This window comes from Erythrolamprus reginae, chromosome 1 (assembly GCF_031021105.1).
Source record: "Erythrolamprus reginae isolate rEryReg1 chromosome 1, rEryReg1.hap1, whole genome shotgun sequence".
Taxonomy (NCBI): domain Eukaryota; kingdom Metazoa; phylum Chordata; class Lepidosauria; order Squamata; family Dipsadidae; genus Erythrolamprus; species Erythrolamprus reginae.
In genome coordinates this window covers 116800812-116944990 of record NC_091950.1, presented here as the reverse complement: position 1 = coordinate 116944990, position 144179 = coordinate 116800812, and the positions used below count along the sequence as shown (strand labels likewise).

General features: G+C 41.7%; 1 protein-coding gene and 1 long non-coding RNA gene across 5 annotated transcripts; one reads left to right on the top strand and one right to left on the bottom strand.

Moving 5' to 3' along the window:
• Nucleotides 1-25148: 25148 nt before the first annotated feature.
• On the bottom strand, nt 25149-120260 carry HIPK3 (homeodomain interacting protein kinase 3). 4 transcript variants are annotated; one of them, XM_070762424.1, is made up of 16 exons: nt 119537-120260; nt 90463-91564; nt 61171-61294; nt 58532-58651; nt 56178-56264; nt 54519-54703; nt 52980-53139; nt 48122-48245; nt 43218-43330; nt 42849-42970; nt 42607-42759; nt 39437-39733; nt 38317-38457; nt 30508-30743; nt 26360-26487; nt 25149-25654 (listed from the first exon to the last, which is right to left on the bottom strand). In XM_070762424.1, the coding sequence occupies exons 2-16, from the start codon at nt 91560-91562 to the stop codon at nt 25181-25183; spliced, it is 3564 nt and encodes a 1187-aa protein (XP_070618525.1). In that variant the 5' UTR covers nt 91563-91564; nt 119537-120260; the 3' UTR covers nt 25149-25180. The 4 variants fall into 4 exon arrangements, with proteins under 4 accessions (XP_070618525.1, XP_070618541.1, XP_070618532.1 ...); XM_070762440.1 differs by lacking the exon at nt 119537-120260 and adding an exon at nt 118504-118558; XM_070762431.1 differs by lacking the exon at nt 119537-120260 and adding an exon at nt 118432-118513.
• Nucleotides 119212-120430, top strand: LOC139173028 (uncharacterized). The gene is made up of 2 exons (XR_011559968.1): nt 119212-120160; nt 120241-120430. It is a non-coding gene; the product is annotated as an uncharacterized lncRNA (long non-coding RNA).
• The last annotated feature ends 23749 nt before the right edge of the window (nt 120431-144179 follow it).

Here is a 144179-nt window from a genome sequence, read left to right as displayed (position 1 = left end):
TCTTTTATTGAAATAATATCTGATAAATCCAGTTTTCTAATACTATTAAATAATATAATATAGTTTAAATATTTAGAATAGTGCAAATAGCCACATAATATTCACCTGTATTTCCAGGTAAAGACATTTCATTAATATAAAGATAGAAAAAAATATGCAACATACAACACATATATTTCTGTCTGTCTATTTCAAAATTCATATTTTGGAATTTTCTACTAAGATAAAGGCAACCTTTTTAAACAAGTTTTAATTTCTATTTCCCTGATATGAAATCATGTGTAAGTACAGAGTGAAAATTGTGAAAAATAATCTATGGTATATACTACAGAGAGATGAGAGAGAACAGAAAGGGAACTCATAGTCACCATATGTACTGAATCTGCTCCTCTCACAGAAATACACATATGGTGCTATTAGATCTAAACATAAATTCTCAGAGGATTCACACATGTTGTATCTATGCAGAGTATGATATACAGTAGTTACACTAAAATAGCTGGAATGCATATCTACTTTTTCATGCAAACTCTAACATACTTTATCTTATCCCTGACCCAGTAAACAATCTGCACAATCCCATTATATTATTAAAACTAACTACACACGAGCCAGCCAACAGCTAGGTCTGAAACTCTTTTGTTTTTTGGATATTGTACTCAAAGAATTCTTGATACAAATCAATGCAAGTTTACTTTACCTATGTTATACAAACAGGTTTATATAAATATAACTGTATTTATTAACCAAAGTATTTTTCATAAGTAGAAAATTACTGGATCTGAAAATAAGCACACAATTTGGAGGTCATCTTCTACCCAATATTTAGATCCATGAAATTGAAGGCAACATATAATTGAAGGCAACAATTGGAATTTCATTAGGGATTTTCTTTAGAAATTAATTCTTATAAATAGCAGTACTCTAATTAAATATCATCCTAAGGAAAATAAAGTCATGTAGTCTAAGAGAATAAGAACAAGAAATTAAAATGGAACTACTATGCGCAATGACATGTCTCAGTAATTTTTGTCTGGTTTAAGTAGAGTTAGTTTTCTCTGACTTAACTTGAATGAGAATCCATGTCATTACATAGGAGAGGCAATGAGCAAACAATCAAACGAAGCCATGCTACCAAATGGTCCAATGAACATGAAGTAGGGAACTGCCAGTCAATGTACAAAAACCTCTACCACATCCAAAAGCTATCAATGGTCTGTTAGAACAAGGAATTTTAATTAATAAAACCACAAAAGAAAACAAAGCCACAAACTTCATCAACAATTTCTACAATTCCTTATAACCCCTGTTAAAAACACTGAGGTGGAAAACGGGCAAACAACAAGAAACTATTATTACTAATAACAGTGATTTGAATGAAACTTTAATCTCCATGAAACTAGTTTCAATACTTTTGAGAATTCTTTTCAACAAGATTAGGTGCTCTTGAAATTAAAAAGTTTAACACTTCCAAAACTTGATGTCTTTTACCTAAACTGGACTAATATTTGCAAATATTTTTAATATATTCAACTAGTTTTATGTTCTTAACCTAGTGTTACAGATTCCAGAGTTTGGGAGCTTCACTATACCATAACCATAGTAGATGAATAGTTTGCAGAAATATTTCTTAGTAATTGTGTCACCCAAGCATATTTATAATAAAAGCCTCTGATTACATGCAACGATTCATCTGATTTGAATCTCTGCCTTGTTACTACTTTAAAAACACAAAACTGCATAGGAATGGTTTCAAAAATAATAATAAACACAGAGGGCTCTTTCTCCCAAATCACAGAAACAAATTCAGGGAAGAATTTCAATCTTCTCCCCCAACCTTTTTCTCTGCAAAATAAAACAGGTAAGGAAGATGAGTAGGAGGCGAGAATGCAGAACACTACTTACACCCTCGGTAACTTTACAAACACAACCCCCAACGCCTAATGAAAAGTAAGGTCATGTTATGCATAAAGGGGGAGGGGGATTGTCCCCAATCTATGTGATTTTAAAATATGAAAAGCCTTCGGGAGCATTCCCAAAACCAAGCACGTACTCCACGGCCACACAAATTCAACGTTGCGATAAAGTGCAGCTGTTCTGTAGACAGGGGTTAACTTCTGCGAAGGTTTAACAGCGGCAAGACGGGAAATGGAAGAACATGGCCCCTATGCGCTACATGGAAAGGACTCCTTCCATGCAGATAGCCCGGCCATCCTTCCAAACCAGCGCAAAGCTTCATGCAAACCCCGTTTACTCAGTAGACAATGGCAGCATATTCCGAGAATGCCCGGGCAGTGATAACCGCATCCAGCGGCTTGCAGCCAAACTACCGTCACCCACCACTTAGCTATCCATCATTGAAAGACTTGCTTCCCGCCTCCCGCTCCGTGATTTACCGACCCGGCTCTGCAGGCGCGTTTCTTACCTCGCTCCGCCTGGACCCGCTGGCAAAGGACTAAAAGCACGCCAAGCAGCATGACAGCCTTAAACAGGGATCCTCCGGCGGCCGGGCCGGGCTCGGTATTCCTCCGATCAGGGCATGGCGGCGGCAGCGGCGAGAGCATCGGTAGACTACAGCCAGCGCTGGCCGCCCAAGCTCTCGAGATGCCCGCTGCAAGGACTCCCTGCAGGCATTCGGGAGGCTCACACTTGGCGGCGGCGCCTACCGCCACCGCCGCCACCACCGCATCGTCCCCGAGACCCATCGGTGGGCCGCCTCGGCTTGCACATTCCCGTCGAGGGTCCGGCGCCTGCCTGGGTCTCCTGTCACGGCGCGCGGGTTCCCATAAGCCGCGCGCCTCCGCCAGGCCAGACAGGGCAAGGCAGGAGCCAAGCGGCGAGCCGTCCTTTGCCTGAAACAGCAGCAGGTGTGGAGACGCTCCGGGTGCAAGCAAGCCGCCCTTCGCCACAGGCCCTTCCCGCCCTAAGTGTGGGCGCGGGCGGGAGACGAGGGGACGACGCCTCAGGCTGGTAACGGATGCCGAACGGACGGGGAGTTGTGACAGAGGCGCTTCATCGACAAAAGAATCACGTAGCAACCCTCCGCCCCTCCTTTTGCTCCGGAGTCGCAAGAGATGGCGGCGCTCCCAAGCCAAGGGGGACCTCTTCTGGGCTCTCGAGGCGTCACCGGGGAGAAGTTTCGGGCGCGGGTACCTCGGGCGCCATCCCAGAGGCCTCTTCGATCCCGGCGGGGGCTCGCGCGTCCCTGATGCCTCTCACGAGCCGCGCCAAGCAGGCCGCGCAAAAAGCGCCCTTCCTGCTAAAAGCCGCCTTCTCCCGTTGCTGGGGGTTGTCATCCGTCGCTCCAACTTTTTAAAAAAGGACTTATTGTGTCGTGGGGCCTAATGGAGTTCATATAGGTCTTTCACAGAAGCCATGTTTATATATACAGACCGATTGGTGCGGTTGCTTTTCAGAGCAAGCAATGTCACGCAAAGGAGGAACGCATAGTGACCCAAAGGAATGAAAAGGCAAGATAAGAGAAGCCACCTCCGTAGACTTTTACTGGTTCCTCGCTACCGTATTAAAACCAGATGAATCCGGGATTAATCAGCATTTGCACATTTAAACATTTCTCCATTTTTTTTCTTGGTTAGAAAACGTTCATAAATTCACTAGTGCTGAAGTGTATTTAACTTGCAAGTGTTTCTCCATATGCAAGTCTTTGCATTACAAAATCTAATATTTGCTGCAGATGATTTGAATTCTTAGTTAACATCTTACATTTTAGCAACCTCTATGCAAAATTATATATGCATCTACATTCTCACCTAACAGCACGTAATATCTGCACAAGCATGCCAAATATTTTCATCTACAAATACATTGAACTGCTAAGTAGATGTCATATAGCTTATTGAAGTGTTTGTTCATCAGTTCGGTTATTCTAATGCTTAAATTCCATTATCTATTTAAAATGTTCTCACATTCAATCTCCATCATAGTCAGTATTTTTTTCACAGCAACCAACCTTCATATTTGTACAACACTAATTTTATCTGACACTTTTTATAATTCAACAAATACATACAGTAATACATTTTCTTTTGAACATTCATACTTCTCATACTGTTGAACTTGAAAACTTGATCTACATATTTTTCCCCACAATTGAACTTCCCAATTTATTTCTCACTGTCACTTATTTGCATCCCTCCAGTCAGAGACACTTTCCCAAGAACATTCACCAAACGTTTTTCTATAGTTTTTGTGTTCGTTCTTGCTAACTTTTCCTTTATATGGGGAGGTGGGGGGATAAAAAATATTTTTTTCTAATTGTCAGATGCAGTTGCAATTTTCACATATAGGTTAAATAAGATACATAATTACTTATAAGCAAGCCATGTCCATATCATAATATATGGCCAGTTGAATCAACCATGCCTGTAGTTGTCATTTTCAAACAAATCCTGTAGTGTTTATGATTTCCTTTCCTTTTCATTATTTTCAGTTTTATTCTTCAAATGATTGTCATTTACATACAAATTTCAAAAATATTTTCAACACTTTCATTTCAATTTCATCCCAAATTTCATCATGCTTCTTTTAATAACTCTTACTCTGGCCTTGTTTACCCCTCTCCTCCCAACTACAAGATATGTGTTTATTAATATAGAAAAACCATGCCTTTTTATCTGCCTTTTTAAAACTTAACTAAGTAATGTCTTTTACTAGATTCCTTGCAATTATTTTTTTCCTTACATATATAATGTATAATATATTGCTCTCGTTCTCATTCTTTGAGTAATAACATTCTAGCCTCAGATTTTTTTCATATCCACTATTTATCATTCTACTTTTTCAGATTTAAACTTAAAGTGACAAGCAAAGACTATCATATATATATGATACTCTACTTATGAACTTTTCTAGATAAGAACCGGGTGTTCAAGATTTTTTTGCCTCTTCCCAAGAAGATTTTCCACTTACAAACCTGAGCCTCCGAAACTGTAACCAGAAAATGCAGGGAGAAGCCTCTGTGGGGCATCTCTAGGAATCTCCTGGGAGGAAACAGGGCCGGAAAAGGCGGGGAGAAGCCTCTGTGGGTTCTCTCTAGGAATCTCCTGAGAGGAAACAGGGCCTCCACCCTCCCTGTGGTTTCCCCAATCTCACACATTATTTGCTTTTACATTGATTCCTGTGGGAAAAATTGCTGCTTCTTACAAACTTTTCTACATAAGAACCTGGTCACGGAACAAATTAAGTTCATAAGTAGAGGGACCACTGTGTACATATAGAGTGAGTGGGATGACTGCTGCCTTCAACTGATACACAGGAAGAGGTGTGGTGAAATTCAACTAACCATGCCTACTCATTATGAAGCTTTTCATACAGCATGGATGAGATCAAGCTATGGAGGGGGAAGAAGCATAGTGAAACAGAAGGAGTGAAGTGTAGCTTGTTAGTTTGTTGGATGATGTGGAATGAGGTGACTGTCAAATACTTGATCAAAGTCTTTGTAAGCTGGCTGAGGCTTATCTGAGTCTCAATGGAGAGGGAAGGCCACCCATGGGGAAGGCAGCCTCCCTATCTAGGACCAATACTTTGTTCCAGCCTCATGGGCTAAGCTTCAGCATCTGGTTTCTTGCTTTTTGGTAGCTTCACTCTCTGGTTGCTATTTCTTAATACTAGATTGATATGTAAGTAAACCTTATTCACAACTTGATCCTGAATGAGAGGACTGAACTCACTTTCAGTGCTGAAACCTGGAGGGAGTGTTCCCTCTAACACTTAGATAGGTGTTCCCTGGGTTTCCAGTACAGCACTAGCCTCCAGCTAAGAGATGGAGAGTGGCCATTGACATCCATGGATATCTGGTGTGCTTACAAGAGCAGATGTTTGTTGCCATTGTGGTAATAATCATGGACATAGTCCAACTTTTTAAATATCCAATACACACATTATACATTAGATCTGATTGTCTTGGGCTGTGTTGTAATGATCTGGGATTGAGTGATATTAATATTAATTCCTTAACATGAACAGATCATGAACCATATTGTGCCTCTATAGCAGTCATGGTGAACCTATGGCACGGGTGCCATACGTGGCACGCAGAGCAATATCTGCTGGCACGCAAGCTGTTGCCCTAGGTCAGCTCCAACATGCATGTGTGTGCTGGCCAGCTGATTTTTGGCTCTCACAGAGGCTCTGGAAGGGCGTTTTGGGTTTCCAGAGAGCCTCCGGGGGGATTGGGGAGAGCGTTTTTACCCTCCCCCAGCTCCAGGGAAGCCTTTGGAACCTTGCGAGGACGAAACATATCTTACTGCATATGCAAATGGATGGCCAGCAGCTCTGTTCCAATTAACTAGGTATCTTCTGGGTAAGAGAATCACTTTGAAGAACTGCCATGAGGAATATTCTTGGCATCTATCAGATGAAGTGGCTTGACTTTACTTGGAATTAGATTCAAACTGGGGAAGTTCTTTGGAAATGCCCAAGAACATCTACGATATGAATTATCTGAGAAGAGTTTAAATTAGTTAATCCTGAGGATCACTGCTGTGAGTTTAGATGCCTAGGTTCTGGATTAGACTCTTGGGAGTTAACATTTGATTGGCTCCAAAAGATTTTTTTTTTAAATTTACTCAAATTTATAAGCCACCCTTCTCCAGTGGACTCAGGGCAGTGTATAGGATAAAAAATATATAAAATCTTAAAATCCTAAACATTAAAAGAAAGCCATTCATCCAAGATTTATCCAATACCACAAACATGCTACCGGCCAGAGCAGAGTGTTAATACTCAATGACCCCAGGCTTGCTGGCAAAGGCAATTTTTAAAGCCCTTTGAAAGGCCAGAAGGCTGGAGGCAGTGCAAATCTCTGGGGGGAGTTGATTCCACAGGTCCGGAACTGCCACAGAGAAGGCCAGCCGGCACTGATGATTAATGCATCTTTGTGGAAGAGGGTAGTGCTACCTGCTTTGAAGGATATAGCTATACACTCCTTCTCAAGAGATTATCCTTGGATCAGGCAATGTTGGATAACTTATTTTTCCCAGTTTTCAATCGGTTTCCAGAGACGTTACTGAAAGGCTGGTAGGTGCTTCGCTTCAAAAGGCCCCTGCAAGAAGTAGATTCTCTGGACCCTTTCCAACCAGAGTTCAGGCCAGGTTCAGTGCTGAGAAAGTGTAGTAAGTTCTGGATGGCTTGGGATGGGGATGGGGCAACCCATCTGGACCTCCTGGATTCCTTGGCAGCATTCAACACCATGGACCATGGTGCCTTTCTGGACTGGCTTTGGGGCTTGAAAATGTGGAACACTGTTTTGCAATTATTTTACTCCTTCCTTTACACCTCAACAGTATGGAGAGGGGAAAGTCTATTGTCTCTTGCCATTCTTTAATTTACCAAGAAATCACCAGGTGAAGTCATTTAGTGTCACAGGGTGCACTATTACCTGTAATCTTGATGATACCCCAGTCATGTATTTCCATCCCTGGCTCAGAAGGCAGTGCCATTCCACCAGCTCCGAATCAACCCTAGCAAGACAGAGTAGCTTTGGGGTTTTGCCCAAGGTCTGGTGAAGTGTTGCATTTTACCTTCAATGAGGTAATACTTCCCTGAACAGAGCTGGCAAACAACTTGGGGCTCTTTCTAGACTTAGGAGTCCTGCCTTTTGGAACAACCTTTCCATGCTTTCGACATATGTTTTTTTTTTTTTTAAAAGATATGTATTAGAAACATAGAAGACTGACGGCAGAAAAAGACCTCATGGTCAATCTAGTCTGCCCTTATGCTATTTCCTGTATTTTATCTTACAATGGATATATGTTTATCCCAGGCATGTTTAAATTCAGTTACTGTGGATTTACCAACCTGTATTTTATCTTACAATGGATATATGTTTATCCCAGGCATGTTTAAATTCAGTTACTGTGGATTTACCAACCACGTCTGCTGGAAGTTTGTTCCAAGGATCTACTACTCTTTCAGTGAAATAATATTTTCTCATGTTGCTTTTGATCTTTCCCCCAACTAACTTCAGATTGTGTCCCCTTGTTCTTGTGTTCACTTTCCTATTAAAAACACTTCCCTCCTGGACCTTATTTAACCCTTTAACATATTTAAATGTTTCGATCATGTCCCCCCTTTTCCTTCTGTCCTCCAGACTATACAGATTGAGTTCATTAAGTCTTTCCTGATACGTTTTATCCTTCCACCATTCTTGTAGCCCGTCTTTGGACCCGTTCAATTTTGTCAATATCTTTTTGTAGGTGAGGTCTCCAGAAAAGGAAAAGAAGAAAAATCTGGGAAACGATTGAATTCTCCTTTGTAACTTGCAATCAGGTAAAATCATAAATCCAATTTAGTGGTTAAGAACACTGCAAGCTGTATCACCCAGATGAGATTACTTTTTGATGGATGAAAGTATCCTTAAACACGGGAGAGAAGTAATGTTGTGGAAATAAATTTTGCAACAACACTGATAGATATTTTGAAAGCAATACATACTTATATGGCTTTCACATAAATATTTTAAACAGATTATGGTAGCAGTTAAATTATTCAGTATCTCCTTATTAAAGTTATGTCATTTTAAAGGTAATGCTTTTAATTTTTCTCAGTTTAAACAATACCACTGGGAGTTAGCTGCCAACCTCACAGTAAATGAGGGATATTATTTAGCACTTGCCATCTTGGCCAGTTCTTGGTTCTAACTGTAGTTAGAATTTGGTTGTATTTTCAGCCATGAAGGCATATTTGAATCTTTTTGAATAGATGGTTAAACTTGATTTTTCCTTTAAAGAAAAATACGAGCATGGGCCAATTCTTATTTAAAGATGGCTGTGGGGTGGGGATATCAGTTCATAAAGAGTTTGTTCAGTTTAATCAAGTAATGATAACATTTAAAATATTTCAATTTTTTTTCAGAATACAATTTCCTAGAACAATTAGATGGAAATACAATTTAAGCACTTGGCATGTACATTGCTTTATGTAGCAATGCTATTGCTGCCTCTGAAACCCTGAAAAACCTGGAGAAGGTCTTAAGTAAACTGACAATATACTATTATAAAAATTAAATGAAAAAAAAAAACAAATTTGAATATACAAGAAATTTGGAATATAGAATTGATGCATTCTATATTTAGCAATATTTCCAGGTTTTAAAGAATGTCATCTGATACCCCCCAAATCTAGCAGTCTAGCAGTTTTTACCTAGCTTGATTCTGCCACTAAAATGTGTCAAAATGATGAAGATTTGTCTTTATCCCCAATAGAGCTAAATATGAGGTATTAGAGATGAATATGAATTATGAGGATACAACAGGGAAAAAAAGTTGCCCAGTCTTAAGTAAGAATTAATATGAAGTCATACAGGACTTTTCTGAAGGCAGTAAATGTGATTCTTTGAGACAAAAGCACATTCAAACGTTTTATGATGTTTTCCAGGAAGGCTAAGGAAGAGAAAGAAGAAAAGATAACTGACTTTGTCAGGAACACTTATCCAAGACCAAGTTATGTGAAATACATTTAGAAATAATAAAACTGTTTAGACAGGTACTATATTTGAACTGTGTTGTGTTTTCTGTGCGGTATGACAGAGAAAAGAGAGGTGTTTTGGGCTGTCTGCCACTGGCCCTTTCAGCAGCCGAATCAAATGATTATTATTATTATTTATTAGATTTGTATGCCGCCCCTCTCCGCAGAGGGGCCAGCATCAAGGCAATCTGAGAGTTCCGAGAAGGAAGAGGGAATAGAACTGACAGAGACAGAGGTGGAGCCTGGGCCGTCCATCAGCCCTCAGATGAAGAGTCAACAGCTCCAACGTCTGGAGGTGGCTGGTGAGGAAGAGGAGGAACATCTGGGTCCAGTACCTGACATACAGATTTATTTATTTATTAGATTTGTATGCCACTCGTCTCCAAGGACTCAGGAGAGGAGAGCATTGGAAATCTATGGGCCGGTCCTTGAGATGGAAGAACTACCACTGCTAACAAAACCGCACCCTAGGTCTGGAGATAAAAGGCAGAGGGAGATGAATAGGTGTGGCAGGCAACTATTCATCTCCCTGCCGGTCCACCACCGATAGCCTGCACTTCTGAATCCTGTCTCAAAATTATCAGAATTATTCTTGGAATTTTCAGCACCTTCTCGGCATGTGTGTGCCTCTGCTGCTGGAAGAAAGTGAACACACTCTTCCAGGAATTCCTTTGCAAGTGTGAGGAGAGGAAGAGAGAGAGACCCCTGGTGTGTTGGGGAAGTTCAGGGGGAAAGGGAGCGAGCATAAACTTTCCACCAGACTTAGATTTCAAAGCCTGCTGTGAGTGAGAGGCTGCTGGTGCTCCTAATAAAGGGAACGTTTTATTAATTACAAAGGGCTTGTCATGTTTAGGAGCCAGGTCAGAGCAAGAGGGTTTGATCTAGTTTGGCTTGTTTTGATGCCTAGGCTGTTTACCTTTTACTCACCTTTGGCCAAAGAAAAAGTACAAAACCCGTAGGCTCCATCCCCCTATTGGGCCATATTTATTTTATTTCGTAACTTTTGCATACTTTTGAAAACTTCATTCCTACCACCATCTGAAATATGGCTTGAGATGCCAGCTATGATGGCTGCTGCAGATTTAACCAACACACCTGTGGATTTCATCAGTTATTTGATACTGGATCTCTTGGAAATGTGCCTGCTAAGGATTTTTTCCCCTTCATATATTTCTGGAAGATTTATTAGCACAGCACATTATGCTGTTGTCCTCCAGGAAAAAGCTGCATCAAAGTAACAAGCATCTTTCCTGTTCAAGCATCCTTTTCATTCTTTCATCTTCCAGAGCACTTCTGAAAATTAGGAATGCCCAGAAACAGCATATGGGGAGATGCCACACAGGTGCAACCTAATTTAGAAGACATTGCCACTTTTTCATTTCAAATGGTGGTGAAGGCCTAAGTCAAAATGTGTTTGGGAGCCTAGGGAATTTCCCACACTCACTCTAAAATCCAGTTGTGTCCTTCCTGAATCTGCCAAAAAAGGTGGAGACCGCCATCCCAAAAGTCAGTCCAAAGGGGAAAAAACCCAATAACAGCAACAACACCAGTTCAACCAACGAGGAGTATGCAGGAACATATTCACCAGGGCTGAATGCTGGCTCCATCTGATGAGAAGAGGCATATCAGATAAGACCAATGCCCCTTTCTCCATCGTGGGTAGAGCCAGCATTCAGGATGGGACACATACCAAAGGCAAAAGTCCCGGGGGTGGGCATTCAATGAGACTCCTCATCAACCCTCTACAACACCGTCCGGCCGTGCTGATGTGAACAAATAAATTTTGTAATGGCGGATAAACCGAGAAGGAAAAGATCAGGTCGTCACCCGACAAACATCCACCAAGGACGCCTAGGTCGCCCAAGCAGCTGATGTTGCCACACTGTGCACAGAGTGGGCTGTGATCCCCACTGGCCATGATATAGTGGAGAGTTTGTATGCCTTAGCGATTGTCCCGTGTATCCAGTGGTTAGTGGCCGTAGAAGAGACTTTCTGACCCAGACATTGCAGTAAAAAAGTTACCAGCAGTCTTCCGAAACTGGCGGGTCTGATCAATGTAAATATATAAGGCCCATCAAATGTTCAGTGTGTGGTTCGGGCAAAAATTGGGGAGGACAACCCGGTCCAAATGAAAAATACTTAAGTCCTTCCAAATGGAAAGCATGGAGAGCTTGGAGATCCAGCGGTCTGACATGATTGCCACCAGAAAGGCAACCTTGCAAGATACCCGAGGTCAGCCAACCATATCGGTTCATAAGGCAGTCTCATCAGAAACTGTAACATCCTGGGAAGATCCCACTTCGAGTAGCAGGGGATAATTGGAGGACGGAGGTTGGAAGCCCCCCGCAAAAAATGGCAAACTGTCGGAAAGTGAGCCAGAGAGTCGACCTATTCACAGGACAGGACCAAAGACAGTGCCGCCACCTCTCTGCGGAGTGTGTTTGGGGAAAGTCCATGGCCAGACCCACCTAAAGACATTTGAAGACCTTCGGAAGCGTAATCCTCAAGGGAGAAAGACACTCGGACGTGCACCAAGCACAGGATTTCCACATTGTAGCATAGATCCTTTCTGTGGAAGGATGATATCAGAGATATCCCCCAGATATCAGAGTTGCCCCCACCCTCCTTGCCTTTCGTAAACTCCTTAAAACCCACCTCTGTCATCAGGCATGGGGGAATTGAGACTTTCCCTCCCCCTAGGCTTATAAAATTTATGCATGGTATGTTAATATGTATGATTGGTTTCTAAATTGGGGTTTTAAATTAACTTAAATATTAGATTTGTTTACATTGTATTATTATTGCTATTAGCCGCCCCGAGTCTGCGGAGAGGGGCGGTATACAAATCTAATTAATTAATTAATTAATTAATGATGGGACACCTAGATAGTAATAACCTCGGGTTCATAATCCTGGTGTCTCAGAGTTCACCACTCAACTACCAGGCGGTCAGTTGGTATCTTGGTAATCTGGATGGACCAACACTCCCTGGCTGAGCGAAAACTCACTCACTGAAATCCACCATGCAGAGATAATGACAGGGCCCTCATGTCCGCGAACCAGGCCCTCTCCACCAATGAGATGCTAGCAGTATCACCTCTGGACACTCCTCCAGCACCTTCTGGATAATCTGAGGCAGGATGGGAAGGGGGGGAAAGGCATATAGAAGGCCCGATTGCCAAGGTCCCCTAGGGGTGTTCACCCTCTCTGCTCTCTGTGACAGAAAATGATAGAAAAAACTCAGCAGATGGGTGTTCTCTGACAGTTCATAGTCATCTTGGTCTAAGTCCAAGTACTCAGAGCTTTGAACTTAGCCCCCTGGCTGACAAGTGCAATGTATGTTTGTTGTGTGAATGGTAATGATTGATTTTAACGCCACTGGGGTTTTAGATTAACTAGCTTTAAAATTAATTGGACTAGGATGTTGCATTGTTTTTTATATGTTGTAAGCCACCCCGAGTCCTCGGAGAGGGGCAGCATATAAATCCAATCAATCAATCATTAAAATAGTTCAGACTCAGATCGACCTGGACTCTGACTGGGCACGATCGATTGAGGTGACTGGGGCTAGTCTTAGTCCAGTTATATGGGATGAGTTTGAACTGGTGATGCCTGATGAAGTGGACAAGGCCACAGGAGCTGTGAGCTCCTCCATCTGCTTATTGGACCCGTGTCCCTCTTGGCTGGTCTCGGCCAGCAGGGAGGTGACACGAGGCTGGATCCATGCACTGGTCAACACTTCTCTGAGGGAAACTTCCCACCTCTGTTAAAGGAGGTGGTTGTGCGGCCTCTGCTCAAGAAGCCTTCTCTGGATCCAGCTATTTTAAACAACTATCATCTGGTCTCCAACCTTTCCTTTCTAGGGAAGGTTGTTGAGAAGGTGGTGGCACTCCAGTTCCTGTGGTCTTTGAATGAAGTCGATTATCTGGACTCTTATCAGTCAGGTTTCAGATCTGGTTACAGCACTGAAACTGCTCTTTGCTCGTGCTGATGGATGATCTCATGGGCTCGGGATAGAGGATATTCCTCTATCCTGGTGCTTCTTGACTTCTCAGCGGGGTTCGATACCATCGACCATGGAATCCTTCTGTGCGGACTGGAGGGTTGTGAATGTGAAGCACTGTTCTGTGGTGGTTCTCCATTTCTGGTCAGACTTAGTCAATATTAGTGTGGGGACACAGATCATTTACTAGGCCCCTCCTTTGTGGGGTGCCTTAGGGGTCTGTTCTCTCCCCCTGCTGTTTAATATCTAGATGAAACTGCTAAGTGAGATCATCCGCCAACCCAGGGTGAGTTTCCATCAGTACACTGATGATACTCAGCTATACGTTTCCACCCTGTGCCAATTCAGTGAAGCAGTTGAAGTGATATGCCAGTGCCTGGAGGCTGTAAGGATCTGGATGGGTGCCAACAGGCTCAAGCTCAACCCTGACAAGACTGAGTGGCTGTAGGTTTTGTCTCCCAAGGACAATTCCACTCAGGGTGCACAACTTGGGAGTCCTCCTAGATCCACAGCTGAGGCTAGAGCAATATGTTATAGCTGTGGCTAAGGGGGCTTTCGCACAGGTTCGCCTGGTGCGCTAGTTGCAGACCTATTTGGATAAGGAGTCTCTCCTATTAGTCACTCATGCCCTCATCACCTTGAGGCTCAATTACTGCAATGTGCTCTACTTGGGGCTACCTTTGAAGAACATTTGGAGACTGCAGCTTGTCCAGCATGCAGCCGCACGATACACCTAAATACATCCATATCAGTCCAACACTCCACAAGCTGCATTGGCACCCAATTGGTCTGTGAACACAATTCAAGGCATATAAAGCCCTGCATGGCTTAAGACCAGATTATTTACAGGACCATCTTCTGCCTCACATCTCAGTGACCAACTAGGTCTCACAGAGTCGGCCTTCTCCTGGTCCTGTCGGCCAAACAATACCAGGTAGTGGGACCACAAGGGAGAGCCTTCTCTACTGCGGCCCCAGTCCTCTGGAAACAACTCCCCCCCCCCCCCGAGATTTGTACCGCCCCACACTCCTCACCTTTCAAAAAGCACTTAAAACACATTTATGCCAGCAAGCCTGGGGTTGTTGAGCGATGGCTTTCCACTCCGGCCACTAGTATGTATGAGGGATGACTGTGTGTTTTATTATGTTTAAACTTTTTTACTTGTTCTTATTTATGTTTTGGGGTATTTTAAAACTTTAGCATGTTTTTACTGTTGTAAGTCGCCCTGAGTCTGGAAGAAGAGCAGCCTATAAAGTTAATTAATTAATTAATTAACTAATAAATAAAAAACACGTGAGCATGAGCTCAAGCATCAGCCAATCACTGCTCCCCCAAGCCAGAAAGAGCTGTAAAAACAGTGGCCAGTGTATTTGTTGTTGAATCGATTCGTTGGAGCTAAGTGGCGAGGGGGAGAGGGTGGAAATGCCCCTTGTTTGCTTTTTCAGTGAGTGACGCAGCGCTTCTGAAAAGGCAGTCAGTGCCCTATTGCTTCTGGGTCCCACCCAGCTGGAACCCTCCAATGTGTCCTCCTAGACTCTCAGCTGAGATTGGACCAGCACTTGACAGCTGTAGCTAGGGGAACCTTTGCACAGGTTTGCTTGGTGCACCAGTTGGATCAGGAGGCTCTTCTCATGCCATGGGGCTAACCCTGAAAAGCATCCGGAGACTTCAGTTGATCCAGAATGTGCAAGCAGTTGTAGGTGCACACCCACATTACACCAACTCTCTGCTAGGTGCAATGGCTCCCAATTGGCCTCCAGGCGCAATTCAAGGTGTTAGTCATTACCTTTAAAGCCCTACATGGCTTAGGGCCAGACTATCTTCTACCACATAGCTCCCAGCTACTGATCAGGGCCCACAGAGTTGGTCTTCTCCGGGTCCCGTCAGCTAAACAGTGTCGGCTGGCGAGGCTAGGGGGAGAACCTTCTCTGTGGTGGCTCTAACTCTCTGGAACCAGCTACTTCCTGAGATCTGGACTGCCCCCACCCTATTGACCTTCCGCAAAGTAAACAAAACAAACAAACAAATACAATATCACACCATCCCCCGAATGATCCTTACAGCCATCCAGGAGCTCTGGGAACTCGTTGCTCCAAATGCAAATCAAGGCAAGCCGTTGAAGTTCAATACCTGTCTGTGGAATACTAATGTGTGTCGCTGCAAGTCTTTCCAATTGATATAAAAATCACGAGGAGAAAAATCACACAAATCCAATTTTTGCAACAACGAAGTAAAAGTCAGTATTCAGAAATGTGAAGAAGAACCGTTGAACTTACCTGAACGATCTTCTCGCTGCACTGCGAAGAGAGTCCAAGGTGGGTTATTATTCAGCCTGATTGGCAGGGACTGAGTTAAAAATTAGCATAAATGTTATGTCCCGCCCACCACTACCCTCCTTAGGTCAGTCAATAAAAAACGAAGGAATAGTGAAAAAGGACAAATTTATTCAACAAACTTTAACTGTATAACTTAAACTGAACTGTGCACCTGGGCAAAATCCGGGCAGGTTTGGACTCTCTTCGCAGTGGAGCGAGAAGACCGTTCAGGTAAGTTCAACGGTTCTTCTCCACTGCACTGCTCAGAGAGTCCAAGGTGGGATATACCCAAGCAACACCTTAGGGAGGGTTAGGCTGGCCCAGGGGTACTGGAACACAAACTCTTTGCAATACTCTTCTCCCGAAGGCTGCCTCAGCAGAAGCAAACGAGTCCAAACGATAATGTCTGATAAAGGTTGTGGGTGCAGCCCAAGTGGCTGCTCTACAGATGTCCTCAATTGGTGCTTGTGTGGTCCAAGCCGCTGAGGTAGCTGCACTCCTGGTCGAGTGGGCTGTAATCCTGTCCGGTAATGGAGTTGATTTAGCCTTATATGCCTCAATGATACAGGCACAAATCCATCTGCTGATAGTCCTAGCCGAAACTTTCTTCCCCATTGATGCGGGAAGAAAAGAAACAAAGAGAGCTTCTGATCTCCTGAATGCGGTTGTACGGCGAACGTATATTTTTACTGCTCTGCGAACATCCACTTTATGCCAACGAAGCTCCGATGGATGGGAGCCGTGGGTGCAAAAGGGTGGCATCTGCAGAGAACTTAGCAGTGGCAATGAGTTTGTTAATATCCTGGTGTAGCCGGGCGTCCTCTGGACCCAGTCTTGAGAGCATATCCTGGAGCCACAGAATGGAGGCCCTATTGAAGAAAGAAGCCGCCGAGGCAGCCCTCAGGGACCAGGCAGAAAGTTGGTGCACTCTTTTGACCAAGTTCTCAGCCCTCCTGTCCTCTGGACGTAGGCCATCTGCCATCTCTGAAGATACTACTGTGTTAGACATCAGTGATGTGACAGGAGTGTCCACTGAAGGGTACTGGAGCAAGTCCTCCACCTCTGCATCAAAGGAGTAAAATCTTTTATCAATAGCTGATGGGCCCAGGGCTGCTGATGGGTTCTGCCAGGGTTTCTTAATATTCTCTGCAAAGATAGGAACTGCAGGAATATGCTCTGATTCCCTCTGGGGTTCATTAATGAGCCTGGCTGCTGGCATGATGCCCAACTCTTGACCAGCTGGTTTTGATGAATTCTCTGGTAACAGTGTGGTCTTAGCTTTGTTCAGGAGGGTTCTAAATAAGGAGTGCCGAAACAGTCCTGTCAGAGGGACCTGTTCAGGTAGGTTGGCCTCATCCTCCGAGAGCTCATCCTCTGCATCAGAGGCCATCTCCCTTGGGTCCAAGTCCTCCTGAAATGAATCATGCAAGGAGGGGGCAGGAGCAGGAACTGTCCAAGGATCTGTTCTACTGACCCGGGCTGGCATAGGAGATGGGCGTTGCTGGGCACCCACTGCGATGCCCTGGGAATATGCAGACGCTATCATGTCCTGTAGTGAGGGAGACATCGTCTGCCAGTTGTCCATGGGGCCCCTGAGACCTGCTGCAGTCGGGGTAAAGGTGGCTGCAGGAGGTTGTGCAGATTGAGACCATGATTGGGAAGGTCTGGGCCATTCTGCTCTTTGAATCCCCTCTGATGGAGGTGGAGCACTCAATGGACGGTCAGGGGACAATTCCCCAGCTGCAGAGAAATGAGGTCCCTCAAAGGTAGCAGCAGAGGCTAAGGGGCTCTGTTGATGTTGTGGAATAGAAGAGGAGGAAGGACTAGGGCCTTGCCATGGTCTATTCATTTCTAACTGGGCCTCCAGGGCCTTAATTTTCTTTTCAGCCTCCCTTAAAGCCCCTGAAGATTGGGAAGATTTTCCTTTAGATTTAGAGCCGTGGCTCTTGTCCTTCCCTTTGCTAGTGGAGGGAGCAGCTGAGTCAGTAGGATTACTCTGTTGCTGAGACATTGTTTAAGGGGTAACACTCACTGTACCGGTAACAATAAACACTTGGAAAGTAGCAGGAACTGAAATGGGCAATCAGTAGCAGAGTGCTGAATCAGTTCTGGGAGGAACTAGTCACCAACTTCCTGTCAGGTGGTTGGATTTGACTAGGCTCCTAAATTGTCATGGTAACGCCCCTTGCAAAAGAAAATGGCTTCCGTCGAGTACAAGCATTTGCTGGCTCATAGCCCCCACTGCTGCCTCGAGATGGCGTTCTCAAAGGAGGGCGTGGTTAACTCTTCAACAGTTTCCATTGCCCTGCTGCCGGCAGCTCAGTGGTTCACCCCCACAAACTGATGCCTTGTGCCTCGGTCAGCCCAGTGACCTAATGGCAGCCCCCACAGCGAGATCCGTAATCCCGCGGCTCCTTGCGTCGCTGGGAAAGATCGGCGGCCGATTGTGACGCCGCCAAACAGCTGATTTCGCCAAAAACTGAGAGGTTCCGCTCGCCGCGGCTCTCCTGCCGTTTCCCAAACGTTCAGGGATCCCGCGGCTGCTCTCGCCGCTTGGAGAGATCGGCGGCTGAATGCAGTGTCGCCAAACAGCTGATCTCCTTCGGGCCGGTAATCGGGGGGGCGGCGGGCGGGGGGGTGTCTGAGCGCGGACGTCAGGGACCCCTTAAATATCCTCCCTGTCTTCGAGGCAGTGCTACAGAGAGCAGTGGCCTCTCAGGGGCGAAGAGTTGGAGAGCAGTACCCCACAGGGAAGAGGCTCTCAGAAGAATCCTTGTTCTCTTCCTCCTGCAAGAGAAAAACAAAGAGATCATTAGAAATTAACAAACTGTTTATAAGAAAAAATCACTCCTTTTGGAGAGAAGAAACTCATAGTCCCTACACTATGACTGAGGTTTTTTAGACTGACCTAAGGAGGGTAGTGGTGGGCAGGACATAACATTTATGCTAATTTTTAACTCAGTCCCTGCCAATCAGGCTGAATAATAACCCACCTTGGACTCTCTGAGCAGTGCAGTGGAGAATGGGTAGCCACATCCATCCAGTCTGAGGACTGAGTTGAAGCTTGGTCCTAGGAGCATGGATCTGGCAAAAAGTAACAGACTTTGTCCATTCTGTAGACGAGGACAACCCGTCCTGAATGCTGGCTCCACCCATGACGGAGAAGGACAATTCACCATGGCAAACTCACCATGGGACCTCTTGCCACAGGACAATTCAACAATACAAAAGTTAAATTAATTTCAATGGAACCATGGCCAATAATAATAATGTCAATCCAGAAATACAAGAATTATTAATTCAATGAAAACATGATTACCAATAATAAAAATAACTGAATGAAATGATTAATAGAGCATTGAATTGTCCTGCAACGAGTTGTCCTGTGGTGAGCTAGCCATAGGAATTATTCCACAAATTGGTTGCATTGAGTTGGTCGTGGCGAGTTGTCGTAGACCCATCTCTAGAAGCCATAAATCTCCTAAATGATAAAAATCAACCCACCCCGTGGCTATAATTAATGCTATACTTGCCTGGGCACATCTTCATGAGAACCCTCTCTTGCTAAACCAAGTTGAAATGATACAAGCCTGATATTCATGATTAAATCTTGAATGAGGATGGCTTATTGCAAGCCAATCTGGCATTCAGGAGCAACAATTAGACCCTAGGGTCATTGGGGAGCCAATGACTTTGTTCTGAACATAAAGCATATTCATTTTTGCAGAGGTAGAGAATTTTTACTTAGTCAGAAAAGGAAGCATGTATACATTTTGTAAAATATGCTTGAAACTAGTCAATATCTATAAAGAGAGACATGGGGAAATGCAGAAAGTCAAAGAAGCTTAAAATCTCCTAAATGCTGATGACTTCTTCCTCCATCCAATAATGAAGCATTTTTTCATATTTAGCTTTTTTCACTATACATAACCTGCAGCAGTAATAATTTATTGGTAAACAAAGTATTTCCAAAATGTGAAACAGCTAATTAATATATGGACACAAAAAACCCCCACTGTATCCACTAGTCTGAAAAAGACAGGAAATATCATCCAAAAGCATTTACACAAGATTCTGATGATTTAAAAACATACATTTTCAATCAAATATCACTAACAGTTCTGACAAGGATGACAGACTCCTCCACCTTTAAAGATTCTCAACATTTAATTAGGGCTTATTTTTGAGATATGCGCTGAAAATATTGAAAAATCTATTGGAAAAAAATTTGTAATTCAGGACTCTGCCTATAAGAACATTTGGCTTTTGTGAAATAGGTTGAGTTCAACCCACACAGCAATGCTTCCTATCAAAGTTATTTTCAGCATGGCTGGAATAATACAATCAAGGTTAGCAGCTCCATAGGACATTAGAAGGCTGTACATGCAATTTAAGCAAAATACACATGCATCCCCTTTGCAGTACTTACACAAGCCACTAAATATAATGATCAAAAAGCATTTCATCCTGATCAACAAACTGTATTCAATCAGGCTGAAATCAAATTGAAATACAACATAGGCATATAACAGTTTGTAATCACATGCTTTATTATAAATGGGTAAACCTTCCACAATATGTTTGAAACTTCTATAAGGAAATAGGAATGATGTGGTGCTAGCATAGCACTTTCAATCAATGTCAGACATAAAAACTGAATGCTTGGTATTGATTATATTTCCCAATTCACATCTTTCGTTTGTATGTTGTTTTAAAAACAATGTTATCTTCAACCAGATTTGAAATAGCTTGATCTATTCTCCACTATTAACTGTATTTATTCCCCATTGTTATTACTATTTATTCCCCAATTCTTTTAAATGCCATGAACAAATTTGCTTTAGGGTTTTATTTCTGCAAAAATAAATATAATAATATCCATATGATAAAAAAAACCTTGTTTCCTAGGCATTTATAGCAGAAAGTTTTAAGTGTGCAACATGTCCCTGTGTTACTTTGTTATAAATTAAACCCTCTTATAAGTTTGTACCAGAAATTAATTCTTTGTGTAGATGACAGCATAGAACAAAGTGTCAAGGGCAAAATGCTAATACTAATACATAATATAGTCCTGACCATCAATATATTGTTTTTCACTTGTACAACTCTACAGGAATCTCAATGGCAATCATAAATCAGAGCCTAACATATATGCAACAAAATATATCCAGAATCATCAAGAAGAAATTGACCACATTTTTCTTATAGAGTACAATTTTAAAAAATGAATAAGAAATAGCTCGCCAATGCATAGAAATGCACAAGACTTTGTACGAAAGATTTAAAATCCTCACAAACCTTTAGAATACTGTTTCACCTACAAGGTTTGTTTCATCAGCTACGTCCATAACTTTGAAGTTGGATAGACCTAAACTAGCTGTCACTCTGTCTCTAAAGGTGTCAACATAAATACTTTCCTACTACTTTGAAACTTTTCCTATCAGCACAAAATTCAAATATTGAGAGGGACATGAGTGGTACCTAAATTTGATAAACAAAGAAAAGATGCTGAAGATTTGATATTCCCTTCTAAGCATAGGAGGCTATATTTTTATGAGTTGGGATATACCATGACAAATGTAGGAGGTTTTTTTAAGTACAAAGAAAAGCAAACAAGAGCAATTGCTGCAATATATATTTTAATTCAAAGTGAATCTTGACAGTATTACACCATAAATTCTTATTTTGACACCAAAATAGTCACCTGGAAAACCCGCTTTTTGTGACAAAGTACAGAAGGCTTGGTCACATTTAAATCGCTGAGAACTAGAGAGAAATACTATCGCAAACTGTAGGAAACATTATATCCATAAAAAATTTCCCAGTCCTCTTATTGTAATATTGCACAGTGCAATTGCTACATGACAAACTAGTGTAGCACAGAAATTAGGAACAAAAAAGCCACAATTCTCCAAATCATTATTAAGTGATAATAGTTCAAACGTAACTACAAAATCTATATTACTCAGTCCTAAAACAAATCTATGTTTTGCAGTGTGAATTTTAGTTTTAACAAAAATCAAGTTAAATTTAGCAGTAAATACAGTAGTATACTTGATCAATAACACACCCTGAATTAAAATTAAAAACTGAATACAAGGAATTAATATAAAAATTAATCTCCAAATTAAATATAGTACAGAATTTATCGTGCAGTGTTTTATTTGAAAAGCATTAGCTACGGCCATCAAGTAGCCAAACTATTTAATAGCTAACCAGAGTCAACTTGACTGCTTTTGAGTGAAATCATGGATTACAGCCTGAGAGAGGGCATACAATTCAGTCCTTCTTTGCAAATCTTATTAAAGAACTGGCTGTACATTATTTTTAGTGTTGGCTGTGGTAGATCCTATTTTTCATTTCTGAAAAGTTCAAAATATGTGTTTTACAGTACACAAGGAGCCACAAGCTTCCTCTGGAGTATACTGATAAAATGTTAGTGTTTAACCTGGCATATTGTTCCATGTACATTAGCTTTATATCCTGAATGCAACTGAAAAGCAAAGTAAATACTTCAAAAAAAGGAAGATCCAGTTTTTAAAGAGAACATTTTCCTCTATTCAATTGTTGTGGAAAAGTAAGTTATCTTATGTTTTTTGTGAGTCTTGGTGAGTCCAATGCCAGCAATGGAAACAGTATTCAAGAAACCCCTTTCCAAAACTGGGAACTTAAGAGAAGACAGAAATTTACGGAACCATAAATATTAAGAAGAATGATAAATCTATCTTTGATTTTCTGGATTTTCTCTATATAACTTTAAGAAAATGACAAAGTTTTCAAAGGTATCAGGTTACTTTTGTATTAAGAGAGAAAGATACAGAAAGAGAAGTCTGTTTATACAAAATGCATACAATTATCTGTGAGAAATCACTTAAGTTGAAATCCAGCATACTCCTTTGGGTACACTCAATGACTAATATGGGCCTACTGAGTCTTTTTTCTTTCAGTAGCAATTCTTTCAATTCCACAAACTGGTTTTTAATCTTTTCAGTATTTCAGAAGTGCTTTTGCTTGACAAGGCAGGTGGCAAAACTGCCCCCACTGGCCCTGCAGAGCTGTGGCTCTCCGATTGTAGCTCAAGCATAATGGGAAAGAAAGAATTTATTACCATGTTCGGTCATTACAATGTACTGCTGGTCTTGGTTGTTGTTTTTTAAATGAACTAATACTGCTATATTTCAGATGCAGGCACATTTATTTCAATTAGACATTCATTAAATAAAACACTGCTTGTGTTAATGGAGCAAAGGAAAAAACTCTTCCAACTGCTAGACTATTCAGGCTTCAATCTTATGCACACTTTCCTAGAAGCAAGCCCCACTAAAGTCAGTAGGATCGCTTTTAAATAAACATGCTTAGGATTGTGCTTGAAAGAAACTCTTTCCACTCCTATTCCAGTCTATGCTGCAAGAACAGTATTCCAGGAACATTTATTTTAAAAGGTAAATAAGTAGTTTAAGCGTCTGCACAATGTCAATATGAACACATAAAAATTATATTACATGAATACAGCCACGTATATGCAATGAAAGTTAATAGAGATAAAATACTGATGCAAATAACACACTCAAAGTAACATATGCAAATTGTTTTCCATCATTTACAATATAGTAGTTACAACACTCCAACCATGAAAGGAAACAAAACAAAATCAACCTTCTACTTCCATTTCATGTAATTAGACTTATACAGAAATTAGAAGGCTAAAAACTAGTTAAATCACCTAATTTCACAGCTATTTGAAGTGGCAATCATTATATAGCAGCTTATCTATGATACATTCAAGATAAATGATGCAATTTATTATTTGCCTCACAAGCTAGATCACAGCCTCACTTCCTTTAAATCCACCATAGCACTACAGTATATTTGAGGTCTATGAAAAAAGTAGCTACCTTTTATAGAAAATGGATGATTAAGTCTTTGGTGCTGCAAAAGCAATTTCATTTGAACAAAATAAACACAGAGATCGACTACCTAGGGAAAATGCATGTCATCTGTTGTCCCTGATGGAATGTATTTAAATAAGAAAATACTCCCCAAACTCTATAACAAATACCATAATGTAAAAAAGCTAAAACCTCTCCCATGCATAAATGAAAAATTGCACAAAAAGTACTCACATCATTTCAAGCTTCAACAGTAAATATTCTGCTACTATTTATTAAATACTGCAAGGTTTGCTCAAGCTAAGATGAAACCACAGTATGAATCAACAAGCATTTTGCTTTTATTTTCTTTCACTATCTACCCAGATAATTCTTACTATACCTTTAAACAGGTTATTAAATCCAGTTGGATATAAAACACTTTGAAAATAAACTACTTTAGATTGTATTGCAGTTCCACCAGACAGTATAAAACACCATTTTTTTTTAAATTCAACAAGCTAATGAATCAACTCTTCCTAAACACTACAAAATGCTTTTCTTGAAGCTTATTTTAAGGAAAACTATCAGACAGCGGAATTCGCTTAACAGCAATGCATGCTGTTTTCCAAAAAAGAAATCTCACCCAGTACTAAAATCATACCACACACAACAAAAAAGAAAGAGTGAGCGTGCATTAATCTATCAAAGAATCAACAAATCTGAGTGTTAAGTGCTGCAGTCCTCAACATTTATAACGCAGTGACATTAACAACCTTGAATATTTAAGGCACTATGTGGGAACCGGTTTACAATGCAGCAGAGAAATCAGGACACAACATTTAAGAGCAGTTTTTCTAGGCAACTGCATTTTTGTCCATTCAAGGGACACATGCAATGTGGAGAACAGTTCAACCTTTCAAGGTATGTGATTCAACACAGAACATCAAGATACATAATACAAACAAGTTACTCATACATGATATTGATGACATGTGCATCTGTTGCTCTAAACCTGTACACTCAATGGCTTCCCAAATGTAGAAGTGCCTCGCACTAGATCAGAAGGCAATTTTATAAAAATAGTAGGAGCAAAACTGAATTTTTACCCCCTTAAGTCACCTGTTTGGAGTTATTTCATAAGAAGGTAACATGACTAAAGACAAATTTATACCAAATGTGCAAAACACACATTAAAAGTGAGTTAAAGCTCAAGGTTATTTAAATTGCACCCAAGTCTAACATGATTTTAAAAAATCATTTTTTTTCTTGTGCCATGGCTAATATTTATTAAATACCATGTTTTCCTCTCAAATCACATTTCTTTCTATATATCTATGTATATATCTATGTATGTGTGATATATATATATATCATGTATATATATATATATATCATATATATATATATATATATATATATATATATAATATATATATATAATATATATATATATATATATATATATATATATATATATTCTTTGACAACATACTGTAATTTGAGTCTCACATAAATGGATATTGGCTGAGTTTTGTTGGACTCAGTGGAAATCCTGTGTAAGCAGGTGATGCAATGTAAGAATGTGGTGGGAAAATTGGTTTATATCGAGTCTGTTGAATGTTTGGGGAAGGCAGTAGTCGGGGATTTATGCCCACCGGGATCTGATGAATTATGCCACTGTGATGAGAAATACTGTAACTGGGATGATGTAATATTGGTCTTGAGGTACATGGTGATGCAAAAATGTGGGCCACAGGTGCAGCAGTACTGAGGGATGTAGATGATGGGTAAGGTAGAATTGCAGGCTGTCCTCCAAGATGTGTATTTCCAGCCAATTGTGCATGAACTGAAGTATGAGTGGGACTTCCATGTGAAAGAGAGAATGCATGACCAGCAACATTATTTGGGATGAATGTCTGCTGCCTCCAATGACCACAGTTTCCATTCCACTCCTGAGACCCAGATCCAAATGGCTGAACCTGTTCAAGGAAGTTGAAGAGAAATACTAGTTAATTTTAAAAGAGAAATTAATCCTTTCTCTCTATCCTACTAATGCAGCCCTAAATACCATGAGAAATATGTTTATTCCTTTTCTTACTAATATATACCATCCCAAACACAATGAGGTAAAAATGTTTTTGTAGGTTTAATATCCATTTGAAGTTTCCAAAAATGACCAAATGCATATCCAACCCATTGGACAATAGTATTTTCCTATCTACTTTGAGTGAACTCCTATTATATTTTATTAGGTTATTCCAATTTTGAGCATTATGAAAGAAAAAAAAATATTTTCCAGCTTGCACATGTGTGCATACATTCATACAAAATATATTTCCTACAATGAGTTCATTCCATTCAGATATATGTGATGCATCTAATTAAACTGAAACAATAGCTTATATAGAGCTAAATTAAGAATCTTCAAGATTTGAGCACAATTTATTTGTTTGTTTTGTGATTTATAAGCCGCCCAACTCCTTCCGGAATCTGGGCTATATCTTGCCCTATAGATACAAATTTGTGCAGCATATGTCATAGCTGGTAAAAGAGAAATATTCAATAACTAGAAACAGTCATAGAAAATACGTTGTATTGATGTTACTCTTGACTTGTTTAGATTAAAATGAGCAGCCCAAATGAATTGGAAAATTGTATTTGTAATAGAATATTCTCACACATACTTGGCTGAGGTTTGAATGCTGCTGATGGAATGCTGACACAAATTTTCGCTGACGATTACCCAAGCCAGAAGAATGGTTGTTTTTTACACGAGCAGATCGACGTTTTACCAGCGGTTGGCAGGTATTAACTAAGAAAAATACAAACAGGGTTACTTCTAAAATTTTGTTCATTAATCCAAGTAAAATAAAATTTCCTATTCATTGCTGATGTTAAACGTAACTAAAAAATTTTGTAGGTTTTGGGATGAAGACTTCACCAATGCTGATTATTTGGGGGGAGGGTGGGGAAGGATTACATAGACTTTAATTGGCTTCATTACTATATAAAATCTGAGTGAGTGGAAAGACATACACATCAATGTTCCCTCTAAGCTGCGTAGCGCGCTGTGGCGCAGGCAAATTATTATTATTATTATTATTATTATTATTATTATTATTATTATTATTTATTAGATTTGTATGCCGCCCCTCTCCATAGACTCAGGGCGGCTCACAGCAATAATAAGAACAATATACGGTAACATCTAATAATTAAAAAACTTTTAAAAAATTATTTAAAATAAAACATACACACAAACATACCATGCATAAAATATATAGGCCAGGGGAGATGTCTCAATTCCCCCATGCCTGATGGCAGAGGTGGGTCTTAAGAAGTTTACAAAAGGCAAGGAGGGTGGGTGCAATCCTAATCTCTGGGGGGAGCTGGTTCCAAAGGGTCGGGGCCGCCACAGAGAAGGCTCCTCCCCTTGGTCCTGCCAGCTGACATTGTTTAGTTGACGGGACCCGGAGAAGGCCAACTCTGTGGGACCTAACTGGTCATTGGAGATATTCTGGTCCTATGGTCCTAAGGACAGCCCAGAGTTTTCTAAGCCGGCACGGAGCCGGCGCGGTTTCTCCCCGACCGACAGCTGATCCCTCCCTCCCAAGCTGTCGGCAGGGGAGAAAGCCCCGGCTTCTCCGGCTCTGCCGTCACGCGCGCCCATCTCCCCTGCGACTTCCCATTTGAAGGCAGAAGATTGGGGGGAGGCTGATGAAGGCCATCCCCCTTGCATCGATCAAGGCCGCCCCGTGGATTTTCTTGAGCGCCAAGGGATGCCCTTCCACTTCCCCATAGCTGCCGCTAGCTGCCGCCACACTTACCCGGCAGAAGGTGTTTCTCCCTGGGTCCTTGTCGGCACCCCCCTCCAGTTTGGATAGGGGCGGATAGTTGCCACAGGCATCCAAAATGGGGGTGTTGCCGGCAGGGACCCCGCGAGAAACGCCTCCCTGGGCAAATGACATGTGGCGGCAGCTGAGGAAAACCAGGCAACGCTTAAGAAAGCCCGCGGCAGGAGGGTTTTTCTTTTTTCTTTCTTCTCCTTGGAGGAGGAAATTACCTCTCCTGGCTCCGGACTGCAGGATTGGTATGGGGGCTGATGGAGCTTATGGGGTGCGCGGCGACAGCTGAGGAAAAGCAGGCGTGCATCAGCACTCTGTCTATCCAGATGTTTGAGAAAGCCCATGGGACAGCCTTGATCGGCGTGAGGGGGCTCACTCCATCAGCTCTCACCCCAATGCTGCAGCCCGAGAGAAAGAAAAAGGGAAATCAAAGCGAGAAAAAAACAGAAAGGAAGGTGAGAGAAATAATAAAAAATAAGAAATGAGAGCAAAAAGGGAGGAGAAACAAATGAGAGAGAGAGAAGGGGGGAGGGAGAAGTACACAGAAATGAGAGAGACCTGGAGGGGAGGGAAAAGAGGGAAAAGAGAGAGAGAAGTGGAGAGAAAGAAAAGGGAAAAAGAGAGGGAAAGAGAAGTGGAGAGGAAGGAAGGAGGGAGGGAAGGAGAAATGGAGAGAACAAGGAAGGAAGGAGGAAGAATGAATTGAATTGAAGGACAGAGGAAAAAAAGACTTTTTGGGGGTATGTGTGTAATTTTTAAAAATATTTCTCTCAACATTCAAACAATAGAGTGTACCATCTAATTTTCCATGAATAAAATGAAGTATTTTATTAGTAACTAATATCAATCATCAAAAAAGTTGCAAAAGTTTTTTTTCTAATTTTTGTCATCCAGTTACATTACATTTTATTTTAATTAAATTCCCTCCTTAATGTTCCTTCAAAAAGTACATCAATTTTATTTCTAACTTATTAACCATTATGCCAAAGTGCTTCTTTCTTTATATATTTTTCTGTAAACCAAGAAAACCTTGTATAGCCAATCAAATGTTAACAAAAGAAAATTAAAAACAAAACATAAACATATATGAATTTCAGACTTCTTCCCCCCTCTAAATAGTACATTTACCTAATCCCAAATTTAAAAATTATTTCAGACCATCTAACATTTAGCCAATTAATACTTATCTACATTTCTTACTTAATTATTAATCTTAAATTTCAGTCAATTTGAGAAAAGAAAAAAGGGGAAAAAAGTCTAAATATTCTCTATTTTCAATCAATTAAAAATCAATAATACCATTAATCTCCCCAACAATTCTAAATTCAATTCCATTTATGCATTAATCCAAATCAGTATCACCTACTACATATCTTATTATAATCAATACTTCTAACTTTATTAAAACAGATCAGCAATTCCTAAATTCATATATCTAAATAGAAAAAATTATTAAAGTTAAAAAAAGAGCAAACAAAACAATACTCCAAGCTTAATCAACCCTTCTCCAACTCCAATTTCTTTAATCTGAGCAGAACTTTGCACCAAACCCTTTTCTTTTTTCTTTTTTGTATCCCCTTTTAATCCCCTTTTCCATTTTATTCTTTCTATTCTTCCTTGTTAGAAAAATAAGGGGTTATTGGATAAAACTTTGAACACTTGACAACGTAGTTATGATGGTGGCAATGTCCCATAGTTATGTGAACATCTTTTGGGATCTTCTGACAAGCAGCTGCAGGGATTCAACGAAAGGTGGTTAAGTGAGGCAGAACTCACTTAATAACCGTCTTACTCAGGAGATAGAAAGGTTGGCCTCCACTGGGGTCAGAACAGAAGTTGAGGATTATCCGTCTGACCAGTGCACCCTTTTAGAAGAAGATCAGCGGATCAGGAGTCCCATTTTGAAGCTCCACAGAAAACATCTAGGGGGGAAGGCAGGTTGTCCTCGACTTACAACGGTTCATTTACTGACCATTCAAAGTCGCAACGGCCCTGAAAAAAGTGACTTATGCACCCTTTTCACACTTAGGACCTTTGCAGCAGCCCGATGATCACAGGGTCAAAACTTTGCTGCCATTTCATATTTATGACCGTTGGTGTGTGTCCTGAGGTCACGTGACTCCCTTTTGTTTCTAATCGACCCATGCCCAGGCATGAAAATATGCTGCTCAGACGTTATACTTTTCCACCCACACGGAAAAAAAATTAGAGGGAACATTGATACACATATCAAACAGGTAAACTTCAACTTGCAGCCACTTAATGGCAATTCAAAGTTACAGCAGCCTTGGAAAAAGTGTGTTATGACCTGTACTTGCACTTATAAACCCTCACAAGATCCATATGGTCATGTGATCGCAATTCAGGTGCTTGGATTTAGCACCAGCTACAGCATCCTGTGACTACAAGATCAGGATTTGCAAATTTTATTTATTTATTTATTTTGCTATTGTCCAGCAAAAAACGCCCATTGGTGAACCTGGATTTCTTTAACAACCATGTAATTTGTTTAGTTAGTGCAGTGATTTGTTTAATAATTGCTGTAATAATTGTGGTAAAATCTGACTCAGCCCACAACTTGCAATGGAAATTCCACTCATAATTCTGTTTGTAAGTCGAGACTGTAAATCTTCTCCTTTCCTTGCTGTTTTTGTTCCAGTAAAACCTCTCCAGAAGAACTGTCAACGATGAAGCAGTTCGTGTTCATGGCATGCCAGATCCATCCTGCAGAAAACTTTCCCTGCACTTTCTAACATTTTCTAGCATAAACTTACAAATGATAGATGCCCATTGCTCAAAGTCTTTGATGTAAAGCTTTCACATAGGACATCCTCATTTTCCAGAGAAACAATCTTTTAGAGGATTTGGGAGCAATGGAGAAAACAAAAATAATCAATTGCCTAAGCAGTTTTTAATTCATCAACTATATGGAAGCAATCAGCATTAGACTGACTCAGAAAATAACCCCACCCTTTCCCCCGAAGTACCTGAGTTTGTCATTTGCCCGTCTATATTTAACCTGTTCTGTATCCTTATTGGTGGCACAACCACAGTGCATACAGTTGGTTTGGCTTCTAGGTTAGCAGAGGTCCTGGTTTCTGTTTTTTTATTGGAGGCTTCTGAAAAACGATTTGCTAGAAATGGGCTGTCATGGCCTGAAGAGTCAGAGCTGGGGGAACCATCCACAGTATCACAGCCACTTTCCTGTTCATCATCTGATATGCTATAATACAAAGGAAAACATCACTAAGAATTTATCTGTTACGTAGGGATATACTCAAAACCCATTAAACCAAATACCAGACATTCTTTCACATTTAATATTTTGACTTTCAGAAAGGAACTGAGACTGAAATTAACAATCAAAACTTTCACATGTATTTTTTAAATATGATTTTTGCAGCAGGAACTACTAAGAAACATTTCTGCATCTTCAAAATTTAAAGATATTAGATGAGTACCAAAAAAAAAGACCGTTGAACTTACCTGAACGGTCTTCTCGATGCACTGCAAGGAGAGTCCAAGATGGGTTATACTTCAGTCTGATTGGTAGGGACTGAGTTTTAATTTAAATAATTACTAGGCAGGCACCGCCTCCCCCCTTAGCCCTCCAGTCTAAAGTAAGGCGAAGGAGCAGTAAAGCAAAAAACATTTATTAAACAATTGAACTGTCAACATGAAACTGTAACCATATAGCTCAAACCCCACAGAAACCCTGGTCTCAGAGTCGGGAGGGTTTGGACTCTCCTTGCAGTGCATCGAGAAGACCGTTCAGGTAAGTTCAACGGTCTTTCTCCAATGCACTTGCAAGGAGAGTCCAAGATGGGATATACCCAAGTTACGATCACAGGGAGGGGCAAGACTAGACCAGGGGTTCCACATAAGAACATACCCCTTGCAGTACCCTCCTCCCAAATGCTGCTTCCTCCGAAGCAAAGGAGTCAATTCTATAATGTTTGATAAACGTTGATGGAGCTGCCCACGTGGCTGCTCTACATATGTCCTCCAACGAGGCCTGGGTCCTCCAGGCCGATGAAGCTGCCGCACTTCGAGTAGAATGTCCCGTTATCCCCGAAGGAATTGGGGATCCCTTAGTCCTGTATGCCTCAGCAATACATTCCCTCAACCATCGGCTGATAGTCTGAGAAGACACCTTAGTGCCCATAGTTCTGGTGGCAAAGGACACGAACAGGGCTTCTGTCGTTCTAACATCCTTAGTCCTTCGAACGTAAATCTTTAAGGCTCGTCTTACGTCCAGCTTATGCCATCGTAATATAGACGGATGAGTCCCACGAGCACAGAAGTCCGGAAGGATGATATCCTGAGTCCTGTGAAAGGACGTGTTTATCTTGGGTATAAATGCCGGATCTAATCTAAGGACTACCCTGTTGGGATCAAAGCGGCAAAGGTCTGGTCTTGTTGACAAGGCAGCAATCTCCGAAACCCTCCTGGCTGAAGTGATTGCAACCAGGAACGCGGTCTTTAGGGTCAACAACCTTAACGATATCTGACGGATAGGTTCAAAGGGGGGACCTGTCAGTGCGTGCAACACCAAGGGGAGGTCCCAGGAAGGAAAACGATGAATCACTGGTGGTTTGAGATTGGTCGCTCCCTTCAGAAAATCCCTGATCCATGGATGTCTGGTAAGGGAACGGTAACTGTCTGTGGAAAGGATGGTGGCCAGAGCGGCAACATGGCGGCGTAAGGTGTTAGGGGCAAGGCCCTTTTCCAGGCCAGCTTGCAGGAATGATAAGATTACCTGCGGCGACGCCGTCTGAGGATCTACCTCCTTTTGCTCACAGAACTTATGGAAGGTAGCCCAAGTTGCCTGGTAGATTCTCCTTGTAGATGGTCTACGGGCGGCTTGTATGGTGTCAATGACTGTGTCCGGTAGGGCCTGGCGTTTTAGATATTCCCGCTCAAGCGCCACACGGTTAGATGCCACCACTGTGGCTCCGGATGAGAGAAGGACCCCTGTGTCAGGGAGATCCGTTGGTCCGGTATCCTCCAATTGGGTGACCTCGACAGTTGCACTAGGTCTGCGAACCAGATGCGCCGGGGCCAAAACGGGGCTATCAGTATCACTTCTGCTCTCTCCTCCAGAATTTTCCGAATCACTTTGGGGAGGATGGACAGAGGAGGGAACGCATAAAGAAGACCTTGAGGCCATCGAAGTGTCAGGGCATCCACCCCTTCCGCGCCCGGGTTGGGAAATCGAGCGAAGAAGCGAGGAAGTTGGGTGTTTAGGTTTGTTGCAAACAAGTCTATCACTGGTTCCCCAAATCTCCTTACCACCTCCTGGAAAATCCTGGGATCCAGTCGCCACTCGCCCGGGTCGAGCGTCTGGCGGCTGAGCCAGTCCGCCCACACATTCTCTACTCCGGAAATGTGTTCCGCTGAAAGCGAGGCTAGATTCCCTTCTGCCCATCTGAGGAGTGATGTTGATTCCTTCATTAATCTCCGTGACCGTGTTCCCCCTTGTCGGTTGATGTGGGACCGTGTGGAAACGTTGTCGGTCAGGATGCGTACATGTTGACCCCGTACTAGATGGGCAAGGCTGTGGAGGGCCAATGAAACAGCCTTCAACTCTAGGAAATTTATATTGATCTCTTGTAGGTCTTGAGGCTCCCAGAGTCCCTGAACCATGTGTGAAGAGAGATGTGCTCCCCACCCTGTCAAGCTGGCATCGGTTGTTATTGTAATAAGCTCCTTGTCCAGAAATAAGGATCCTTTGGTCAGAGAAGGGGACCTCCACCATTGCAGGGAGGTGCGTACTCTGGTACTGAGGGGGACTCTCCTGAGAGAGTGACTGGTCTTTTGCCTTTGATAGGGGAGCAGGAACCATTGGAGTGGGCGTAAATGGTGTCTCGCCCATGGCACTATATCTATGCAGGAAACTAAGGTTCCTAGGATTTTCGATAAAAGGGCAAGAGTGGGATATTGCTGAGGTCCCAGCTCTCTTATCAGAGTCCTGATTGTTCTTTGTCTTTCCTGGGACAGGAAAACCGCACCCAGGTTGGAGTCTATAGTGGTGCCCAGGTGGGCAAGCCGATGTGTGGGAGTTAGTTGGCTCTTTGACCAGTTGACTGTAAAGCCATGGTCTTGCAGTGTCTGTATTGTCAGTTGAGCGTCTCTGCATGCCTGTTCTCTGGTTCTCGACAGAATGACAATATCGTCTAGATACGCCATCACGCGTACCGACTGTCGTCTGAGACTGGCCGTGAGGACGTCCAGTAATTTCGTAAATGTCCTGGGGGCGGAGGATAGTCCAAAAGGCATCGCCCTGTATTGGAAGTGTCTGTCGTCTAGGTAAAATCGCAGGAATTGCCTGTGATGTGGGAAGATGGGAACGTGCAGGTAGGCTTCTTTCAAGTCTATTGACGTCATAAAATCCCTGTGTCTTATGGAGGCCAGAATAGTTTTTAGTGAGTGCATTCTGAATCTCCGGTATTTCACGTAGAGGTTCAACTGTCGGAGATTGAGGATCATTCGCACTCCTCCTGAGGATTTTGGTACAAGAAATATTGCCGAATAGAATCCCCTGCCTTGCTGGGCCAAGGGTACCTCCTCTATGGCCCCTATCTCTAGGAGGTGAGATACTTCTTGGCATAGGAGTTTTCTCTTCTGAAAGTCTGACGGGGTACGGCAAGGTAGGAAGCGATGGGGGGGAGGCCGGATGAATTCGATCCTCAGGCCCTGGGAAACCGTGGATACCGCCCATGCGTCTGCGGCTGTGGTTCTCCAGATGTCGGGGAAGAACCGCAGTCTGCCGCCTAGTGGGGTGTCTCTCTGAAAGTCACTTGTTCTTCCTAAAGCCCCTGTTACCTCCTCTGAAGGGGCGGCGACCTTGGTACGATCTGCCTCGGTCCGTCTGATAGGACCTGTCTGACCTAAAGGCTCCCTGGTTGAAGGAGCCCTGGAAGTACGGCCTCGTTGTCTGGGAGTTGGACGAGGAGGGCTCTGCTCGAAAGGGCTGACGACGTTGATAGGGGGTGGACCGCCTATCCTGCCGTCTGTTGGCCCTGGGCATCACCTTCTTTTTATCCTTGTCCTCGATCAGGACATCGTCAAGGACCTCCCCGAACAACTTCTTCCCCTTGAACGAGGCGGAGGCAAGACTCCACTTGGACTTGACATCCGCCTGCCAGCTGCGGAGCCAAATGAGTCTGCGCGAGGCCACAGAAGAGGCCATTGCTCGTGAAGCGAACTTGGCAGCGTTGACCGTGGCATCCGCCGAAAATTCGGTGGCCGCCAGCAGTTTGTTGAGGTCCTGACGGAGTCTTCCGTCCTCTGGGTCGGCCCTAGCCTGGATCTCCTTAATCCAGAGGAGCATGGCCCTATTAAAAAACGAGGCTGCCGAAGCGGCTCGTACGGCCCAGGCTGCCATCTGGTGGGTTCTGCGAGCCACGTTCTCTGCCCGCTTGTCCTCAGCCTTCAGGCCTTCTTGCGACTCAGAAGGTACTAGGGCGTTAGACACAAGGCCCGTTACGGGCTTGTCCACGGCTGGGAATTCCAACAGCTCCTCCATCTGTTGGTCAAAGGTGTAGAATTTACGGTCAAGGTTGGAGGGGCCCTGAGCCGCTGCTGGATTTTCCCACGGTCGCTGAATGGTCTCCAGGAACAGGTGGGAAGACGGGATGTTTACGGTCTCCTGTTTAGGGAAGATAAACAGGCCTCCTGTTGGCTGGGATGCCTCCGGAGGCACCGCTTGGCCGCTCTCACCAGCCTGATCAATAGTCAGCTTTGCCTTATTCAGGAGCACCTTGAAGAGGGAAGACTTGAACAGGCCCGTATAAGTGGGTATCATGGGTATTGCGAAGGCCTGCCGCCGTAGGGGTAAAGGTGGCTGTCTGAGCGTGTTGCGAGGTCTGAGAGGGGGGGTAATTAGAAGGCCACCCCGCAGCTTGTCTCCCCAGGCCAAATGGCTCGGGCCTGGGTGGTATCCAGGCCTGGCTCCCTCTTTCTGGGGACCAATCCCCCTCTGAGACTGAGGTTGCTGCCCCTTGGTGAAACATAGGGGGTGAAATGGAGGTATTGGCAGGTGCCTGCTGATTTGTATGCACAGCCGGCCCTGCTGCTCTCTGTGAGGCCTCTAGTTGTTTTTCAAGAGCTCTGATGCGCTTCTCTGCATCCCTTAGTGAAGAGCTCTGTGCAGATTTGGATTTTGACTTTGAGGCTTTCTCCTTGGGGGTACTGGGCCTAGTAGGGGTGGTCTCCTCCCCAACCTGTGCTGCTTGGTCAGCCATGCCCCCAGGTAACACTCACGATTTTATAATATTAGTTTGAAACTCTTGCGTTGTCCACGGGGCCCCGTGTAAGCAAGGACAGTCTCTCAGAAATGAAAGCGAAAGGCCAGGAGTGTTCCTCTCTGCGCCTGCGTGCTCTCCCTGCCAGCCTCGGTAAGGGGTGTGGCTGAGTTCAGTTCCGAGCCGGCGACCTCATCAACATGGCCGCCGGCCGGTTTCTATGGCAACGCAGCAGCCTGTGGGCGGGAAACTGCAGCCGGGAGGTTTCAGACCTTCCCAAGATGGCTGCCGCCCTTTGCTGCGTCAGTGCAGCCAAGATGGCCGCGGGCCGTTGCCCTGGCAACTGATCGCAGCCTCACCGGCGGGCGGGAAGCCGGCCCCTCCCGCCTCTTGCGATCGCCTTGGAATCCTCCTTTCGAGCCGATCCGCCGCTTCCCTGAATAGATGGCTGGATCGGCTCTCGCCTGCCGTCGTCGGGGGAAGGGGGGGGTAGCTTCCTCCCCCCCCGCGGCCGCTGGAGAGAAGCGCCAACGCTCGGCCGGTGGCTTATTCGCCAAGGGGGGGACGGACCCCCCGAGGCGTCAGCCACTTCCTCGTCCTCCGGGTGCCACCTCGGAGGTAGGTCACCCGGGCGCTCACTCCCGCACCCATAAAGGCAGCTCGTTGGAATCTCTCTGTGCTGGGTGGTTTGGGTAGGGAGGAGCTGCAGGCAACTGGGTGAAACCCACGGGAGGTTTGGAACCCAGGCCCGCCCGAGGCAATAATTCCCCGTCTGCACCTAAAGGAAAAGGAAATAAAATGCAAAGGTTAGTGCAATACAAAATAAACAGCAAAAATACAATAATTTTACTCGAGAGGTAACTCAGGCGTCCCTTTACTGCGACTGAGTTTTTTAGACTGGAGGGCTAAGGGGGGAGGCGGTGCCTGCCTAGTAATTATTTAAATTAAAACTCAGTCCCTACCAATCAGACTGAAGTATAACCCATCTTGGACTCTCCTTGCAAGTGCATTGGAGAATGTTTTCTTTCCTCAATTATGAAAAAGGATAATTCTAAGCAAATTTTAAAAAAAATTAATTTACTGAGTGAGGACCCAATTTAGCTGGATCACCAATCACAGCTAAAGAAAGGAAGAAAATGCAGATTTTGCTTGGGGAAGTCTTCAGCAAACCCTAGATGCAGCATGCCATCCGTCATTATTAAAGCAGTACTGTAGCAGCTTTTTTTCAGTCCTGTTCAGCTACAGCATCAGAGCTATTAACTATTCAAAATAGCTCTTCTTCCTAGCAACTACTAATTTCATTTATCTTAAATGATGTTCTCATATAACCAAATCTAATTGGTTGTTATTAGCAGCAGAAAAAAGATGACTTTAAAAAATATATAAACTGTAGTCACTCAATGCTGGTAAGAGGGTCAAAAAATATGGTGATGGTCTTTAACCTAACAATTAAGATTTTTGTTTTATTTTTTCAACAAAAAAAGTCAAGCATTTGCTTCAGCTTTAGTAATACCAATGTCTTTTAAAAAAAAATTAGCATAACCTAGTTGTCATGGCAATTTCCAGAGTAGCATGATAATTTTATATGTCTTTAAATGATCACACTTCCAACTGAACACAAAACTGCTCATATTCATCCTCTCTGTTGAACAATTCAAAATACAGTATAATAATTTATATTTTAAATATATGTAATAAAATCAATTCACTGAATTCAAAAGCACAAGAACTTTGTCATCTTACAGCTTTAAAACGAGGGGGTTGTACATAGTTACAGCTTTGCTGAATTGCTACTTTAACATTAGGATCCTTAGATCTTACATAAAGCTCCTACAAAAAAATTGTAAGAAAGCTTTTGGGTAAGTAAAGCAGAATACACATGAACAATATACTCCAATCTTTCTTAATTTAAAATGAGAAAACCAACAGAGGCTGTGACATAAAAACTAGAGATTATGGTTACCCATTTTCAAACAAAACTTGTCTTATTTGGAAGTATTAACTCTAGTTCCTGTTCATATGTAACAGCAAGTTAGATGTAAATTCATCTTGGTTTTAATTTGACACAAAAAAGAAGAAAATAGCACCAAAGTACCGTATTTTTCAGAGTATAAGACGCACTGGATTATAAGGCGCACCTTAATTTTTGGGGAGCAAAACAGGGAAAAGAATCTGCTTACCAGGTATCCATTTAGCTAGCGTCCTTAGCCAACACATTATTTTATCCCCTGGTTAGGGTTTTTTAAAAAAAAACTTTATTCAGAGAGAGGAACAATGAAAGAGCTTGCAAGCCAGTAAGAGCTGGGAACATTGTTAGCAGCTAGTTAGGGCTGGGGAGAAAAAGCTACATTCAGAGTAAAATCAGTAATTCAGAGTAATTATCAGCCTCTTTTAGGGAGGAAAAAGGTGTGTCTTATACTCCGAAAAATATGGTATCTTTTGTGGAGCCACAGAACTATGCCTCCCATGGCTCATTAGGCCAGATTGGAAAGTTAATGCTATACATCATAATGTATATGATTCACTGATGTAATTATTTACAATTCCTACCTGTTAGGTCTCTTACAAGGGGATGGACTTGATTGTCCAGAAGAGCTTGTACTCAAAGAGCTGTCAGGACTACTCAATGAACACACACGGTCAATATTTAATGTACTCTGGCAAGCTTCACAATCAAGACTTCCTTTGCATCTGAAAAAACAAAAAATGAGGGACATATTCATGCTATACTTACTAACATTCAATCCTCATGCATTTCTCTGTTGTTGTTGTTGTTATCAGGATTCACAGACCAGGAGAAGTCCAGATAATATAGTACAAACAGTTTTCTCTATTACCGCAAAGGACTTTATGCTCAATTGATGGACACACACATGACCCATCACAAGACCTACTGCACACACAAAGCCCTTATAAATGGAGGAACGCTGATACTGACATCCTGTAAACTCCGGTGAAGATATTACCTAGCCTGGTAACACAACGTTCAGAAATTAGCCCACATGTTTGGAGAAACAATTTTCACCCATAAAGGACTTTCCCCATGAAGCATCATAGGAAATCTAAGTTGGCAAATCTAAGTTACTTCAGTAGGAAAATGTTATAAAATTAAGTCACAGTAGCCAGGCCATCTCTTCCCTACTAAGTTAGACAACAGCCTACTAATACAAGAGGAAAAGGAAAGTAGCACCACTTCATCTCCTTTCTGACCACTTCCTAAGACTCGGACTTCACCTTGTAACAGTGCTTGGTCAGATTTACTTTTGCCTTCCTCCATCAGTGTCTCCAGTTTCTTTTTAGTGGCTGCATCTCCCACAAATGTTTGCAACTGTGGGAGAAGAGTCACTTGGTAAAATATACGTGCTTGTTAATATCATGCTGTGCACATACGCTCTTCATGGAATATTTTTCAATACATATCAATGAACATATACATATATTTCTTCGTCATATACAGTAGATTCCTTCTAGTTTATAAATGCAAATTTCAGTTCAAAAAGCTGTAACAAAAGCGGGTTCAAGTGATCTGTTGCATATAACATGCAGGGGGGGAATCCATTTGATTCCTTTTTTTAAAAGGGGGGGAGCCCTTTATTGATATAAGATTGACAAACTTGACCTTACGAGCACTAGCAAACCACAGATAAGTGCAAGGGGAGCATCTACTTACTCTGCAACTGAATGCCTCTGCATTGCATCATCTTCATCTGTGTCACTGCTGATGGTAATCACACTGGCTGCTGGACTGGGCGAATCTGCAATGATGATAGCCTGGCGCTGCTTGTTTGAAACAGATGGGTCAGGATCCTGCCTGACAGATGGCATACAATAGCTGTTTTCCTGCCTCTCTGAATTATGATTGTCCTGCGTTTCTACCAAACTTAGTTTTTCATCAGCCTTCATACTAATTATCTTTGGAGATACAAATGCCGAGTTTTGGATATTGGTATTTTGTAATGCATTATTCCTGTGAAGAAGACATTTATTTAGACCCTTTGTAAGAATGGTTTTACAGAATAAATGCACTAACTTTATTTACCTTTACCAAATGAATTTAAGCTGCGACATAAAACTCTGAAACGTCAATGAGTATATGAAACATAAAACAATGAACATACAGGTATCATGGAAAATGTCGTTTTCCAAAATAATAATGGAAAACTTTTTGGATAACTGTAGTGTATCACAAGCAGGGTTGTTCATATGCTGGAATGCAAGGTTCGGAGTTGAATCCATCATGAAATGTAGAACAATACACTGGAAGTACTGTTTTTTAATTAAAAAAAGGAAAGAAGAAATGAAGAAATGCTGGCTTGGACACCATAGACATTTTTGTATCAGATTCAAAATCCACTGAAATCACCAGGAACTATATTTAATGACTTCAGTGGACATGAATCAGGGATTACTTAACACAGTTCACCACTGTAACTGTCCTTCCCGGTCTTAGGTTTCTCCATTACTGAAATGTCCCATACCTTTGTAAATAACTTCTGTAGTGATGGGGTACATTTTCTCCACAGAGCACTTACAGTGTTTCTTGCTGCCAGCAAAAGAAAGACTATTCTTAATACTATTCTAAGGCATAGCGTGACTATTATTATAATGCTAGTTTCAATAGTTCAAACTTGATAAATCCTCATGCACATAAATTTAGGACCAACTAACTAGGGCTTATCAGTGTTTTTTAAAAAATAACCCAACCAAAGTATATTTCTGCTCTAGACACGGTTGAAGCCACTGTGAAAAGGAAAGATAAAATCAGAGGAAAATTCTACCGCTTTTAAGAGAAGAAAGTTGGCTTACTTCCTTTGGTTTTAATTAATAGGTTCCGAACAAATTTATATTGTAATACAATATTTAATTTTTAAAATCATCAAAGTTCTAAATAAACAGTTACTGCATATGAATAACTTGACGAGTACGTAGTATTTCTAATACATTACCCCCTTTTAACCCTGCTGTTCTGTTCGAAAAAAGTTCCTAATGTTATGTTCCCGGGTCACCCTGACCCGGACCGAAAACTCTTCATTTGCAGTGCTTATGTTTGGTCTTTTTGAAAGCTTTTTTCACCTGGAAACATGTTTGAACATTTCTGCACACAATGGAATGAAAATTGAACTGAAAAAATTAATCCTTATTGGTTTATTTTGCACATAAATGTGCCTCCCCCCCCCGTTTTTGTGAAAGTTTTTTCAATTTATGGATAGTTTTGCTTGCAAAATCCATTCTATTTTACTAAAGTTGGTGTGGGATTGGTAGCTTGAACATTTCTGCACACAATGATATGAAAATTGAACTGAGAAAATTAATCCTTATTGGTTTATTTTGCTCATAAATGGGCCCCCATGCTTATACTCAAATAGGCTTATACTCGAGTAGGCTTATACTCGAGTATAAAATGATATGGTCTTATATTCAAAAATAAACCAATAAGAATCATTTTTTTTCAGTTCATTTCTATTTTTCTTATGTTTAGGATTGTTCAATTTAGTATATCAAAACTTTTGAGTTTATTGATAATTTTGCCTGCAAAATGCATTCTATTTTACTATTCTATTTTGGTGTGGGATTGGTAGCTTGAACCTTTCTGAACATAATGATATGAAAATTAAACTGAAAAAATGATCCTTATTGGTTTATTTTGCTCATAAATGGGCCCCCATGCTTATACTCAAATAGGCTTATACTCGAGTAGGCTTATACTCGAGTATAAAACAATAAACCAATAAGAGTCATTTTTTTCAGTTCATTTATATTTTTCTTATGTTCAGGATTGTTCAATTTAGTATATCAAACCTTTTGGGGGAAAATTCCTTAGGGATTTGTAGCCTTAAAAAATATAAATTGACACGAAATTCAAAAAGGATGGGGGGAGGGGCTTTTTGATCAAAATAAAAATATAAGTCTCAATTTTTCCAGTTCAATTTTCATATCATTATGTTCATAAATGTTCAAACTAGTTTTCCAGTGGAAAAAGTTTTCAAAAAGACCAAATTCAAGTACCTAAAAAAAATCATTTTGATCTGGGTCTATATGACCCGAACAGAGTAAATGTGACTTTTTTTTTGCCAAGAAAAAAATTTTTCCCCCACCCCCACAAATATTTTTTTGATGATCAGCATTGTTAAATTGAGTAAATGAATGCGTAAGATTTTAAAGAATATTTCGGATTTGGAGCATAAAAAAATAAAAAGTGAAAATTGTTGCAAGCAGCCAGGGGGGGGGGGGGGAGGCCTTATTTCTGATGTTAAAAAAACAGTAAGAATCATTTTTTTCAGTTCCTTTATATTTTTCTTATATTCAGAAATGTTCAAGGTACCATTCCCACACCAACTCCAGTAAAATAGACTGCATTTTGCAAGCAAAACTATCCATAAATTGAAAAAACTTTCACAAAAACGGGGGGGGGGGAGGCACATTTATGGGCAAAATAAACCAATAAGGATTAATTTTTTCAGTTCAATTTTCATTCCATTGTGTGAAGAAATGTTCAGACTACTTTCCAAGTGAAAAAAGCTTTCAAAAAGACCAAACATAAGCACTGCAAATGAAGAGTTTTCGATCCGGGTCAGGGTGACCCGGGAACATAACATTAGGGAGTTTTTTTTTTCAGCAAGAAAGAAACCTCCCACCCCCCCAAAAAAATTCTCATAGAGAGAACCCCTGAAATGATGAAAAGTCATGAAATTTCAAGTTTCAGATATGCAGGGAAAATTTTTTACAGGGTCTCAAACCTTGATTTCGGGTCTCACAGACCCGAACAGAACAGCAGGGTTAAAAGGGATTCTGAAAATAAGATAACTTCTAAATTAACCACAAATCATATTCAATACTAACCTTGCTTTATTTCTCTTGGTAGATGTGGGTTGAGGCCAAACTACATGTGCAATGCCCACACTGATTGGCTGAGGAGCAGATAAAGTTATTTGATTGGTTAAGAGTGGCTGAGTCATTACTGAGTTATAATGGTTACCATGAGGAATCATCTTCCTGGGTAGGACAGAGAAAACAAAGCATTATTTAAAGGTGGTGTCTTTAGACAAGGATTATATAAAACAAAGCATACTACTTCAACATACCCCCATTCTCCAAGCCTCTGTGGGCCAGCCACAGAATCAGAAGCCAGTGTTGTAGCAGGAGCCACAGGAGTTATGTGTTGCCACGTAGGAAACAATATTTGCTGACTTCTATTAGACCATGTCTGTTATAAACACAAAAAAAGATCTAAAGTTGGATCTTACTATTATCAGGAGTAAAATGAATGAAAGTTTTCTAAAGTTTTTGATAAGATGCAATTTCATTTTTTATAAAATATTTTTAATGTGAAGTTTAAAAAATTTGTTTAATTTTCTATGTGCAGAACAAATGGACATGTTACTTTAAAAATTAAACAGAATCAAGTAATATGTGCAGTTCTGAATATATGAAATCTGCAGTAATTGACATACCTGAGAGAGGACTCCTCTTATTTGGAGTAAGGTTGGGGCCTGTGTTACCAATGGCACTGCATTATCTACTCTCACAGAGTACCCATTGGTTTTCCCATGATTAGCAGGAATCCCTAATTCAGACAAGAATAATGTTTAATAATGATACAAAATAATAAGGAAACAAAATTAATGTTTATATGAGATTCAAATATAATTTACAGAGCCGCCCACTTAACTTGTGACTCAGGCCCATGAACACAATGAAAAACAGCAAACGGCAATTACAAAAATCATACAAAGTAATAAACATGTTGTGTCAGAAGCAGTTGAAAAAAATAAAAAGAATCAATCAAGATAAGGTCACAAGATCTCCTAGTCCAGTGATGGCAAATCTTTTTTCTCTTGGGTGCCGAAACACTGTGTGTGCACACTATCACGAATGCCAGAGTGTCCATACCCATAATTCAATGCTTGGGAAGGGTGAAAACCGATTCCCCCACACCAGGCACCAAAGGCTCCTCTGGAGCCGTACTCCCCAGGCACCAAAGGCTTCCCTGGAGCCGGGGGAGAGTAAAAATGCCCTCCCCCCATCCCATTAGAGGCTCTCTGGAAGCCAAAAACGCCCTCCCAGAGCCTCTGTGCAAGCTAAAAAAATCAGCTGGCCGCTACACACAGGTACGTTGGAGTTGAGCTAGGGCAATGATTTGTTTACCAGCAGATATGGCTCCACGTGCCACCTGTGGCACCCGTGCCATAGGTTCGCCATCACTGCCCTAGTCCAATGCCTGGTGGGAAAAATAAGCGTTCAAAGTCTTACAAAAGGCAGGCAAGCACTGGGCCATCTAGATCTTAGAGCAGGGGTGTCAAAGTCATGGTGTCACGTGATGTGTTAGGACTCCGAGGACTCCTTGAATTAGCAAATAGCACCTTGAATTGCCCCTGGAAACTAAGCAGCAAATAATGCAGCTCAACATGTAGTAATAACTACCTGTACTACTACATTATGGACTAGATTGGCTGCTGAGAAGCCTTCAAGGACAGCACAAAGTTCATTGAAGGAGGTGATCAAGGCATAAGTGGCTGTGAAGAAGAAGGCTCCCAATAATGAGGGAGACAAAATTGTTTCATAAAGTGGATTTGTTGCAAGACCTTCTGAAGAGCCAGAGTTATCTTCAAGCAGGAGTTATGAATCTAGGAGGACCTCAAATTATGCTCCTTGGTGAAGTGCAAAATAAAAACAAAAAGTACCTTAAGGCTCCCAACCATAACTTGAGTTGAACCAAACCTATTCATCTCCATCTAGTCCCCCACAGCTTACAGACACTGGGACAGAACCTCAACAGCATCACTAATTCACTCAGGGGTTGTAATACATACCTGGGTATCTTTAGCACTCTAATTATACTTAACTCCATTACCCAACAGTATTATACAGTTATTTAACAGGAATGGAAAGAGAATCAAATCCTGAGGTACTTCACAGAGCAAGGATCAAAACATAAGAGATTTCCAGCAGCAACACTGACTGGAATCAACTCTGAAGGAAGCACTTTTTTCTTCCCCCAATAGACAGGTTATCCATAACTTACGACCACTATTGGGATTTTGGTCACTGAGTGGTTGTTAAAACAAAGTGGTTGTTAAGCAAGACATTCATGTCACTACTTGTCTCAATAACTGCAATGTCAGCACTCCTGGTTAAGCCACCTCATGGCTTGTTAAATGGGTGGGGTCCCAAGTAAGTAGCAAAGGATGCCTCAGTGGGTTGGAGGAGACCCCGGAAAGCCTGCCACAGGCTGTGTGAGAATATGTCTTCCCTCAGAGGAGTTGAAAATCCTCCCTGCCAAAATCCAAAAGGGATTTTCAGCCCCTGAATGGAGAAAGATGTTCACACACAGATTTCATCAACCCAATAAAGCCTTAAGTTGAATCCTTCAGCAGGTAATTCTTTCAGTCAGTCCCCAGATATGACCGGGAGTTCTCTCAGTAGATGACTCATACTTGCAACCTCCCCCACTGACTTTTCCGGGGAAACTGATAGAAAAGATTGTAAAAGATGATCATATGATCACATGTGAAGAAGGCAACTGGTTGTGTGAACAGGTTACCAAGCAACTAGATTTTATGTAATCACATGACTAGGCTATGCACTATTTTGCAACAGTCAGAAGTGCTTTACAGGCCATAAAACACCCTTTCTAAGGACATCATTAATTCGAACCACCGTTAATCAAATTGCTGTTAGGTCAAGGCCTATCTGCATCTACATTTTGAGACACATTCAAATCAGAGGCAGGTTTTCCCTTCCCTTCATTTGGCTATGAGTAGTTTGAAAAAAAGAATGGAAACAAGAAACAGAAAGAAGAGTTTTAGACCTTTACTCAGAAATTGCTTCCTACTTATAAAGAAGTTATATGAGGTTGGGAGTCACATATCCTCTGTATTTGGGTCCAAAGTTATTACTGAATCATAATTTAGTAATCAAGAACATTCCTGCACGTGTTCCATCTCTGATCTGAGTATGCCGAGCTGTCTTAACTGAACAAGGAAAATCGAAGTTTCCAGGAGGCATAATTTGACAGAAACTAAGCAGCCACCAAGAGGTTACATTCTTTATGTTGATTTAATCAGATGGAGGCATCAGTAACATACACCATGGCTAAAATGCAAATTAAGAAAAGAGAAAGAGATAGAAGGCTGCAAATTATAGAACAGTGTTGGCTGAAATAAACCATCACTCCTCAGTGATACCCTTTTTAGTACTGGGATTAAACCATCACTCCTCAGTGATACCCTTTTTAGTACTGGGATTAAGCACCCAGAAAATAGCTACAAGTTCTAGCAGGCAGCAATACTACTTAAATGTAACAGTAATTGAATTTTCATCAACTCTGTATCACTTTAGCATCAAAATCCTGACCATCAATAATAAAGATATAAAGGGCATACAGTGTTCCCTCGATTTTCGTGGGTTCGAACTGCGCGAATAGCCTACACCACGGTTTTTCAAAAAATATTAATTAAAAAATACTTCGCGGGTTTTTTTTCCTATACCACGGTTTTTCCCATCCAATGACGTCATACTTCATCACCAAAGTAATAATTTTTGCAAATAAATAACAAAAAAAATAATTATTGTTCATAAATAATTATGCTTATAAATATCAGGATCACTAAGTGCCTTATTCAATGGTGAATACTAGTAATAATGGTGAGTAAATGGTTGTTAAGGGAATGGGAAATGGTAATTTAGGGGTTTAAAGTGTTAAGGGATGGCTTGTGATACTGACCATAACCAAAAATGGTGTATTTACTTCCGCATCTCTACTTCACGGAAATTCGATTTTTGCGGGGGGTCTCGGAACGCATCCCCCACGGAAATCGAGGGAACACTGTACTTTGAAAGAGGAGTCAAAAAGACCAAGATTCTCCTAAAAGATGACCCAAAAACCTCTGTCACGCCCAAGCAACTAGTACCAACAGGTGCACAATTAATCTAAATTCATGAGCAACCCACTGAGTGTCAATCAAGACACACCCTTCAAATTCCAATACGCAGTGGCATTACTGCACATTGCCATCATTATCATCATCATGTTGTGCATTCCACTGGGATCAAAGTACAAATTTAACTGATTTCCCACAGGGTTTTTTTCAGTAAGTTTTATAGCTCAATATTTTTAAGAAAATATATGAAATAACAATTGTCAAACAAAGGGTTCAATCAACTTAGCTGAAATGGCAAGCAAGTAGTATTGAAGTTTTGATTCCTCCAGGGCACATAAATGTATTTAAATCAATAAAAATTCTTTGTGTTGGTATTAATGAAATCTCATTTTTAAATCTGGAACATGGAATTGATACCACCAGATCTTCTTATAACACTGATCATCGATATGTGTGCACACTAAAGAAAGCAATGAAGTGATTTCTCAAGAGTTTATAATCAAGGCCATCAGAGGCTTGGATTTTAAGGAATACCGGGCTTGTTACATTTGCAGAAGGCAGCAGGTATAGGTCATCCTGCTGATAAAAGGGAAGGGGGAATTTATTCCTATCCCCTCTCCTTCAGCAGACCTTCCACACACCCTATTCTGGGTTACCAGTTCTATCGAACAGGTAGCTTTTAAGGGGAAAGCTGGTATAATTTAGGGTATCAGATTCTTATCCTGCCTTTTATCTCGGACATTAATGGCAAACCTATGGCACGGGTGCCATGGGTGGCACGTGGAGCCATATCTGCTGGCACGCGAGCCATTGCCCTAGCTCGGCTCTGACGTGCATGTGTGTGGCAGCCAGCTGATTTTTGGCTTCACAGAGAGGCTCTGGAAGGGCATTTTTGGCTTCCAAAGAGCCTCCAGGGGGGATAGGGAAGGGCATTTTTACCCTCCCCTGGCTTCAGGGAAGCCTTTGGAGCTTTGGGAGCGCGAAACATGAGCCTACTGGGCCCACCAGAAGTTGGGAAACAGGCCATTTCCGGCCCCCAGAGGACCTCCAGAGGGTGGGGGGAGCTGTTTTCGCCCTCCCCAGGCATTGAATTATGAGTGTGGACATTCACGCATGCTCAATAGTGCTTGCCCATACTCTTTGGACACCCAAGGCAAAAAAGATTCACCATCACTGATCTAGTATTTCAAACCAGCAATATATACTACTCTCTCCTTCATTTTTCCTCACAATAACTCTTTGAGGTAAGTGGCTTGAAAGGTAATGACTGCCCCAGTTCCACTTAGCTTCCAGGTCTAAAGGCAGGCTAAAGCCTGTTACTCCAAAAATTAAATCTTTCCATCACCAACACACACACACACACACACACACACACAAAGAGCAAGCTGCTCCTGCCAGTGAGAGCAGATGCTTCGGTATTTCAATGGTAAAATTATTTTTTAAAAATAAAATAAACATTAAAAATTAGGTCAAACCTTGGACAGCAGGGGGGCATATAATCAATGTTTGATGAAAAGCATCACCACAGCCAAACTGAGCAGGTCCTGTCTGTAAAGGTATTCCAGGGTGCATAACTGCGTGGGCTGTTGCAGCTAATGTCTGAAACAATACGTATATTATAAATCAGGAAATAGGCTGTTACATTTATAAGGCTAAGCTAAAATGTACAGTATTGTGCTTAAAACAAAACAAAATCACATCAACGACTCAAATAAGTAAGTTCATATTTGTTTTACCATGATTACTGTAGGATTATGTCGCTAAAGAATGTCACTTGGCGGGACCCAGGGGAAGAGCCTTCTCTGTGGCGGCCCCGGCCCTCTGGGACCAACTCCCCCCAAAGATTAGAATTGCCCCCACCCTCCTTGCCTTTCGTAAGCTGCTTAAAACCCACCTCTGCCATCAGGCATGGGGGAATTGAGACCCTCTTCCCCCTAGGCCTTTACAATTCTATGCATTGTATGTATGTATGTTTGGTTTTTTATATTAATGGGTTTTTAATTGTTTCTAACATCAGACTACTATTGTACACTGCTTTATTGTTGCTGTTAGCCGCCCCGAGTCTCTGGAGAGAGGCGGCATACAAATCCAATAAATAAATAAATTATATAACGTTCCTCCTAGGATTGTGGGAAACAAACATCACACATGAAATTCAACTTGATACTTAGCACAAATCAGCAAAAACAGCATTTGACCACAGGAGGGCACTATAATAAAACATTTCAGAGTGTACAGCTTTAATTGTGTTTGGCTTGGTTTTTGTAAAATGTTTTCCAGAGAAGTTCAAGACCAGTATTGCTCTCAAACCCTAGGCCTCAAAAAGATCTTTGTGGGGTTCCATGAGATTAGTTTCCTCCCATTCCAAATGCAGCCAAGATCATCCACAGCAATTTTTAAAGGGAAAAAAAAATATATAAGTTGTCCTTGCTTATTGTCCACTCGTTCAGTAACAGTTCAAAGTTACAATGGTGCTGAACAAGGCAGACTTAAAATAGGTCCAAGTGGTTGCAACTGTTTCAGTGCTCAGGTGGTCCCACAATCACCATTTGTGACATTCACTGCCAGTTTCCAACAAGCAAAATCAATGGGGGAGTTGGCAGGTGACTGTAGGATACTGCCAACTGCCTAAGATTCACCTAATGACAGCAATAAGAATTGCAGTCGTAGGTTGGTACTGTCATTTGGCACCTTGCCTTAAAACCATATTGCTTGGTGCCATGGTCCTGTTCCCAATTACTATCAGTATGTGATAACTACCGTGTTTCCCCGATAGTAAGACCCCCCCGATTGTAAGACATATGGGGGGTTTCAGGGGGGTCGGCTAATATAAGCCATACCCCGAAAGTAAGACATATGTCTTACTTTCGGGGAAACACGGTACTACGTAAAAGCGAGGGAGCTGTGCGCGGTGGTGCGCTGCGCCCAGAGCTTGGGCCACCCGGCGGGCGAGGCGGCGGCCCTGGCTGAAGCGGCGCGGCTCTGGCTGCGGCACGAGCGGGAGCTCCGACTGCGCTTCCTGTGTAAGCCCAACGCCGACAAAGAGACGTCCAAAGGCGGACGCTTGAAGCTCAGCGACAAGTCCAGCTTCAAGCCTCCTCGGCTGGCGGAGGAAGCGCGGTGGCGGCGGCGGCAGGCTCCGGAGGGAGCTCGGGCGGTGGCCGCTCCGCCGCTTCGGCCAGGGCCGCCGCCTCGCCCGCCGGGTGGCCCAAGCTCGCGCCACCGCCAGCTTGGGCCACCCGGCGGGCGAGGCGGCGGTCCTGGCCGAAGCGGCGGAGCGGCCACCGCCCGAGCTCCCTCCGGAGCCTGCCGCCGCTGCCACACTTCCTCCGCCGGCCGAGGAGGCTTGAAGCTGGACTTGTCCTCGGCGGGCGAGGCGGCGGCCCTGGCCGAAACAGCGCGGCTCTGCCTGCGGCATGAGCGGGAGCTCCGACTGCGCTTCCTGCGCAAGCCCAACGCCGACAGAGACGTCCAAAGGCGGACGCTTGCAGCTCAGCGACATCGGCGCCGAGGACAAGTCCAGCTTCAAGCCTCCTCGGCCGGCGGAGGAAGCGCGGTGGCGGCGGCAGGCTCCGGAGGGAGCTCGGGCGGTGGCCGCTCCGCCGCTTCGGCCAGGACCGCCGCCTTGCCCACCGGGTGGCCCAAGCTGGCGCGAGCTTGGGCCACCCGGCGGGAGAGGCGGCGGCCCTGGCCGAAGCGGCGGAGCGGCCACCGCCCGAGCTCCCTCCGGAGCCTGCCGCCGCCACCGCGCTTCCTCCGCCGGCCGAGGAGGCTTGAAGCTGGACTTGTCCTCGGCGCCGATGTCGCTGAGCTGCAAGCGTCCGCCTTTGGACGTCTCTGTCGGCGTTGGGCTTGCGCAGGAAGCGCAGTCGGAGCTCCCGCTCATGCCGCAGGCAGAGCCGCGCTGTTTCGGCCAGGGCCGCCGCCTCGCCCGCCGAGGACAAGTCCAGCTTCAAGCCTTACTCCAAACCCGGCGCGGATAAGGAGGACTCCTCGGCCGGCAGAGGAAGCGCGGCGGCGGCGGCAGGCTCCGGAGGGAGCTCAAGGCGAAGGGCGCTTCGGAGACGCCGGGTGGGCGGGTGAGGCGAGCGGCCGGAGCTGCGCCCTCCTTCGCCCGCCTCCTTTCCAGCAGCTCCGGATGGGGTGGGCAGGCGGGGATGCGGATGTGTGTCCGTGTGTGGGGGGGAGGGTGCTACTACTTTTTACGGGACACGGGTGTTGCGGGTTCGGGTAGGTGGGTTGGCCGGGTGTGTCTTATTTTTTCCAATATAAGACATACCCCGAAAGTAAGACATAGGGGGGCTTTTGGGGGTAAAAAGAAAGTAAGACACTGCCTTACTATCGGGGAAACACGGTACCTGTACATGTCTACCACTAAACATGCATTTCATTGGCTAAAACATTAACCTTCCTGATAAATGGAAAAGATAATTTTGCATACAGAATAAACAGTTTAGTTTTTATACTTCTGATTAGTGGAACAATTTTCGGGAACAGTAATTGGGAGGTTCATTTTTGTGGGCTTCAAACCATTTTAGCATCTACATTTGCATAATTACATAACAACACAAGTTCCTTTTTACTGCAAATTACTTTACTTCTTTGGGGGGGGAGGGGTTGAATTTTTTATAACAAGTTCCACAGACTGAAAAAATGAGTAAACTCCTGTTCTAGACAACAAATGCAATTACTGAGTTTAGTTATTACTTCAGGTTAGAGTTAAATGAAGGCCCATCAATCAGTGCAGCCCTCGTCCTTCTTGAGTAAGGGATCAAACTAAGAAGCCAAGACAGAAGAAGGATAAATGCTAAAATGTAATTCCTTGTGGATTCTCAACTATTTATATTTTCAATCATGGAAAAGTCCAAGGAACTTCAGGCACGGCAAACAGTAACGTTTATGGCTGCAAGCAACATGTATAGACTTCCTCATTCATCTTCACCCAAGGGGAAACCTGCATGATTACTATGAGAACTGTCACGTACATATCTCTAAGGAGGAAATGTGAACGTTCTATTTAAGGTAATACAAATAAGCAGGGGAATAAAGAAGCGCTTGCATTTCCTATTTCCCTACTGAGCCTTGGTGGCGCAGTGGTTAGAGTGCAGTATTGCAAGCTGCTTCTGCTGACTGTGGTTCACCCGTTCAAGTCTTACCAGGCTCAAGATTGACTCAGCCTTTCATACTTCCAAGCAGTGATGGGCTACCAAGTTTTTTACTGCAATACTGTGGGCGTGGCTTATGCAGGACGCCCGGCATTTTCTTTCAACATCTTTCAGTGCAAATTGGGTGCTCTGGGCAGTGTTCCCTCTAATTTTTTTTTGGGGTGGGCGGAAAAGTATAGTGTCTGAGCGGCAGTCCCTTCGGGACTGGGCGGCACAGAAATAATAAATAAACAAACAAACAAACAAACAAACAAAAACAAATAAATAAAAAACCCACCCTGTTTTGCCTCAGAGAATTTCAAAATAAAATACTGTACTGTGTGTCTATAACAGTGAGCTCATAATAGGGCAACTCTATCAATATCAAAATGCCACTTAAATAGTTGAGCTAGTTTCAAACTAGATTTTGATTTACTTTCTCTCTTCCTTACTCCCATTCTTTTTCTTTCTCTTTTCCTTCCTCTCTTTTTTCTATCTGTTTCTCTCTCTCTCTCTCTCCTTTCCTCTCACTCTTTCCCTCTCGGCTTCTGGGCAGGTTTGGAAAACTCTGAGTTGATGATGATTTTTAAGTGAGCGATTGCTCACTGCTCAGCTTAGAGGGAACTATGGCTCTGGGGTGGAGCTCCATTTTTGCTATCCCACTGCATCCCCCCCCCCCCGGTCTGGGCAGTAGTCCACCCCTGCTTCCAAGGTAGGTAAAATGAGGACCCAGATTGTTGGGGACGATATGCTGACTCTGTAAACTGCTTAGAGAGGCTGTAAAGCACTGTGAAGCGGTATATAAGTCTAAGTTCTATTGCTATTGCTGTGTAACTCAAACAGCCAATATTTCACATGTAAATGAATGAAGATCCTAACATATTTATCAGGGTTATGTGTCTGTGGGTAAGAGCTGACATCAGATGAAGCGGATCATACCAGTGCTGATTTTTCTAACGTTTAATTTACAATTCAATTCAAAGCATAATCAAAGTTAAACAAAGTTAAATTGCATAAAATACCCTATACCCACACTATCCAACCATGCAATGAACATGCAGATTCATATCTTTCTTATTGAAAGTCTCTCTTTTTCTACTATTGTGATGATTCTATTACAAACCCACCCCGTTCTAAAGTCTCACATAAGGGGAGAAAGAAAACTTTTTGTCAAATTAGAAATACTTACCTGGTTCTGTACTGCTCCAATCTTGGTGAAATTAGGCATCAGACCTAGTGTGTTGCTTGCAGCAACTGGTCCCAATTGTATTGTTTTATTGCAATTGCTTATCTCATATGAATTTGACCAGTACTTGCAAGCATCCATGATATGAAAAGACGATTTTACACTATTAACGGGAGAAGGAAAAAGGAATTGTCAGAAAGACTGAAATATTCCATATCCTAGTCAAACTGAGTTTTAAAAGGAGCTAAAGTGTATACTCCCTGTGGTACTGACAATACCACAGCGATTAGATTTCATATGCCAATGACTACCGAGGTCCTGTAGTGATGCAAACAGTACATATGTTTAAAGGCATCTTGCTTTCCCACTCTACGCTGTTAGAAAATTATGATTTCTCCCTATACTTACCCTTGAAAAGTGTTCGGAAACTTCAGATTGTGCAGAATGCAGCTGCGAGAGCAATCATGGGCTTCCCTAAATATGCCCATGTTACACCAACACTCCGCAGTCCGCATTGGTTGCCGATCAGTTTCCGGTCACAATTCAAAGTGTTGATTATGACCTATAATGCCCTTCATGGCATCGGACCAGATTACCTCAGGGACCGCCTTCTGCCGCACGAATCCCAGTGACCAGTTAGGTCCCACAGAGTCCCGTCAACTAAATAATGTCGCTTGGCGGGACCCAGGGGAAGAGCCTTCTCTGTGGCGGCCCCGGCCCTCTGGAACCAACTCCCCCCAGAGATTAGAATTGCCCCCACCCTCCTTGCTTTTCGTAAGCTACTTAAAACCCACCTCTGCCGCCAGGCATGGGGGAATTAAGATTTCTTCTCCTCCCCCTAGGCCGTTACAATGGTATGCATGGTATGTTTGTATGTGTGTTTGGTTTTGTATATTAAGGAGTTTTAATTTTCTTTTAGTATTGGATTATTATTGTATACTGTCTATGATTGCTGTTGGCCGCCCCGAGTTTTCGGAGAGGGGCGGAGTATAAATCCAATAAACTTGAAACTACTAGTATTTTACTCTGTGCAACAGACTATATATGCATCTATGTTTCTATGTTTCTATCCATTATAAATGAGCACATTATTAAGGCAAGAAGGGATAAGACAGCCAATTTTAATTATGTACAGTTGTACAAAATACACAATAGAGCAAATAAGATATTATTTGTATTCCTGGTGACTTCATGGACCAGTGCCACCTTCTGGGATTATTATTTTTTTACTTCTCATCCCTAGTATTCATTTGAGTACTAACAAAGGCCCAAACAAAGCCAACCAGGAGCTGCCTTTTGCTGAAAGGTGTGGGGGGAAAAACCAGCCTAATCTTCATGCACTTATCATCCTTCTGAAAGATGGCTGTAGTAGGTATGCTGCCTCAGTCGCATCATTGTAAAATGAACCCTCATACTGAAGAAACCATTGTCAGGAGGAAGTTTTCCAGAACCCAACACCACAGATCATGCACAACAAATCATGGGAGCCAGTGAAAAAGGCTCAACCAGGATCATTATAAAAAAATGTCTTATGGGACATACTGGTTGCTGTGAGGAAAATCAAGGAGGTGCTTCATGGTAACAAAAGGATGGCTCAGTGTGTCAATCGGAGTGATTCTCAAGTTAGCATCAATCAACAGCATTTTCTTTAAAAGGCTGACAAACTCTCTTCTGTCCGCTTTCTCTGCCAAAAGATCACTTCCTTCTAGATCCAAAACCATGTTCACCTAGCATTGAATAATTAGATGCAAAAGTTTATTTCAGCTTGTTTTCCCCAAAAAATATTAATAAAACAGCACTGTATAATAGAACTACAACCTCACCAATAGCAAGTTCTATAAATCTGAATTAAATCCAGAAAGATTTCGTACCACATTGTATTACGCCACTTATATCTCACTTTTTGTCTAGAAAGTCAAGGTCTCTCTATTTTTACTCCCTTGAACAACACTTTGGGAAGTAAACTGGGAAGATAGTGCAACTGGCTGGAGTGCTCTGGAGAGGCTTTCAGACTTCAATACAGTGAAGTGGATCAAGTTCCCTAATGTTATAATATAGTAGGTAATATAATCTACTGTTGTTCAGAAGCACTATAAACAGAAAGAAATACAGTGATACCTTGTCTTACAAACTTAATTGGTTCCAGGACGAGGTTCTTAAGGTGAAAAGTTTGTAAGACGAAACAATGTTTCCCATAGGAATCAATGGAAAAGCGATTAATGCGTGCAAGCCCAAAATTCACCCCTTTTGCCAGCCTAAGCACCCGTTTTTGGGATTCCCCTGAGGCTCCCCTCCATGGGAAACCCCACCTCTGGACTTCCGTGTTTTTGCGATGCTGCAATTTCACTGAGGCTCCCCTCACTGGGAAACCCCACCTCCGGACTTCCATTGCCAGCGAAGCGCCCATTTTTGCACTGCTGTGATTCCCCTGCTGTGATTCCCCTGCAGCATCACAAAAACACAGAGGTCCGGAGGTGGGGTTTCCCATGGATGGGAGCCTCAGGGGAATCCCAGCAGCACAAAAGCAGTTGGCAACGGAAGTCCGGAGGCGGGGCATCCCAGCTGTGGCGGTGGGTTTGTAAGGTGAAAATAGTTTGTAAGAAGAGGCAAAAAAATCTTAAATCCCGGGTTTGTATCTCGAAAAGTTTGTATGACGAGGCATTTGTAAGACGAGGCATCACTGTATAGGAATTGCTAATAAGGAAATACCAGTAGCTTGAAAGTATCACAAGTATAAACAGGTATAATAAAGAAACAAGTGTACTTCAAGTTACCAATTAAAGACCAACTCCACTTTAAAGCTAGTTTATATTTGTTTAATAGTATAACAAAGGTTAATTCACATTATAAAACAAAGGACGCTAAAATGGCAAGGAAGTAACTTTTCCCATCTAGATTTTCAAAATTCTTAGAGGCATGAAATTCTTATACATTATTAACAATATGGGATGGGATTGAGACAAGAGGCAAACCGAATTAAAAAGTTAAATTCCATTAATTTTACATGCAGTGATAGAACATGCAGATGAGTACATAAATCTGGATATGGAGTCATGCAATTCAAAGCGCCCCCTGTAAGCAAAGCTCCAGATAAAACAAGAGGGAGAACTTTGAAAGTGAACAGAGAACATTTACTACAAAATAAATTAGAGGAAAAGGCTCTTAATACAAAATATTTCAAATGTATACGCATGTACTCACATGCACTATATCATCCAAACAGTTGAAAATGTATTTCCGGGCTTCTTTGGATTTCATACCTGTTTCACATTCATGTTCTTCCAGTGTCTTCAGAAATGTGAAGGTAGGGGAAAGATGCATATATTATTCTTAATATACTAGTGTTTAGTGCAGAAAAATGAACAGTAGAGGTTACAGTACTATGCTATGCTTTCTTTTTACCACTGAAAATATACAGTCATCTCCAAATATAAAAAGTATTGTGTTTAAAGTATACATTACTACACAATTCTTTTGTTTAGAAAAACATAAAAATGATTCCTGGTTATCTTGTCATTATTTTTTCTTGGAATTCTCAGAAACTTTCCTGGATCTTAGACAGCTACAATCATAACAAATGTAACACTTATCTAAACAATATTAGGGGAAATACAGTATTTAAGAATGTTGTATCTATATCTAGCTATCTAGCTAGGTAACTCCATTTGGGATATGTAATGCTGCATGTTTGAGATCTATGGTTGGATTTTGCCTGGATTTACATTTTTCAGATGAAGGTTCAGTAGTACTCTTATAAAATGGGAATATACATGATTTCCCTTGCAGAGAGGCTGTAAACCAAGGATTATTGGAACCTCTGGGCTTGAAAAATATGATAAATTAATATTTTATAATTAATATTCACTGCAACAAGTATTGTTTTGTAGGTCATCCTATCCTCAATTTATGACCAGTCAGTTAATAACTGTTTGAAATTATGATAGGTTCAGAATAAGTGCTTTATAGCACATGAAACATTTCTGGTCATTTCTGGTCATCATAAAATGTCATGCCACAACACCCTAGATGCCATGTAACATTTTGGGTACTTGCCAATGGGCTTAATTTTACAACTGGTTGCAGCATCCTATGATCATATAACCACAACTGGCAACTCCCCCCCCCCCCCCCCATTCAAAATGAGTCCATATTTATGACCAGTTTGGTCACAGTGATCAAAAATTGGACCACTGTGGCAATTCATTTAATGATTGCTGCAAAAAATGTCATAAAATCAGGTCCAATCAGGTGGATGCCTCATCACCATAACAACATATGACCAGAAATATTTCCCAACTGTCTATTGATAAGGTCTCCTAATGGAAGGTCCAGTAGTTATAAGATTTTTGAACACTGCATTCTATCTTTCAGTTCAGTGTTAACTCCATAATGTGCTAAATCCTAATATTCTTTCATGAGTAAATCAAAACAATCTCAGTCTCACTTAAGGTCACTTAAGATTACATAATAAATAAATAAAAGTTCATAATAAATGGATACATGTTATATATATATATATATAACATATATCCATTTTATATATATACCTTATCAAAAGGGCTATTGATGACTCTACCTAAGCATCCCAAAGTTTATAAAATCTATAAAAGCAATCAACCACTTAAATAAATAAAATGCACAGAATTCATAATATAAAATTGTTATAACATAAAGATACAAACAGTACAAAATAAATAATCTACCTGGCATTCCCATTAAACAGATACTCCAAAAAGCTCTTAACTACTCTTCTAAGTCCATTCAGTGGATGCCAACTGAACTTCCAGAGGAAAAGACATTTAATAGAGATGGAGAACACTGAGAAAAACCTTTAACATTCTGAATTTTGGAAGATGCAAATTAGACAGGTCACTTCTAGCTGAAGTAGGCAATACTGATAGCAACTGGGCTTCATAGGTTAACATTAGCACTTTGGTTTATATTTAGAAGCTTACCAGAAACCACCTGCAGCAAACACAATTTTGGGAGGTGTATTTTACTAGTCAATAAATAAGCCAATACATTTTATACCAATGTAGCTTCAGATAGTCTTCAAAGGCAGCAACATGTAGAGTGCATTGTAGTAGTCAATTCTGGAGGTTAGTTACTAAAGCACAGTCCTGCTGCTTCAGAATTTAAAGGAATCGCTCTTTATACCCCCATATAAGGCTTACATTTTCTTGATAATCTGTTGCTTTTATAAGCTTCAAAGCCTTTATGTTTGAAAAATATTTTTCTTTCGAAGTACAAGTTATATTGTTATGCAGTGTCCAAGATGTTTTGAACCAAATAATGCCACTAAAGCTGAATCCAATTGCTATTGTAAATAAATTCAACTGAACATTATTTCTGCTTGAATCCCAATGTTCATTGTTAGGAAACAAATCAAACAATCCACAGCAAAATTGTGTTTTCAAAATAATTATCCAGAAAGGGCAGATATTTCAGAAAGAATAGTGACAAAGCATCTCTTGTATGGCTCAGTAAATTATTTCCAAAATATATAGCCAAAAGCATAGAACACAAGAACTTGTCCTCATGAGGACTATCACTACCTTTAATCTCCAACCAGAATATGGTGCATCTTTTTCTCTACAGAAAAATCGTGTGGTCTTCGTTCCAAGGTTCAACAACTGCTCCGCAGGCAATCCTTGTGTTTGTGAAATATAGCGAATCTGTAGAGATAAAAGTATCAGAGCACTTTTTTCACCAATACATACACATCTATCAGTTTTACAACCTAAACAAACACTTCACTGTACTTAATATAATGATGAAATATCACAATGGCTCAAGAACATTAACAACAAAGAAGGCTATACTGTAACAGAATAGTTCAATGTTGTATTTCATTTAAGCAGACCTTAATCTTTAATTTAAATAGAGGCAGTATCCAAGATTGTTTTAACTAAACACATTCTTAACAAGCATATTTTCAAATATTTCAAATCTGACAATTTTTCATATGTGACAGCCTGAGCCTTGTTATCTGGGAAGAGTAGGAGCCATTTGCTGTGGAGGAAAGCAATAGGGTTCTTGCGATTGTGAGCTCAGTCACTGTGTTCTAGATCCATGCCCCACCTGAGAAGTGGTGTGTGGTTGAGTCTAGGCAGTGATTAATGTCTCCTTACAGGAAGGGAATTGTACCACCTGCCATAAAGGAAATGGAGGTGCACTCTCTTCTTAAGAGGTCATCTATGAACATCACAACTTTGGACAACTTTCACCCAGTCTCCAATCTACCCCTTTTAGGGAAGGTTGTTGACAGGCTGGCATGCACAAACCACAAAGGGCCCTGAATATCTGGACTCTTTTCAATCTGGGTTCAGGCGAGGCCACAGCACTGAAAGGATTTTGGTCACACTTGATATTTGGAGAACTCAAGATGGAGGTGGTGTGACCATTCTGTTCCTTCTAGAGCTCTCAGATGCTTTTGATACCATTAACCATAGTATCCTTCTGGACTGGCTTCGGAGGTTGGGAATGGAAGGCAGAGTGGTTCTCTTCCTTTCTCCATAGGCAGAAGGTCATAGCCCCTTGCAATATGGGGTGTTCCATGGCTCAAGCATTTCACCCATTCTTTTTAACATCTACATATAACTGCTAGGGGAGCTCATCCATTGGTATGAGATTTGGTATCATCAGTATGTTCATATCTCCATCCCTACTTAGACTAATGATGCTCTGGTGGTGCTAGCCAAATGCCTGCAGGCTGTAAAGGTCTGGATTATGGAGAACCCGGCTTTGGCTCAACCCTGGCAAGATGGAGTAGCTATGGGTCTGTTTCCCACCCCAGATGATACTTCATCTGTGACTCTGGATGGGGTGGCACTTCCTTTGGTTGAGCTGGTGTATAAGAGTCCTTTTTGAGTCACAGTTCCTGCTCAAAGAGCAGGTGGAAATCCTGATTAGCGGGGTGTTGCACATATTCATTTAGTGCACCAATAGTGACCTTTCCCAGACCAGGAGGCCTTGCTCAGGGTCAGTCATGCTATGATCACCTCCTGTTTGGATTACTGCAATGCGCTCTATGCAGAGCTGCCATGAACTGCCACTTCCACTGACCCAGAATGAAGCAATGCGCACAATAATGCCCCATAGATTTTCCAATGTTATACCTATGTTGCATGAGCTGTACCACCTTCTGGTTTCTTTCCAGGTCCAAATCAAAATGCCCATCCCTATGGAATATTCTGCCTCTATTCTCCTAAGTAAAAGCTTTGAAGACCTGATTTTTGCAACCCAGGCACTGGGATAACATTTGACACTTGCACATCAGAAGTTTGAGTTGGTGCCAGGTTTGGGGGTTTTAATTTTTTTTTATGTGTTTACTTTTAATATGGTTTGTTTGTTGTTTTCAATTGTGATTGGGAACCGCCCGGAGATGGTTACAAGATGGGCAGCTTTATAAATGGCTTAAAGTTTTAAAAGTTTGATGTATTTTTATACTGCGATATGGTTTTAATTACTGTTCTTGTTAAGTTGCCCAGGGTCACTTTTTGTGAGATGGATGGCTATATAAATTGGGTAAATAATAATAACACTACAGACATACTTAAAAAACACATAGCTACAGATCGTTCTATCCTTGCAAGCCTGGATTTATATGGAGATGTAGAGTGAGTGGCATTGATATAACTAAAGGTATATTTTTTCCTCATGATTTTATATGCATACAATATAATTATCATACAACTACTACTTGTTATAATCTTGCTTTTCAAATTACATTATTCACCTGTATATTTTTAGTTTCATCCAGAAAACTATATAAATGAAAACTCTTTATTCTAACTCTATACCAGTTATGGTTGCCTCTGTTAAATGAGGGCCACACTGGTCATTAAGCAAGGATTTTCATTCCTGCCAATTTCCCCACTGACTTTGCTTGAGAGAAGCTGGTAGGGAACATTAGAAATCATGATTATGTGACTATAGGGAGACTGAAACTTCAAGGAAATATCATGTCTCCTCATTCGACATTGTCGTAATTTTGAATGGTCACTAAATGAATGATCATAGCCCGTGAACTACCTGTACTTGAAATCCACAGGAACAGCCTTACCATTGACTTGATGTGCATTTAACTCAGTTACCATGATATGTTAACGAAATTTAAATTCCCCACTGACCAATTTACATTTTTAAGCAATTAAAATAAATATTCTGATAGCAGCAGTGCAGTCTCTTTTACCTGATCATATTCAAGAGCTCCTGGATATAGTGGCCATCCAAGGAATAGTTCAGCAATCACACAGCCCAATGACCACATGTCTATGGCTTCACAGAATGGCAAACCCAATATGATTTCTGGTGCTCTGAAAACACAAGTGGCACAATGGCTCGATGCCTTAGTTTTATACATAAATAATAACAAAAGAATATGTATAATATTGAAATATCAAGCCACATAGCTTTCTGTTCCTGCTACATAAAGAACTTTACTTTCTGCCTTCCTCTTCCTTTTTCAAACGTGAATCCTTTAATTTAATTCAGTTACATGTCACTGAAGTTGTCTACTGGATGTTTTCTTGCGTCTGGATTAAACTATTTGAGGAATTCAATGTTTGGCCTATGCTTTTCTCAGTTGATAGCACATAAACTCATTAGTGATCTTCTCTTTTCTGTAATAAAAGGCTATAAAGAATTCAGTTTATATCTGACAGATATAATCTGGATTTTTATTTATTATTCTACTCCATTCGTTATTTTATCTGGACATTTATTATAATGTAGTAACAATAATTGATTTTCAAAATTGTTTGGGTGACATTCCAGTGGGGTGCCATGCAAATAAAAATGACTCTTCAAAAGGTTTGCTAAAGGAATACCAAAGGTACTGTATTCTCAGAAACTTTAATTCATACCATCTTGAAAAATAGTACTAAATATTTAAAACTTATGCTTCACATCCAAATGCGATGTGACACTCATGGTGAAGAAATTTCCCATGAAAAGCCAAAAATGGTAGCAGTGAAGGTCTTTGTTGTGGTTGATTCCTTTGCTTTGAATTTATAGTTTAACTTTGTCTGAAATGATGGAACTGTTCTTTTTAGTATAATCTTTATGGAGAAAGAAAAAAATATATTTATCAGGATGATAAATATCTTTATGACACTATGGAATGTTTTCAATACTCTGGGTAGCTTCATCAATTAATATAAATTGGGAGAGGAGCGTGGTCAAGCGCCATGGTGAAACGGAGTTCCCCATGCTCTGCTGGGGAACTTCAATACCCACGTCGCCCGGGGACCCCTGCAACGATGAGGGAGAGACACCATCGGGAAACTGGGAGGGGACAGCAAACCCCCCAGGGATCTGACAAAGAGCTCTTGACTGGTGGCACTGGGAAAGGCTTGTAAAAGCCGCCCAAACCACAGCGGCCATGAACAGACGGACTGATTTGTTTTTTTGAAGGTTGGAAGTCACCTGGAAAGAGGAAACTAAAGAAAAGTGCTGGAGAGAAGAGAAAGAACAAAAGTTGAGCTGGTGAGTCATTTTGCCAAAGTGAAGCTTGGTATTCTTTTTTATTTTATTTTAAAATCAGGAACAAAAGTACTGAAAGAACAAAGACGAACAGCTATTTAGCACTGAAGACTATAGTGGAAAAATTTTAAAGAACGTTGTAACTAAAGCCCAATGTCTGAGAACATTCAAAATTGAGCATGGAATTAACTTGGATCTAAATATTTATATCTAAACAGAATTGATTTAAATATATATCAGCGTATTAATTAAGAGGAAAAAGAGACTTGTGGAATCAGTGAGGACTGCTGGTTGGAGGAATTATTACTGTGGAAGATTTTTCTGGATGTTAAGCATCTGTTGGCCTTGAATCGGTATTTACACTGGACAGTTTCATCTGTTGAGACTGCGAACTCTGAATGAACTCCTATGTACTTGGTGTTCAAAGACTAAATTTTAAAGCTTAAATATACACTTTGTTTAACATTGAAAGAAGAGGATTGCATCAGGCTGTGGGACAGATATTTCTTGACAGCTGGTCTAATAATACAGATTTGTGAATGGTAAATTTGGTAAAATAGATGCTTCAGAAGATGAGGATCTTATAGCCTTTTTAAAGGACTATTTTGGAGATTTACAGATATGCTTCTTGGAGTATGAAGAAAGAACTGGAAAAAATATGAAGCTCTTGAGCACAGCAAGTTGAAAATATAATCACAAGGAATAAAAAACAAGATGATAAAGAGGAGATGAAACAAGAGGAAGAACAGGTGGAAGAAGATACAGAGAATGATAAAGATAAAAGGGAAGGGAATTTTGAGAATGGTTAGACCAATGATTATACTGAATTAAATGATTATTATACTGGGACTAATAGTTTAAAAAAGAATAGGGCGAGGATACAGGTTTTGGACATGGCAAACAAGCAGGGGGAAGGGATTAAGGAGAGCTTAAGGAAAACTAATACAATCATTAAATACAAAAAAGAAAAAAGAGGGGAAGAAGTTGGGAGTATATTGTTAGAAGAAAGAAAAAGAAGGGGAAGTTGAGACCTAAAGCATGGAAATTCAAAGAAAATGGTTGATTGTTATTTGATTATCTGATTATTATTCGATTACCTTACAATGATTTCTTTCTCTATATATAATGAATCTTTGGAAATTTAAGATTTTAAATGATTAATATATATTTGAAAATATAGTTGATGATAATTAATATTGATTTTGCTAATGAATAAGTTTTCATTTAAGAATTTAAATCTAATACAATTATTTAAAAGCAACTAATTATACAATTAAATGGTAATTCTGGGAAAATACAATTATGGATTGGTATAAATTTGATTTGTTGAAACAGATTTAAAATGATATACTTGTTACATTACAGCAGAAGACACAGTATGAATAATGAATGAAAAAAATTAACGCTTTAGGGTTTTGGAATTTGAATGATATCTGCTTTCAATACTCTGGGTTGATTCATCAATTAGGTATCAGTTAGATATCAGATATCAGATATAAGATATAAAATATTTAATATGAATTGATACTTCATTTTTTAAAATAAATAAATGGAATTTTTACGGGCATTTAATTATGAGAAAATTGGGGTTAAGGAAAATGAATGATGAGTAAGGAAGAAAGGAAATGAATGAACCTTAGATTTATTAAGCAAGAGAGAACAACCAAGAGAGGAAGTAAGCAATAGTGTTAAAATTTAATTGGAAAATGAAATAATTAGTGTAATCTGGGTGACAAAATTAGATAAAGGAAGTAGCAGGAGATTAATATACCAAAAATTAAGTATTAATTATTATATTTAGTAGATGATACATGTTTATTAAAAAATTTATTGAAGTATGACAGGCTATGCATGTTTTCAATGGGGAGAAAAATAAAAAATATTTTTGTAATTAGAATTATCCACTCAGGGAAGGATTTAGAGGGTGTAAGAGGAAGTAGGAAAGAAGGAGAGAAAGGAGAGAAAGTAGAAGGGGAGGTAGAGAAGTAGGAAGGAGGAGGAGATGTTAGTAGTAAAGGGGAGAGAAGATGTAAGAGATAGGAAGGAAAGGAGAGAGTAGAAAGAGGGGAGAGAAGTAGGAAGGAAAGGAGATGGTAGTAGGAGAGAGGAGAGAAGGTGCAAGAAAGTAGGTATTAGAGATGGAATAGCCACCTGAGATAGAAAGAGGGGAGTGGAGAGAGGGAAGATTCAGATAAATTGAATAATAAAAATAAAAATTGGAATGTAACTTAGGTTATTGTATAATTGTTTTTAAGCGAAAATATATGTATATTGAAGATATAGGTGATTTTATGTATGCTTTTGATGTGAGAAAAAAATAACATAATAATAATAATAGTATAAAACTACCCTATTCATTTCTTTTACATGATGATTCAATCAGGGTGTCCAGTGAGAAAGCAATTTAAAATTCCCTGATATTTCCCTGACATTTCCCTGTAACTTGCGAACTAGTTAAGGCATGGTCATAGATGACATCATACCAAATGGCTAAGCCATGGAGAAATATGGGTAGCTGAGGAAGCAAGTTGTTTCTACAGTTATGCTCATTTTTACTTGACTCTGCCAGGCAGTGCAATCCGTTTTGTTTTTTTACATGACTTTTCCCTAACTTTTAAACATTTTAATTCAGTTTGGGTTTTTCCCCTGATTTATTCCATTTTTTTCACAAATTCCCTAACAATTCCCTGATATTTCCCAAAACGCCAATTTCCCTGATAATTCCCTGATTTCCCTGTTTTCCAGGTTTGCTGGACATCCTGTTTAATATACTTCGTATAATTTCCTACTTTATTTATCTTTAAAACAAATAAACATACTTCAAATTTTGTATGGTTCATGCTTCACACCAGTGAATAGACCGATCTATTAAAAACTGAAATCTTTCTATAGGAGTTCATCATTTGACTTGCTGTACCTTTCTAGCTGTGCAATGTCCTTTCTGGAGTATGGTGCCCAAGATTGTGCACAATATCCCAAATATAACCATAACCAAATCACATATTCCTACTTATTTTTCAACAATCTCTATGAAATATGGTTTTTTTCACACAATCATATATACGATGATTAACGGAAATATAGTTCTTAGCAATTACAAATGAGATGTTTATAGGTCCTGATTAGGCTAATCTGTCACTCCAAAATGCTTATCATCAAAAATTAACAACATATGTATCTGCAAACTTCCAAGTGTAAATTACTTGGAAAGTGATCTCTCTAGGGAGGGAGGAAAAAAGAAAGGGTATAAAGACTGAATTGAATCAGTTAGTCTCATTCATTCATTCATTCCATCTGCCCACCTATCCCCCACCTTGTAATGCTGCCAAGCATATGCCTTTACCTCATAGTTATGATGGCACTGAATGACAGGGCTAATATCAGAAATTAAATATCATAAGGCAGAAAGTAGGCCTCAGGTAAGAATGCTGAGTCATTCAGAGGCAGTTGAATGCTGAGTCATTCAGAGTGCAGCAACCTAGCAATTATATGAAAAGTATTTAACTAGGCAAGAGCTCCCTGCTCTTTGTCTGTTCACTGTTAGTTGTGTGCTGTTGCTATTCATGGCAGTATGCTTTGAAGGAGCTGTAACGCTGTAAAAGTTGGTTCCTGTGAGTTATTGAAATAAGATAGTTGTAGCAAGGTACTTGTAAGATATTAGTTTATTGTATGTATAGTATAGACAGTAGTAGTAGTATAAAGAAGTAAATATATTTTTCCACAACTTCCTACTGCTGCTGTGTTTCACTGAAGACTTCAACTCCATTTCTACTGGTCTGTGACTAGCTGGCTGCTTAGGTTGCTGAGCTGGCTGGACTGGCTTTCTGCTTGGGCACAAACAGGCTAGTTTCTGCAAATGCAAGCTCTGATAGCTAATAACTACCATATTTTTCAGAGTATAAGACGCACCGGAGTATAGGACACACCTTAATTTGGGGGGGGGGGCAAAACAAAGAATGTGGCAGTTTTTAAAATATTGTAATTTTTGCTTGGGGATTTCTGGTAGACAAAAAGAGAATGTCAAAAAAGATTTCGTGTGAGGGATTTGGCTTCATTTCATATTTGTCAACAAACCAAGGCTATCCATGGGTTTGGGTTTGTTTGGGGGGGGGGGTTGGTGTGGCATAGCAAATTGCAGCATAGTGCATAAAATTCACAGAAACAAGATATAAAACATGTATCGAAATGTAAAATACCAAACCAGTGAATTATTTTACAAACACACAATATGAGGGTTGAATACAATTAAAAAGTTTGGTTCTAGTTAAGCATTGTCCAGATTTTCCTTGGAAGATCAAAGCCAAAAGGGCATTGTATATAATTCAATGTGCTAAATAGTATATACATTCTGACTGCTGGACCTTACAAGGATTTCCCAACAAGAAAAAGCAGCATGAAAACTTATTTCCATATTAACTATGACAATTCTGTTTCCCTTGAGACACAGTTCCTTTTATCACTGAGCTCTCAGAACTGCCTGCCACCTGAAATACAATGCGTTGTTTTGGTCTCCGCACGTTCCGTTTTTGAAATTGGGAAGGGGATCATGGCACTTCTGCCTGAAAACTCTATTCTCCCCATTCCAAAAACAGAGTGTACGGAGATCAAACCAGAGGATTGTATTTTGGGCAGAAGGCATTGCCGACTGCACGTCCCATTTTGGGAATTGGGGAGAAAAGTGGTTTGGGGATGCAGCGCCAGCTAGAATCACCCACCACCTAAAAAGCAATGCTCTTCTTTTGCCTCGCCAAACCCCATTTTTGGAATGAGTTTTTGGGCTGCAGCTGCAGCCACTCACCGCCCACCCATCCCTATCCCAAAAACTCCAAAATGCAATGTGTGGAGGCTGAAAACCTCCAAATGGTGGGGGCGGGTGGGTGGGGCTACATTCAGAAGGACCGTTAAACTTACCTGAACGGTCTTCTCGATGCACTGCAAGGAGAGTCCAACATGGGTAATTCTTCAGTCTGATTGGTAGGGACTGAGTTAAATTTAAATATTAGTCAGGCACCGCCCCCTTAGCCCTCCAGTCTAACATAAACGAAGGAGCAGTAATGTAAAACAAACAATTTATTGAACAATAAAATTCAACAACTACTCCCAACAAGAAATTCAACCAACAGAGACCCTGGTCCCGAATTCGGGTGGGTTTGGACTCTCCTTGCAGTGCATCGAGAAGACCGTTCAAGTAAGTTCAACGGTCCTTCTTCAATGCACTTGCAAGGAGAGTCCAACATGGGATATACCCAAGTTACTATTAAAGGGAGGGAGAAGGCTGGACCAGGGGCGTAGAGAAGGAACAAACCCCTTGTAAAACCCTCCTCCCAAACGCAGCCTCCGAAGAAGCAAAGGAGTCAATCCTGTAGTGCTTAATGAACGTGGACGGGGTAGCCCACGTTGCCGCCCTGCAGATGTCTTCTAATGGAGCCTGAGTCCTCCAGGCCGATGATGTGGCCGCACTACGTGTAGAATGCGCTGTTATCCCCTGTGGGATAGGAGTGTTCTTGGCTGTGTATGCCTCCGATATGCAGACTCTTAGCCACCTACTGATAGTCTGAGATGATACCTTACGTCCCTTGGTCCTATCTGAAAAAGACACAAACAGGGCTTCCGAAACCCTAAATGCCTGAGTTCTGCGCACATAGATCTTTAAAGCGCGTCTTACATCCAGCTTGTGCCACTTCAGTTCCAAGGGATGAGTTCCACGAGTGCAAAAGTCAGGAACCACAATGGCCTGAGACCTATGGAAGTTGGAATTAACCTTAGGCATGAAGGTCGGGTCCAATGTCAGTACCACTTTATTGGGATAAAATTGACAAAGATCGTGCCTAGTTGATAATGCCGAGATATCAGACACCCTCCTGGCCGACGTAATGGCTACCAAGAAGGCAGTCTTGATGGTCAAGAACCTTAAAGAGATCTGGCGAATAGGTTCAAAGGGAGGGCCTGTAAGGGCGTCCAGAACCAGGGGCAGATCCCACGATGGAAAACGATGAACGACGGGAGGTCTAACGTTGGCTGCCCCCCTCAGGAAATCCCTGACCCAAGGATGTCTCGCAAGGGGCCTGTAGTGATCTTTACCCAGAATTGTCGATAACGCCGCCACATGGCGCCTAAGTGTATTGGGTGCAAGGCCCTTGTCTAGACCTGACTGCAGGAAGGACAAGACCACTAAAACCGACGCTCCCTGTGGGTCTAACTGTTGATGCTCGCAAAAGGTACAGAAGGCCCCCAGGTGGCTTGATAGATCCTCCTAGTAGAAGGCCTACGGGCAGCTAGCATTGTGTCTATAACATTGTCAGGCACAAGCTGATTTTTTAGATGGAACCGCTCAAGTGCCAAACGGTTAGTTGCCACCACTGGGGCTCCGGGTGAACCATTGTCCCTTGGTGGAGTGAAATCCGATGGTTGGGAATCCTCCAGTGGGGCGACACTGAGAGCTCTGCTAGATCGGCAAACCAACTGCGTCGAGGCCAGAAGGGAGCCACCAGCAGCACCTCCGCCCTCTCCTGTAGAATCTTCCGGATCACCTTTGGTATTATGATGACCGGTGGAAAGGCATAGAGCAGACCGGGTGGCCACCTCTGGCGTAACGCATTCACCCCCTCTGCTCCCGGTGAGGGGAAACGTGAGAGGAAGCGGGGGAGCTGAGTATTGGAACAAGTGGCGAAAAGATCCATAACTGGACTCCCAAACCTCCCAACAATATCCTGGAACAGTGAGGGGTCCAGACTCCATTCCCCTGGGTCCAGAGTCTCCCGACTTAACCAGTCCGCACACACATTTTCCACCCCTGAAATGTGCTCCGCAGACAGAGAGGCTAGATTGGCCTCTGCCCATGACATCAGGGACTCGGCCTCTTCCATCAATCTCCGCAACCGTGTTCCCCCCTGCCTGTTTATGTGTGACCGTGTGGACACATTGTCTGTCATGATCAAAACGTCCTGACCCCTTACCAAGTGGGAGAATCTCCGGAGGGCTAGCGAGACCGCCCGCAGCTCCAACAGATTGATGTTGCAGTCCCGTAAATCCTCTGACTCCCAAAGGCCCTGGGCCATCTGAGAGGAAGTGTGAGCCCCCCACCCAGTTAGGCTGGCGTCCGTCATCACCGTGAGAAGATCCTTCTGTAGGAAGGAGGATCCCCTCCCCAACGCCGGGGAAACCCACCATTGAAGGGACCTGCACACTCTGGCGGTAAGGAGTACTTTCCTGTGAAGATGACTGCACTTCTCCCTCTGAAAGGGGAGCAGGAACCACTGGAGTGGGCGCAAGTGGTGTCGAGCCCATGATAAGATGTCTATGCATGACACCAGCGTCCCTAAGACCTTGGACAAGAAGGAAAGGCGAGGACACCGTTGCTTGTCCAGGTCCCGCAGCAGCTTCCGAATGGAGGATTGTCTCTCCTGGGACAGGAAAACCATCCCCAGGGTTGAGTCTATAGTCGTCCCCAGATGGGCCAGACGCGTTGTAGCTGTTAGATGGCTCTTTTCCCAATTCACTGAAAAACCGTGAGCCTGGAGAGTTCTGATGGTCAGGCGGAGATGTCTGTCCGCTTGCTCCCGTGTCCTTGCCAGAATGACGATATTGTCGAGGTACGCCATCAGGCGTACCGATCTTTGTCTCAGCCAGGCCGTGAGGACGTCCAGCAACTTCGTGAATGTTCTCGGTGCTGAAAACAGTCCAAAGGGCATAGCCCGGTACAGTGGTACCTCGAGATACGAGTTTAATTCGTTCCGGACCTGCGCTCTTAAGTCGAGCAGCTCTTATCTCGAACGACTTTTCCCCATAGGAATTAATGTAAATAATTTTAATTGGTTCCAGCCCTCAAAAAACTCACAAAGTTAGTCTAAATTATGCAAAAAGACATTGCAAGAATAAATGTAACTTTACTTATTAATAAGATGATAAGCTGAGAGCTTTCCTTCCCTTCCTCTTTTTACCCAAAACAATCAACATGGCAAACTTTTATTTTTATTCATTAAACTGTAGTTATTTATTCAACTTCACTGCCACCCAATCCTGTAGAGGGAGGAAAGAAGGGAGGAAGGAAAAGGAAAGCAAGAAATGGAGGGAGGAAAGGAAGGAAGGAAAGAAAGGAAGGAATAAAGAAAGGAAGAAAGAAAGGGTGAAGGGACAGGAACAGAGGAAGGAAACAAGGAAACTTATGAAAGGGGAGAGTAACTTCACTGCCACCCAATCCTGTAGAGGGAGGAAAGAAGGGAGGAAGGAAAAGGAAAGCAAGAAATAGAGGAAGGGAAGGTAAAAGAGAGAAAGAAAAAGAGCAAGAAAGAAAGCAAGCAAGAGAGAAAGAAAGAAAATGAAAGAGAAATAAAAATAGAGAGGGAGAATGAAAGAAATGGAAAGAGGGAAGGAAGGAGAGAAAGAAAGAGAAAGAAAGAAAGCAAGAGAAAGGAAGAAAGAAAGCAAGAGAAAGAAAGAAAGAAAGAGAAAGAAAAAAGAATGAAAGAGCAAGAGAGCAAGAGAGAAAAAGAAAGAGAGAGAGAAAGAAAGAAAGGCAACTTCAAAGAAAGGCTCACTGAGCATCTCTCACTCTCTCTCTCTTTCTCTCCCCCCTCTCCCCCCCTTTCCCTCTCTCTTTCTCTCTCTCCCTCTCTCTTTCTCTCCCCCCTCTCCCCCCTTTCCCTCTCCCCCCCAGTCCGGCAGCGATGTTTTAAAACAGCCGCGCCGTTTGCGAGCTAACTCCTGAGGTGCGGAAGTTCGCCTTTGGCGTTTGGGCCACTCGGAATGTGAAATTCAAAACAGCGTTCAGATCCCCCCACCCCCAGCAGAAGCCAAGGACCCCCAGAGTGGGGCGGCAGGGGAGGCGACCGCCTCTCCACTCACCAAGTGCCGGGATACGAGCTGAGAAGAGCCGGGCTGGCTTACTTTCCTTCCTTCCCGCGCTGATGCAGAGCCACTCGAACAAAGCGTCACACCCCCCTGACGCTTTTGGCGGCAAAAGAGCCCAGCGTCGCTTCGGAAGCCGCCGAAAGCATCAGAGGGGCGCGACGCTTTGTTCGAGTGGCTCTGCATCAGCGCGGGAAGGAAGGAAAGTAAGCCAGCCCGGCTCTTCTCGGCTCGTATCACGGAGAGGGGCGGCATACAAATCCAAGTAATAAATAAAATAAAATAAAAAAATGTCTCTCCTCTCCCAGCTCTTATCTCGAGTAGCTCTTAAGTCGAGCAGCTCTTATGTCGGGGTTCCACTGTATTGGAAATGATTGTCCTCCAGACTGAATCGCAGAAACTGTCGGTGCGAAGGACAAATAGGAACATGGAGGTAAGCCTCCTTGAGGTCGATTGAAGTCATCACATCGTTGTGCTGAACCGAAGCAAGGATCGACCGGAGCGAATGCATCTTGAACCTTCGGTACTTGATGTAAAGGTTCAGTTGCCGAAGGTTCAAGATCAGTCTGACTCCTCCAGACGACTTTGGGACAAGGAACACCACAGAATAAAATCCCTTGCCCCGTTGCTCTGGGGGAACCTCTTCTATGGCCCCTATCTCCAAAAGATGCAATACCTCTTGGTGCAAGAGGGACCTTTTCTGGGGCTCCGAAGGAACAGGACATGGGAGAAATCGCTGAGGTGGGGGGCGAACAAATTCGAGCTTTAAACCTTGAGCTACAGTTGATGTCGCCCACGCGTCTGCTGACGTGGACTCCCAATGGCTTGCGAACTGCGCCAACCTGCCGCCCAACTGAAAGGAATCCCGAAAGTCACTTATTTCTTTTGAAGCCACGATTGGCTCCCCTGAACGGGCGGAGGCCCTGTGAGGATCTGTTGCGGTCCTGCGTGTAGGTCCTGTCCGATCTAAAAAAAAACTGGTTGGAGGAGCCCTGGAAATAAGGCCTCAACGCCTGGGTAGAGGTGGAGGTGGGCTCTGGCCGAAAGGGCTGGCGCCTTTGATAGGGTGTGAAACGCCTATCCTGCCTCCTTATTTGACTTGGGCATCACTTTCTTTTTGTCCTTGTCTTCTATTAACACCTCATCAAGGACTTCACCAAAAAGCTTTTTGCCCGTAAAGGGGGAAGAAGCCAGGGACCACTTCGACTTCACGTCCGCCTGCCAGTGGCGGAGCCATATCAGACGGCGAGAGGCCACCGACGAGGCCATGGCCCTAGACGCGAACTTGGCCGCGTTCACCGTGGCGTCAGCCGAAAACTCAGTGGCCGCCAGAAGCTTGTTTAAATCTTGCCTGAGGTGCCCATCCTCTGGATTCACCCTCGATTGAATCTCCCTAATCCATAGGAGGGTGGCCCTGTTAAAAAACGAGGCTGCAGAGGCGGCCCGAATAGCCCAAGCCGCCATCTGGTGAGTCTTCCTGACAACGTTCTCCGCCCGTTTATCTTCGGCCTTCAGTCCCTCCTGGGACTCCGAAGGCACCAGGGCATTAGAAACCAGGCTTGTGATGGGCTTGTCCACAGTTGGAAAGATTAACAGGTCCTCCATTGCCTGATCAAAAGAATAAAATTTACGGTCGAGGACCGATGGACCCTGAGCCGCTGCCGGGTTCTCCCAAGGGCGTTGTATAGTCTCGAGGAACATCTGCGAAGACGGAATGCTCACGGCCTCTTGCTTCGGCAAAACGAAGAGGACACCTGTGGTAGGGGTGTCAGCTGTCAGTTCCGTCTGTCTCCCCTCACCAGCTTGATCGATGGTCAACTTGGCCTTGTTTAACAAGACCTTGTAAAGGGAGGACTTGAACAGACCAGTGAAGGAGGGCTGCTCCGGCGGTTGTTCATCACCTGACAGGTCATCCCCTTGGTCACTGAAGGTCTCCCTGGCGGAATCCTCTTCCTCCATAGAATCAGCCAATGACTGAGTGGCTGGGGCTATCCAAGGATCGCGGAGCCTCAACGGTGGTGGCCCCGCAGATTGTTGCTGGTGCGCCAAGCATTCTGAGGGCCACGCAGCCCCGCCGCAGCAGGTGTAAACGTGGCAGACTGCGCTGGGCCATATGATAAATTAGCAGAGGCTTGAGCAGGTGGATAAACTCCAGGCCACAAGGCGGGCTGTCTTGCATAGGAGTAGGCCTCATGTGTAGAGCCCGGAGCCAGCTGTGTAGTGCGCTCAGGGGACCAATCCCTCTCTGAGGCCGAGCCTGCAACCCCTGGTGTAATCACGGGGGAGGCTGCCAGGGGAGTTGGCCCAAATTGCAAAGTTGATAAGGAGGCCTGTTTCTGGGAAGCCTCCAATTGCTTCTCAAGGGCTCTGATTCTTTTTTCTGCCTCCCTCAACGAGGCCCCTTGAGATGTTTTAGCCCTCTGGCCCTTCTCCTTGGGGGTGCTGGGCTTATTTGAGAGCAAAGACTCCTCTGCAGGGAGGGCTGGTGTCTCTGCCATACTGTTTTTTGTTTTTTTTTATTATTCTGCTTAAACTTAAACACTCACGATCACCGGCTCGAATACACAGACCGCTAAGCACAGCACGCTAGAGTAAAGCCAAGCTCAACTGTCATTCCTCTGACACCAAGTGCGGCTGCGTGGCACCAGGCAGGATTGACACACTCTGGCCTTCCAGCGTGACCTCACGCTGCTTCCCGGCCTATCAGGAGGCCGCAGCCCGGTTGCCATGGCAACCACGAAGGCACACACAGAGCGGTTACGGTTCCCGGCTCAATTAATGGCCGCCGTTACCATGGAAACGGGCAGGAAGCTTCCTTCCCTTTCCCGCCCGATCTGCCTTCAAACATGGCCGCCGCCATGAAAAGCCGAGCCACCTCAGCCGAGGAGCCGCCTTCCAGAAGTCCACAAGACGGCCAGCGAGAATCGGAGGGGGCGCTTCCAGCTCTGGATCTTCTGACGGCGTCTCCGGCGCAGGGGGCAGGCCCCCCATGGCGTCAGCCGCTTGCAATGGTCACCGGGCGCTACCGCGGAGGTATGCAACCCGGGGGCTCCCTCCAATCCACACCTGGATCGGGAAACAGAGGAGAGGAGCCGCAGCCTCAAGGGTTCGCCCCGTGGAGGGTAGGAACCCTTTGCTGCCCACAGAGGAGCCGCCCCATCTGTGCCTGCAGAAAAGGAAAAAGAGAGGGGGGGAAAAGGGAAAACCCCATTAACAGAAGGTACTCAAACATTTCTTAACAAATGTAAACTTTACTTGCTTAAACTTTAACTTATTCCACATTCAACTCAGATGAAATCCAGAAGGAAAAACTCTAAGTCCCATTACTGCGACTGAGTTTTTTAGACTGGAGGGCTAAGGGGGCAGTGCCTGACTAATATTTAAATTAAACTCAGTCCCTACCAATCAGACTGAAGAATTACCCATGTTGGACTCTCCTTGCAAGTGCATTGGAGAATATAAGACACACCCAGTTTTCCACCCTCTTTTGGGGAGTAAAAAGATGCGTCTTGTATTCCGAAAAATATGGTAGTCCTCAAAGTTTCAGTTTTTACAGCATTCTACAATCACATGAAAAAAATTCAGGCACTTGACTTCAGGCTCAGACTTAAAACCAGCTAGAAAGTCTTGTAGTCATGTGATTGCCATTTGTGACCTTCCCTGCCATCTTTCAACAAGAAAAGTCAATGGGAAATAGCAAGGTAAGTTGTTATGTCCCTTGGATGCATCTCCCCCATGTCTTTCTGCACTCCCCCCTTCCGTCTTTGTTTTCATACACATATGTGCCACTCTCTCCTTTTCCCCTTTGCTTATAAACATGGTGCCAGCCTTTTTCCCTGAATTGGCACCCATCTACAATGCCTCTACTCCCTTGTTCACATGCAATCTGCACCAGGCTTTCCAGATTATTCTCCACCCTCTTGTAGTACCTCTGCACTCTTTATCTGGGACTCCCTCTGTTTCCTGTTTGAATGACTTGCAAGTTTCACACACAAACATACCGGCACTGTCTGGATTGCTGCTACTAATGTGTCATGTGACATTCTACTTTATGACCTCACTTAGCTACAGCAATCAGAATACCAACTGCTGTCATAACTCAAGGAATATCTGTATAAGATGCACATTATATTTTATAGTACAACTTTCTATGTCTTTTCAGTCTTCCTGGAAAGAATCAAAATCCATACCTTTTTACTCAGTTCTACTGAAAGTATTACATTTTCACAGAATTTGCATAAGGAGATATCGTAAATATCAATAATGTAAATCAATTTGTATCTCTCCTTTCAGGAATCACATTTTGTTCTCAAGTACGATAAACGAGGAGCAAATTTAATGGCAGGTAGCAAAAGGACAGAATCACAAGTGGACTAACCTGAACTAACTTTTTTTAAATAATCCAGTTGCTGTTTACATATGTTTTTGTTGAAAAAACTGATAATAATTATAAATGGAGTATCATTAATACAATTGTTCACTGTTTATTTGCTAAAGTACTTTAAACCAGCTAGTTCAAATTAGTTCAAATCATTATTTTATATCGAGACATAGATTAATAATCCTTGTTTAGCTACTACAATTGTAACTAGCAAGTCATAAAACAAAAAAGTGACAGTGCTTGCAATCTTACTTAGTTTTCCTAGCTTTACAGACCTGCAAAAGTAACAAATTATTTTTTCATCATAGTTGTGGCTCTGAACTGTCATTAAATGAGAACTAGTTTTATTTATATTCTATTCAAATAGAACACTTGAGTGATTTTAAAAAAAAATTAACCTGTATAAAACAAAAACACTAAGGATAAATAGGGTAAAACACAAGTAATAAAATCATTGAACTTTGGATCTGAGCTCACATATTTTCTAATGGTAGTGAGAATGGGAAACAAGGATAAACCTCAAGGAAATATACTCTGGAGATGGAAGCAATGTATAAGAAGCATGCCCAAGATAAATCAGGGATTTCTCCTGCAGCCTCTAATTAACATAAATGTATATTTTCCCAATAATGTTTAGACTGATATTTAATGATACATGTGGAGCTCAGATTATATTAACAGAAGCAAATGTTTTTGATGATCATATAGACATAGCTCACGAAAAGGAATATCTAATCACAAAAGGATTTTAGTATAATACCATACACTTTTTAACAATTTCGGAAGTCTAATTTATAAACTAAGTTGCAACATTTTGATGCATTCCAATTATATATCTTCCATTTTAGAAATTTTTGAAAGAAGGCACATTTGGGCAGATCTTTTGCTACTGTTCCTTAGTCCCTTGCCTACTTAACATAGATTCTTGGATTATGTTGTCTTCTAATTTTATTTTAACAACTTGTGGGTAAGTCTTCCATTTTGCTTTAAGTCCCTGTATAATTATTACTAAATCACTAAATTCAGAAAAGTTTATATGAACTTTCAGTTTTTACCTACACAATTAGTATATTTTCCTAAGAAAGGCTTTCCCCTTTTTTGTACTAATACAATATTCTTTGGAGAGGGGCAGCATACAAATATAAATTATTATTATTATTATTATTATTATTATTATTATTATTATTATTAAATTATAATAATAATAATTTATTGGATTTGTATGCAGCCCCTCTCCGTATAACCACAATTGAGCATAAAAGATCTGTTGCCAAGCAAGACATTTATTAAATTAATTTTGCTCTATTTTACGACCTTTCTTGCCACAGTTCTTAAGTGCATCACTAAGATGTTATCTTAGTAACATAGAAGTTAAGTGAATTTGGCCTCCACATTGACTTTGCTTGTCAGAAGGTTGCAAAAGGGCATCACATGACTCTGAGACTCTGCAACTGTCATAAATATGAACCACTGCCAAGCATCTGAATTTTGATCCCATGATCAAAGGGATGCCGCGAAGGGTTGTAACTATGAAAAATGGTCATTAGTCACATTTTTCAGTGCCATTGCAACTTTGAATGGTCACTAAAAAAACCTGTTCTACGTGGAGAACTACCTGTACACTATTGACGGTTAAACTCCAGTTGCTGATAGTATTAATTAATCATTAATTCATGAACCAAACTATCAAGGCTTTTGTCAAGCTGGTGCAGAGGTTGGTGATAAATTAATGGCTTGCCACACTATCTATATAGAAGGCCTGATGTTTATGGGAACTTGCAAGGGGTGATTTTCATGAGGGAACAGATGCATTCTTTTGAGTAGTTCAAGGCCATCCTATGCCCACCCACTTGCCACACTGGCACAATCTGAGTGAGCAAGGGATGGATGTGAACTTTCAACTGGGTAGGAAACTCAGATTCAGGTTTCCCAGTGTAGGTGCCAGGAACTTTGAGGGGTGCTTTGACTTGGACTCTGATTTAGTTTGGATGCTACGTGGAACCTTGAAAGCTTTTTTCCTATTCAATATGCTTATTACAAAATGTTACCATGAAATTCCTCTGGTTTCAGTCTTAAAATTGTTGCGATCCATGTTCAAGAGTCACGCAACTCAAGTTTACCTACTAAATTGAAATCCAAATTCTTTATACCAATACAGTGATCCCTCGGTTAGCGCGGGGGTTACGTTCCAAGACCTCCCGCGCTAACCGATTTCCGCGTTATACTGGATGCGGAAGTAAAAACACCATCTGCGCATGCGCGCCCTTTGTTCCATGGCCGCACATGCGCAGAAGGTGGAGCGACGCAAGTTCGGAGGCTGGCAATGCAATGGTGATTTTTCCGGGCTCCTCGCCGCTACCCACAGGGCAGCGCTGGCGGCAATGGCAATGGCAACCCTCCCTCCTTCCCTCCTTCCCTTCTCTCCCTCCCTCCTTCCCTCCTTCCTTCCTCTCACCGGCTTTCTTGGGGCAGCGCTGGCGGCAATGGCAATGGCAACCCTCCCTCCTTTTGCTGATTTTGGCCAATCAGCAATCAGTATGACGTCATCGGGCGGGAAAAACCGTGGTGTAGGAAAAAAACGCGGACTTATTTTTTAATTAATATTTTTTGAAAAACCGCGTTGCAGCGTTTCGCGCTAATCGAGAACGCGCAAATCGAGGGATCACTGTAGTCTTAAATGATATAATTATTTGTAAATTGCCCAGTGCCACTAATGTGGGATGTCGCAGAGAAATTAATTAATTAAATACATATAATGCAAGACTAGAATTTACAACCACAAAATGGTATATAGTTAAATTTCAGCACAAACGATGGTTCCTTACATCTCATGAGAGTATCTAATTGCCACCACTAGTGATCTTCTAAAGCCAACAAGCTATCTTAGTTTAGACAGAGGGGATACATTTTTCCCTATGAAACTTCCATAGACTGGAAGGCCCAACTGAGATAATTCTTTCCTGTGATAGCTTGTTTGTAAAAACTTAAAACATAATTTCCTACTCTCATACACAAGATTTGGAAGGGGTGTGTGAACAAAAGTTAATGCAACTAGTTGATGTTGGTTTATTGCTATGATTTTTGAGAGCGCTTGCGCTTCTGTTGCTGACATCATAGATTATGCTTATTTGACCTCCACACTGTATAAATAATATGTGAAATTCTGGTAGATCTATTTTGAGACAGAAAGAGAGGGGGAAATGACTTGAATCGGTTAGACATGTCGGCCTTTCTAGGGTTACTATGGAGATTACCAGTTCTCATTACATTATGCACGCCCTCAGACCATCCCAAGAGCTGGTTGTACTACCTCGCTTTTACCAGCGAATATAGATTGGGTATTGAATAGATCAGGCCTGCACAACTTGTGGATGAAAAAGGGCCACATTGATAAATTTAAAATAATCACAGGCCGCAAAGTAATACCTGGCATGTCGATCGGTTGTTTGGTGGCTAGTGGAGCGCTGTCAACACTGGAGCTGGTGATGTTGGTGAGGCCTGGAGGCATTGGAGGTGCTTGGCAGGGTTTCTTATGGGCAGCAGGAGCAGATCCTTCCTGGTGGTGGTGATATCTGCTGGTGAATTTATTCAGTTTTTAAAAAAACACTTGTGGGCTGCACAAGACAGTTTGGTGGGCTACATGTTGCCCAATGGGCTGTATGCTGTGCAGGCCCGGAACAGACTTTGTTCAAGATCCCTTGAAAATTTCTCATTTCTGGTTCACTAGAAAAAGGCTTTCTCCTTCCAATATAAATAATATACGAGAAGGATAAAATACCCGTTCTAGTGTTGCTTAAATTATTTTCTTCCTTTGGGAAAGACAATCGAAATCTTTGAAAGTAATGGATAAGGTCACCTTGGTTATCATTTGGTGCATATAATATTGCTTGCATTAATTTTTCCTATGGGTCCTGATTCTTTTAAATATCTAATGTGTGTTTTCACGTATTCTATCTAATTGCCACCACTGGTGATCTTCTAAAGCCAATAATTTAAGCAACTTCTTTAACTTTAAAAAGATAATTTAGGTAAATTAGCTGAGGCCGCCTAACTCTTTAGCATATCATTTAATAATGGCTGGGTTCAAATGTCTTATTAAATTAGAAGCTTATTTCAATAATCTGACTTTGAATGTGCTTGTAAACCCATTTATTTAATCTAAAGAACTGTGGTTTATTCAAATAAATAATGGCTTAGTGCATTATATAAACTAGCCAAGAATGCATTATGGTCAAATTCTCCTAGTTGCCATCTCTTGGTAGCATTTGTTATTATTTTCTTAATTTATTAAATTCATATGTTGCCTATCTGCAGTCATGAATCTGGTATGAAGTGGTATGATAAAATCTATAGAAGTAGCTCTTCTGCATTTAATTTAACATTTATATGCAATGCATGAACTTTAGCTTGCCTATATCTCAACAGGTATTTATAACTCAAGACTGGATCAAAATTCTACATTAATATTCCAGATTCAAATACTGTATACACTTAATATTATAATATGTAATAGTTTCTTTTTGAAAGAACATTTTTATACCTTGCTAAGTAAAGAAGAAAATGTTAATACAAAACAGAAAAGAACAATTAGCTTCTAGTTTACAGTAAGATTAATTTCTATAAAAATGTTAAGAATTATATAAGTTACTAATTGGTTAGTAAAAGTCCAGTGAAGTAATTTGTTACCCAAAAGATCAGCAATATTTTACATAAAATAGAAACAAACAGTATAAGCAATAAGCTTAAGAGAAATAGGTTCTATGCACATTGTAAATTTATCAGGTCTTAAAGGTTCAAGACACAGCTTAAATAAAAATTACTGTGTGTGTGTGTGTGTGTATATATATATATATAATGTTACGCACACACACACACACACACATAGGTAGGTAGGTAGGTAGGCAGGTAGGTAGGTAGGGTATATGTGGGTGGGTGTGTATTTTCATGTCTTCTGCTACTGCTAGTTCTGAAACACGAGAAACTTGCATTTCTCAAGCAGATTGCAATGTTAGCCCTCTATCAGTATCAGGTGTGTTTCTTGGTGTGGTAATCTCATATACATACTGTAACAGGAAAATGTACAGCTAACCAGACACTGCTGGGCTGCAATTTTTATCATCTTTTCTATCAACACTGACCAGGACTGAGGTACATTATATTTCTATTCTTACTGCAATTCCCAAGCACAAAATTATGCTTTCTATAACAGACTAACTACTATGAGACTTCAATTTTCACATTATTTGAATTTTCCAGTATCTGTATAAAATGTGTAGTTTTAAAAAAATTCAAAGTCTCATATATGGAATTAAGCATTTCAATCATTTAAGGCATATGAGCATTAATTTACATCTGTACATACACAAAATATTTGTATGCTTCTCTAAAAGTCACTCGAAAAACATACACAAAAAATATACTTAAAGATATAATCCGCAAGAAGATATAGGAAAAATGGGGAATGAATCGACGTACAAAATGTTAGCAGGGATCTGAAAATTTAAAAAGATAAATACAGTATAGAAAGTTAAAACCCACCCTTCTCCTAGAAAAATGAAATATTCTAGGAAATATTAAAAAGGCAGAATATTATACCTCCCTGGATGAGAAAGAGGGAAACATGTTTTAAAGACAAAGCAGCTCCCTGCCCCCTCCCTTCAACTCTAGGATGATGGGATTAAGACATGGCCCACAGGAATGATAGGATTAGCCCTCTACCTATCTAGCAACAGAACAACATGGCACCTGGAGAGATTATATCATCCACCAAGATTCAACCAAGCATGAGGTTCAAGACACTACAAAGTTACCCCTGTATAGCCCCATGGGAATCTGATAACCAATCAGACTGACAACATTTCTTACATAGGAACAGGAAGCTCCAAAGCTGGAGCCAAGAGATGGTATAAATCTCTCTCTTTTTTTACCTATGTGCTTTTTTGCCCAGGTCCTTAAACCATGTGGTCCTGTCCAACATATCTTTCCAATCAGCCACCATGTTTCCAGTGTTTTTCTCCCCACTTGAAACTGAACCCAAGCGGACATCTCTTCCAACAATAGGTGACAGAGTGATAGCTCACCAAGGAAGCTACAGACAAATAAGTTATATTTATAAAGTTGATGTCAGAACACCTAAAGCAAAAACCAAAGATTTTTCTTACATGTTCAAAATAAAAATTGGATTGAAGAGTAAGTATTACCTGTTCAATGCAAATTGGAAAAGTATAATCAATAATTTAAAAAGGCAGAGCTACTCATCTCCTATTTTGGCTGAGTCCTTCCTAAAAGTAATCACTCAAAATTAGCATGTAGTTGTAAAAACATTATTTTTCAGAGTAAATCGCCTTTTCCCCCCTTAGAATGTAATATAACTATTAGAAAGCTAACACAGTAAAAAAAAACAGAATAGGTTTTCTTGATAGTTATTAAAACTGGAAGAAAATAACAGAATTAATGGAGATACAGGCAAAGTTCTCACACTGAAGATAAATGAGGAATGGCTATAAAGCATTAAGTTTTTTAAAAGCACTGTGTAGAATTAAATCAGATCTAGAAGTTTCAGCAAAAGGACAAATTCAATTTTCTTCTGGAATGCTATATCAGATTTATTGAAGGAATATAAATTCCAATTTAACATTCCTATTCCAGCCTCAATTTGGAATGATATTTATGCAAATCTGTTTTCTAATCTTAACTAGAGTCTCTCACACAAACAAACATGTGACATTTTAGTCTTTGAAATATCAGAAATCAAATTTGTCTTCCAATGTCTAAAATCTAATAAGGTGCCTGGAGATGTTTTTCTATTCCCATAACTCTTTAAGACTTATATTGATTGGTATGCCTTACTATTAGCAAGGCTGTTAAGCTTGCATTCCAGTCGGGTGGGAAGTTGCCAGTATAGTTCCCCTATATAAAAAGTGAGACAAAGCTGACCCAAAGAACTAAAATAAAGCCTTACTAGAATTGTGGCTAAATTGTATGCAAAAGATATGTTAAGCAAGATTGGGTAATGGAAAGAAATCTTTTAGTAGAGGAACAAACTGGATTTAGATTAGAGCGCTCCATGATAGACAATTATTTTACTTTACAGTTACACCATCTCTTAAAAAAACTATTTAGAAATGGCAAAAACCTGCTTACTGCATTTATGGATTTTAGTGCTGCTTGTGATTTTATAAATAGAAACACGTTGTGGATGAAATTGGCCAGCTTAAATATGGACTCTTATTCTTGATTCAGAGACTCTACTCAAATACCCATTTGAAAGTCTCTACAGGTGTAACTGGTTCTTTAAGAGTATACCCATCATCAGTATGCTGATGATACCAAATTATATATATCCACCTCTGGAGAATTAAGCAATGCCATAAGTATCTTACCATGGAATCTGGATGCTATGACTGCCTGGATGGGGAACAAGAAACTTTAGTGGAACCCAGACAAAAATGTAATTTGGGGAGCCCACTTGTTCCAGGACCATGACATCTTTGGTGCTAGATAGTGCTGTACAATCCAGGGGTCCTCATGGGATCATGACTCCTGCTAAATGAGTAGGTGGCATTTGTAGCAAGCAGTCCTTTGTGCAACTTTGTCTTATGCAACAACTGTGCCAGTTCTGGATTGGCAGGTCCTGCTTACAGTCATTCATGCTCTAGTTACTTCCAAATTGAACTATGCACATAATGTAGGCCTGACCCTGAAGAACATCTGGAAGTACAGAATAAACTAGCATAGGCAGTTATGCACAGCGTATATTACACTTCTGCTCTGCAAACTGATCTGGCTGGGAGTTTGTTTCTAGCTCCAATTCAAGGTGCTGATTTTAATTTTTAAAGTCCTTTGTGGCACGGTAGTGGTCTACTGGGGGACATCTCCTTTGTATCAGCTTGCCCCCATCTGGCAAAACAGGGTATGCTACAGGTCTCATTGGCTACATTTGGTGAGTCTCAGGAGACATGTCTTCTCTGCTCAGGTGCCCACCTTATAGAATTAGTTTATCTATCTCTTTTGATATTGCAAAAGGCTGGAAGGCTAAGGTCTAATAATGTAATAAGAGATTGACTTAAAGCAGAAGAAAGAAAGAAAGAAAGAAAGAAAGAAAGAAAGAAAGAAAGAAAGAAAGAAAGACACATTTATGCCAATGAACCTAAATATGATTAAGATTAAGATAAAAAAAGAGAAAAAAAATCAAATCCTATCTACAGCAAGCAGCAAAAAACGAGCGATGCATACCAAAAAATCATGGGAATGCCCTATTTTTATATTTATTAGATTTTTATTTCTCTTCCTCCATAAGCCTTTAGTGGCACATAATACTTGCTCCTTAAACTTTTCCCAACACCACCACAGTGAGGCAGATTTGATTAAAAGTGTGTGGCTGTTCTAAAGTCAAACAATGAACTTCCATGCCCAAGCTTAGACTCGAATCGAGGTCTCCTAGTCTGAACACCTCAAGCATTATATCACCACTTTATTATTCAAAAGAAAAATTTAAAAAGGTAAGTCAGTTTAGGTAAGCTGCTTGAGAAAACCTAAATGTCAAAATAATATAATCTGTCAATCAGCAGCATATTTAGTCATTACCATCCTCAGTTTGTTTACATTTATACCAGCCAGCTGAACCAGATCATGTTTTCAATTTTGGAAGGGGGGGGGAGTGGAGCCCAGGCAGATAAATCTCCCCCACCCATAAACAACCTCCTCCAATTTGTAAATTGAAGCTTTTCAATTAAATACAGTCTGTCTTAACAAACTGCCTTTACACGTAATAGCTGAGGCCTTCTTGATAGTTAACTACATTTACAAACCTAACAAACAGTTGACTTTGAGCAGCCTGACCTTGAGCAAAATGAATACACTTAACTGCATGTACTTCTGGATTATTTCACTGCAGCAGTGAAGCAGCCTCACCATCTATAGTAGTCAACAGTTTCTGATTACCACCCCCTGCCTATTTTAAGCTATCCCACACACACACACATTTCAGTGATGCACAGTTCAAAGTGATAGAATAACATCTGAGGCCACATTCCAGCTCAAGTTGTTTACAGAGGAACAGAGGTCCTGTTCTCATGTACTGCTTTTTTCATCAATGACTACACTCTTGTTTTTATTTCCAAAGCCCAAATAAAATATTTCAGAATAATTCTTGAGCAACGAAATCAAAAGGAAATGTTCGTTTATGGAAGTTAACTGAATCATACCCTCATAGCAACACATGAAATGATTTTTAAAAATGAAGATTTTTTTCATTGAGAACACCACATTTACGGTGTTTCTCGTCTACATTTTGTCATTAAATCTAAACAAATGCCTACATCTAATCTTACCTTATCTGTGGGACTAATCACAAAAAATTCTCAATTTAATCTATTTAGAGTAAGTTTCTCCAAAATGGCACAATAATTCAAAGGGCCAAAAAATATTACTGATTTATTTTAAAATTACCACTCTAATTAATAAAACAACTAAACAATCAACCTTCATAATATTATTTTTCATCTAATCTTGAACCAGAAAATCCTAATACTAGCACCATTGCTGCTGTTCTTTAAAAAGAAATGTATGGAGTTTTAAATCACTTTTGCAACCTAGATTACTTCTAGAAGTCGTTCTCCCACAGCAACCCAAAAGGAGATACCTAAAATATTTCCTGTTTAATTCTTAAAAGATATCCAAGTTCATGAACTTACTCCATTTTAAGCTCCCGTTCCCACCATTAATTCTTCATATGCTACATTAACATGGAGAAAGCAGTTCATTCCCAGTTATAGTTACAATAGTAGGTATGCTTTCATATATTGCTTTTTCTCCTTATTTCTAGGATTTGATCCTACAAAACAGCAATTAAACCCACACCCAAAGAGCCCTATAGCTTAAAAATCTAGTTCTATCATTACTATAGGTGGTTAATTTGAAGTACAAGTACTATCTTAAATTTAGAATTAAGAAATTAGTACCTGTATTACCATATGATTAGTAGTCTAAAATGAATTACAGTGGTGCTTTCTTTTTTATCTCAGACTCTATACTCATCTTCGGGCTGAAAAGAAAAATAATGTTATGCCTGTAACATCTTAAATATTGATAGAATTTTTACTTTGCTTTTTTCTTTTTTAATGTCAATATTTTAAAGATTTTAAATGTAATGTTGATAATTTTAATTGTGTTATATAAACATTATCACATTTAAATTTGCTTTGAAATAATATATATTTTGGTTTATATTATAAAAAATATTTTTTAAACTAAAATTTTGAAGAAAATCCATGATAATAAATATAGAATGCATATACACAAAATACATGCTATAGAAGTGTTCATGTTTCTATTTACCATATTTTTCTGAGCGTAAGACACGCATTTCCCCCCTGTAAAAGTGGGTGAAAATTTAGGTGAGTCTTATAGATCGAATATGGGTGGTTTTGGCCTCCCGAATCCTCAGTGCGTCTGTTTTTGCCCTCCCTGAACTCCAGAAGTAATCTGCAATGCTCCACAAGGCCCATTTTTGCCAAAAAGGGGACTCATTTGGGGGCTCCCAAGCCTTCCACACATTGCGTTGCCCCCCCCCAGGCCCGCAGCACTCTGCAAAGCTCTACAGGGCCCATTTTTGCCCTCCCATGGTCCCAGGAACACTCTGCAGTCTCTGTACTGGCCATGTGAGCATTGCAGTGCTTCTGGGGGCCTGGGAAGGTAAAAATGTGACATGTGGAAGGCTTAGGAGCCCAAAATTGAGCGCATTTTTGGTGAAAACGGGACTTGCAGAGTACTGCTGTGTGCTTTTGGAGACTGGGGAACGTGAAAACACGACACACAGAGGCCCTCCTGTAAATTTAGGTGTGTCTTGTAGTCCAGTGCATCTTATAGTCCAAAAATACAGTAATACAGTATTTAACAAAATAACATTCCAGTTAAATAATTTGTTATAAATTAGGTTTTCAAAAATTTTCGGTGTATGACAGGGTTTCCCAAACTGTGAGGTATACCTCCCTTTAGCAGTGATAGGCAGCGTCCACATGTAGTAATGAAAAAAATTAGACTGTCACAAGAAATCCATTTTTTCCATAGTACTGTTTTCATTGTTTCTATTTATTTGGTATTTGGATTGTTAGGGAAGGAATATATTATAAGCTTATACATACAATAATATATTCAATAAGGGGAATGTAATGGCAAAGGTTTAGGAATTGCTGGACAATGGACCTGACAATAATAATAAAGCCGGAACCCCTGATCTACTGATAGATTTCTAATAATAGAAAATTGGCTGGACTTATCCTTCCCCCTCCATTCCCGATTTAACATCATTCACATGTCAATTGATCATTTGTATAGTGCAATCACAAGAATTATATATATTGATACAAATGACATTTCTTCAAAGCTATTTGTTACTATCTGAAGTACTGTCTGAAAGCCAACAGCATTTCCTCAGTTAAGACATGCACTCTCCACAATATAGTAAATCAATCAGTAAAGATTTTACTCAATGACCATAAGGTTGAATATCATCATTTATCATTATTTTCTTTACATCCCATTCTTATTGGGATGATGATGATGATTGTTAATGTATGAGCAGAGTAATATATTGCCAACTCAGCAGTTATGGACAGAGTCCTAACAACGATGATGATGATGATGATGAATTCTGTTGCTTTACATGTACACTGAGAGCTTCTGCATAGGAGACAAATTCCTTGGGAATCTAATCACCCTTGGCCAAATAAAGTACAGCAATAACTTGTCTTACAAACGCCTTATCACACAAACTTTTTGAGATACAAATCTGGGGTTTAAGATTTTTTTGCCTCTTCTTACAAACTATTTTCACCTTACAAACCCACCACCGCCACTGGGGTGCCCCACCTCCGGACTTGCGTTGCCAGCAAAGCACCCGTTTTTGTGCTGCTGGGATTCCCGAGGCTCCCCTCCATGGGAAACACCACCTCTGGATTTCCGTGTTTTTGTGATGCTGCAGGGGAATTCCAACAGTGCAAAAATGGGCGTTTCGCTGGCAACAGAAGTCCGGAGCTTGGGTTTCCCAGCAAGGGGAGCCACAGTGAAATCGCAGCATCGCAAAAACACAGCGGTCCGGAGGTGGGGTTTCGAGGACTTCGGTGTTTTTGCGATGCTTCAATTTCACTGATGCTCCCTTCACTGGAAAACCTCACCTCCAGACTTCCGTTGCCAGCGAAGCGCTCATTTTTGCGATGCTGGGATTCTCCTGCAGCACTGCAAAAACACAGAAGTTCGGAGGTGGGGTTTCGAGGACTTCGGTGTTTTTGCGATGCTTCGATTTCACTGATGCTCCCTTCACTGGAAAACCTCACCTCCAGACTTCCGTTGCCAGCGAAGCGCTCATTTTTGCAATGCTGGGATTCCCCTGCAGCACTGCAAAAACACAGAAGTCTGGAGGTGGGGTTTCCCATGGAGGGGAGCCTCAGGGGAATCCCAGCAGCGCAAAAACGGGCACTTCGGCTGGCAAAAGGGGTGAATTTTGGGTTTGCATGCATTAATTGCTTTTCCATTGATTCCTATGGGAAACATTGTTTCGTCTTACAAACCTTTTACCTTAAGAACCTTGTCCTGGAACCAATTAAGTTTGTAAGACAAGGTATCACTGAATGTGATTCTTTACATTACTCCCTATTTAGCAATCAAAATTCTGAAGGGCAATTTAGTGGCTAAGTGAAACTATGATTGTGCTTATGATTTTACTTCAGCTTTCCTTTGCTTTACAGATCTGCAAAGGTCATAAATGTAAGGATTGGTTGTAAAGTTACTTTTTCATCACTGTCATAAGTATGAATGATCACTAAGCAAGAACTTGTTGTCAGTTGCGAAGTCATGTCTGACCCCTCACAACCCCATAAGTGAGGACTACTTATGGTTTTTTCTTACATTATTTTCTCTATCCAATCACCCAGAAAATATTGCAAACCTTAGAAAAACACATTTAAGGGTCCATCCTGTGTCAGATCCCCCAAAATTCCCTTAGAAAAAGAGGCAGAGTATTGATACCTTATCATACCTATGGAGAAGGGTCCATCATGACTGGCATCTATGGTATACGGTAATGCAAGAACCGAACAGCTACTGTAATTGACCCAGAGGCTTACTTTTTTTTCCTTATTCTCCAAAGTAAATCCAGAACCAGAAGGCTGGGAGATGAGGATGCTTGGGTTTGATAAGAGGTTCCTCAGCAGTAACAGGTCTACTCAAATACAAATCCTTACTTACAGTAACCTCTCTATCCAGTTAATCATCAGCTGCATAGTGATCCAGACTCGAAAGGAGAAAAAGTAATTCTGAGCATATTTTGGTACACACATACACATACACACACACTTGTTGGCACCTTCTTAAATGACACTTTTTCAAGGGGATATCAACAGGTGCAATCTACACACCCATGCAATCTCTTAATTACCTTTTCTCTTTGGAATTTGTATCACTGTACAGCCTTTTACAACCATTTAATGAGCAGCTGGAGCCAAGAGAAGATCCTGCATTCAAAAACAGAAAATCCTTCAAACTTCATAATACAGCAGTGCTGAAGCTGTATTTGTATCTGACTTTTTCTCTTGCTTGCCCCATTCCTGATCTTCAATTTCAGTCTGACTACACTGACTACCATTTAGAGATGAAGTTACTGCTTTCCTATTGGGTCCCACTGATTAATTTATCATAACAGAGAATGGGTAAGGGAATTGTAATCATTATAATTTCTGCTTTTTGAATTAGGATTGCTTTAGCCGAGGAGGAAAGGATGATTATGGGATAGACAGTTTTTGTCTTGGAGTGATGAGGGTTATAAGAAGGGATATGATGAAGCAAGCTGAGCAAGACCATACCATATATATGGGCATTATAGTTGGTGAATGAAGTTAGACCTCCTTAGACGTCCTTTGTAAAAGTTTACACTGCAATTTTAATTTTTTTTTGCCTGGTTGGAAATGGTGGATAATCAAGTCATTGATTTTTAATCAAAGGAACTTTGGAATTGTAGAAAAAGGGGTGGAGAAGTCTGTTAGTTTAATAAACAATGTAAAATATAGGCAGATGAAATAAGGCTTATTTATCAAAAAAGGAAAAAGGAAACTGTTCCCCCAAATGCTCTCCATATACATATCTGAACAAAATACCTTTGCTGGCTATATTGGAAACTTTCCCAAAATCTCAGAACAAATTAGAAACCATTTTGATATCTGTAACAATGTGTTGATCAGTCCTGAGTGTGCTTCATTTCCCCAGTAAGATAATTTCAGAATATGAACTTAATTGTTTCCACTTGTACATAGCATTTTTCACATGGTTCATGTTGCTCATTCAATCTAATGGCAGGTTTTTACATGGTGCATAAGCAGACTCATCAAGGCTAACTGCCAACTATCCCTTCATGATCTGCCATCTCTATTATCTAAACTGACTGGAGCTGACTGTGAAAAAATATAAAGCATTTTTAGTTTTACACATTTTCCAATGGACAGTACTCTCAACGCTGGAAGGGAGAAACACATTCAAAGATACAAGCTAATACTTATAATATAATTTCTAATAATTATTCTAATTATGTGCTTCTCAGGATCTGTATACATAACAAAACAATGATATTCTACTTAATTAGTCAAATACTGCCAGAAGCTATTTAAAGAAGTATTCTTACCAAACCTTATGCATTTTGGACTCTGAAAAACAAACTTATTTAGTTACATAAGTCAATGTAAAGAACTCAAAGCTTTCAGGGGTAAGATAGTAGGTACATACCTGTAATAGCGAGATTGCAGGTATGTTGAACAGACGGTCTTTGATACATGACTAGCAGATCCAAAGTCAATTACCTTAACTCGATAAGGCTGCCGTGCTGGATCCACCAACATAATATTTTCTGGTTTGAGGTCAGCATGTATTAAGCCAAGACTTTTTAGTTTTTTCAGTGCAGTGGCCACCTGTTGCAGAATAGGCCGAATTACCCTTAGCTGAAGAGGGCTAAATTTGTTTTGTTTCAGAAAGTCATACAAATTCTGTTCCAACATCTCAAAAACTAAGCAAGTATGGTTATGATGTTGAAAGCACTCATAGGCTTTCACAAAATTAAACTCGTCAGCATTCTCTGTACTTAATCTTCCTAATATGCTCACTTCTATTTGTCCTTGGCGTGCATAAGATGGGTGGTTCTTCAGGATTTTGATTGCCACTATTTCATTTGTCCCTCTTTTCCAACACTTTACGACTTGGCCAAAAGTCCCTCGCCCAAGGAAATCAAGAACCTCGTAAGTATTTTTTGCAGAACATAATACCTCATGCTGCACTAACTGATAATCTCCATCACCACTGGTACCATTTGGTTTTGAAGCTGCGGTAGTTGTCATAACTGTCATTGGGTTTCCCAAGTTTGTTTGCAACATAGCAGGCAATATAGGCAGTTCATCAACAATCTGCATTGTGCCACTCTGGTTTTCTAACTCTTCACTCTTACGCTTCAATCCACATTGCTGGGGACGGTCCAAGATGTTCAACTCACTTTCCTGTGTCCCAGGCCAAGGTGCTTCCACTTGAGGTTGCCGTGCCTGCACTGCTAAGATTTTTGTAGCACCTGCAATAGTTTTTAAACCAACAGTGCTGGTCTGCAACAAAAAAGTCTCTCTTTGAGGTCTGTCAAATATATTTGTAGCTTGCAAGAAAGCACCAACCCTACTGGGAGGCTGAGTGATTCCAAAATTTTTACCATTCAAATAGAGCTGTGGGTAGGTTTTTTCATGATATACACAAGTACTTGGCTCCACTTTCAGTTTCTTCACATTAGAAAAGGCACTTGGCTGAGTTTGATAAATATATGATGGATAGACCAAGACTTGTGAGGCCATACCTGAAAGAGAGAGAACATATTAAGATACTCTGTTGTTTCCCATCAAAAAAAACCAAGCTATTTTGTACATTCAATACTGAAGCTGCTACATGTTTCACATGGTTTATACATGAGTAATGGACAAATTTCCTCTGTTTTTAGAAACATAGAAACATAGAAGTCTGACGGCAGAAAAAGACCTCATGGTCCATCTAGTCTGCCCTTATACTATTTTCTGTATTTTATCTTAGGATGGATATATGTTTATCCCAGGCATGTTTAAATTCAGTTACTGTGGATTTATCTTTAGAAAAAATATACAGTGTACCAAAACAGATTTTGAATGTTTACCACTCAACTAACTTAAAGTAAAAGCAGTTTTCAAAGTTATAGCACAGTGCTAATAGCAAATTCCTATTAACTACTATGAAACAACTGTAAAAGCAGAACCTATTTAAATTGATGTCACAAATGTGGAGAAGATTTAAGTTTTTGGCAAAAACTTTAATTGTGTCTAATATATAAAAAAGAAACTGTTTTTCCATCTAATTCAATAATGGAAATTAATCAGAGTTTAAACTACATGGCTTTATCACCACAGAAATTAAAAAACACTTCGTTTCTTCCCAACTTATGATTCTATACAGATGGCTTAAACATGCATCATCCAACTCAAACTCTTCAATTGGCTTCCTACATCAAAAGAATCCTCTTTGGCCTTCAAAGTTCTTGTTTCACTAATCACTGAGAATATAGAACAGAGTTTAAAGGATATTCATCATTCTAAGAACTACAAAATTACATATTTATCTAATTTCTCAACAAAAAAGTAAAATTAGCTCCCGACTTTATTTGTATAAGTTTAGTATAAAATATTTAATATAAAAATCACAAAAAAGGCTTTCCACCCAAGACCTTTTTTATATTTCTTTGTCTGTAGCAATGTCTACGAATGATACAATGGTAGGTAGCATAGTGTATGAAATGAATGGTCCTGCAAGGGTTTTTTTTGGGGGGGGGGGTTGGGGGGGGGACAATAAAGTGATTTTTCAAAGACTAAACTTTACATTTTGGATATTAAACTGGAAGGATTATTTCTAACTGTTAGGTAAATAGCAGATCTTATTAAATAGAGATACCAAGTGACTTCAGTGCTTGATGAAAGTTACACACTATGTTTTATTACGGTACTATATAAAGCATGTTGAGATAGAAAGTGTGCGCTACAACTCAAGAGTGCCTTTTCAGAGGAGATAGGCTTTTTAGAGATACAAAGAAAAGGGAGAATGGAGACAAATTAGACTAAGTTGCTGTTTTATTGCAAAAGTGTAAGAGATCTGAAAGTCAACTGTGCATGAATACAAACATTTGCCTTTACTCCTAGTTATGGAGTTTCAAACTTCTGGGAGAAGGTCAAAACAAGATTATACCCTTTAAATAACTACTAGCCACAAAAAAACCCAGCAATGAAATGATTTTCCGATCAAATTCTTCAAAATTAAACAGTTTGCTTCTGAATGAAATTCAAATACCTGGTTGTTACCTATAAAGTCCTACTTGGCATAGGGCAGTGTTTGCAAACCTTTTTTGTTCATATGCCAAAATGGTGTGCATGTGCGCTAGCGCGTGTTTGCGAATCAACATCCATACTTGCTACACATGCACGCAAACCCCGTCCTGCTCCCTGCACATGTACATACTCCCCATTGCCACCTGCACATGCGCACAGGCTTCATAATGGACTCTTGAAGCCCGGGAATGGTGAAAAACTGCCAAACAGAAGTTCGGAAACGAACGTCCGGTTGGCCAGTTGGGGTGTTTTTTGCCATTGTTGGGCTTCAGGAGGCTTCCCTGAAGTCCTGGGAGAGCGAAAATGGCCCAACCAGCCAACTGGAAGTTTAGATCCAAACTTCTGATTGGTCCGTTGGTCTGTTTTTTGCCATCCCCGGGCTTCAGGAGTCCTCCCTTAAGCCAGAGGAGAGTGAAAATGGCCAGGGAAAAGCCCCAAAATCAGCTGGCCAGTGCGTGCATGCATGCTGCAGCTGACCTAGGACAACACTTCATGTACCCTACCATATGACTCCACATGCCACCTGTGGCACATGTGCCATAGGCTCAGCATCACAGGCCTAAGGCTTAGCGGTCTGAGGAACCACCTGTCTCCCATATTATCACAATGATCTTGCAAGGTCAATGAGCCCTGAGTTCCTTTAATTACAACGTCATATTTCAGGATATCTATGTAGATGTACCTGCCCTCCAGAATGAGGTCCCTGCATGACCTGGCTCTGTTGTTCAGAAGAGCAATGAAGGTATGGTTCTTTACACAGGCCTTTAGCAATGGAAACTGAACCCCTTGCTTTATTCCATCTTTTTTGCACTTTCCATCTTTTTTAAAAATTAATTTGATTTACTGTAATTTCTTTGATTACTGTGAGCTGCCCAAAATAACTGGAAATCAGGTGGCATACAAATGTAATAAATAATCATTATTATTTCAAGATTTTTATTATTAATTTTTTATTCTGAAAACAGTTACAAAGCTTGAATAAATTCATTGTCCATAGTTTGCGAATCTGTGATAGGCAATCCAGCAACCTGATTAATATATCATTTTGTTTTTACTTTGTTAATTAAGTGGGTGTGCTTTTGAATTAATTAAAAAAGTACTGCTTTGCTAACAATAAGCAAATACAATAATTTAAAGAATTTTTTTTTAAAAAAACAGATCCTTTATCAATATAGGAGACAATTCATTACGGTGAACAGCCTATCCACTTTCTCAGATATGACATTTAAGAAAATGAATTTTGCCAAAGGGGAAAAAATGAGATCTGAAGGCTCTCATGAGTAACAACAGATCCAATGTAGTTTGCCAAAAGTTCTCAAATGGAATGACATGAACGTAAGGCAGCATTTCTCAACCTTAGAAAGTTTAGGCTGTGTAGACTTCAACTTCCAGACTTCCCTAGCCAGCATATCCACACAACCTAAGGTTCCCAAAGTTGAGAACACTGCCATAAAGTTTCAAGCTCTTTTGAAATTGATGGATGAATGGGAGAATCAATTAATTAATCAAATTTCTGAGTTATTTTTTTAAGCACTACATTGACTTGAATCAAACCTAAATTAAATTTCTGAATAGGGAATATTGATTTTTAATATTAGCACAACAATATAGAAACCATTTTCAACTATAAAGAAAGAGCTGTTCCTCAAAAATGTTGCTATTATTGGCAAAAGACAGTCTGGTACAACCACCTCATATGCAAAAGCTAAAATTTATTTTAACATCACATAAGCTTTTACCACCAGGGCTGAAAATAGAATATTAGCTTATGAGAAGTAGAACAGCCATGTAGCACACATAACTCAAAGTAGTGATCATCTTGCTATTGCTAGGACTATAAATGGACATATAAAATATTTACTCATAAACCTATACCCTATTTTCCTAACCAATCATAGCCGAATGTGGTTTAAACATGGAAGTGATGACCACTTAAGATCACTGCTTCACTTCTCAGGCTAGAAGGGGGAGTGATACAGTCACATTAACAATTAACCAAGGGTTCCTGGCCTGGCTCAACTAGACAGAAATGGAGCTAGATTTCAGGCATTTTCTGCTTATATCAACCAAAACTGATAATCTGAACTATTAAAAAAAATTAAAAAATGCAGCCCATAATTTAACTATAAATATTCCAAACATGGTCATAGAATATAAAAATAGTGTGATCTTTAGAAACCTCAACCTATAAACTATAACTTGGAAATTCTCCTTGCTTACCCTCTAGCTGTTAGATAATGATTTAAAATAACTTTAACTTTTGTACTTTGACTGTCAACTTATAAGCCTTATTTAAATTCTGGAATGAAGACATAAGCTCTTACATGTTATAGTGAATAAGTAGTGTACAGTATCTACCTCAATAATTTTAGTTTAAGTAGGAATAATTTAATATGTAATATTAATAATCCTTGAAATGAGCATCCCCTATTGTTTCCCTATTGTTAACTCTGAATAGAACCTGGCTGAAGCCATCTTGTGCTGCTTCATAGTTGTCACACACCATGGGGAAGGATGAGGAGGAAATAGCTATACAGTCTCAAATAAATTAAAGACCTCTCCCGTGGAAATCAAGATAATCCCAGCGGGTGGCAGTAGGAAAAGGATCAGCAGTGGTGGAGGGAGCCCGCCAACTCTTTTGCTTGGTCAATGTGATCTGTGACACCTTGAAAAGGGAAACTTTTGCTCTTTTAATTACATGGTAACTGCAGGAAACTTTTCGAGTTGGTTTTCACTGGCTGTGCTGATATGATGTGTCCAATAAACATGTTCTCTGTGGAATGTTGCTGCCTTGGAGTTCTGGTATTTACTTCTCTATATAATCACCACCATTTGCTACATATGCATATTCTATAAAAAATGAGTGTCTTAAAGTCATCACCAAAGAACTCTACATTTTACTTGTTCAACTGTGTCTTGATATGTTTTCCACCTATGCCATTTTGAAGCAATTAAGCAGAGTTCAGAAGCACAAGAATGAATTGTTGCTGCAACATGTAAATGCTAGATTCACACCTCATAAACCACCCAAGATGCAATTGTGAATGTGTATCCCACCAGCTTATTCCATCAGCCATGCAGTCGAGACTTGGTGCCATGTGACTTTTACTTTTTCCGCAACCTCAGGATATACAGTGGTACCTTGTGATATGAACCCCTCATGATACGAACATCTCGAGATACGAACCCGGGGTTCGGAAATTTTTTGCCTCTTCTTACGAACTTTTTCCGGCTTACGAACCCACCGCAAATCGCAAAATGGCGCTCCGCTGGGTGCCGCCGCCCGGCTGTCACCTTTTAAAACAGCCGGGGGGCTTCTCGGCGTTCTCCCAAACCCGAACTTTTCGGGTTCAGGTTCAGGAGGCCGCCGAGAAGCGGCGGCGCCCAGCTGTCACCTTCTGAAACAGCCGGGGGGCTTCTCAGTGTTCTCCCGAACGCCAAACCCGGACATTTGGGTTCGGGAGGCCGCCGAGAAGTGCCCGGCTGTTTCAGATGGTTATAGCCAGGCGCCGGCGCCCGACAGAGTGCCGTTTTTGCGATCGGCGGCAGCGTTTTCGGCCGATCTGGAGGCTGGAAAGGAGGTGGGGAATCCCAATAGGGAATTCCATGGGTGGAGCTTTGACGTCACGAAGACGTCCTTCCTGGAGGCCGAAACATAGTCATTGCTCACAGTCGCTCATGCCCTTATCACCTCAAGGTTCGACTACTGCAACGCTCTCTACTTGGGGCTACCTTTGAAAAGTGTTTGGAAACTTCAGATCATGCAGAATGCGGCCGCGAGAGCTATCGTGGAGCTTCCTAGATTCGCCCACGTTTCTACAACACTCCGTGGCCTGCACTGGCTGCCGATCGGTTTCCGGTCACAATTCAAAGCGTTGGTAATGACCTTTAAAGCCCTTCATGGCATTGGACCAGAATACCTCCGGAACCGCCTTCTACCACACAAATCCCAGCGGCCGATAAGGTTCCAGAGTTGGCCTTCTCTGGGTCCCGTCGACCAAACAGTGTTGTTTGGCGGGCCCTAGGGGAAGAGCCTTCTCTGTGGCGGCCCCAGCCCTCTGGAATCAACTCCCCCTGGAGACTAGAACGGCCCCCACCCTCCTTGTCTTTCGCATGTTACTCAAGACCCACCTATATCGCCAGGCATGGGGGAATTAAGACATCTCCCCCAGGCTTTCTTATATTTTATGTTTGGTATGTATGTGATGTATGGTTTTTAAATTGGGGTTTTTTGATATAATTTTATTATTAGATTTGTTCCATTATTATACTGTTTTTTATTACTGTTGTGAGCCGCCCCGAGTCTTTGGAGAGGGGCGGCATACAAATCTAATAAATTGAATTGAATTGAATTCTAAAAAGCCAATTCCACAGGGAGAAAAACACATTAATGTTTAAATAATATTACTTATCTGCATGTTAAGTAGCCACAACAAATTTATGCATTTACACACTAATTTACAAGAGTTTTACCCTTTTTGTAGTTGCTTTATTATTGTTGTTGTTGTTGTTGTTGTTATTATTTATTACATTTGTATGCTGCCTCTCTCTGTAGACTCGAGGTGGCTCACAGCAGTAATAGAAAACAATATACAATACAAATCTAATATTTAAAACTAAAAATCCATAATTTAAAAAACATGCACACAACATCCATACATAAACAATATAGGTCTGGGGAAGCTATCATTTACCTTAGGCATGAACTCCAAACTCATGACCCAAAGGTTACCCAAGTGTTTGTTTGTTTTTTTCCTTTAAGCAGAACAGTCTGGTGACATTAATTTGACTGCTGCCAATTGATTTCCCCTAAAAATTGATAAGGTTTTTTCTCCCAAAAATACTAGTTGTATAAGTTGTCTGAACTACGTAATGCAATTTTGGGATATTTAAAAGCTGACTGAAGCTTAATATATTTTATAACAATTTATTTAAAATAAAGAGATGAACTTGACTAGCGATATGAAGGGCCAAAGAATTAAAATATTAAAAATTGGAGGGATGTGCTTGAATGTTTTAGCAGAAAAAATAACAGGAAGAAAACCATAACTTTTGTGCATCTTTTAGTATTCAAATCAATAAATGGGGGCGGGGGGATCCCAAGAATATTATTTTTCCAATCATGTTATCTTTAATACAGTAATACCTCGTCTTACGAACTTAATTGGTTCCAGGACGAGGTTCGTAAGGTGAAAAGTTCGTAAGATGAAACAATGTTTCCCATAGGAATCAATGGAAAAGCGAATAATGCGTGCAAGCCCAAAACTCACCCCTTTTGCCCATTACTGCCGGCATTCGGATCCTTGTTCGGGGAAGGGGGGCGGCGGGTGGGGGGAGTGGATGTGACATTCCCGGTGCTGCTGCTGCTTCTCAAAGGGAAACTGCCACTGCCGCCACTATCCTCTTGTCCTGGCCAGAGGGATGGAATCCGCCAGGACGTGGCAGTCCCAACTTTTGGGAGAGCAGGGCTGGAGCAGAGGGGCGGCTGCGAAAGGGCTGGCTCGGCAAAAGCGCTCCCAGAAAAGAGGCTTTGAGAAGGTTTTCTCCAAGTGCTTCGGGAACGCCTGCCCCGCCCCTCTTGCAGCCGCTTCGCTGGGAGCACTTTCGTCCAGGGCTGTCAGCGAAGGTACTGCAGGAGAGGCGGGGCAGGCGTTCCCAAAGTGCTCAGAGAAACCGCTCCCAGTGAAACGGCTGCGAGACTGCTTTCTCCAAGCGCTTTGGGAATGCCCGCCCCGCCTATCCTGCAGTCCCTTTGCTGACAGCCCTGGACGAAAGCGCTCCCAGCGAAGCAGCTGCGAGAGGGGCGGGGCAGGTGTTTCGGAAGCGCTTGGCGAAAGCGCTCCCAGCAAAGCAGCTGCGAGGGGCTAGGCAGGCGTTCAGGAAGCTCTTGGCGAAAGCGCTCCCAGCGAAGCGGCTACGAGAGTGCTTTATTATTTATTTATTTATTTATTTATTTATTTATTTATTTAGACTCGGGCGGCTCACAACAATAACAAGAACAATGTAAAAAACAAATCTAATAATTTAAAAAACACTAAAAACCCCATTATTAAAAGCAAACACACACACAAACATTCCATGTATAAACTGTATAGGCCCGGGGGAGATGTGTCAGTTCCCCCATGTCTGACGACAGAGATGGGTTTTAAGAACTTTACGAAAGGCAACGAGGGTGGGGGCAACTCTGATATCTGGGGGAAGTTGGTTCCAAAGGGTCGGGTCCGCCACAGAGAAGGCTCTTTATTTATTTATTTATTATTTGGATTTGTATGCCGCCCCTCTCCGAAGACTCTTCCCCTGGGTCCCGCCAAACGACATTGTTTAGTTGACGGGACCCGGAGAAGACCAACTCTGTGGGACCTAACTGGTCGCTGGGATTCGTGCGGCAGAAGGCGGTCCCGGAGATATTCTGGTCCGGTGCCATGAAGGGCTTTATAGGTCATAACCAACACTTTGAATTGTGACCGGAAACTGATCGGCAACCAATTCAGACTGCGGAGTGTTGGTGTAACATGGGCATATTTAGGAAAGCCCATGATAGCTCTCGCAACTGTATTCTGCACGATCTGAAGTTTCCGAACACTTTTCAAAGGTAGCCCCATGTAGAGAGCATTACAGTAGTCGAGCCTCGAGGTGATGAGGGCATGAATGACTGTGAGCAGTGACTCCCGGTCCAAATAGGGCCGCAACTGGTGCACCAGGCGAACCTGGGCAAACGCCCCCCTCGCCACAGCTGAAAGATGTTTCTCTAATGTGAGCTGTGGATCGAGGATGACACCCAATGGCAAACCCTCTCTGAGGGGGTTAGTGATTCCCCCCCCAGGGTAATGGACGGACAGATGGAATTGTCCTTGGGAGGCAAAACCCACAGCCACTCCGTCTTATCCGGGTTGAGCTTGAGTCTGTTGACACCCATCCAGACCCCAACAGCCTCCAGGCACCGGCACATCACTTCCACTGCTTCGCTGACTGGACAAGGGGTGGAGATGTAAATCTGGGTATCATCTGCATATTGATGATACCTCACCCCATGCCCTTGGATGATCTCACCCAGCGGTTTCATGTAGATATTAAATAGTAGGGGGGAGAGGACCGACCCCTGAGGCACTCCACAAGGGAGAGACCTAGAGGTCGACCTCTGACCCCCCACTAACACCAACTGCGACCGACCGGAGAGGTAGGAGGAGAACCACTGAAGAACAGTGCCTCCCACTCCCAACCCCTCCAGCCGGTGCAGAAGGATACCATGGTCGATGGTATCGAAAGCCGCTGAGAGGTCAAGAAGCACCAGGACAGAGGATAAACCCCTGTCCCAGGCCCGCCAGAGATCATCCATCAGCGTGACCAAAGCAGTTTCCATGCTGTAGCTGGGCCTGAATCCTGACTGTTGAGGACCTAGATAATCGGCTTCTTCCAAGGACCGCTGGCGCTGGAGCGCCACCACCTTCTCAACAACCTTCCCCATAAAGGGAAGGTTGGAGACTGGTCGATACTTGTTGAGAATGGCTGGATCCAGGGAAGGCTTCTTGAGGAGGGGGCGCACAAGTGCCTCCTTGTAGGGATCCGGGAAGGACCTCCTCCCCAAAGAAGCATTGACAATCTCCTGGACCCAGCTCCGTGTCACCTCCCTGCTGGCCGAAACCAGCCAGGAGGGACACGGATCCAGTAAACAGGTGGCGGAACTCACAGCTCCAATGGCCTTGTCCACTTTATCAGGTGTCACCAGATCAAACTCTTCCCAGACAGGTGGACAAGTACGTGCCCCAGTCACCTCAACTGACTCGTTGTCAGTCGACTCTGTATTCCAATTGGAGTAGAGGTCCGCTCGGATCCGAGTGATTTTATCAGCGAAAAACGTGTTAAATTCCTCGGCACTACTCTGCAAGGGCTCCCCAACTCCCCCCTGATTAAGAAGGGAGCGGGTCACCCTAAACAGAGCGGCCGGGCAGGATTCCGCTGATGCAATCAAGGCGGCATGATACGCGCATCTTGCCGCCTTGAGCGCCACTTTGTAAGTCTTAATAAAAGCTCTTACAAGTGTTCGATCGGATTCAGACTTACTCTTCCTCCATCGCTTCTCTAGACGTCTCTTCTGGCGTTTCAACTCCCGGAGCTCCTCGCTGAACCATGGAGTTCTACGGGGTCTAGTGCCACGGAGAGGTCGCAACGGCGCAATTCGGTCAAGGGCCTCTGCTGCAGCCTTGTTCCAGGCCTCAGCCAGAGACTCTGCCGAACTGTGGACGAGTGCATCTGGAAGAACCCCAAGTGCCTTCTGAAAGCCCTCTGGATCCATCAGGCGTCTGGGACGGAACAACTTAATTGGTTCCGCCTCCCTGCGGGGGAGGATTGGAGCCAGGAATTCAAGCCGCAGTAGAAAATGGTCTGACCATGACAAAGGCAACACTTCTAAGCCCCTTAGTCTCAGACCATTACTCAGTTGCTCAGAGAGGAATACCTTGTCGGGTGCGTGCCCCCCCTCGTGAGCTTTCTCCGAGTGCTTTGGGAATGCCTGCCCCGCCTCTCCTGCATCCAACTCAGAATTACCACGATCAAGGTTTCTTCTCTTATCAGCTTTTTAAAGAATGTCTGTCCTCCAGTTAAGTTCTTTTTTTTCTTTTTCCAAGGCCAAACAACAGATGTTAATTAAGTAAGCAAATAATTCTCCCACCAGCAGACCTTCTTCCAATAGATGGCAGCACCATTAATCCAACAAGGAAAAAAAGCTTTAATTCCAATTTTAAAAAGTTTAGTCCAAACAGGGAAGGATTCCAAAATTTAAGCAATTTAAATTCTTTTAAATCAAGTCTTAATCAAACTAAGCATCCAAAAGCTGCCACCTGGGTCTTAGCTATCACTTTCTAATCTAGTCAATAGACATTGAAGAGTTCCAGGACTAATTAGCTGCCTTGTTCAGCTTTCTTTCCTCTTATTCAAAAAGCAGTTCTCTTTAAAAAGAAAAAAATTGGCAAATCATTCAACATAACTCACAATTTACTTCCATTCCACCTCCAGTACAACTCTTTAGAAATTCCTTTCTTCTTTCCAGATGACTTCCAACATACTAGCACTTCTCTTCCTGTTACGCAATCGAGCTGCAGCTATGGCGACTGAAGCAGCTTCACACCGCCACCGGTAGAGGCGGTGTGGCAGTCTGTCCGTGGGGTATGCCGACCCCAAAACGGATCCTTTGCCAAGTCCTCTTCTTCACTTCCCCTTCAAGGAGGCTTTGGGCCGATTCGACAGAATCGACACCCCCAAATGAGGGGGACTCGGATATCCTCCAGCCAGAGCGCTGAGGATTCTGTCTCGCAGGGCTAGTGACCACACCCCTCTCCAGCTAGTCTTCTTTCTAGTTAACTTTCTTTTAACTTCTAAAGATAGTATAACACCTAGGGAAATTAATATTTGAAAATATATTAAATATAGCAGCTATTGTATAATGCTGTTACAGATGATAAATCTAGCTAGAGATAAAAATACCTGGTAGAGAAAAAGAAAAAAAATGGTGGGAATTCAGAAAAGCTTTTAAAAGCATTTTCCTAATTCATTACTTTTCTAAATCACATCTTCCATGAAGTTTGAAGCTTAATCTCTGTTAAATTCATATAGCAAGACTAGCATAACAAATTACATAAGCTAATTATGTGATGTGGGAAGAAATACTTCCTTTTGTAATCAACTTCATTGCATAACCCTACAAAAATCTTCCACATCCCCACACTGTAATTCATTTTCTATATCTGCCATTTCCCCTCCCTATTTTTTGCGAAGTGGAATGTTTTAATCTTTTTAACTTTATAAAATGTTGTGGAGTTTTTCAAAACCTGTATTATGTATTTTAAATTCAGGCATATGATATACACACAGAAGGCAATTATTATGCCAGTCACTTGACCTACATCTTTTTAAAATAAGCCCTGGTATGTCCAATTATTTTAATTATAGCAGCCAATATTATAACATAGTACCTTGAAAAAAGCACCTGAAAAGTATTTGAATCCTGAAGGGGGGAAAACGTTTAGGAAAAATGGAAAATTCTGAAAAATGAGATACTTAAAATCTGAATACAAAAAATAAAATGGGAGGCATCCAATTAAAATATTAAGACTACAAATAAACTGTAGAAGATAAACTGATCTGGGAAAGAAAAACAAGCTTAAGAAATGATTACAGAAAAAAATATCAGTATCAGAGAATAATCTAATCTCTAAGGATGGCATCAGAAAAATTTAAAATCAAAATCATCAAAGGCTTGAAATGTATTCTAGATGTCACAAAAGTATTTTGGGTACATGCAGAAAAGAAGGGGTGTCGGACTGTCGGTCTTACCTGAGACGCCCTTTCTCATGGAGGTCAATGGGAGAATCTAGGATGGGTCACTCTAGTCTTCTAGCTCTATAGACTGTATTGAAATTGTGAGGATACACCTCCCTGGTGACGTTCTCCAGTTAAAAATGAAGACAAAGCGAATCCTGTCGTCCGTCTTTAGTCCAAACATCTCTTCTCTCAGACATAGGAACAGACAGTCCACCAAGTTGAACTGGATTCTCCCGTCAACCTCCACGAGAAAGGGTATCTCAGGTAAGACCAATGCCCCTTCTCCATTGGGTCGATGTGAGAATCCAGGATGGGGCATACCAAAGCTTGGCAGTCCTACAGACAGGCACTGCTCTGGTCTGAAGTCCTCATCTCATGCACTCTTTGCAGAACACGCCTGCTGAACGCCACCTCAGCAATACAGAAATCATTGCCCCCAGGAGCTGGGACAGCACCGCTAATGGAATACCTCTTTATGTATGAATCTGACCTGCAAGGCCTTGAAGCTGTCCTGGTGGTCCTGAGACAAAAATGCCTGTCCAGAAACCATATCTATGAGTGCCTTCAAGTGCAACAGCCTTGTCGTGGGTGTCAAATGACATTTGTTCAGGTTGACTGAGCCACCCTGAGTCTTCAGAGAAGGGCAGCATATTAGTCCTATATTGTTGTGTCTACATCCTGCTCCGCCTATAAGCAGGAGGCTGCTTGGATTAGCAAGTCATCCACATAGCACTGAATGCGCATGAGCCAGGCTCTGAGGTGAGCTACCAGAGCAGCCATGATCTTGATGAATACCCATGCAGTGTTCCCTCTAATTTTTTGGGGGGGTGGGCGGAAAAGTATAGTGTCTGAGCGGCAGTCCCTTCGGGACTGGGCGGCACAGAAATAATAAACAAACAAACAAACAAATAAAAAACCCACCCTGTTTTGCCTCAGAGAATTTCAAAATAAAATACTGTACTGTGTGTCTATAACAGTGAGCTCATAATAGGGCAACTCTACCAATATCAAAATGCCACTTAAATAGTTGAGCTAGTTTCAAACTAGATTTTGATTTTCTTTCTCTCTTCCTTACTCCCATTCTTTTCCTTCCTCTCTTTTTTCTATCTGTTTCTCTCTCTTCCTCTCTTCCTCTCTCTCTCCTTCCCTCTCACTCTTTCCCTCTCGGCTTCTGGGCAGGTTTGGAAAACTCTGAGTTGATGATGATTTTTCAGTGAGCGATTGCTCACTGCTCAGCTTAGAGGGAACTATGCCCATGAGGTTGAAGACAGGCCGAACGGGAGAGCTGCATATTGGAAATGATGCCCGACATAGCAAAACCTAAAGAATTGTCTGTGGCATGGATGAATACGTACATGGAGGTAAGCGACTGACAAGTCCATGGAAGCCAAGAAGTCTCCCTAGAAATACCCTCTAAACTGGAATGAAGGGAGTGCATTTTGAAACTCCTGTAGACCAGATGTCTATTGAGTTCCTTGAGGTTCAGTATTGCTCTCCAGACTCGCATAGACTTAGGAATAACAAATAACATTGAGTAAAAGATTTGCCCCCACTGACTGTTAGGTACTAGATGTATGGCACGTATGTCCAGCAAATGCTGGATCACCAATGCCATGAGGTTCTGCCATACTGGGTCCTTGGAAATGGGACAGCACAGAAAATGACTTGGAGGGGAAGAAAGGAATTCCAGGGAGAGCCCTGATCTTATCATCTTCCTGACCCAGGAGTCCCTTGTGATCTTGTCCCAGCAATCTGCGAAGAGGCTGAGCAACTCCCTATGGGGACGGGCCCTGAGTCTTGATGTCATTTAGGGTGTCTAAGCCCCTTGTTGTTGTTGCCCAAAAAAGGCTACCTGCCCTGAGCCTGCTGACATCCTCTAACAACAACTCTGGGAATGGTAGGTGGGCGTGTTGATGGAGAAAGCTTGCCCCAGTTTTCCCCTGCTGAAAGGAATCTGAAGTAGGGCAAGGGACGGGAATCCAACCTCCTACCCTGAGATGGAAGGACTTTGTCCCTGTTTTCCACCAAAAGTGGATCCAGAGTCTCTCCAAATAGCTTCTCCCCACTGAAAACCTGGTTGCATTCAGGGAAGCATCTGCTGTGTATTCTGCCGCTGCAAGAATTTTGCAAGTGTCTTGATGAGTGCATACCTCCAGCGGGATCCACGTCTGCAGCTGCCTGAACCATCTAACCTATGTTCTGGTGAAAAATGAAGCTGCAATGGAAGCTTGAATTGCCCAGGAGCCTGCCTGATGAGATCTATGAAGAGCCATCTCCTCTTTTTGCTCCTCCACCTTCAAATAATTCTCGGCGTCTGGTGGTAGGACTGAGGATGTCAAGGCCGCCACTAGTGTATCTACCTTGGGAACCTGGACCAAGTCAAGCAGCTCCAAGTCTATGTCATAAAGCGTGTGCTCTAATCCACTGTGCCAAGAATATACCTATAGGGTAGCCCACTGTCTCTTTATGATATTCAGCAACATTCTAGGGATGGGAATAGCCTCTGTCTCAGCTGTTTGTTCCATAAATAGGAAGTCCTCCTGTTCAGCCAACTCTCTACTGGGTTCCTGAACCGCAGTCTCATTCTCCAGGCGAGCCATGCTACAAGCCTTGGAGAGCAAAGGCTTGAATAAGGTAGGATTGAACAACCTTCTAAAAGTGGCTAAAGGAGTAGGTTCTCCTTCATAATGTGAAAATTCCCCTTCTCCCCAAATCTCTCCTTCCGAAAGGGAAGACTTGACTATGGGCAGAATGTTCCGGAGAATAAGGTCCTTGGAAATCCTCAGCCTCCCTCTCTGGATGCCAAGGATCAATATGGATAGCCCTCTCTGCTTGCCAGGTTGAACTGAGATTGCTGACTCTGCTGCAAACCTTTAGCAATCCCCTGGCTGATTGCCTGTACAATCCACTGCAGGTCTCCTTGTCTAAGGCCAGCTGCCATGGGAGTAAACATGGTCTCAGAACTGGATCTTGTTCCTGTAAAGGCTGAGACAGGAAAGGGATCAGTCAAGCTATCTGCAATTCTCATAGGATCTATTATTCAAGCTCCTTGAGGCCCTCAGGGAGCCAGGTCCTAGCCTGTGGCCTCTACTCAACTGACTGTTGTTCCACCCATCCTGGATTCTCACATTGACCCAATGGAGAAAAAGGAAGCAGTCAGGTCACTGACTAGAGAAGATGATCATTTGCTTAGGGAACAAAAAAGAGTCTAAGTTAGTTAATTTCTATTTTGCATGTCTTTTCATAAAAGGAAAAAATGGCCATACAAAATAAGTAAAGCCAATAACTAGGGGGAAAATTATCTAATCTGTTGAGGCATTAGTATGGTGAGAGAGGAGGTAAATAAGAGAAATACAGATTAAAAGAGATAAGGAACTGGTATGAGATCTCCTAACTGCCTTGAATACATTTGCTTCAAGTGGGCCCAGATGGATTATATCCAAGTGCTAAAGGGACCGGCGGCAGATGTGATCTCAGAAACATTGTCCAATTTTTTTGAGAACTCCTGAAATACAGAGAAAAGTGCCAGAAGATTGACGAAGAGTTAACATTGTTCTTCAATTTTTAAAAACAGAATTTAAAAAACCCAGAGACTGAAAGCCAGACCAGTCGTTCTGACTTTAGTACGTAGGGAATTCCAGAAAAGATCAACATGCCGTTACTCAGAAAGGAAAAACAGATTACTAGAAGCCAGGATGAATTTGAAAGAAACAGTTGTGCCAGAACATCTGTTTTGCTTTTGTTTTACAAAGCAACGTACAAAACAGTGTAGTCCATACTACAGTGATGGTGAACCTTCTTTCCTTCGGCTGCCGAAAGTGTGCAAGCGCTGTCCCAAGTGCACAAGTGCCCACACCCATAATGCACTGCCCCTCCTGCACGCCCCGCCCCCTGCACGTGCATGTGCAACCCCCGTTTTGGCCTTACATCCCAAAACAGTGCTGGGGGGGGAGCTCCTATCCCCAAATAGAGCTGGGAATGGGGGGAAGTCGTGCATGCCCAGATAGCGCTGGGTGGAATCTCCAGAGATCTGGGAAGGCACCAGTCGCAGAAAGTGAGAAGAAAGCATGGGCTTGTCTGACCCAAAAATCAGTTGCCCGGCGGTAGGCACATGCACATGTGCAGTGGAGCTGAGCTGGTCAACGGCTTGCATGCCTGAAGAGAGGGCTCTGCATGCCACCTGTGGCATGCGTGCCATAGATTCACCATCACGGCTATAGAACATTCCCCTTCTGGAGGATGGCCCTGACCCTGCTGGCCTTTCACAAGTTTCTAAAGATCTAATTTCATGCCTAGGTTTGCGGCTCACTGTGTGTGATAGGACCCATTTCCTGGTTATAGGCAGTGATTATGGACAGTAATACCTTCTCAGCTACTGTTTAAATAAGTCAAAAATAAAATATTACCATAGTTAAGTACTAATGGATAGAAGCTTTACCGAGAGAAATCCCAAAATGAAATAAGAAACAATTTCCTGACCATGAAAGCTATTATGTCAATAGTTCTAATGCTATTTCAACCAATTCCTTCTTTTTCCCATCTCAAATAAAAACTGTTATTCTATACAAAGCTTTTGACAGCAGCAGTCCCAAATTAGATGCTTCACTGACAAACAATTACAAATTGCTCCATTAATCCCAGGATATGTCTAAATTATTCCCTTGGGGCTAATTAATCAATTTATGTACCATTATTTTAAACACTAGAATGTTGTATCTTTTGTAATAGTGGGTGCTCCGTCACTGGAAATTTTCAAGCAAAAGTAGTAGGTCTGAAATTGTTTAGCAGCTCTCAATGTATAAGACAGATGACTCTCAAAAGTAACAAAAAAGCCATCACATTACACGCATTTCACTTTTACATTAAAAACCTTATAATCACACAGGACTATTCAAATTTGTGTTTGGAATGGAATAGACCTATTGTTTCCTAGGAGCATATTTATAGATATCCAGTGAAAGAACACAGCAGAGATTAGTCTGCCTTAAACCAAGATATATTTATTTTTATTTATTAAATTTATTCACTTCCCACCTGTTGTGCAACTTTGTGTGGTGTATAAATCTCAATTTCTCAAATTGAAGAGCTAGGGAAGGATAGTTTTTCTTTCAAATATTGAAGGGCTACTACTATTTGACTCAACAAGAGAGATCTAAATAAATAAATAGCCTACCACCATATAAGGTAACTTTAGAGACCCCATATTTTTTTATTCAAATATTTTTGCCTAACAATTGCTATTTTACATTTTTTTCTTCCAGTCAAATTGAAATACATATTCTCTGGTATGCAAGTTTTTGACATGCTGCAAATGAAACCAAGCAAAACAGCTACACAAACTGAAACTATTATATGATGACATCATGTCCTAGTTTAAATCCAGACTACCTCATTCACTTATTAAGGCAATGGGAGGTTGGAAGAAAAGTGATTAGTGGCAGTAGAATATACTAGAGCTCCCTACCAACAGCTAAAGAATATACAGCCAAATTCAGATACAAAGAGACTTAAATTGGGAGAAAAAAATGTGGTTTGCAAGAAGTTGCAAGAACAGGGACCAGAGGCTTCAATTCCCTTGTCATCACACAGGCAATCTTTCTACTCCTATAAACAGAGCCCCACAGCCACATAGTTTAACATGTGATTTGAGTACACAGGGATTTAGTGAAGCTGTATATTGTAGTACATTTTAATAGATGCATTTTCATTCAGTGTATTTCAAATGCTCCATATCCTGGTAAATTAAAAACTGTCAGCAAGAAGAGGTACAACCACTGGCATAGAGATGTTTGCCTCTTTCGTCTTTTTCCTAAGAGACAGTTTTATTTCCCTTTAATTTTTCCCACTTAATTATGAGCCTTTACTTACAAACTTTTCTAGATAAGAACTGGGTGTTCAAGATTTTTTTTGCCTCTTCTCAAGAAACATTTTCCACTTACAAACCAGAGCCTCCAAAACTATAACCGGAAAAGGCGGGGAGAAGCCTCTGTGGGGCCTCTCTAGGAATCTCCTCGGAGGAAACAGGGACAGAAAAGGTAGGGAGAAGCCTCCGGGGGCCTCTCTAGGAATCTCCTGGAAGGAAACAAGGCAGCCACCCTCCCTGTGGTTTCCCCAATCACACGCATTTCCTTTACATTGATTCCTATGGGAACAATTGCTTCTTCTTACAAACTTTTCTACTTAAGAATCTGGTCATGGAACGAATTAAGTTCATAAGTAGAGGTACCACTGTATACTGTAGAAGCAATGGAAGGGAGTAAAATGAGAACAGCTCTAATCTGGGAGGAAGAGGCGTTGGTCTTACCTGATACGCCTCTTCTCATCAGGAGGAGCCAGCCTTTAAGATGGGTTGTCCTTGTCCATTCAAAATGAGGACCGAGTCTGTTACTTTTTTTGAAGGATCTGCCCTCCTAGGACCCAACTTTGACTAATCTGAAGAAGCAGACTCGACATGGCTACCCACAGGACAGTCATTTGCAAATAATCTCTCTTCCTGTAAACTAATAAGGCAGAAACTGTCATGCCCAAAGTCAGTCCCAGAAAAAAAGGTTGCCAGTACAATAAGCAAGGAAAATCCAGGAAAGGACCACTCAAGGGTGGGGCTGAATGCTGGCTCTACCTGATGAGAAGAGGCGTATCAGATAAGACCAATGCCCCATTTCCATCGTGGGTGCAGCCAGCGTTCAGGATGGGACTACCAAAGCCTAGTCCTAGTCCAATTCATTGGATCCTCTGCAAAACCCTTCAGCCAAAGGCCATATCTGTTGATGCGTACAAGCCAATTTTGTGATGGCAGATAAACTGAGAAGGTGATGCCCAGATAGCCACCTGACACACCTCCTCCAAGGATGCTTGGGTTGCCCATGCTGCCCAACTATGCGTAAAATGGGCCGTGATCCCCACCAGCTGCATCATCACAGAGAGTTTGTATGTCTTAGCAATTTTACCGCATGTCCAGGGTACCGCTAGACCTTGCTGAAAAGCAGCGGCCATCAGCAACTGTAAATTGGTAGGGTCCAACTGGACCTAGACCCCTGCAGTAGAGAGCCCTGATTAGGAGGGCACAACCAGACCTCAGAGCCCTGGGAGACCTCGGCGGCTACTGAGCAAGTGGGTCTAGGGAAGCCAGCTGACCCCCAAATGTCAACATTATCTCTGGTGTTTAGAGTCAAATCATCCAGAGCCAGTTGTTCCCGTGAAGGAGGGATGACTTGCTTGGCCTCTGGAGCTCTTGAAGATGCACCCAAATCTGGGCAGTACGCATGATCACGAGCCGAACCTGCACTGCAGAGCCTCTTCAGAACCTTGTCTCTGCACTGCTCAACACTCTCTGAGGCTTTAGAGCCCTGTGAGTAATGAGATGGCCCTGCCATCACTTGAACAGAGAGGCCATGTTAGTCTTCCTCAGGGGCACGGCAATTATCTTGTGCAGCCATTTGCCCCATGGTTTTTCTCTCACTTTGGCTCCATCGGCCATTTTGATAGTTAGAAGAAAAAATGGCCACAGCAAATGACAGCAAGAAATGGCAGGTTGGTGAGGATGGTTGGTGCCAACCAGGGCAAGCCCTGAATGGTCCAGGAACCAGAGACAAGCCTCAAAAGTGTTTCGGTAACCAGCTGCCTGAATGAAAGGAGGGCCAGCAAGTAGCAAATAGGGAGGCAGCACGAGCACAAGCTCCAGCGACTGTGCCGATCCCTTTCCCGGGGCTGTCAATATTAGGCAGGAAAATATTGTCCACTCTGTTAGCGGCAAATCCTCAGCGACAGGTCCAAAGCTACGAGGAGGAATTGGTCTTGGCTGGACACCTGATCGCAAATCTTCAAGTAGTCAGTCACTGCACCCTGTCACTGTGATAAGGGATGGCAGCTGGGAACCCTTGAGGCTATGCCGCTCCCTTCTGCAAGCTGCCGGCACCCTACAGGAAGCAAACCGCTCCAGTGACAAACCAGGGCAGGTCCTTAACAGTCAATGTTGGTTGGAGGGAAAGGCGAAGCCCCTGCCACAGCAGGAACAGTGGCTCAGCTTTCAAACACCAAAGTCTTTGTTCTGCCAAGAAACTGAAAAACTCAGTGTCGAAAACCTCAAATTGAATCAGAAATCTAGCCAAAATGTGTGGTAATTCGCAATTCAGGAAGGGAATAAAGGGTAGACCCGTCCATCTAGTCTGAGGACCGAGTCGAAGCTGGGTCCTAGAAGAGTGGATTCTTCAAAAAGCAACAGACTTGGTCCTTATTCTGAGTGGACGAGGACCCATCCTGAATGCTGGCTCCACCCATGATGGAGAATACTTAGATGTGTGAAGCTGTTAAATATTATCTAATCTTCATCAATACTGATTTTAGTTTGTCCGCTTTAGACAAAAAGCAGGACAAGCTGAAAAAGATAGAAGAATTGGCTGATGTTAGATTACACCCCCTCCCCAATTAAGATCAAATCCTACCCACTGGGAAAGTCAACCAATCCTATGCTTCACCCAACGTCTCAAATGGGAGGGGAAAGAGCAGCAAATCTAGAGAATAGAAACAGCAGTGTTCCTAGACAGCAAAGGCCAAGGCCACAACATCATGGCTATAGATCCACCCATGTTGATGTAAGTGTAGCCATGGCAACTTTCAATTTAAAAAAATCCCACCTACATTGGCTGTACTACAAGTAGGTTGCTATGTTTTAGTTTCCAGGCACCTTTCCCCCCCTCCCTTCCTAAGGCCTAAGTAGATATTACATGGGAGCTGAGTCTACGTGTGTGCCCAGATGGAATTAAAAGAAAAGCAGCCACAAAAGACCTGCACTGGAAGCAGGAAAAAGTACAAGTTGAGAAACTGCTTAATTCTTGTCCCTCTGTTTCTTCTGTTTGATGTTTCCTCACTGTTTACACAACAAAGAGAGCTTGAAGGAACAATTCTAAATAGAAAAATAATTGAAGGAAAAAAAGGAAGGGTTAAATAATCCTGCAATATTATTTTTTATTTCCAGTGGCAACGTGTCATTTGTTGTTTGGATACTGCTAGATATGCCTATGGTATAATCCTTAGTTTGGCTTTTATAGAATTCCCTAAGCCAAAGGAGGATTTTGAGAACCAAAGGGATCCATGTTGTGGTATATGTATGCCTGGGCTTAAATACAGCAAAGGCTTGTCTACAAAACAACAAAACCAGCATCAGCTTATTTCATGTATTTCTCAGCAGATTCAGAGACAAACTTTTTAACAGTTTATACATAGATAAGAGTTATTTATCAGGCTTTTAAAATATACTCAGAACCAAGTTTTCTTAAATAAATCTAATCCTGGGATGATTTAGAGATGGTCTCACCTCACTTTTTTCGGTTGCAATATCCTGAAAATTTCATTAATGTCTCATTGAAATTACAAAACGGTGGTGGTGTAATTTCTTACTGATTTTCACTTTAAAATAACTGAAAAACAACATGCACGCTTTCATTTTAAAAATTGTGCATATTATCCAAAGTAAAAGAAAACTTAAATATCCAAACATCTCTTAAAAGTCAGGCCACCTTACTTCCACTTTATGACATCATCCCTATGATCCAAGCCATTCTTATTCCCTCCCACGCAAGAATGTTAGCATTGATGCTTCCAACTCCTAAACAGTTGCCTATTCTGTCTTAATCCATTAGAAAGATATATTTGGAGCAAAGTAAAAAATGTAGCTTATTAACAATTTTTCCCCTACAGATGAGTAAGAAAAACAAGATTCTTCAGAAATAACTCCAGTCTAGGCGTGCTATTCATGCCTCCACTTTTGCTTCAGGGAAAGTAGTTCAAGGCATGCTAAAGCACATAAATTCCAACCAATTCATGCAGAAGAACATGTCACCAACTCATATACCAATACTGTACACAAAAATGTCTACTACATTGGGCAAGCCAACAATCAGAAGGAAGGTATTCACATAAATGTCTTTTGTAGATTTATGAAAATAAACAAACTAGAATAGGCAAGTCTAAACTACTCTGCCATAAGCACAACATTCTACTAATAATACAACTGTTTAAGGCGTACACTTGTGATCAAATCAAATTGTATTAGACGCCAATCTTCTGGGACTACGCAATTTTTAAAATTACTTTTTAAAAGGTTTAGCCATTCTCCTATCAGATACTTCATTTCTTTGAAACATATTTCAACTTTCATATTTGCATCTTTGGCACTGAATCTACACTTCTAGAAGTTCAAAACACATCTAATTTTTTTTCCACTTCATCGTGCCCAAAGGCATATACAGTATTACGTAGGTTAAATAATCAGAACAAACAGTTACTAATAGGATACCATTTTACAGTGCTTCTGAAGATGGAGAGGCAACATGATGAAGTAAAACAACACAACACAGCCAAGCGATTCCACATTAACTGCAACATGATGTAAAAGCAGTGAAACACATGTGATATTTAGAGCAGAATGTGATCTTTTATCAAAAGGCCTACTTTTCCTGCAACACACTGATACAATGCTGTCAAGCCACAATAAAGAGGTCTCTTCCATTAACTACTTACTGACTCAATGCTGATATGACAGGGTCTCAAAGATATATTTTCTCTTCCACAAACAACTCAATCTTCAGCTTTTTGACAATTTTGTACTAAAATTGATTTGGTAATTTTCATTATAATGAAGACACATACCTTGTTTCAGTTTGGCAGACATGACAGTAAAGGGCTACAAATCGTTGCAATTTTCAAGAAGCTCAATAACTAAAGTAAAAATGTTCTACATTTACTCCAAAGATGGCAAACCTTTATTCCCTCGGGTGCCGAAAGAGCATGCACATGTACTCTCACGCATGCGTGAGTGCCGACACCCATAATTCAATGCCTGGGGAAGGCGAAAACAGCTTACGCCTTATTTCATACGCAAAAATTTATGCTTTTAACAATACTCTTTAAATATAAAATCTATAAAATCAAAAACAGATTGTATCATAGAATGTAAGTACATTTACAATAAAAATAATTCTAATTCTAAAACCCAATCTATGAATTCTCCCAAGTTCTGAAAACCAATTATTTACCAAACCACTTATTTACAAAACTAAGCTAAATATGTGATGCTTACATCAACTAGAATCTATCTATCTATCTATCTATCTATCTATCTATCTATCTATCTATCTATCTATCTATCTATCTATCTATCTGATTTGTATGCTGCCCCTCTCCAAAGACTCTTATTACTTGAAGAACAAGAACATTTGAGGAAACATTTTTTTAAAAAAATTACATCATTTCTAAACAGATCCAATCATACTACTCCAGGTAGTTTGCAATAATTAAAAAAATAAAACTATTACACTTGAAGAATAAACTTAATAAATTCAACCAGTAAAAGCAGCAATATCCATAAATTACGATGCAAAAGCCTAAGACAGAACTGCCTGGATTGTCTCCTAATACCAGGAACCATCCTTACTTAAGGATATCCACTTTGCAGAAGAAATGAAAATATACATTTGTTTATTTATTTTTAAAAAGCAACAGAGAACAAGCATAGTGAGTAAAGCATGAATATACACTCTGTATTTTTTCTTGTAATATAGATCATAACAGGTTGAATCCATAGAGTATATACCATCTATACTTTTCTAAATAAGGCATGAAAGGCAGTTAGGTGACCGTGGGCCAGTCACTCTCTCTCTACCCAACCCACCTCAGAGGGTTGTTGTGGGAAAAATAGCAGCAGAAAGTATTGTGTATGTTTGCTGCCTTATAAAAATAATGAAAGATAAAAATGATAATAAATTTAATAAATAAATAATTTCTGGCAAATAACTATTTTGGCCATCTTGAACAGATAAACCCATGGTTACGATAATGTAATACATTTTCATATGTCTTTAATAAGTCATAAGTAAGGAATTCTTTTATACCTACATGAGCTGGCCAACAAGCTAATACATTTGGCTGTCTTGTTTACAATGTTGATTTAACAAAATAACACAGTTGGAAAGGACCTTGGAAGTCTTCTAGTCCAACCCTCTGCTCAAGTAGGAAGCCCTATACTAGGGGTGTCACACTCAATTTCATCAGGGCTGTGGTTGCCCTGGGGGGGAGGAACTTGTGGGTGTGGTCAACTGGGTGGGTGTGGCCAGCTTGATGCCACTCATGGGGCATGGCCATGGCCAGCTTGACACCACTTTCCAAACTGCTGTTTCCTCTTTGCACTAGGTACTGGGCCAAAGTCACGCCCCCTCCCCCCCCCCAATGTTTCCTCTTCGCATTGAGTAGACTGGGTCAAAGCAACAAGGGAAGACCAGACCAAAGCTATGCAGGTAGATCGGGCTGAAGCAACACAGGTTGCCTCTTATATTTTCCGGGATGGAATTATTAGGTAATTTAGAGACTTTGGTCAACAACTATAGTTTTGAGAAAGAAATTTTTTTGAAAAAGCACAGGGATGAGAGGTTCCTAAATTACAAACCTGAATATAATACATGAAAGGAGCACTACAAAAAGAGAATTTTAAATATAAGTAATGGATTACACAACCGTTCCCCTCCTTTTTCTTTCCTCAGATTACTTGATTTTTAAGAAACCACAAAGGAAAGATGTATGCTATAATTTATTTTACCCCCTACATGTTAGTTCTTACTTCTCTAACATGCTGATAATTTAATCAGATATATAATCTTGTTGTGGTGTAAAGAGACTACTAGACATTAACTTTTCTCTTGGTATTGCTATATATAGAAGCTTTTCCACAAAAACATGTGATTTTCATTACTAGACAGTTGGAATAATGTCAAAAATTGAAAGTTTATGATTGCATGGTTCTTCTGCTTGTGTATTCTTTTAAAATCCAAGTAATAATGTAAAGTAAAATGCTATTTAACTTATTCTTATCCATACTACTATCTATATATTTTATGCCAAAATGCTCACCAAGTAAACATGTTGTAACCTCTTTTATGTATGTTAGCAGCCTTTGAAAAATATTGATGTACATGAATGCTTCAGATTTTCCTTGTTTACATAAGCATTGTTGTTTCATGTCAATTGCTATCAATGTGTTGGAGGATATATTTCAGGACATAAAGTCTTTAAAATACTAAAAGTATGTATTTTACTCTAGAAATAATTCCCGATCCTTAATAAGCTTTTAAAATAAAAACTAGCTGCAATTAATTAATTACCCATTACTTGTAATAAGCTCCATTAAACTCAATGGGACTTCTGATAAGATTATGTTAACAATTATCCTGTAACAAGAAGTCATGCCATCTGGCTAAAACAAAACTTGCCAGATTATAACTGGTTTCTAACAGCCATAATGCAGATTGTCTGCTATGATATTTTCTGTGCACCTAGTCATATAGTTTGTACTGTATAGTTTAATGAAATATGTGGACCGCTTGTTTGACTTAAACAGTCATAATTAAAATTACTGATTATATAACAAAAAAACTATATTTCTTATCTATATATAATTACAAAGCCTTATTATATCAAAGGTAAAGTTTAATAAATGGAATACTTTCTTCCATAGATTAAAGAAGCAAACTAGTTCACAAATCAATTCTGCTTGGGCTTTAGGAAAATTGTAAAGGCCTACCTGTTCTGTCTTGCATAAGAATAGGTGGGGTTGTAATTGAAGGTGGGGTTCACAGTCACATGTTGTTTGTGTTTTTGTTTTATTTTCTGCCCTTACTAGTTTTATATGCATTTGGAAAGGCTGAATCATTATTTTCATTTTTCTGTAAATTGACTTTGTTAGCCACTCAGAAGCCTTCAGGAATGGGCAGCAAAATGAATGAATGAATAAATAAACAAAGCCCTGACCTGATTACGTGCTACTTAAGCTATGTGCTTGATGACACATTTATTAAAATTAGCCTCTTAACAATTCTATACTGATATCATAGCTTAATTCTTTTTAAATACTATTCAATTGTAAAGTGTCTCCAAGTTTTTAAATTTAGCATTAACATGTACATGATACCAAAACCACCATAGCAACCTTTAGAGCTAGTGAACAGTAAACTATACACGTAGTTATATTCAGTTTTCTAGTTGCTGAACATGGAGGAAGCTGAGCAACAGTGTTTTGTAAATTGCCTTCTAAGGTGAGAATATAAAGAGTAAAATTTAATTTATCTTTCAAATACAGCATTCCAGCAGGCTATCTAAGTCACATAAAAAACTAATAAAGGGAAAAATCCAAATAAGACAGCTAAAATTACTATTCTTTGTTGTTTTTTAAAAATAAATATGATATTAATGCCACCGAACAAAGAGTCAATGATTTCAAGTACCCTTTATATAGCACTTAGTGCGTAGTCATGGCTTAATATAAGTGCATTTACAAAATTAGCTACATGCATATCCAACTATCTGGTTTCACAAGGCACATGCGAATAAGACACCAATACTGCTGGCCAAGAAAATTCAATGTTTAGCATATATGACAGAGAGGGAAAAAAACTATCTAAATTAAATTCAGATAAGTATATCTTTAGATGAAAAATAAGTTTAATGACCTCAGTATAATACTTTTCCTAAAAAATGTTACAAATCCTCAGTTAGGATGGTAACTGCTATATTATAATTATAATAAATATAATAAATATAAATATATTATAATTATAATAAATATAATATATTATAATAAAGTTGCTATATTACAGGCACTTTTTGACCCAGAAAATCGTGAAATAAAATGCTTGCTTCATCAAAAAGCACGACACAAATAAGACTTGTTTGCAGCCAGCTATTATTACAGCAAACTTTATTACAATAAAGCCTAGGACTCTAAACATTTAAACAAATTCTTACACGGGCTTTTTTTTTGTTACCGTTGTTTAGTTAGAGCGTTAAAGATTTTATAAAGCAAAACCGCAATCTCTAAAATTCAACATTTGAAAAAGATCCCTGCCAACTTGGGCCAAGATCTAAAAGGTATAACAATCACATTTAACACCGATCCTAAAGCCCAACTAGCTTCGAAGGATTGCCAGCACGACGGGATTACAAGTACTCCACATACCATTCTGAATCAAGACTGTTCCCCCGGCATGAAAATAGTCATTACTTTCCCCAAACCATTGTTGCTAGTTACCTCCGAGTCCCCAAGCGAGGCAATAATTCCTGGTAACCAGAGTAGACGGCGACCACGCCTTCCCGCTGGCTCTAACAAGTTGCAAGAGGAGCAGCCGTGTCACATTTCTTCTTTCATGCACGCCAGCGATCCTAACGATCAGCCCGCTCGGCCAGCGTTTTTTTTTTTACACTAAGCTAGCAAAACGGCACGAAGAGGGCAGGGGGCAGAGACAGGCGCGCAGAGCGAAAAGGAAATTTCTAGTTTCCAATTAAAAAAAAAAAGGCGGGGGGGGAGAGAAAAGCGAGAACTGAGGCAACTATTTATATAACTTTAAACTAAGGGGGCTCTCACATAGCCGGCGGCAAGAAAGCTACTTTATACTTATTATATTATATTATTTAGCCTGTAAATAATATTAACAAAAAAAGGGGGGGATTATTTAGTAGTCTTTTGCCCAGTCGTGGAGGGGGGGGGCGAACATCGATCGTTCAGACATCGGCTGTACCAGAAAGAATGGAAAATTGGCAGCCAAGCTCTGCCAATGTAAAGTTTTTTAAAGCGCCGTTGCGCGCAAGCTCTCTTCTCAGGATCGAGGCACAGAGCTTAGTTGGGGGATCCGGGTCCGTGTTCTAATATCACCCTCCTAAGCTTAACCCCCCAGCGGCGATTAAGATCCGAGCAATCTAGTCTCCCTCCCGGAGCTAAAATCCTCCCGGCTCCTGGAGGGCTTTTTCCTCCCACACCCACCTGCTTTTAAGAGCAGGATTTTGCTCTCCCTTCAGGGGAACGGCAAAAAGCCCGACTTTTCTCAAACCGACTCGCCTCTCCGGGACAGCTTCGTTTGGAGCGCGCTGGGCCGCGAAAAGGAGGCAAAGCCAAAACCTCAAGAAGCGCTGGAAGTTGAAGGCAAGAGGTGCGAATGGGCTCAGGATCCCTGCCTGATCCCACACTTTCCACCCGCAAAGATCTGCCTAGACTCGAGGCTTCGCCCTTCCCGCCCGCTCCCCCGGGGAAGAAAAAGCAGCCTGGCTCCCTTTTCCCTGGCCCTTACCTTCACAGCTCAGGCAGCGCTGGACTCCCCGCAGCCGCCGCCGCTACCACCGCCGCCTCAGCCCTCGGCATGACCGGAGAGCTACTACAAGGAGGCGCCTCCCAGGCCCGACTCAACCCTGGGCTGCTGCTGTTGCTTCTGTTGCTGCTGCTGCCGCCGCCTCCTCAGCCGCTGCCATCTTGTCCTGGCGGCTGTGAGGAAAGCGCCCCACCTCAGCCCGCTGAGCTCCCCGGGCCTCTGCCTCATCTTCCCGGGGAGGGATCCAGCCTGCCGCCGCAGCCGCCACTTCCTTTGCCGCCACCGCCCACTCCGGCGGCTGTTCTCTTCCCGCTTTTTTTGGCGGCGGGGCCTGCGGGAACGAGCGCAGCTGGCTCCTCCGTCGTAGCCGTGAGCCGCCCACTCCGGTTCCTGGGGCTGCGAAGCCGAGGCAGCTTCCTCAACGCCGCTCCGACATGTCTCAGTTCCGTTTCCAGCCTGCGGGGTTCTCCTGGCGAGCGCAAGCGGCCCGCCCTTATTCGCAGCTGTAGCGCCCCCGGCTGGTTACCGGCCGCCGCCTCCTGACTGGATTTTCGCCATCCGAAACCCGCCTCCTCGGTGTGAGCATCTTTGGCCCTCGCTTGTACGGTACGGCTGTGGCAGAAGAGGCTAATAAACGGGTGGCCAGGGGCGGGGAGTGGAAAGAAAGAAATCGCCCTTCCTTTCAGAACGCCGAGACCGACCTTCAGGCAGGACAACCGAAGGGCCCCGCTGCCTTTAAGAGGGATTTAGGATGTCAGCCAAGAGCCAAGTCCACTTAATGGCTACCCGGATTTGCTTCTCATAAGTAGCTGGCTTCTCATTTACTTGAGAAATATTTTTTAATAATTAAACTTTAATAAACCGTTCATTCCACAACTAGGATTTCCTCTCCTTTGCACCCGAGTATCCGCATGAAAATAAGCCCTTTGTCTATTTCGGGCCATGATGACCAGCTGACCAAAAGTATTGGATAATGATGGTGCAAAAACAAGTACAATGATGTTCTGTTCTTTTCATAAGTTCCATGTGCTGCCTCCCAGCTGCTTTGCAACAGCCCTGCCTGTGCTGCTAGAGGCAATAGCCGGGTTGGTGGTGGAGTTCCCCAGGCTCATGTTTCTGGGGGATTTCAATTTACCGTTGCTCAGCGAATCCTTGGAGGCAGCCTGTCTGTGACCAGCCCCGGAGGTTGGAAGGAAGGAAAATGGAAGGAGGGAGGAAGGAAGGAGAAATGGAGGGAGGGAGGGAGGAAAGAAGGAGAAAGGAAGGAAGGAGAAATGGAGCAAAATTAATTGCCCACCCCTGATCTAGATCCTTATCAGTTGGGTTTGCCCAGCTACAGAACAGAAACTGCTTTGGTCATGCTGATAGATGACTGTGGCGAGCCCAGAATAGGGGTCATTCCTCTATCTTGATGCTCCTTGACCTCTCACTGGCTTTTGATACCATTGACCATGGTATTCTTCTGCAACGACTAGGGGAGTTGGGGGTGGGAGGCACCATGTTGCAGTGGTTTTTCTCCTATCTCTCCGGTCTATCACAGTCGGTCGATCACAGTCGGTGTTGGTAGAGAGACACAGGTCGATCCCTAGGCCCCTCCTTTGTGGTGCGCCACAGGGTTCAGTTCTCTCCCACCTCATATTTAACATCTACATGAAGCCACTGGGTGAGATCATCTGGACGGCACAGGGTAAAGTATTAGCAATATGCTGGCGATACCCAGCTTTGGATCTCCATCCCATGTCAATTCAGTGAAGCGGTAGGTGTGATGTGCCAGTGCCTGGAGGCTGTGAAGGTCTGGATGGGAGTCAACAGGCTCAAGCTTAACTCCAACAAGACTGACTGGCTGTGGGTATTGCCTCCAAAGGCCTATACTGGCTTTCCATCCTTGGTTCTGGTACTTTATATGATATTTGTAAACTTTAAGTAGACTTTTGACTCCAGTTCCTGGGAAATACTATGTCAGAAGTTAAAGGTCTCCTTGATCAATCAATATTTGTTCACTTTCACAATGTTATGTAAATGCCAGTCTGAAAGTAAAATGTAATACAGCATGATATTCAATTTTGGCACCACCTGACTCCAATTTGACCCTAGATGGCTTACAATAAAAACAAGATAGAAAGAACCATAAATAAATAAATGAGTAAAGTTGAAAATCCAGTCAGTGTTAAGCAGCTATTCTAGCAACTATTCTAATCAATAGACTACAATCTCTTTCTCTCATGAGTAATTTAAATATTAATTATATAGTGGATGATTTAAATAAAAGAAACATCTTCCTAATTTCATAAATAATCACATAGCAATTATAGTATTGTTAGTATGGGGATTTTGTTGGAGATCTCAGCAGGATTAAAAAGAACATTCAATGCAACGGGATTTTTTAGTGAGGACCATTGTTATAAATTAACTGTTTAGAAAACTGATGCTATAAAATTAGCTATAAACCCCCACTCTAAAAAACCCTTCAAAAATGTTCTTAAAATATCAAAGGGCAAGCCATTCAGTCTAAATTCATAAGGTAATTGTCTGAGGCAGCCTGATTGTCCTAGGTTTTGCATTTTGCACTGAAGCTTTTTAAAACAAAGTGAAGACTAGAGCCTGGATCTTTTACTATTAAGTACAATAAGCTTGCATCACAAGATTTGGCTGTTCAATTGAACAATTGGACAATCTTCTTAAGTAAAGAACATATAAATTAAACTGTTAGTAGGAATTCTCCTCTCCATTATTATTAGCTTTTAGTTACCAGGCCAGAGTTCAGATTAAGGATGATAAACATAGAGCATCAAACAGAATAGAGCAGCTTCTTTACTCTTATTTCACTAGGAATATTAATATATGCTTCAGATCAACTTCAGATCTCCAAATCCTACAAACCTTTATGCTCTCATTTTGATATTTTAAGCTTAGCCATCCTAGAAGGCAGCCTTTTATAAACTAAAGCCCTGCCCTCTCTAGAGCTGAAGTAATGGAAACTTTGGTGCTTATCCTCATATACAGACTTTTTTTATATCTAAGATAAATTGATACAGCTTCATATTCTGATTTCCATAGCCAGGCTAATTCATTCTAGGCAGGTGTGGGTTCTAACTTACCTTGCCGCTGGTTCACTTTCTGCCATGCCGCATGGCACCACGCCAGGTGGCTCTGCAGGTGCCAAAAACTCGGCTTCTGTGCATGCACAGAAGCAAAAACTGGCAAAAAAATAGCAAACAAAAAAGCCAAAAACAAGATGATGACTTCTGCATACGCGGCAAAATATCCCCATTCCCCCCAAAAAATCTCAACTCCAAAAAACACACAAAAAAAGATGATGGCATCCACATACTGGCACTAACAGAATCAGCTCTGTGATGTCATCACTGGTTTACTACCAATTCTGTAGAGCCAGTGCGAACAGGGAGCCACTCACCTCTGATTCAAGGTTCAAGATTGCATCAGCAAATGTAGAAACATTTCAAGTTGTGGCCTGAAAAATATGGCAACAATTAAGAATCATCTCACTTCTTTCCACCACAGGAGAATTCAATTACATAATAAGGAGCAAAGTGCTTTTCTTAGATAACAATGTAGGAGTGGTCAGTTGTTTTTATACTAGTGAACAGCCATAGATAATTACAGATTATGCTAATAAAAACAAAGACTCTAATTGCTGACATATCAACCACTATACTTATTACCAAATGAAATATTGCATTTCATCCAATTTGAGGATCCTGCACCTTAAAAAGGCACAATAATTCATATATTACACATTCAGACTTTGTTTAAAGATTTTACATTTAATAGATGAATACCAATCAAAGTCTTATAACTAAGAAACTACAAAATAGGTATGCAGGAGTATTTAAAAATGGATTTGGATTGATTCTGCTGGATTCAAGTTAAGAAAATAACACAAGTTTTCCTGCATGAGATAAAAACCTTATAGTCCAGTTTATTTTGTTTTAGACATATGCAAATATTGTAATTTACAAAAGAATTCACACATCCATTCTGTCAGTCAAGGCTTCTTACTTTACCAAATTTGGAGCACACAATCCATTTCTGTGTTGAAATTCCTCTAAGTTATATTGCTTATGACAGTCATGTATGCATGCATATTGCCTTATATTTTCTGTTTTAAAACTTCCTGTTCCATGCCATTGTATAATACCCGTTGAGGGAATTTTAAAGTAAAGTTACTTCTATACTCTTTCAATGCCTCCTTACAAATTAAGGGACTATAAACTAGTTATAATAATGACACCAAAAAATATGTGACCTCTTTCCTTCTAGAAGTATGCAGAGAAAATTTGCTAATCATGCTGTCCATTCCAGAATAGCAGACTTACTAAGCTTTTTATAGGCCCCAAGTGGACAATGTATAAAACAGAAAAGGTAGATCACCTTTAAGCATACCAGAAAGGATTATGTGAGGTGCACTCCTTTAAATTGCATAGTACTCCAGAAGCATGAATCCTTTTTGGAGGGAAGAGGCCATTAACTGATTGACAAATAAATAAAAAATAAAAGTGCTGTGGAAAGCAAGACATTGCATCAACCTGCTTCTGTTATCCATAACCACTTCCTAAGACAGCTACATCTTCTTAACAAGCATGCATGCATTTTTATTCCATGGACCTTAATCTTGTCAAACTGTTGCCCAAAGAGAGAGAGATTCCAGTAAACAAGTTAACCACTATAAAGATTTGCATCAACTTAGACAGTTTGGGGGGGAAACAGTTTTAATCTGTAAAGATCCTTTGTTGTCCACATTCAAACTACATATGTAACCAGTTTTCTACATAATTATTATGCCTTACTTTCTCAAGAAAGCTAATGAGTAACCAAGTTCATGTTTGTACATTTATAGGCTGGCAGGAAGCTTGGTAAATATTCACTAAGTCAGAAAATAGCTCCTAAGGTATGTTTTTCATCCATTAGAATTGAAAATAAGCCACTGGGAGCAATTTGTTTATTTTTAAAACAAAAACAATGAAAAAAACAGTCATAGTGTATCATTTACTGCTTCACAAGTGATCTTGAACTAACTTTTTATAAATATGTTTCTTTTCAGATAAGAAAACAAACGTTGAGAGGATTCCATACCCCAGTGCGGTGATGGCAAACCGATGGCATGTGTGCCACAGGTGGCACACAGAGCCCTATCTGCTGGCAGGCAAGCTGTTGCTCTAGCTGAGCTGCAATGCGCATATGCGCGCTGTCCAGTTAATTATTGGCTCGCACGGAAGCTCTGGGAGGGCATTTTCGGCCTCTGGATGCCTCCAGGGGAGGCTGTTTTCGCCCTCCCCAGACTCCAGGGAAGTCTCTGTAGTCTGGAGAAGGCAAAAAACAAGCTTACCAGATCCACCAGAAGTCGGAAAGTGGTGTTTGTGTGTGTGTTCATGCACGGATGTGAGGGGGTGGAGCAAAATGGGGACCACAATTGCATCCGCATAGCGCCTGGGGGGGACATGATTTAAACATTTAAATATATTAAAGGGTTAAATAAGGTCCAGGAGGGAAGTGTTTTTAATAGGAAAGTGAACACAAGAACAAGGGGACACAATCTGAAGTTAGTTGGGGGAAAGATCAAAAGCAACATGAGAAAATATTATTTTACTGAAAGAGTAGTAGATCCTTGGAACAAACTTCCAGCAGACGTGGTAGATAAATCCACAGTAACTGAATTTAAACATGCCTGGGATGAACATATATCCATCCTAAGATAAAATACAGAAAATAGTATAAGGGCAGACTATGAGGTCTTTTTCTGCTGTCAGACTTCTATGTTTCTATGAATGTGGCCATGTACGCACGCTCACGCTTTCAGCACTTGAGGAAAAAATGGTTCATCATCGCTGCCCTAGTGCTTACACGGTGGGTATTGTTAAAGCCAGGCTTCTGTAGCGTAGCCAGAGCTTAGAAATACCATTGTTTAATTGCCCCGAGTCTGCGGAGAGGGACGGCATACAAATCTAAATAATAAATAAATAATAAATACTCCCTTTTTGAGAAGGTAAGACTGAAAAATTAATAATGAAATTGTAAAACATCACTCCCCATTTATGCTGTAACTCCTCTAGACAGGGAAAATATGCAAACTCTACTGGTACATAATGCAAAATCATAATGGGTGGAATTCGCATTAAGTCCAACACAAAAACACCACCTTGTAGCTTAGCATTCCTTCTGAACCAGGTCACATTATTTACATTTATTGGCTAGGAACAGAATATTTCCTTGAAATGTAAAACTGATGCCCGCACCCTCATTATAACATAATGCTGCATTTCACCAGCACAATATTCCTTTTACAGAATAAAAACAGTTCAAAGACCACAGATTTTTCCTATAGGTCAGTTTGTAAAAAGTACAAAGAATGATAAATGACTAACTGCACGACTCTATGAATGTAAATACTTGCTCATTTCTATCACTTTTTTGCTTTAATATACTTTTGGAGTGTTCTCACAGATGGAAAAGTTACTATTTTTATTGTTCCACTGGACTTAAAACAACATCACAAGTCCTATTCTCATAAATTGGCATGCGAGTATCCAATAATCTTATACACAAGTAGTCCTTGATTTACAACCATAATGGGCACCAGAATTTTCTATTGCTAAGCAGGGAAGTTGTTAAATGACTTGCACCTGATTCTATAATCTTTTTTGCCATGATTTTTAAGTCAATCACTGCAGTTGTTCAGTGAATCATGTTGTCATTAAGTGAATCTGGCATCTTCATTGACTTTGCTTGCCAATGAGGGGTCACAAATGGCAATCAAATGACCCCAGGATTTATTATTAATATGCTTATATGCCAGTTGCAAAGAACCGTTGTACATACCTGAACGGTCTTCTCGATGCACTGGAAGGAGAGTCCAACATGGGTAATTACCAATCCTATTGGTAGAGACTGAGTTAATTTAAATATTTAAATACGAGGTAGTCACCGCCCCTTAGCAGCCCCCAATACCTCAGTTTTAAAAACGAAGACAGTATAGAGGTAACACAATTTATTGAACTTCAACCATATAACAAATGACTTTTAAACCTCGCAAACCCAATGACTCCGGCGACCTGGCAACTACGCCGGGTGGGTTTGGACTCTTCTTCCAGTGCATCGAGAAGACCGTTCAGGTATGTACAACGGTTCTTCTCCACTGCACTGGGAAGGAGAGTCCAACATGGGATATACCAAAGTTCACATCCCTTGGGAGGGAAAAGGCTGTGCCACAGTCGACGGAGAGGAACACACCCTCTGTAACACACGTCTCCCAAAGGAAGCTTCAGCCGAAGCAACCGAGTCCAGTTTATAATGACGGATGAAGGTTGTAGGCGAAGCCCAAGTTGCTGCCTTACAAATGTCTTCAATAGATGCTTGGGTATTCCATGCGGCAGACGCAGCCGCACTTCTGGTGGAATGCGCAGTTATGCCCGCCGGAGGCGATTGAGACCTAGCTTTGTACGCTTCTGCAATACAATCCTTAAGCCAGCGACTAATAGATTTAGATGAGACCCCTAGTCCCATAGATCCTTGAGCAAATGATACAAACATCCTGTCAGTTTTCCTGAACTGATCAGTCCTCCTGATATAAATCTTTAAGGCCCTCCTAACATCTACCTTGTGCCACCTCAACTCCAACGGATGTTGACCATGTGTGCAAAAGTCAGGAAGGACCAACTCCTGTGATCTGTGAAACCCAGAATTGACCTTGGGTATAAAGACCGGATCCAGCCTCAGTACCACTCTGTCCGAGTGGAACACGCACAAATCCGACCAAGTAGACAGAGCCGACAATTCGGACACTCGGCGCGCTGATGTGATCGCCACAAGAAATGCAGTCTTAATTGTCAGCAGTCGAAGTGAAATAGATCTGAGCGGCTCAAAGGGAGGTGCAGTAAGAGCTTTCAGTACGAGAGCCAAATCCCAGGTCGGGAACCTATGTACCGGAGGTGAATGGGAGTTGACTGCCCCTTTAACAAATTCCCGTATCCAAGGGTGTTGTGCTAGTGAACGAGAAAACGGTACCTGTACAATGGTTGCGAGAGCCGCTATTTGTCTTTTCAAGGTATTTGGCGCTAGACCTCTGTCAACACCTGCTTGCAGGAACTGTAACACCAAAATAACCGAAGCTTGTTGAGGGTTAGCACGCTGCTCTAAGCAAAACCTACAAAAGGCTGCCCATGTAGCTTGGTAAATCCGTACCGTAGACGGTCGACGAGCAGCCTGCATGGTATCAACCACATTGTCCGGGATACACTGTTTCCTCAACCTGAGCCTCTCAAGTGCCAGGCGGTCAGCTGGAACCACTGCGAGTTCGGATGACACACTGACCCCTGGCTTAACGATATTTCGCAATCTGGAATCCTCCACGGGGAAGACACAGAAAAGGCTGTCAGGTCGGCAAACCAAGGGCGTCTCGGCCAATGGGGAGCCATCAATATCAACTCCGCTCCTTCTTGCACCATCTTGTCCAACGTTCTTTGAATCAGGCATGTAGGTGGAAATGCGTAAAGGAGACCTTTGGGCCAGGGAGACAACAGTGCGTTGACCCCTTCCGCACCTGGCGTTGTGAACCGGGAATAAAACCTGGGCAATTGGGCGTTGTCCGGGGTTGCAAATAGATCCACTGATGGTACCCCGAAGCAGCGGACTATGCTGTTGAAAAGAGCCGGAGCGAGTCTCCATTCCGAGGGATCTATGGTCGCCCTGCTCAACCAGTCCGCCTGCACGTTGCTGGTCCCCGCAATGTGCTCCGCCCTCAACGAACCAGATGACATTCGGCCCAATCGAAGAGAGCCGTAGTCTCGAGCATTAGACGCTGTGACTTCGTGCCCCCTTGATGATTGAGATGGGCCCTGGTCGCTACATTGTCTGTTAGAACCAGTATGTCTCTGCCCTGAACCCAGAAGGAAAAGGCCTGAAGTGCCAGAAACACTGCCCTGAGCTCCAGAAAGTTAATATTGATAGGAGCTAGGTCGTCCTGGGACCATAAACCCTGAGCCATATGAGGACCCATGTGAGCCCCCCAACCCGACAGGCTCGCGTCCGTGGTCAGAACCAGATGGTCGTGACTGTGGAGAGGGGAGCCCCGAAACAAGGCTGGGGACAACCACCATCTCAGTGATTGCTTCACGCATGCTGGAATCCTCACCTGCCGGTGAGAATGACTGACCTTGACCTTTTGGTACGGGAGTAGGAACCACTGGAGCCTCCTGATGTGATGTCGAGCCCATGGCACGATTCCAATAGCTGATACCAGAGTCCCGAGTACTTTGGACAACATGGCCAGCGACACCTGATGTTGCCGACACAGATCGCTGACCAGTCGCCGAATGTTGAGAAGCCGTTCCGGTGTCAAAGAGACCGTGTCCTGGGTGGTATTTATAATAGACCCCAGATGCTGGATGCTGGTAGAAGGAACAAGATGACTCTTTTCCTCGTTGATGGTATAGCCGTGGCTCTCCAGGACCTCTCGTGTGAGAGTCAAATCCTGTTGCGCCCGAGGCAGTGACTTGGACATAACGATGATGTCATCCAAGTATGCCATCACCCGCACAGACTGGGCCCTGATATGCGCCGTCAAGATGTCCATCAGCTTTGTAAATGTCCGAGGCGCAGATGACAGGCCGAACAGCATTGCCCGGTACTGGTAGTGAGTACCGTTTAGGCAGAATCTGAGAAAGCGACGATGAGCCGGCCAAACAGGAATGTGCAGGTAAGCATCTTTCAAGTCTATTGACGTAAGAAAGTCGTGATGACGAATAGAGGCGAGAATCGATTGGAGAGAGTGCATCCGAAATCTCCGATACCGGATGAAGACATTCAGGGATCTCAAATTGAGGATCATGCGGAACCCTCCTGATGCTTTTGGTACAAGGAAAACGATGGAATAAAACCCTGTTCCTTTGGCATGCTCGGGCACTCTCTCTATCGCCTTGATATGCAAAAGATGTTCTATTTCCCGCTGCAAATGAAGATTTTTCAACGGATCGCGGGTCGATGGACATTGGACAAAACGTTGTGGTGGGGGCTGAAGAAACTCCAGACGCAACCCCTGAGAAATTGTGGCTATCGCCCATTTGTCGGTGGAGATACTTCTCCAGGAGGCACTGAAAAGTTGTAGTTTGCCTCCTATGGGCGCCAGCGAAGGAAAGTCACTTGGAGTTGCGTTTGAAGCCTCGTTGGTTACCCCTGAAGGGTCGCCTCGCCTGCTGATACCCCCTTGGTCGGTCTTGAAATGCCGCACGGTCACTTCGAAAGCTTGACTGCCCATACTGGCCCTGCTGAAATGGCCTGACATTCTGACCCGCCGACGAGGAGGAGTCCCAGCGAAATGGCTGGCGACGATTATAAGGATTAGCCCGACGCTCCTGCCGTCTGTACGCTCTGGGAAGGGACTTCCGTTTGTCCTTATCCTCAATGAGGACTGGATCCAACGCCTCCCCAAACAATTTCTCTCCTTGGTATGGAGAGGACGCCAGGTTCCACTTGGACTTGAGGTCCGCCGGCCAGTTCCTCAGCCAAAGGAGTCGTCTGGAAGCCAGAGAAGTCGCCATCCCCCGAGCCGAAAACTTCGCTGCATGCAGGGTGGCATCGGCGGAAAATTCAGCTGCCGCTAACAGCTTACTGATGTCCTGTCTTAAACGGCCATCATCTGGGCCTAGACGAGCCTGCACCTCTTGCAGCCATATTATAGAGGCCCGGTTGAAAAATGAAGCAGCCGCAGCTGCCCGAAACCCCCAACTGGCCATTAAGTGCGACTTGCGCAATAAAATCTCCACCTTTCTATCTTCTGGCTTTAGGCTATCGCCAGTCTCAGAAGGAACTAAAGCCTTTGAAATCAGAGTCATTACAGGCTGATCAATGGGTGGAAACTCCAACAACTTTTCCATATCCTCATCCAGCGTATAGAATTTACGCTCCATGACCGAAGATCCCTGAGCAGCTGCTGGAGTCAGCCAGGGACGCTTAATACCTTGTCTGAAGATTTCTGAAGATGGCACATGGTCAGTCTCAGGCTGGGGTTCTTTAAAGAGGACTGTAGATGGTTTAGGATCCTCAGTGGAATCTGTAGCTTTAGTAGGACCTGGCAGGTCCACTGTTTGTTTAGCCTTATGAAGTAACACCTTAAAAAAGGATGCCTTGAAGAGACCTGCTACTACTGGAGGTTCAGGAGCGGTCTCATCATCAGAGAAATCATACTCCTTCTCGGTGTCTTCTAGCTGGAAAGGTTCTTCAACCCAGGACCCCATACCCGAGAGGGGCGGTACTGACCAAGGATTTCTGGTTGGGCCAGGGCGTGTGTCCTGCACTCTTGTTGCCATCCCCTGCGAATAAGCATCAGTAACAAGCTCCTGTAAAGCTGGAGACATCTGTTGCCAGGTATCAGGATTTACTCTGAGTCCAGCTGCAGTGGGAGTAAAAGTTGCTGTAGGCCCACTTTTAAATGAATGAGCAGCAGAAGCAGAAGCAGGCCTAGGTTGACTGAGGCCTGAGGTTGAATAAACAGGTTGAGGCAGAAATGGGGTCTGCCTTTCTGGGGACCAATCCCTCTCTGACAAGGCCTCCACGGTACCCAACTGGGGAGCTTGTAAATCCCTGGCCTGGAACACCAACTGCGCAGGGAGAGGCGAGGCAATCCTAGGTGTCAGGATGGCTGCCTCCAGCCTCTGCTCTAATGCCATAATCCTTCTCTCTGCCTCTTTAAGGGATGAAGATGAAGGCTTGGATTTGTCTTTGGGCTTTGGCTTGCCCTTATCCTTGGGCACTATGCTGGGGGAAGATACTTTTTCAGGCATTTTATCCTCCATGCTACTTACAATTGACAGTTGTTAAATGCAATACAAGGCCTCGAGAGTCACAGAAAGAACGTATTCCTTACAAAGAACTCTCCCAAAATGGTGACTAATCACCTCAGAAAAACCACACATGCGCCCTGTAGCCTGCACTCCGCCTGCTGATTGGCCAGGCACAACCATCTCCTGACAGCAATGGCGGGCGCGGGAAATGTCGCCCAAAATGGCGGCCCGCGATCTTGCCTATTCCCCTCGGGGCTTATCAGTGACCCCACTGGAGGGAAGAGCCCACCGTCCTTCCTTTTAAAGCCTTCTTCGTCGAGCAAAGCGGCTTTCAAGGCTCCCGGAGGCGGCGATCACGGCGGCGGCGCGGCGGCGGCGGCTTTATTCCTCGCCGCCGAACAGCTGAGAGGCGCTGGCGCCTCGCCAAGTCCTTCCTGAGCGCCGCGAAGTCCTCTCACAAGCCTCCCAGTGAGGGGGACGGACCCCCTCACCTTCGGCTGCCAGCCAGGTTTGACCACTGAGGCCAGTGACCTCAGGCTGGGTCGCTCCCCGATTGGCATGGTACCCGCTGAGGGAAGGGAAACCCGGGGAGAAGAACGGTGGGGGTGGTGTCCACGGAGGACAGAGACCCCTTCAAGAATACTCCTCTTCAATCTGTGATCTGTAGTAGGAAGAGAAGAAAAACAACATTAAACAGGTTATTTTATTTACAGAATTATTAATTATCACTACTACTTTTTACAGAGGAACAAAACTCAAGTCTCTACTCTTAGACAGAGTTTTTAAAACTGAGGTATTGGGGGCTGCTAAGGGGCGGTGACTACCTCGTATTTAAATATTTAAATTAACTCAGTCTCTACCAATAGGATTGGTAATTACCCATGTTGGACTCTCCTTCCCAGTGCAGTGGAGAAGCACTCAAATTTTGATCACATGACCATGGGACTCCTGGTGGCACAGTAGTTAAAGTGCAGTATTGCAAGCAAACTCTGCCCACAGCCTCCCTAGAGTTTCACCCTGAGGGGCATCCTGAGTAATTGACTCAGCTTTCCATCCTTCTGAGGGCAGTAAATTGAGAAACCAGAAATATAATGTATCTGTTGTGGCCCACCAGCACCCTGTGTAGCCAGGGCCTTTCGAACATTCAGCACCTCTTGGCAGTGATGGGAAAGGAGGGGCTATTCCTTTCCTGAATGTAAGAGCATGCAGGGCTGCCAAGAGGCAAGAAGATTTGCTCTGCAGGAGGTCACCTTGAGAGTAGAGCTGCAGGTTAATTGGACCTGCCCTTAAACTACTTAAGTCCTAACCACCCTGAGTGGCAGGGAACAACGTCACTCCTGAATCTTGAATTTGGTGTTTCCAGTTTGCATCCACAGTTCCAGTTTGCATTCCAACCCAGATCTTGTTTCTTGCAACGTCATTGCTGAATCTTGAATTCTGCGTAGTTCCAGTTTGCATTCCAGCCCCGATCTTGCATTTTCTAGTTTTGGGACTTGTGCCAAGTACAGTAAGACTTGCCAATTATCTTTTGGACTTGGGCCACCTGTTAAGATAAGGTATTAATAGCTGGGGGGGGGGAGTTGAAAAAATAATTTCTGCCTATCTTGTGCTGTGTATGCTTCTAAGAAGTAGTTATGAGATTTTGCTTTATTTACCGAAAATTGTTTGGATGTTCGTGTGTGGGTAATTATTTGGGGCTTGGTGCTGGGCAGAATAGTACTAACTTGCTTTAATAGACCTTAAATTCAACAATAAAACTTAGCTAGAACTTATATAGGACTTGAATCCATTGCTGAAAGAATCCATTGCTGAAATACTGAATAAATAGTGATGTAACTTAAAGTAAGTTGAAGGCTTGCTTCATAGAATGATTCTCAAAAAATATTAAATTGCTTTAAAAAATACCAAGTCACACAAATAATTTTGGAATAAAAACAGAAAAGCAGTCAGCTAAATAATATTGACTTATGATGAAAAGTAAATAACTCTTTCCAAAAAGAACCCATCCAGTTTCAGTGGAGGTAACTCACTACTACAGACTTTTAGAGCAGTGATTTTCAACCTTTTTTGATCCGCGGCACATTTTTTACATTTATGAAACCCTGGGGCACATTGAGCGGGGGGGGGGGGTGTTAAAAAAAGTTTGAACAAAAAAATTCTCTCTCTTCCTCCCCTTCGATTTCTTTCTCCCTCCTTTCTCTCCTGTCCTTCCTCTTTCTTTCTTTCTTTCTTTCTCTCTCTCTCCATCCCTCTTTCTTTCTCTTCCTTCCTCTCTTTTTTGCTCTCTTTCTCTCTCCCTCCCTCTATGTCTCTCTCTCTCCTTCCCTCCCTCTTTCTCTCTCTCTTTCTTTCTCTTGTTCTCTTTCTCTCTTGCTTTCTTTCTCTCTTGTTCTCTTTCTCTCTTGCTTTCTTTCTTTCTCTCATTCTCTTTATTTTTCTTTCTTTCTCTCTATTGCTTTCTCTTGTTCCCTTTCTCTCTCTCTTGCTTTCTTTCTCTCTTGTTCTCTTTCTCTCTCTTGCTTTCTTTCTCTCTTGTTCTCTTTTTCTTTCTTTCTCTCTCTTGCTTTCTCTCTTGTTCTCTTTCTCTCTCTCTCGCTCTTTCTCTCTCTTGCTTTCTTTCTCTCTTGTTCTCTTTCTCTCTCTCTTGCTTTCTTTCTTTCTCTCTCTTTTGCTTTCTTTATCTCTGAGCTTCGCGGCACACCTGACCATGTCTCGCGGCACACTAGTGTGCCATGGCACACTGGTTGAAAAACACTGTTTTAGAGAGTAACAAGCATTGCTATGCAGAAGTGCGAGTTTGCTTAAAGAACTGGCATAACGCAATTCATTAGCACAACACAAATGTGCAATTTACATATCTCCAGTATAGATATGTCACTAATTTCACAATGTCAGAATAAGTTATTAGTCCCTTCAGAAGAAAGCACTGGTAATCTGTGTATGGTAAAACAGAGTTAGAAGAGCAATGAATTGAAGTAGGGCTGTTGTTGTTTTTCACAGGGAAAGTTCTTTAATCTCGACTCTGGTGTAATAGGGCCATAATTATAGAAGTAAATAAATTAATAGCCAACTGCAAAAGGGAAATTAGTAAAGTTTAAAGGCTATTATTTCCCACTTAGACTCCCTCCAAAGTGCTAATTGTCGGTGCAGAAAGTATGACAGTCAAAATGGAAAAGTGTGGAAACAGCAATTAATATGTGGAAATGAAGAAACGGCTTTTTGCTCCCCTTCTGTATTTTCTCCCTGAACATTCTATAATAAGAACACAAAACACCTGATCTAATAGACTGCCGGCCTTTGTTTTGCATTTTAATTTTTATCCTATCAAAATTCAGACTCCATTACCAGTGTATCTAGTAATATGATATGGAAAGAACAGATGGAAGATTCTTCTCAATGTAAAAAGTATATCGCATTTGTTGTCTCCTGACCTGTCCCCTTCTTTCCCCACCTGCTTATCTTTTTCAAGACTCAGTATATAGATTGGAGTTTATTGAATAAACAAAAGTGAAAAAAATATCTGTCTCTATATGTGTTCAGTTGATAGAATGTCTGACTGTGTTCAGTAGGGCATATTTCCAGATAAATATATCCAGTATTGCAGATACAATCCTGCATACTGTATGTTCACCCATAAGTACATTTCTATAAATAAAGCTTACTTTGTAATAAGTATATTAAGAACTGCATTCCTAATATTCTCTGTGTTGTTTTGTTACATGGATGAATTAACCAAGGTTTGTTTATAGTGAGCCATCAAGTCATTTTTGACTCCTAGCAACCACATAGATTTTCTCCATAACAACCTATCCCTAACCTGTTATTTCAAGTCTGCCAAGGGCACACTATCATGCTTCTTTAAAGTTTAACTTTTTTTTCTATACACTGTCACAGGGAATATCATAGCTTCCACAGTTCTGATTTTTGTAAGTATAGAGCCATCACAGCATCTGAATGTCTCCTCTGAGGCCTTCAGGGCTGCTCTACCAAGTGCTAGTCTGTAAGATGTTTCTGGATAGTTATCAAAATAGTTAGCATACCACAGGTTATGGGTATTTCTTCCTCCTGTTTCTTCCAAAGCACTTTTCCTTAATAAATATTCCACGTATAGGTTGAATAAATAAGAGAATACGCAGCCTTGTCATATTCCTTTGCCAACTGAAGCCAGTTTGTTTGTCTGTTATAGAATGTACATGGCTGTCCACTCACTTACATGATTTGGGTAGCTTACCAAAATAAAAATAAAATCAATAAAAACAGTTTGTTTCACCATGTTGTGTCCTATATGGTAAGAACTTTAATTCATAATAAACATAACCATTATTTATACTGTAGAGATTTAACACTGGCCCAAAAAGAGAAAAGAAACCGAGGGATTGTCTATGTCATAGGAGGACTCCTCAGTGCAGTTCTAATTCAGATAACAGGACACCCTGCCTTGTTGCTTAATTGATGCAAACTGTCAAACCTGAATTAGTTGATATCAATGTTGGCTCTGTCCTATGACCAGACCTGAATCCAGAAGGTACAAATAAAAAGGTCCACATAAATAGAGCTCTGGTGGCAAAGTGGTTAAGTGTACTATTGCAGGCAAATTCTGCCCACAACCTGGAGTTCAATCCTGGCAGGACTCAAGGTTGACTCAGCCTTCCATCCTTTCCAAGGTTGGTAAAATGAAGACCCAGATTATTGGAGAAAATATTCAAATAATACCACCCAGGGAGTGCTGAAAAATGCTATGGGATGGTACATAAGCCTAAATCCTATTGCTGTAGCTATAATATGCTTCCTCTAGGGAAATGTTTCCCAACATTGGCAACTTGAAGATATCTGGACTTCAAGTTGCCAAGGTTGGGAAACATTGCTCTAGGGCCACTATGATGAACTTATGGCACGGGTACTACATGTGGCATTCAGAGCCATATCAGAGGGCACACGAGACGTTGCCCTGTATCAGCTTCAGTGTGAATGCACGTATTGGCCAGCTGGTTTTCGGCCTTGGGAAAGGCCTTTCCACCTTCCAGACACTTCGGGGGTGTGCAGCTTTACACACATGCTAGCACACCCGCACACACCCTTTTGGCACTCAAACCAAAAAAGGTTCGCCATCACTGTTCTACGGTATTCTGCACCTGAAACCCTACTTTATGCCTCAACACCCCTTTCCACAAAGAAAGATTGAAACTTGACAACAGTTATCAAAAAGAGCTGTATCTAGAACAGGGTTGCCAAACTGGTGGCCTGTGGGCCAGATGTGTCATGTGCAGGCCACGCCCACCCCAGGTCCGCAAAGGGAAAACTGTTATGATGTCACATGACATCGATGTGGCACCACGGGTTTGACACCTGTGGAAGTAGTCTGCAAGAGTCTTCTTCAAGACTGCCAGCATCCCACAAACCAAATGAACACCTTCTAGGTTCAACATATCATACATATCTCAACCAGAAAAAAATGAAGAGAGGTTTAGATCAAACCCACAAATGGCAGAAATCTTGAGACGCAATAGCACCCTTATTTCATCAAAACATAATAGCTGAAAGGAGTTGCAGATGACACAGTTAGACTTTTGCCACAACCACCACAGCAAAATCTGCCCAGAAAGAACCTAGACCGTCTCAAACCTGAATGGCCTGATGAGCTCAATGCAAAATGGACACAATAATGAAGTAGAAGAACTACCTGTTCATTCCTTCTTAGTAAGTGCCTCAGTAAGACTGTTGACAGCTCATTGATGTAATAAGGGAAAAGTACTGACACATAGCCTCCCTTATTGCTACAGTGACAGCTCAAACATGAATTTGTACTTGTATGTTACCCAAAGACACCTGCAGATTCCATGGTCTTTAATACAGCAATGAAATGTACACCGTGATGTACTTTCAGTGATGAAAGTATAATATGTATTTGTGAGTGATATTACAAAACATGTACAAAAGGAACAAGTATTACCACAGTGTCATATAATGCATTTGTTTCCTAATTTATCTTCTTTGCCTCTTTCTCCCCCACCACACCGGACACCTCTGATTTAAAAAGTCTTTTTTGTTTTTAACTTCTTCCACTAGTGTTTTGGGTGTTATTTCTACTTCTTCAATTACTGGAGCACTTCAGTAAAGTGACTAACATGTAAAAAAAATCTGCTTGAGCCATCTTGTCAGGTTCTGGATCTCCTTTTGCTAGAGGTTAAATATGCAATTTACAGAACTGATGACAGATCACACTGATATATTTGAAATGACCTTGTGATCACTTAACATCGGGACATTGTGATAGCCATAGCTCCGAGGATTGGTCATAAATCCTCATTTAGAACCACTGTAATTTTGAACAATTGCTGAATCAGTTGTAACCTGAGGATTGCCTCTAATAAGTCTGGGATAATACATCTGTTTAAAACATAGTTAATATACAATTATGTATGTCTATTTAGAAGTAAATGTTATTATGCTCATTGTGGTCTCAAGTAAATATGCACAGCATGTTTTTAGAAACAAGGTAATTACTTAGTAAATACCTCAAAGAGAAACACTGCCATTTATAAGCATGATAAATATCATCCTGTAATCTTTACTCTGAGTACTGAGTTCATTTAAACAAAATATTATGAGATAATCCCCATTTTATGAATTTAATTATGTTCACTAGCAATTGTGCCTATATTCTAAACCTAAATGATCTAAGTACAATATAAACAGGTAAACAAAACTGTCAGCAGATTTATATTTTTCATAAAATAAAAAACACTGTATCCATAGTTAATAGTGACATCCTTAGAAAAAATTACATTACAAACTTAATAGCAGAACTTCAATAGAATGATATGCAAGTGTGTGATCATTTGTATGCAGTCTTCTATTGAATGTTAGAGATTTTAATACACATTTTAGCTAATTTAAACATGTAGATTGTGTTTGTATATATGTGCATATAGTCTACTAAGATGGTTTTATTTTATGTTTGGTATGTATGTGTTGTATGGTTTTTAAATTGTTGGGGTTTTTTAATGTAATTATATTTTTAGATTTGTTCCATTGTTATACCATTTTTGTTGTTGTTTTGAGCCGCCCCGAGTCTTCGGAGAGGGGTGGCATACAAATCTAATAAATTGAATTGAATTGAATTTTTAAAATAAAAAATAGATTCATATAATTAATTGGAGTTAGTGATTTTATTTATCCCTTATACAGTAGTTTATTAAAATATTTGTAATGTTAATAATTATCACAATCAGAAATTCTAAGTAATTGCCCTTATTGTAATTATTAGGCTTATTTTGGAAGAGTTGCATTTTTCAGAGGTATTTTATCATTTACTAAAAATCTGGGGTTAGATCAAATTGAGCACCAAAGCAAAGTGTTAAAATGCAAACTTTAATATCCAGACTTTTTTTTAAAAAAAATTGACTTTTAATACATCAGTTGGATTTTAAAAATAAATTACCACAGATGAAATACAGCACATTATAACTAATTGGAAGATGATTCAGTATTGTGGCACATATAAAAATTGCTTTTTTGATCCAATTATTTATTTCTTAACAAGGTGCATTACTTAGTCAACCTTGAGTGATCTGGGAAAATGAATCAGAGCCTGACTTGGTTAGCACTTGGATATGAGACCAACAGGAGGCCCTTGGTTATACCATGGACTGATTATTATTCAAAGCAGCATAGAATTTCTTACAAAATAATAAGGAAACCATTTTAAATAAAATTACCAATACTCCCAAAGGACATTAAAATGCAAATATGGTGTTAAAATATGAGTTCATTTATCTCTCTTAACTTCGAGATTTTGTTTCAAAATATTGATAATATTTATTATTATAATTATAATATTTATTACACTAAACACTAAAACGTTCATGCATTTTCATCAATAGAAATGTTGATTAATTTCAAGATCTTACTGATGGTTATAAATATTCCAAAATTACTTTTCTAACTTAAGTTTTATTATTTTGATAATGCTCAGCGTTACGTAGAGCTATACACAGTACGGATTTGCATAGCCACTGCTGATTAACTAATCTAGTGGAGGGAGAAATAAACTGCTGTCAGTGGCCGGCTTGATGACAGGGTAGCCCTTAAAAGCACCTTCCTCGCAGCCTGCCCGCAGTTTGTATTACAATCCAGTTAGGAGAGTAAAGGGGCTGAACTATTCCTGTGTCTCGCCCCTCATTTCCAGCGCTAATCTAAGACTGGTGATGAAGGTGGTTGAAGGACAACAGGACAAAGGCACCTCGTAGCATCTGCAGTTATCTTAGAAGCAAGCAAGGGGCGTACATAAGCGCACTAGAGTGCCTTCCGTCCCCTGTCCTATAGTCTCTCCTATATCTCGTATTTCTTCTCTACTATATCCTCTATAACCTTCATTATATATTATTGTGCATTGGACAAAATAAATAAAATAAATAAATAAATAAAGTACTGACCTTCTCTGGCCAAACTGGCCTCTTCCACTCCAGCAATCTTCAACCCAAAGACGAAAGAAAGGGCCAACTACATGAGCCTTTTTGCATGTTCCTGGAAGCCAACAACTTCCAGGAATGCACTCACCCAGCCTTGCCACAGCCGGCAAGGGGGTCACGAGCGGAGAAGGAGGCGGAGAGTTGCCAGAGCCTTAGTGCAGGAGCAAAGTGGCCCTATATTTATTTTATTTTATTTTTTTATTTTTTTATTGGATTTGTATGCTGCCCCTCTCCGTAGACTCGGGGCGGCTAACAACAATGATAAAAAACAACATGTAACAATCCAATTAATAAAACAACTAAAACCCTTATTATAAAACCAAACATACACACAAACATACCATGCATAACTTGTAATGGCCTAGGGGGAAGGAATATCTTAACTCCCCCATACCTGGTGGCATAAGTGAGTCTTGAGTAGTTTACAAAAGACAGGGAGGGTGGGGGCAGTTCTAATCTCCGGGGGGGAGTTGGTTCCAGAGGGCCAGGGCCGCCACAGAGAAGGCTCTTCCCCTGGGGCCTGCCAAACGACACTGTTTAGTCGACGGGACCCGGAGAAGGCCAACTCTGTGGGACCTTATCGGTCGCTGGGATTCGTGCAGTAGCAGGCAGTTCAGGCAGGCTAGGGTTCACAAAATTTTTACTACCACACTGTGGGCATGGCATATTTTGTGGGTGTGGCTTGATGGTCATGTGACCAGGTAGGAGTGGCCTGTCAACCATGTGACTGGGTAGGAGTGGCTTGCCGGCCATGTGAGCAGATGGGGGTGGCTTGGAGATTATATGACTGGATGGGAATGGCTTCAAGGTCATGTGACGGGTGGCTTGCAAGTCATGTGATACTTTTATAAAGTATGTTTTCTACCATAATGTGCTTATTAATTTACATTCCAATTCTGGAATTTGAGGAAGAAAACAATTTGCTTCAGGAAATCTTTTATTTCAGTAAAAATAGAAAAAAATGGGCAGGAATTTGTGTTAGCTTTTTCATTTCTATGATGGCGAAGAGGGAAAAGAGGGAAAGGAAGGGACTGGAAAGAAACAGAAAAGTCAGGTAGGAGAGAGTAGATAGATAGGTGAGTGAATGAGTGAACATGTTAACAGTTAACTGTAGAACAAAGAAAGGAAGTAGTAGCACATAACCTGGCCTTTCCTCCCTTCCCCCTTTCCTCTCCTTTCTTTTCCCATTCCATTCCTTCCCTTCTGTTCCCCTTCCCTTAACTTTCCTTTTCTTCCTTTCTTCCTTTTTTCTTTTCCTTTCCTCCCCTCCCCCTCCCCCTTTCCTTTCTTTTCCCCTGTTCCATTCCTTTCCTTTCCTTCCCTCCCCCTTCCCTCCCCTTAACTTTCCTTTCCTCCTCCTTTCCTTTCCTCCTGTCACTCTTTCTTTTTCTTTTTTCCTTTCCTTCCCCTCCTTTCATTTCCCACAATGGAATCAGCTCACCTAAAATGGTGCCTACACTAAGTACAATGCACCGGCTAAAAACAAAGCCATATGTGAACCTTTTAACCTCTTTTTTGAAAAACGATTTCATTTGTGAATAAATTAACTAAGGAAATGGGAGAGTACTGCTATTAATTATCACTACCAGGGCAAAGCAGATAGCATCACTGTCAGCTATTATTATTATTACACCACTATTAGTGGTCATTCTTATTATCTGTCATTCATTTCCTTCCCTTTTCTCTCCTCCTTCCCTCCCCTTCCCTCCTTTCCTTTCCTCCCTCCCATGAAGGTTGCCAGACTGTCCTTTGTCTCCCCCCCATCCTCCCCTTGAAGCCTTTAGGAGAACGCTGGCTGGGGACTGGAGGATTATTTATTGATTTATTGATTATTTCGATTTCTAGACTGCCCTTCTCCGGAGACTCAAGGCAGCTTACCACATAAAAATACATAATAAACATGACACAATAGAAATTGAAGTTAAACTAAAGCAATTTAAAACTAATATCCTAAAAACCATTAAATGTACTAACATCCAGTTAACAGACCTAAAAAAAATTCCAAAATTAAATAAATAATAAACATCATTAAAACCGTTCAATCACATTCATCCATGTCCCTGTCATAACGTGGCCTGGAACAGAGAGTGGGAGTAGTGTGAATCTCCAGGGGGAGTTGATTCCAAAGGACCGGAGCCACCACAGAGAAGGCTCTTCCCCTAGGGCCCGCCAGCTGGCATTGCTTGGCTGAAGGGACCTGGAGAAGGCCAGCTCTGTGAGCTCTGACTGGCTGCTGGGATACATGAGGCAAGAGACGGTTCCCTAGGCAATCTTATCCTAAGCCATGTAGGACTTTATAGGTAACAACCAAGATTTACCTTTATAGGTAACAATTAATATTAGGATTCTAATGACCCTGAAAGTTGCTGGGCTGCTTTCTATCCCCCCGCAGAACCTTTAGGAGAATGCTGGCTGAGGACGGGAGGACCAGGGGTGTTTTAACTTACCTCGCTGCCAGTTCGCTTGTTCCTGCACCACATGGTAAAAAAAAACCAACGACAAAAAATAGATGACGACCTCAAGCAGTGCCGGAATTCAGCTTTTGCACATGCTCAGAAAGAATTTAATTTTTTTTAAATAAAGATCGTGGCGCCCAGGCACCAGCAATATACCGTGACGTCACCAGCAGGCCGCTAATGGTAACAACTAATTACTGCTTTCGGGCCTCATTTGGCTCAAAGCTGCCCTCCCCTCCCGCTGCTTTGGGCTTGGAGCTATAAGCCTCATCCTGTTCATAGGGGAGAGTGGGACAGGGTTGCATTGTGGCTCCATGTCATAATGAGCTCCAGGAGGAGGAAGGGAACCCATCTCCCCCATTGTGAAGCATACTATAGTTCACTGTGCTGCGCAAGGCACTGTGAGAGTGCCTCATGACCTGCTCAATATCAGAATCAGAGAGGGGGGAGAGAGACATACAGAGACAGACACACAGAGGGGGGTGGGAAGAGACATACAGAGAAACAGAAAGAGAGATACAGAGAAGGGAAGATAGAGAGGGAAAGCAGGAGAGAGACGCACAGAGAAAGATAGAGAGAGAGGAGGAGAGAAAGGGGGAGAGAAGTGGGGGAGAGAGAGAGAGAGATCCACAGAGGGGGGAGAGGGAGAGAGACAGAGACAGAGAGAGAGAGACAGAGCGGGGGGGCAAGGGGGGAAAGAGAGACAGAGAGAAATGCACAGAGAGATGCAGAGATGGGGGGGAGAGAGAGGGAGAGAGAGATGTCAAAAGGTTTTCTGACTCCTGTTGTTTCTTAATAAACAGTTGTCTACCCTAATGACTGGCTGGTAGGTGTGGCTAGGAGGTCACCTGACTGGGTGGGAGTGAGTGACATCGAGTTGGCCACACCCACCCAGATTTTGTGGCTCCAGATGTTTCCTTTTTTGTGGGAAAAGGGACCAAATGGCTCTTAGAGTGTTTAAGATTGCAGACCCCTGACCTAGAAGTATACTGAGATCCACTGGCATGAGAAAATATTGGGATCAAAGCAAACAATCCAAACAAGTCCCTACCTCAAGATTCTAAAAATATGGCATTTAAGTACCAAGCTCTAGAGTTGCGCTGAAAATTGGAAAATATGTAGAGAATATGTCTAACGCAATGCATCTTGCAAACTCTCCTCCCTGCTATTGCACAGGAAAAAATATTTTGTACTTTATTGCAGTCTTATGCAATACACATATTTTGTAAGTAAGGTCTGAAAGGGAGGAGGAGAATGAAAAGCAGAGCAGCCTGGGCAGAAATAAACACATTCTGAGAACATGTCCAGCTAGCAGACCTTTATCTAGAAGATTAATATTCTAACAATAATAAAATTTAGTGCTTAAGTATCATGTGGTTTTCATCATGGCCGACAATGTTATAATGCCAGACATAACACAATTGCTTTTGTTTCTAAAGATATTTTAATCTATACTAAACCTACACTGTTGCCATTTCTTTTGGAATCATTGATACAGAAAAATGAATATTAAACAGATAGTTTTAAATTGATGTCTGTATAAAGGTGGTGTGTGTGTCGGGAGAGTGGGAAAACAAATCTTGATTGATTTCAAAGCCATCTTAACATTTCAGACTGTGTATTTAAAACGTAAGAATGACAGTAATTTTCTCTCATAACAAAATTTTCCATAACATGCTGAAATAACATGAGCTACCACAGAAAGAATGTGACCCTTCTGAAACAACTATTTTCACTATACAACTGTGCCACAGTGTTTTTTTTAAAAAGATGGAAACAAGAACCACCTAGACCAAATTAGGCAACATAACTGAGAAATAAAATATGCTTTAAAATGAATGTCATCCAAATAGTTCTCAAGAGAAAGAATATGGCTAGATCTTAGTTTGGCAATTAAATAAAA

Bases quoted from the DNA above. Each gene is read 5' to 3' on its own strand.
- HIPK3 (XM_070762424.1), bottom strand. From the start codon at position 91,562: ATGGCCTCACAAGTCTTGGTCTATCCATCATATATTTATCAAACTCAG. The intron at 61,295-90,462 runs GTATGTACCTAC...TTGTGTTTTCAG, and splicing joins CTGCAATCTCGCTATTACAG to AGCACCAGAAATCATATTGG. The intron at 39,734-42,606 runs GTTAGTATTGAA...TCTTCTTCACAG, and splicing joins ACCAAGAGAAATAAAGCAAG to GAATAATGCATTACAAAATA.